The sequence below is a fragment of the Melopsittacus undulatus genome, chromosome 12 (assembly GCF_012275295.1).
Source record: "Melopsittacus undulatus isolate bMelUnd1 chromosome 12, bMelUnd1.mat.Z, whole genome shotgun sequence".
In the NCBI taxonomy this organism is placed as follows: domain Eukaryota; kingdom Metazoa; phylum Chordata; class Aves; order Psittaciformes; family Psittaculidae; genus Melopsittacus; species Melopsittacus undulatus.
Window position 1 is genome coordinate 113,420 of NC_047538.1, and position 139,290 is coordinate 252,709.

At 49.2% G+C, this 139,290-nt stretch overlaps 6 protein-coding genes across 13 annotated transcripts; 4 read left to right on the top strand and 2 right to left on the bottom strand.

Moving 5' to 3' along the window:
- Positions 1-21,051: 21,051 nt before the first annotated feature.
- Positions 21,052-23,184, top strand: PLA2G3 (phospholipase A2 group III; the record flags this gene model as incomplete). Its single annotated transcript, XM_034068125.1, is given in 7 exon segments — positions 21,052-21,188; positions 21,191-21,284; positions 21,367-21,511; positions 21,547-21,690; positions 22,057-22,161; positions 22,432-22,539; positions 23,091-23,184. Coding segments are annotated over 7 exon segments (827 nt in total), but the record flags the coding sequence as incomplete, so codon positions are not given.
- Positions 23,185-23,809: 625 nt separating this feature from the next.
- Positions 23,810-33,776, bottom strand: INPP5J (inositol polyphosphate-5-phosphatase J). 2 transcript variants are annotated; one of them, XM_034068379.1, is made up of 12 exons: positions 33,011-33,776; positions 31,975-32,085; positions 30,361-30,469; positions 29,464-29,580; positions 29,217-29,392; positions 28,559-28,670; positions 28,061-28,170; positions 27,534-27,723; positions 25,868-26,005; positions 25,346-25,438; positions 25,016-25,120; positions 23,810-24,881 (listed from the first exon to the last, which is right to left on the bottom strand). In XM_034068379.1, the coding sequence occupies exons 1-12, from the start codon at positions 33,766-33,768 to the stop codon at positions 24,264-24,266; spliced, it is 2,637 nt and encodes an 878-aa protein (XP_033924270.1). In that variant the 5' UTR covers positions 33,769-33,776; the 3' UTR covers positions 23,810-24,263. The 2 variants fall into 2 exon arrangements, with proteins under 2 accessions (XP_033924270.1, XP_030909944.2); XM_031054084.2 differs by having other exon boundaries at positions 24,666-24,867.
- Positions 33,777-37,088: 3,312 nt separating this feature from the next.
- On the top strand, positions 37,089-38,835 carry SELENOM (selenoprotein M). 2 transcript variants are annotated; one of them, XR_004550174.1, is made up of 6 exons: positions 37,089-37,283; positions 37,361-37,396; positions 37,475-37,509; positions 37,963-38,041; positions 38,133-38,420; positions 38,488-38,835. XR_004550174.1 is itself a non-coding variant. In XM_034068291.1 (5 exons), exons 1-5 carry the CDS (start codon positions 37,170-37,172, stop codon positions 38,343-38,345), a joined length of 477 nt encoding a protein of 158 aa, XP_033924182.1. In that variant the 5' UTR covers positions 37,089-37,169; the 3' UTR covers positions 38,346-38,835. The 2 variants fall into 2 exon arrangements, 1 of the variants encoding a protein (XP_033924182.1); XM_034068291.1 differs by having other exon boundaries at positions 38,133-38,835.
- A 480-nt stretch (positions 38,836-39,315) lies between these two features.
- On the bottom strand, positions 39,316-61,733 carry SMTN (smoothelin). 3 transcript variants are annotated; one of them, XM_034068287.1, is made up of 22 exons: positions 61,574-61,733; positions 56,593-56,753; positions 56,257-56,350; positions 56,081-56,159; positions 55,650-55,987; positions 53,910-54,012; positions 53,437-53,681; positions 53,264-53,327; positions 51,848-51,946; positions 51,005-51,358; positions 49,916-50,010; positions 47,747-47,863; positions 46,543-46,701; positions 46,377-46,452; positions 45,933-46,097; positions 45,321-45,383; positions 45,121-45,184; positions 44,630-44,800; positions 44,431-44,554; positions 44,207-44,358; positions 42,760-42,931; positions 39,316-40,202 (listed from the first exon to the last, which is right to left on the bottom strand). In XM_034068287.1, exons 1-21 carry the CDS (start codon positions 61,622-61,624, stop codon positions 42,787-42,789), a joined length of 2,919 nt encoding a protein of 972 aa, XP_033924178.1. In that variant the 5' UTR covers positions 61,625-61,733; the 3' UTR covers positions 39,316-40,202; positions 42,760-42,786. The 3 variants fall into 3 exon arrangements, with proteins under 3 accessions (XP_033924178.1, XP_033924181.1, XP_033924179.1); XM_034068290.1 differs by lacking the exon at positions 45,933-46,097; XM_034068288.1 differs by lacking the exon at positions 47,747-47,863 and having other exon boundaries at positions 61,574-61,732.
- A 16,526-nt stretch (positions 61,734-78,259) lies between these two features.
- MORC2 (MORC family CW-type zinc finger 2) lies at positions 78,260-119,848 on the top strand. Of its 3 annotated transcripts, XM_031054050.2 has the most exons (26): positions 78,260-78,389; positions 84,799-84,852; positions 86,835-86,869; positions 87,796-87,864; positions 95,760-95,850; positions 97,365-97,473; positions 98,679-98,838; positions 98,920-99,031; positions 100,745-100,870; positions 102,769-102,848; positions 104,565-104,647; positions 105,514-105,599; positions 108,208-108,348; positions 108,899-109,053; positions 109,195-109,323; positions 111,770-111,875; positions 112,140-112,272; positions 112,603-112,677; positions 112,816-113,202; positions 113,584-113,718; positions 113,810-113,864; positions 114,618-114,759; positions 115,099-115,290; positions 115,387-115,480; positions 116,706-116,894; positions 117,504-119,848. In XM_031054050.2, the coding sequence occupies exons 1-26, from the start codon at positions 78,322-78,324 to the stop codon at positions 117,570-117,572; spliced, it is 3,075 nt and encodes a 1,024-aa protein (XP_030909910.2). In that variant the 5' UTR covers positions 78,260-78,321; the 3' UTR covers positions 117,573-119,848. The 3 variants fall into 3 exon arrangements, with proteins under 3 accessions (XP_030909910.2, XP_030909914.1, XP_030909923.2); XM_031054054.2 differs by lacking the exons at positions 115,387-115,480; positions 117,504-119,848 and having other exon boundaries at positions 78,280-78,389; positions 115,099-115,310; positions 116,706-116,869; XM_031054063.2 differs by lacking the exons at positions 78,260-78,389; positions 84,799-84,852; positions 86,835-86,869; positions 87,796-87,864 and having other exon boundaries at positions 95,760-95,854.
- A 3,634-nt stretch (positions 119,849-123,482) lies between these two features.
- On the top strand, positions 123,483-138,327 carry MAJIN (membrane anchored junction protein). 2 transcript variants are annotated; one of them, XM_005140629.3, is made up of 10 exons: positions 123,483-123,583; positions 127,196-127,241; positions 128,430-128,505; positions 129,465-129,590; positions 130,857-130,888; positions 131,682-131,791; positions 133,306-133,360; positions 136,495-136,567; positions 136,970-137,114; positions 137,977-138,327. In XM_005140629.3, exons 1-10 carry the CDS (start codon positions 123,483-123,485, stop codon positions 138,020-138,022), a joined length of 810 nt encoding a protein of 269 aa, XP_005140686.3. In that variant the 3' UTR covers positions 138,023-138,327. The 2 variants fall into 2 exon arrangements, 1 of the variants encoding a protein (XP_005140686.3); XR_004081336.2 differs by lacking the exons at positions 123,483-123,583; positions 127,196-127,241; positions 128,430-128,505; ... (2 more) ...; positions 131,682-131,791; positions 133,306-133,360 and having other exon boundaries at positions 134,848-137,545.
- Positions 138,328-139,290: the final 963 nt, after the last annotated feature.

Here is a 139,290-nt window from a genome sequence, read left to right on the forward strand (position 1 = left end):
TCGGCGGCTCATGTAGGTGTGAAAGTTAGTAGTGACAGCAAAGGCAGTGCCGCCTTGGCAAATAGTGTGTGCGGATGAATCCGAGCTTCATGCTCCTAAATCGTGTATGCAGCACTGTTTAAATGTTTGTAGATGTGCAGAGCAGGTCAGGATTTGATTTCACAGCAGAGGCTGCTTTGCAATGAACTGTTGGTAGTAAAAGTTAGTTTTGACAACAAGGGCGGTGTCTTTATTTCAAAGCATACATGTGTAGTGATGGTTCCCATCAGCATCTCTGTGTGCAGGCAATTCGCTTGTGGAGGAGAGTTCTGACATTGATGCTTGTGTGCAGCATGGCAGCAGAACAGTTTACTCGCACAGCTTCGATTCGGAGGCTCATGTAGGTGTAAAAGTTAGTTTTGACAGCAGAGGCAGTGCCACCTTTGTAAATAGTGTGTGCTGATGATTCCTAGCACCATGTCTCCATGCTGCTAAGTCGGGTATGCAGCACTGTTTAAATGTTTGCAGATGTGCAGAGTAGGTCAGGATTTGAGTTCACAGGACAGGCTGCTTTGCAATGAATTTTTAGTAGGAAAATTTAGTTTTGACAACAACTGCGGTGTCTTTATATCAATGCTTACATGTGTACTCATGGTTCCCATCAGCTCTTCTGCCATTCTGCACACAAGCATCAATGTCAGAACTCTGCTCCACAAGCGAATTGCCTGCACACAGAGATGCTGATGGGAACCATCACTACACATGTATGCTTTGAAATAAAGACACCGCACTTTTTGCCAAAACTAACTTTTAATACGGAAAATTCATTGAAAAGCAGCCTGTGCTGTGAAATCAATCCCTGACCTTCTCTGCACATCTACAAACCATTAAAATGTGCTACACACACGCGACATAACTGCACGGAGAGATGGTGCTGGTATTCATCAGTGTACATGTAAGATTTGAAATTAAGATACTGCCCTTCATGCCATAACTAAATTTTACCTCTAAAAGTTCATTACAAAGCAGCCTGTGCTGTGAAATGGAATCCTGAGCTGCTCTGCACATCTACAAACATTTAAACAGTGCAGCATAACCGACTTAGCAGCATGGAGACATGGTGCTGGGAATCATCAGCACACACTATTTGAAAAGGTGGCACTGCCTTTGCCGTCACAACTAACTTTTACACCTACATGAGCGTCTGGATCGAACCTCTCCTGGTAAGAATCTCTGCTACCATTCTGCACCTAAGAATCAATGTCAGAATTCTGCTCCAAAAGGGAATTACCTGCACTCAGAGATGATGCTGGGTATCATCAGTACACATGTCAGCTTTGAAATAAAGACAGTGCCCTTGATTCCATAAATAAATTTTTCTACTAAAAGTTTATTGCAGAGCAGCCTCTACTGTGAAAGCAAGTCCTGACCAGCTCTGCACATCTACAAACATTGAAACAGTGCAGAACACCGCACTTATCAGCCCAGAGAGATGGTGCTGGGAATATCAGCACACACTCTTTGCAAAGGTGGCACTGCCTTTGCTGTCTCAACTAACTGTTACAACTACATGAGCCCCCGAATCGAAGCAGTGCTGTAAAACAGCTCTGCTGCCATGCTGCATACAAGCATCAGTGTCAAAACTCTGCTTCACAAGAGAATTGCCTGGACTCTGAGGTGATGTTGGGAACCATCAGTAAACATGTAAGCTATAAAATAAAGACACTGGCCTTAATGCCAAAACAGAAATTTGCTACTAAAGTTCATACCATGCAGCCTGTACTTTGAAATCAATCCCTGACCTGGTATGCACATGTACATGAATCACCAGTACAAATGTAAGCTTTGAAATAAAGATACTGCCGTTGATGCCAGAAATAAATTTTAATACTAAAAGTTCATTGCAAAGTAGCCTGCACTGTGAAAGCCAATCCTGAGCTTCTCTGCACATGTACAAACATTTAAACAGTGCAGAACACCGGACTTATCACCACGGAGAGATGGTGCTGGGAATCATCAGCACACACTATTTGAAAAGGTGGTACTGCCTTTGCTGTCACAACTTTTACACCTACATGAGCCTCCGAATCGAAGATGTGCTGGAAAAGTGGTCTGCTGCGAGGCTGCACCCAAGCATCAACGGCAAATCTCTGCTACACAAGCAAATTGCCTGCACTCAGAGATAGTGCTGGGAACCATAACTACACATGTAAGCTTTGAAATAAAGACACTGCCCTTCATGCCATAAATAAATTTTACTAGTAAAAGTTTACACCCTACTTATCAGCCCGGAGAGATGGTGCTGGGAATCATCAGCACACACTACTTGAAAAGGTTGCACTACCTTTGCTGTCACGACTAACTTTTACACCTACATGAGCCCCCCCCCCCAATCGAAGAAATCCTGGAAAACAGGTCTGCTGCCATGCTGCACACAAGCATGTAGGTGTAAATGTTGTGTCAGCAAAGGCAGTGCCACCTTTGCAAAAAGTGTGTGCTGATGTTTCCGAGCTTTATGCTGCTAAGTCGGGTATGCAGCACTGTTTAAATATTTGTAGATGTGCAGAGCAGGTCAGGATTTATTTCACAGCACAAGGTGCTTTGCAATGAATTTTTAGTAGTAAAAGTTAGCTTTGACAACAACGGCATTGTCTTTATTTCAAAGCTTACATGTGAGGTGATGGTTCCTATCAGCATCTCTGTGTGCAGGCAATTCGCTTGTGGAGCAGAATTCTGACATTGCTGCTTGTGTGCAGCATGGCACCAGATCTGTTTACCCGCACAGCTTCGATTCGGAGGCTCATGTAGGTGTGAAAGTTAGTAGTGACAGCAAAGGCTGTGCCACCTATGCAAATAGTGTGTGCTGATGATTCCGCGCTTCATGTTGCTAAGTAAGGTATGCAGCACTTTTTAAATATTCGCAGATGTGCAGAGCAGTTCAGGATTTGAGTTCACAACACATTCTTCTTTGCATTAAACTGTTAGTAGTAAAACCTAGTTTTGGCAACAAGGGCGGTGTCTTTATTTCAAAGCTTACATGTGTACCGATGATTCCCAGCACCATATCTCCGTGCAGCTATGTCGCGTGTGTAGCACATTTTAATGGCTTGTAGATGTGCAGAGCACTTCAGGATTTGATTTCACAGCACAGGCTGCTTTGCAATGAATTTTTCGTAGTAAAAGTTAGTTTTGGCATGATGGACAGTCTTTATTTCAAAGCTTACATGTGCACCGATGAATACCAGCACCATCTCTGAGTGCAGTCTATTTGTTTGTGGAGCAGAGTTCTGACATTGATGCTCGTGTGCAGCATGGCATTAGACCTGTTTTCCAGCACAGCTTCGATTCGGGGGCTCATGTAGGTTTAAAAGTTGTGACAGCAAAGGCAGTGGCGCCGTTGTAAATAGTGTGTGCTGATGAATGCGAGCTTCATGCTGCTAAGTCGGGTATTCAGCACTGTTTAAATGTTTGTAGATGTGCAGAGCACGTCAGGATTTGAGTTCACAGCAGAGGCTGCTTTTCAATGAACTGTTAGTAGTAAAAGTTAGTTTTGGCAAGAACGGCGGTGTCTATATTTCAAAGCTTACATGTGTACTCATGGTTCCCATCTGCATCTCTGTGTACAGGCAATTCGTTTGTGGAGCAGAGTTCTGACATTGATGCTTGTGCGTTAGACCTCTTTAGCAGCATAGGTTCTATCAGGAAACTCAAGTAGGTGTAAAAGTTAGTTGTGACAGCAAAGGCAGTGCCACCTTTGTAAATAGTGTGTGCTGATGATTCCGAGCTTCATGCTGCTATGTAAAAGTTAGTTTTGACATCAACGGCAGTGTCTTTATTTCAAAGCTTACATGTGAGGTGATGGTTCCCATCAGCATCTCTGAGTGCAGGCAATTCGCTTGTGGAGCAGAGTTCTGACATTGATGCTTGTGTGCAGCATGGCAGCAGAACAGTTTACTCGCACAGCTTCGATTCGGAGGCTCATGTAGGTGTACGAGTTAGTTGTGACAGCAAAGGCAGTGGCGCCGTTGTAAATAGTGTGTGCTGATGAATGCGAGCTTCATGCTGCTAAGTCGGGTATTCAGCACTGTTTAAATGTTTGCAGACGTGCAGAGCAGGTCAGGATTTGATTTCACAGCACAGGCTGCTTTGCAATGAATTTTTAGCAGTAAAAGTTAGTTTTGGCATGATGGGCCGTCTTTGTTTCAAAGCTTACATGTGCACCGATGAATACCAGCACCATCTCTGAGTGCAGTCTATTTGTTTGTGGAGCAGAGTTCTGACATTGATGCTCGTGTGCAGCATGGCATCAGACCTGTTTTCCAGCACAGCTTCGATTCGGGTGCTCATGTAGGTGTACGAGTTAGTTGTGACAGCAAAGGCAGTGGCGCCGTTGTAAATAGTGTGTGCTGATGAATGCGAGCTTCATGCTGCTAAGTCGGGTATTCAGCACTGTTTAAATCTTTGCAGACGTGCAGAGCACGTCAGGATTTGATTTCACAGCAGAGGCTGCTTTGCAATGAACTGTTAGTAGTAAAAGTTAGTTTTGGCAAGAACGGCGGTGTCTATATTTCAAAGCTTACATGTGTACTCATGGTTCCCATCAGCATCTCTGTGTACAGGCAATTCGTTTGTGGAGCAGAGTTCTGACATTGATGCTTGTGCGTTAGACCTCTTTAGCAGCATAGGTTCTATCAGGAAACTCAAGTAGGTGTAAAAGTTAGTTGTGACAGCAAAGGCAGTGCCACCTTTGCAAATAATGTGTGCTGATGATTCCGAGCTCCATGCTGCTATGTAAAAGTTAGTTTTGCCATCAACGGCAGTGTCTTTATTTCAAAGCTTGCATGTGAGGTGATGGTTCCCATCAGCATCTCTGAGTGCAGGCAATTCGCTTGTGGAGCAGAATTCTGAGATTGATGCTTGTGTGCAGCATGGCAGCAGACCTGTTTACCCGCACAGCTTCGATTCGGCGGCTCATGTAGGTGTGAAAGTTAGTAGTGACAGCAAAGGCAGTGCCGCCTTGGCAAATAGTGTGTGCGGATGAATCCGAGCTTCATGCTCCTAAATCGTGTATGCAGCACTGTTTAAATGTTTGTAGATGTGCAGAGCAGGTCAGGATTTGATTTCACAGCAGAGGCTGCTTTGCAATGAACTGTTGGTAGTAAAAGTTAGTTTTGACAACAAGGGCGGTGTCTTTATTTCAAAGCATACATGTGTAGTGATGGTTCCCATCAGCATCTCTGTGTGCAGGCAATTCGCTTGTGGAGGAGAGTTCTGACATTGATGCTTGTGTGCAGCATGGCAGCAGAACAGTTTACTCGCACAGCTTCGATTCGGAGGCTCATGTAGGTGTAAAAGTTAGTTTTGACAGCAGAGGCAGTGCCACCTTTGTAAATAGTGTGTGCTGATGATTCCTAGCACCATGTCTCCATGCTGCTAAGTCGGGTATGCAGCACTGTTTAAATGTTTGCAGATGTGCAGAGTAGGTCAGGATTTGAGTTCACAGGACAGGCTGCTTTGCAATGAATTTTTAGTAGGAAAATTTAGTTTTGACAACAACTGCGGTGTCTTTATATCAATGCTTACATGTGTACTCATGGTTCCCATCAGCTCTTCTGCCATTCTGCACACAAGCATCAATGTCAGAACTCTGCTCCACAAGCGAATTGCCTGCACACAGAGATGCTGATGGGAACCATCACTACACATGTATGCTTTGAAATAAAGACACCGCACTTTTTGCCAAAACTAACTTTTAATACGGAAAATTCATTGAAAAGCAGCCTGTGCTGTGAAATCAATCCCTGACCTTCTCTGCACATCTACAAACCATTAAAATGTGCTACACACACGCGACATAACTGCACGGAGAGATGGTGCTGGTATTCATCAGTGTACATGTAAGATTTGAAATTAAGATACTGCCCTTCATGCCATAACTAAATTTTACCTCTAAAAGTTCATTACAAAGCAGCCTGTGCTGTGAAATGGAATCCTGAGCTGCTCTGCACATCTACAAACATTTAAACAGTGCAGCATAACCGACTTAGCAGCATGGAGACATGGTGCTGGGAATCATCAGCACACACTATTTGAAAAGGTGGCACTGCCTTTGCCGTCACAACTAACTTTTACACCTACATGAGCGTCTGGATCGAACCTCTCCTGGTAAGAATCTCTGCTACCATTCTGCACCTAAGAATCAATGTCAGAATTCTGCTCCAAAAGGGAATTACCTGCACTCAGAGATGATGCTGGGTATCATCAGTACACATGTCAGCTTTGAAATAAAGACAGTGCCCTTGATTCCATAAATAAATTTTTCTACTAAAAGTTTATTGCAGAGCAGCCTCTACTGTGAAAGCAAGTCCTGACCAGCTCTGCACATCTACAAACATTGAAACAGTGCAGAACACCGCACTTATCAGCCCAGAGAGATGGTGCTGGGAATATCAGCACACACTCTTTGCAAAGGTGGCACTGCCTTTGCTGTCTCAACTAACTGTTACAACTACATGAGCCCCCGAATCGAAGCAGTGCTGTAAAACAGCTCTGCTGCCATGCTGCATACAAACATCAGTGTCAAAACTCTGCTTCACAAGAGAATTGCCTGGACTCTGAGGTGATGTTGGGAACCATCAGTAAACATGTAAGCTATAAAATAAAGACACTGGCCTTAATGCCAAAACAGAAATTTGCTACTAAAGTTCATACCATGCAGCCTGTACTTTGAAATCAATCCCTGACCTGGTATGCACATGTACATGAATCACCAGTACAAATGTAAGCTTTGAAATAAAGATACTGCCGTTGATGCCAGAAATAAATTTTAATACTAAAAGTTCATTGCAAAGTAGCCTGCACTGTGAAAGCCAATCCTGAGCTTCTCTGCACATGTACAAACATTTAAACAGTGCAGAACACCGGACTTATCACCACGGAGAGATGGTGCTGGGAATCATCAGCACACACTATTTGAAAAGGTGGTACTGCCTTTGCTGTCACAACTTTTACACCTACATGAGCCTCCGAATCGAAGATGTGCTGGAAAAGTGGTCTGCTGCGAGGCTGCACCCAAGCATCAACGGCAAATCTCTGCTACACAAGCAAATTGCCTGCACTCAGAGATAGTGCTGGGACCCATAACTACACATGTAAGCTTTGAAATAAAGACACTGCCCTTCATGCCATAAATAAATTTTACTAGTAAAAGTTTACACCCTACTTATCAGCCCGGAGAGATGGTGCTGGGAATCATCAGCACACACTATTTGAAAAGGTTGCACTACCTTTGCTGTCACGACTAACTTTTACACCTACATGAGCCCCCCCCCCCCCCCCCCCCAATCGAAGCAGTCCTGGAAAACAGGTCTGCTGCCATGCTGCACACAAGCATGTAGGTGTAAATGTTGTGTCAGCAAAGGCAGTGCCACCTTTGCAAAAAGTGTGTGCTGATGTTTCCGAGCTTTATGCTGCTAAGTCGGGTATGCAGCACTGTTTAAATATTTGTAGATGTGCAGAGCAGGTCAGGATTTATTTCACAGCACAAGGTGCTTTGCAATGAATTTTTAGTAGTAAAAGTTAGCTTTGACAACAACGGCATTGTCTTTATTTCAAAGCTTACATGTGAGGTGATGGTTCCTATCAGCATCTCTGTGTGCAGGCAATTCGCTTGTGGAGCAGAATTCTGACATTGCTGCTTGTGTGCAGCATGGCACCAGATCTGTTTACCCGCACAGCTTCGATTCGGAGGCTCATGTAGGTGTGAAAGTTAGTAGTGACAGCAAAGGCTGTGCCACCTATGCAAATAGTGTGTGCTGATGATTCCGCGCTTCATGTTGCTAAGTAAGGTATGCAGCACTTTTTAAATATTCGCAGATGTGCAGAGCAGTTCAGGATTTGAGTTCACAACACATTCTTCTTTGCATTAAACTGTTAGTAGTAAAACCTAGTTTTGGCAACAAGGGCGGTGTCTTTATTTCAAAGCTTACATGTGTACCGATGATTCCCAGCACCATATCTCCGTGCAGCTATGTCGCGTGTGTAGCACATTTTAATGGCTTGTAGATGTGCAGAGCACTTCAGGATTTGATTTCACAGCACAGGCTGCTTTGCAATGAATTTTTCGTAGTAAAAGTTAGTTTTGGCATGATGGACAGTCTTTATTTCAAAGCTTACATGTGCACCGATGAATACCAGCACCATCTCTGAGTGCAGTCTATTTGTTTGTGGAGCAGAGTTCTGACATTGATGCTCGTGTGCAGCATGGCATTAGACCTGTTTTCCAGCACAGCTTCGATTCGGGGGCTCATGTAGGTTTAAAAGTTGTGACAGCAAAGGCAGTGGCGCCGTTGTAAATAGTGTGTGCTGATGAATGCGAGCTTCATGCTGCTAAGTCGGGTATTCAGCACTGTTTAAATGTTTGTAGATGTGCAGAGCACGTCAGGATTTGAGTTCACAGCAGAGGCTGCTTTTCAATGAACTGTTAGTAGTAAAAGTTAGTTTTGGCAAGAACGGCGGTGTCTATATTTCAAAGCTTACATGTGTACTCATGGTTCCCATCTGCATCTCTGTGTACAGGCAATTCGTTTGTGGAGCAGAGTTCTGACATTGATGCTTGTGCGTTAGACCTCTTTAGCAGCATAGGTTCTATCAGGAAACTCAAGTAGGTGTAAAAGTTAGTTGTGACAGCAAAGGCAGTGCCACCTTTGCAAATAGTGTGTGCTGATGATTCCGAGCTCCATGCTGCTATGTAAAAGTTAGTTTTGACATCAACGGCAGTGTCTTTATTTCAAAGCTTACATGTGAGGTGATGGTTCCCATCAGCATCTCTGAGTGCAGGCAATTCGCTTGTGGAGCAGAGTTCTGACATTGATGCTTGTGTGCAGCATGGCAGCAGAACAGTTTACTCGCACAGCTTCGATTCGGAGGCTCATGTAGGTGTACGAGTTAGTTGTGACAGCAAAGGCAGTGGCGCCGTTGTAAATAGTGTGTGCTGATGAATGCGAGCTTCATGCTGCTAAGTCGGGTATTCAGCACTGTTTAAATGTTTGCAGACGTGCAGAGCAGGTCAGGATTTGATTTCACAGCACAGGCTGCTTTGCAATGAATTTTTAGCAGTAAAAGTTAGTTTTGGCATGATGGGCCGTCTTTGTTTCAAAGCTTACATGTGCACCGATGAATACCAGCACCATCTCTGAGTGCAGTCTATTTGTTTGTGGAGCAGAGTTCTGACATTGATGCTCGTGTGCAGCATGGCATCAGACCTGTTTTCCAGCACAGCTTCGATTCGGGTGCTCATGTAGGTGTACGAGTTAGTTGTGACAGCAAAGGCAGTGGCGCCGTTGTAAATAGTGTGTGCTGATGAATGCGAGCTTCATGCTGCTAAGTCGGGTATTCAGCACTGTTTAAATGTGTGTAGATGTGCAGAGCACGTCAGGATTTGATTTCACAGCAGAGGCTGCTTTGCAATGAACTGTTAGTAGTAAAAGTTAGTTTTGGCAAGAACGGCGGTGTCTATATTTCAAAGCTTACATGTGTACTCATGGTTCCCATCAGCATCTCTGTGTACAGGCAATTCGTTTGTGGAGCAGAGTTCTGACATTGATGCTTGTGCGTTAGACCTCTTTAGCAGCATAGGTTCTATCAGGAAACTCAAGTAGGTGTAAAAGTTAGTTGTGACAGCAAAGGCAGTGCCACCTTTGCAAATAATGTGTGCTGATGATTCCGAGCTCCATGCTGCTATGTAAAAGTTAGTTTTGCCATCAACGGCAGTGTCTTTATTTCAAAGCTTGCATGTGAGGTGATGGTTCCCATCAGCATCTCTGAGTGCAGGCAATTCGCTTGTGGAGCAGAATTCTGAGATTGATGCTTGTGTGCAGCATGGCAGCAGACCTGTTTACCCGCACAGCTTCGATTCGGCGGCTCATGTAGGTGTGAAAGTTAGTAGTGACAGCAATGGCAGTGCCGCCTTGGCAAATAGTGTGTGCGGATGAATCCGAGCTTCATGCTCCTAAATCGTGTATGCAGCACTGTTTAAATGTTTGTAGATGTGCAGAGCAGGTCAGGATTTGATTTCACAGCACAGGCTGCTTTGCAATGAACTGTTAGAGGTAAAAGTTAGTTTTGACAACAAGGGCGGTGTCTTTATTTCAAAGCATACATGTGTAGTGATGGTTCCCATCAGCATCTCTGTGTGCAGGCAATTCGCTTGTGGAGGAGAGTTCTGACATTGATGCTTGTGTGCAGCATGGCAGCAGAACAGTTTACTCGCACAGCTTCGATTCGGAGGCTCATGTAGGTGTAAAAGTTAGTTTTGACAGCAGAGGCAGTGCCACCTTTGTAAATAGTGTGTGCTGATGATTCCTAGCACCATGTCTCCATGCTGCTAAGTCGGGTATGCAGCACTGTTTAAATGTTTGCAGATGTGCAGAGTAGGTCAGGATTTGAGTTCACAGGACAGGCTGCTTTGCAATGAATTTTTAGTAGGAAAATTTAGTTTTGACAACAACTGCGGTGTCTTTATATCAATGCTTACATGTGTACTCATGGTTCCCATCAGCTCTTCTGCCATTCTGCACACAAGCATCAATGTCAGAACTCTGCTCCACAAGCGAATTGCCTGCACACAGAGATGCTGATGGGAACCATCACTACACATGTATGCTTTGAAATAAAGACACCGCACTTTTTGCCAAAACTAACTTTTAATACGGAAAATTCATTGAAAAGCAGCCTGTGCTGTGAAATCAATCCCTGACCTTCTCTGCACATCTACAAACCATTAAAATGTGCTACACACACGCGACATAACTGCACGGAGAGATGGTGCTGGTATTCATCAGTGTACATGTAAGATTTGAAATTAAGATACTGCCCTTCATGCCATAACTAAATTTTACCTCTAAAAGTTCATTACAAAGCAGCCTGTGCTGTGAAATGGAATCCTGAGCTGCTCTGCACATCTACAAACATTTAAACAGTGCAGCATACCCGACTTACAGCATGGAGACATGGTGCTGGGAATCATCAGCACACACTATTTGAAAAGGTGGCACTGCCTTTGCCGTCACAACTAACTTTTACACCTACATGAGCGTCTGGATCGAACCTCTCCTGGTAAGAATCTCTGCTACCATTCTGCACCTAAGAATCAATGTCAGAATTCTGCTCCAAAAGGGAATTACCTGCACTCAGAGATGATGCTGGGTATCATCAGTACACATGTCAGCTTTGAAATAAAGACAGTGCCCTTGATTCCATAAATAAATTTTTCTACTAAAAGTTTATTGCAGAGCAGCCTCTACTGTGAAAGCAAGTCCTGACCAGCTCTGCACATCTACAAACATTGAAACAGTGCAGAACACCGCACTTATCAGCCCAGAGAGATGGTGCTGGGAATATCAGCACACACTCTTTGCAAAGGTGGCACTGCCTTTGCTGTCTCAACTAACTGTTACAACTACATGAGCCCCCGAATCGAAGCAGTGCTGTAAAACAGCTCTGCTGCCATGCTGCATACAAGCATCAGTGTCAAAACTCTGCTTCACAAGAGAATTGCCTGGACTCTGAGGTGATGTTGGGAACCATCAGTAAACATGTAAGCTATAAAATAAAGACACTGGCCTTAATGCCAAAACAGAAATTTGCTACTAAAGTTCATACCATGCAGCCTGTACTTTGAAATCAATCCCTGACCTGGTATGCACATGTACATGAATCACCAGTACAAATGTAAGCTTTGAAATAAAGATACTGCCGTTGATGCCAGAAATAAATTTTAATACTAAAAGTTCATTGCAAAGTAGCCTGCACTGTGAAAGCCAATCCTGAGCTTCTCTGCACATGTACAAACATTTAAACAGTGCAGAACACCGGACTTATCACCACGGAGAGATGGTGCTGGGAATCATCAGCACACACTATTTGAAAAGGTGGTACTGCCTTTGCTGTCACAACTTTTACACCTACATGAGCCCCCGAATCGAAGATGTGCTGGAAAAGTGGTCTGCTGCGAGGCTGCACCCAAGCATCAACGGCAAATCTCTGCTACACAAGCAAATTGCCTGCACTCAGAGATAGTGCTGGGAACCATAACTACACATGTAAGCTTTGAAATAAAGACACTGCCCTTCATGCCATAAATAAATTTTACTAGTAAAAGTTTACACCCTACTTATCAGCCCGGAGAGATGGTGCTGGGAATCATCAGCACACACTACTTGAAAAGGTTGCACTACCTTTGCTGTCACGACTAACTTTTACACCTACATGAGCCCCCCCCCCCAATCGAAGAAATCCTGGAAAACAGGTCTGCTGCCATGCTGCACACAAGCATGTAGGTGTAAATGTTGTGTCAGCAAAGGCAGTGCCACCTTTGCAAAAAGTGTGTGCTGATGTTTCCGAGCTTTATGCTGCTAAGTCGGGTATGCAGCACTGTTTAAATATTTGTAGATGTGCAGAGCAGGTCAGGATTTATTTCACAGCACAAGGTGCTTTGCAATGAATTTTTAGTAGTAAAAGTTAGCTTTGACAACAACGGCATTGTCTTTATTTCAAAGCTTACATGTGAGGTGATGGTTCCTATCAGCATCTCTGTGTGCAGGCAATTCGCTTGTGGAGCAGAATTCTGACATTGCTGCTTGTGTGCAGCATGGCACCAGATCTGTTTACCCGCACAGCTTCGATTCGGAGGCTCATGTAGGTGTGAAAGTTAGTAGTGACAGCAAAGGCTGTGCCACCTATGCAAATAGTGTGTGCTGATGATTCCGCGCTTCATGTTGCTAAGTAAGGTATGCAGCACTTTTTAAATATTCGCAGATGTGCAGAGCAGTTCAGGATTTGAGTTCACAACACATTCTTCTTTGCATTAAACTGTTAGTAATAAAACCTAGTTTTGGCAACAAGGGCGGTGTCTTTATTTCAAAGCTTACATGTGTACCGATGATTCCCAGCACCATATCTCCGTGCAGCTATGTCGCGTGTGTAGCACATTTTAATGGCTTGTAGATGTGCAGAGCACTTCAGGATTTGATTTCACAGCACAGGCTGCTTTGCAATGAATTTTTCGTAGTAAAAGTTAGTTTTGGCATGATGGACAGTCTTTATTTCAAAGCTTACATGTGCACCGATGAATACCAGCACCATCTCTGAGTCCAGTCTATTTGTTTGTGGAGCAGAGTTCTGACATTGATGCTCGTGTGCAGCATGGCATTAGACCTGTTTTCCAGCACAGCTTCGATTCGGGGGCTCATGTAGGTTTAAAAGTTGTGACAGCAAAGGCATTGGCGCCGTTGTAAATAGTGTGTGCTGATGAATGCGAGCTTCATGCTGCTAAGTTGGGTATTCAGCACTGTTTAAATGCGTGTAGATGTGCAGAGCACGTCAGGATTTGAGTTCACAGCAGAGGCTGCTTTTCAATGAACTGTTAGTAGTAAAAGTTAGTTTTGGCAAGAACGGCGGTGTCTATATTTCAAAGCTTACATGTGTACTCATGGTTCCCATCAGCATCTCTGTGTACAGGCAATTCGTTTGTGGAGCAGAGTTCTGACATTGATGCTTGTGCGTTAGACCTCTTTAGCAGCATAGGTTCTATCAGGAAACTCAAGTAGGTGTAAAAGTTAGTTGTGACAGCAAAGGCAGTGCCACCTTTGTAAATAGTGTGTGCTGATGATTCCGAGCTTCATGCTGCTATGTAAAAGTTAGTTTTGACATCAACGGCAGTGTCTTTATTTCAAAGCTTACATGTGAGGTGATGGTTCCCATCAGCATCTCTGAGTGCAGGCAATTCGCTTGTGGAGCAGAGTTCTGACATTGATGCTTGTGTGCAGCATGGCAGCAGAACAGTTTACTCGCACAGCTTCGATTCGGAGGCTCATGTAGGTGTACGAGTTAGTTGTGACAGCAAAGGCAGTGGCGCCGTTGTAAATAGTGTGTGCTGATGAATGCGAGCTTCATGCTGCTAAGTCGGGTATTCAGCACTGTTTAAATGTTTGCAGACGTGCAGAGCAGGTCAGGATTTGATTTCACAGCACAGGCTGCTTTGCAATGAATTTTTCGTAGTAAAAGTTAGTTTTGGCATGATGGGCACTCTTTATTTCAAAGCTTACATGTGCACCGATGAATACCAGCACCATCTCTGAGTGCAGTCTATTTGTTTGTGGAGCAGAGTTCTGACATTGATGCTTGTGTGCAGCATGGCAGCAGACCTGTTTACCCGCACAGCTTCGATTCGGCGGATCATGTAGGTGTGAAAGTTAGTAGTGACAGCAAAGGCAGTGCCGCCTTGGCAAATAGTGTGTGCTGATGAATCCGACCTTCATGCTCCTAAATCGGGTATGCAGCACTGTTTAAATGTTTGTAGATGTGCAGAGAAGGTCAGGATTTGATTTCACAGCAGAGGCTGCTTTACAATGAACTGTTAGTAGTAAAAGTTAGTTTTGGCAAGAACGGCGGTGTCTTTATTTCAAAGCATACATGTGTAGTGATGGTTCCCATCAGCATCTCTGAGTGCAGGCAATTCGCTTGTGGAGCAGAGTTCTGACATTGATGTTTGTGTGCAGCATGGCAGCAGAACAGTTTACTCGCACAGCTTCGATTCGGAGGCTCATGTAGGTGTACAAGTTAGTTGTGACAGCAAAGGCAGTGCCACCTTTGTAAATAGTGTGTGCTGATGATTCCTAGCACCATGTCTCCATGCTGCTAAGTCGGGTATGCAGCACTGTTTAAATGTTTGCTGATGTGCAGAGTAGGTCAGGATTTGAGTTCACAGGACAGGCTGCTTTGCAATGAATTTTTAGTAGGAAAATTTAGTTTTGACAACAACTGCGGTGTCTTTATATCAATGCTTACATGTGTACTCATGGTTCCCATCAGCTCTGCTGCCATTCTGCACACAAGCATCAATGTCAGAACTCTGCTCCACAAGCGAATTGCCTGCACACAGAGATGCTGATGGGAACCATGAGTACACATGTAAGCTTTGAAATATAGATACCGCCGTTCTTGCCAAAACTAACTTTTACTACTAACAGTTCATTGAAAAGCAGCCTCTGCTGTGAACTCAAATCCTGACGTGCTCTGCACATCTACACACATTTAAACAGTGCTGAATACCCGACTTAGCAGCATGAAGCTCGGAATCATCAGCACACGCTATTTGCGAAGGTGGAACTGCCTTTGCTGTCACAACTAACTTTTACACCTGCATGAGTTTCTGGATCGAACCTGTGCTGGTAAACAGGTCTGACGCCATGCTGCACGCAAGCATCAATGTCAGAATTCTGCTCCACAAGCGAATTGCCTGCACACAGAGATGCTGATGGGAACCATCACTACACATGTATGCTTTGAAATAAAGACACCGCACTTGTTGCCAAAACTAACTTTTAATACGGAAAATTCATTGAAAAGAAGCCTGTGCTGTGAAATCAAACCCTGACCTGCTCTGCACATGTACAAACCATTAAAATGTGCTACACACGCGACATAGCTGCACGGAGAGATGGTGCTGGTATTCATCAGTGTACATGTAAGATTTGAAATTAAGACACTGCCCTTCATGCCATAACTAAATTTTATTACTAAAAGTTCATTGCAAAGCAGCCTGTGCTGTGAAATCAAATCCTGACCTCCTTTCCACATATACAAGCATTTAAAAAATGCTGCATACCCAACTTAGCAGCATGGAGATCGGAATCATCAGCATACACTATTTGCAAAGGTAGCACTGCCTTTGCTGTCACAACTAACTTTTACACCTACATGAGTTTCTGGATCGAACCTATGCTGGTAAACAGGTCTGATGCCATGCTGCACACGAGCATCAATGTCAGAACTCTGCTCCACAAACAAATAGACTGCACTCAGAGATGGTGCTGGTATTCCTCGGTGCTCATGTAAGCTTTGAAATAAAGAGTGCCCATCATGCCAAAACTAACTTTTACTACGAAAAATTCATTGAAAAGCAGCCTGTGCTGTGAAATCAAATCCTGACCTTCTCTGCACATCTACAAGCATTAAAATGTGCTACACACACGACATACCTGCACGGAGACATGGTGCTGGTATTCATCAGTGCTCATGTAAGCTTTGTTATAAAGTACTGCCCTTCATGCCATAACTAAATTTTACCTCTAAAAGTTCATTACAAAGCAGCCTGTGCTGTGAAATGGAATCCTGAGCTGCTCTGCACATCTACAAACATTTAAACAGTGCAGCATAACCGACTTAGCAGCATGGAGACATGGTGCTGGGAATCATCAGCACACACTATTTGAAAAGGTGGCACTGCCTTTGCCGTCACAACTAACTTTTACACCTACATGAGCGTCTGGATCGAACCTCTCCTGGTAAGAATCTCTGCTACCATTCTGCACCTAAGAATCAATGTCAGAATTCTGCTCCAAAAGGGAATTCCCTGCACTCAGAGATGATGCTGGGAATCATCAGTACACATGTCAGCTTTGAAATAAAGACACTGCCCTTGATTCCATAAATAAATTTTTCTACTAAAAGTTTATTGTAGAGCAGCCTCTACTGTGAAAGCAAGTCCTGACCAGCTCTGCACATCTACAAACATTGAAACAGTGCAGAACACCGCACTTATCAGCCCAGAGAGATGGTGCTGGGAATATCAGCACACACTCTTTGCAAAGGTGGCACTGCCTTTGCTGTCTCAACTAACTTTTACAACTACATGAGCCCCCGAATCGAAGCAGTGCTGTAAAACAGCTCTGCTGCCATGCTGCATACAAGCATCAGTGTCAAAACTCTGCTCCACAAGCGAATTGCCTGGACTCGGAGATGCTGTTGGGAACCATCAGTAAACATGTAAGCTATAAAATAAAGACACTGGCCTTAATGCCAAAACAGAAATTTGCTACTAAAATTTCATACCATGCAGCCTGTACTGTGAAATCAAACCCTGACCTGGTATGCACATGTACATGAATCATCAGTACAAATGTAAGCTTTGAAATAAAGATACTGCCGTTGATGCCAGAACTAAATTTTAATACTAAAAGTTCATTGCAAAGTAGCCTGCACTGTGAAAGCCAATCCTGAGCTTCTCTGCACATGTACAAACATTTAAACAGTGCAGAACACCGGACTTATCACCACGGAGAGATGGTGCTGGGAATCATCAGCACACACTATTTGAAAAGGTGGTACTGCCTTTGCTGTCACAACTTTTACACCTACATGAGCCCCCGAATCGAAGATGTGCTGGAAAAGTGGTCTGCTGCGAGGCTGCACACAAGCATCAACGGCAAATCTCTGCTACACAAGCAAATTGCCTGCACTCAGAGATAGTGCTGGGAACCATAACTACGCATGTAAGCTTTGAAATAAAGACACTGCCCTTCATGCCATAAATAAATTTTACTAGTAAAAGTTTACACCCTACTTATCAGCCCGGAGAGATGGTGCTGGGAATCATCAGCACACACTATTTGAAAAGGTTGCACTACCTTTGCTGTCACGACTAACTTTTACACCTACATGAGCCCCCCCCCCCCAATCGAAGCAGTCCTGGAAAACATGTCTGCTGCCATGCTGCACACAAGCATGTAGGTGTAAATGTTGTGTCAGCAAATGCAGTGCCACCTTTGCAAATAGTGTGTGCTTATGATTCCGAGCTTTATGCTGCTAAGTCGGGTATGCAGCACTGTTTAAATATTTGTAGATGTGCAGAGCAGGTCAGTATTTGATTTCACAGCACAGGCTGCTTTGCAATGAACTGTTAGCGTTAAAAGTTTGTTTCGGCCACAAGGGCGGTGTCATTATTTCAAAGCTTACATGCGTACCGATGATTCCCAGCACCATCTCTCCTTGCAGCTCTGTTGGATGTGTAGCACATTTTAATCGTTTGTACATGTGCAGAGAAGGTCAGGATTTGATTTCACAGCACAGGCTACTTTTCAATGAATTTTTCGTAGTAAAAGTTAGTTTTAGCACCAAGGGCAGTATCTTTATTTCAAAGCTTACATGTGTACTGATGGTTCCCTTCACCATCTCTCTGTGCAGGCAATTCGCTTGTGGAGCAGAATTCTGAGATTGATGCTTGTGTGCAGCATGGCAGCAGACCTGTTTACCCGCACAGCTTCGATTCGGCGGCTCATGTAGGTGTGAAAGTTAGTAGTGACAGCAAAGGCAGCGCCGCCTTGGCAAATAGTGTGTGCTGATGAATCCGAGCTTCATGCTCCTAAATCGGGTATGCAGCACTGTTTAAATGTTTGTAGATGTGCAGAGCAGGTCAGGATTTGATTTCACAGCACAGGCTGCTTTGCAATGAACTGTTAATAGTAAAAGTTAGTTTTGACAACAAGGGCGGTGTCTTTATATCAAAGCTTACAGATGTACTGATGATTCCCAGCACCATCTCTGAGTGCAGTCTATTTGTTTGTGGAGCAGAGTTCTGACATTGATGCCCGTGTGCAGCATGGCGTCAGACCTGTTTTCCAGCACAGCTTCGATTCGGGTGCTCATGTCGGTGTACAAGTTAGTTGTGACAGCAAAGGCAGTGGCGCCGTTGTAAATAGTTTGTGCTGATGAATGCGAGCTTCATGCTGCTAAGTTGGGTATTCAGCACTGTTTAAATGTGTGTAGATGTGCAGAGCACGTCAGGATTTGAGTTCACAGCAGAGGCTGCTTTGCAATGAACTGTTAGTAGTAAAACCTAGTTTTGGCAACAAGGGCGGTGTCTTTATTTCAAAGCTTACATGTGTACCGATGATTCCCAGCACCATATCTCCGTGCAGCTATGTCGCGTGTGTAGCACATTTTAATTGTTTGTAGATGTGCAGAGCACTTCAAGATTTGATTTCACAGCACAGGCTGCTTTGCAATGAATTTTTAGTAGTAAAAGTTAGTTTTGGCATGATGGGCAGTCTTTATTTCAAAGCTTACATGTGCACGGATGAATACCAGCACCATCTCTGAGTGCAGTCTATTTGTTTGTGGAGCAGAGTTCTGACATTGATGCTCGTGTGCAGCATGGCAGCAGACCTGTTTTCCAGCACAGCTTCGATTCGGGGGCTCATGTAGGTTTAAAAGTTGTGACAGCAAAGGCAGTGCCACCTTTGCAAATAGTGTGTGCTGATGATTCCGAGCTCCATGCTGCTAAGTCGGGTATACAGCACTGTTTAAATGTTTGTAGATGTGCAGAGCAGGTCAGGATTTGATTTCACAGCACAGGCCTCTTTGCAATGAACTTTTAGTAATAAAATTTAGTTATGGCATGAAGGGCAGTGTCTTTATTTCAAATCTTACATGTGCACTGATGAATACCAGCACCATCTCTCCGTGCAGCTATGTCGCGTGTGTAACACATTTTAATGTTTGTACATGTGCAGAGAAGGTCAAGATTTCATTTCACAGCACAGGCTGCTTTGAATGAATTTCTAGTAGTACAGGTTAGTCTTGGCAACAAGGACAGTGTCTTTCTTTCAATGCTTACATGTGTACTGATGATTCCCATCAGCATCTCTGTGTGCAGGTAATTCGCTTGTGGAGCAGAATTCTGTCATTGATGCTCGTGTGCAGCATGGCATCAGACCTGTTTGCCAGCACAGGTTCGATCCAGAAACTCATGCAGGTGTAAAAGTTAGTTGTGACAGCAAACGCAGCACCACCTTTGCAAATAGTGTATGCTGATGATTCCGAGCTTCATGCTGCTAAGTCGGGTATTCAGCACTGTTTAAATGTTTGCAGACGTGCAGAGCACGTCAGGATTTCATTTCACAGCACAGGCTGTTTTTCAATGAACTGTTAGTAGTAAAAGTTAGCTTTGACAACAACGGCAGTGTCTTTATTTCAAAGCTTACATGTGAGGTGATGGTTCCTATCAGCATCTCTGTGTGCAGGCAATTCGCTTATGGAGCAGAATTCTGACATTGATGCTTGTGTGCAGCATGGCAGCAGACCTGTTTACCCGCACAGCTTCGATTCGGAGGCTCATGTAGGTGTGAAAGTTAGTAGTGACAGCAAAGGCTGTGCCACCTATGCAAATAGTGTGTGCTGATGATTCCGCGCTTCTTGATGCTAAGTAAGGTATGCAGCACTGTTTAAATATTTGCAGATGTGCAGAGCAGGTCAGGAGTTCACAGCACAGGCTGCTTTGCAATGAACTGTTAGTAGTAAAACCTAGTTTTGTCAACAAGGGCGGTGTCTTTATTTCAAAGCTTACATGTGTACTGATGATTCCCAGCACCATATCTCCGTGCAGCTATGTCGCGTGTGTAGCACATTTTAATGGTTTGTAGATGTGCAGAGCACTTCAAGATTTGATTTCACAGCACAGGCTGCTTTGCAATGAATTTTCCGTAGTAAAAGTTAGTTTTGGCAACAAGGGTGGTGTCTTTATTTCAAAGCATACATGTGTAGTTATGGTTCCCATCAGCATCTCTGTGTTCAGGCAATTCGGTTGTAGAGCAGAGTTCAGACATTGATGCTTGTGTGTAGCATGGCAGCAGACCTGTTTACCCGGACAGCTTCGATTCGGAGGCTCATGTAGGTGTAAAAGTTAGTTGTGACAGCAAAGGCAGTGCCACCTTCGCAAATAGCGTGTGCTGATGATTCCGAGCTTTATGCTGCTAAGTTGGGTGTTCAGCACTGTTTAAATGTTTGTAGATGTGCAGAGCAGGTCAGTATTTGATTTCACAGCAGAGGCTGCTTTGCAATGAATTTTTAGTAGTAAAAGTTAGTTTTGGCAAAAAGGGCGGTGTCTTTATATCAATGCTTACATGTGTACTCATGTGGAGCAGAGTTCTGACATTGATGCTTGTGTGCAGCATGGCGTCAGACCTGTTTACCAGCACAGCTTCGATTCGGGGGCTCATGTAGGTGTAAAAGTTAGTTGTGACAGCAAAGGCAGTGCCACCTTTGCAAAGACTGTGCGCCTTGATTCCCAGCACCATCTCTCCGTGCTGATAAGTCCGGTGTTCTGCACTTTTTAAATGTTTGTACATGTACAGAGCAGCTCAGGATTTGCTTTCACAGCACAGGCTGCTTTGCAGTGAACTTTTAGTAGTAAAAGTTAGTTGTGGCATCAAGGGGAGTGCCTTTATTTCAAAGCTGTGTCCGCCGCGATCCGAGCCGCATGCGCCCGCCCGCCCGGTGTCCCCGGTGCCGCACTGATGAGGGACTTGACCGCATTCTGCCGGCGCCGCGCCTCCCGTACCCAACCCGCGCCTCCCGTTTCCAACCCCCGCCTCCCGTACCCAACGCGCTCCGCCGGCGGGACTGAACGTTTCCGGGCACGCTGTGGTGCGCAGCCGGGGACTCGGCGGCAAATGCCCGTGAGCTTGGTACCGGGAGGGAGGGGAGGGAGCAGCGGTCAGGCGCACCCCATCCCCCCACCGTGGCTGTCTTCACTGATGCTGCCCGTAGGTCTCTTTCGCGGCCCCGAGCGTTGCTGTTGTGAGCACAATCAGTGCTCGGCGCAGATCACGGCGCTGCTCTTCAGCTACGGCATCCGCAACTATCGCCTGCATATTATATCCCACTGTGAATGTGACGCCAGGTGCTCCGGGTGGTCACACACAGACACCCTCCTGGGCTGCCGAGCAGCTCCCCGCCTCAGTGTGCTCCGCAGGTTCCGGACCTCAACGACACCATCTCCAACATTATCGGAGTCACCTTTCTCAACCTCCTGGAGGTGGCGTGCTTTGTTCTGGAGTGCGAGGAGTGCGTCCACTGGCACTGGTGGAAATGGTGCTGTAGCCCCTTGGCTGAGCATCTGCTGCAGCAGCCCTGGGCATGCCCTGCCCTGCTGCCACTGGCTTGGCTGTGGCAGAGTGGGTGTACGGAGCATTACGGCATGTGATGTCCACAGGTGTGTTTGTGTTATGTACAACTGGCCAGGATGGTGCAGCAGTGTCAGAACAACTACAGCCTGCCCACAGAGGGGACGGGCAGCCCTGCTGTGTAGCCCCCAGGCAAGGGAGGGGAGTTCTCAAGAGTAGGGCCCAAGAGCCTCTGACAGCAGCAGAGTCAAAACCCTCAGCACTACCAAGCACAGAGACCTGCTACAGCCCAGGAGCCACAGCCACCAGGTACCTTGTCCCGCACATAAGCCAGGGACAAGGCTGAGCTCACAAGCAGGCATGCAGCAGCACAGTGGGGGCTGGAGCCTGTGCCCCCAACAGCAATGACCACCTTGGAACAGGACCTTGCTGGAGGAAGGCGAGTGCATGGAGGAGCACTGCAAGGGTCTGGGAGCTCAGCACACCCTGCTAGCCCTCAGGATGGCAGCATCCAATCCAGCCCAGCTGTGGAGTGGTGCAGAGCACCCCTGATGACTGTTGTGGCAGGGCACAGACAGCAGCAGGGTGAATCAGTGCTGGGGGTAGAGCATGAATGTGTAGAGCAGCTGGGGTGTCCCAAGGTCTCAGCCCATGGTGGTTGTGTGCTGCGGGTGCCTCTCACTGCCCTGCTGTCCTCAGGCCTCGGCAGGGTCTGCAAGAGCTACAAGTACGTGGATACGTGTGAGCACCAGATCGTACCCAGCAAGGTGAAGTACCAGTTGCACAACATGGAAACCCAACACTCTTCCACTCACAGGTGTGTGTCCAGGAGGAAAAGGCTCTTCCCACGATCACAGGGCACTATGCGCAGATACACTGGGGCAGGCAAGGTGGGCTATCCAACCTGGCCTGCAGCACCTGACTGCTGCCCTGCTGTGCCCACAGGTTGGCATAGTTCCTGCACAGGATGAGGGACCTCAGTGACGTGGAGCTGGCTTTCCTGGCAAACCACATTACTACAGACTGCTTTGTTCTAGTGCCACCCACTGACCGCAGCCTGAATGAAGGCTCACAACACCAGTGAGTGTGAAGGGTCACAGGAGCTTAGCCTGCAGGGGCAGCAGGGATGTCCTGGTAGGGCTGGGTGCTGTCCTGCCGCCTTGGTGTGAAGCTGGCATTGCAAGCGCTGTCCTCTACTGTGCCATGAGTAAGGCTGGAGTGGAAAGGAATGGATGTGTGTGGCAGTTACACTGATGCTCACTGATGCTTCTTCAGCAGCTGTATTGCAGCAGCCTGGTCTGGGCTAGTATCTGCATGTCATCTCAAAAAGACCCTGAGATGCTAGGATTCTTTGCATGTGAACTCCAGGGCCAAGCATCCAGACCAGAAGACACAGCACAGTGGTGTCACTCTCTATGAGCAATGCCTTTGGATGGCCTTGGCGCAGAAGCCTTGTGCTTAGCCTCACACCATGCCCTGATGATGCCTGAGAAATACTGCTTCCTGTGGGGAGGAAAATGTCCTGTGCTGCAGCCATGAGGTGAAGTTACTCTATTTCTGGTTCTTGAGACAAAGGATGTCACTAAGTGCAACTGCTGGGGTGACTGCATGGAGCTGGGGGGGTGCCACAGCTGGAGCAGGTGCAAGCAGATGGACTGAGATGCCTCTCAAGATGAGGGGGCCATGTATGCAGCAGTGGCTGCCATCCATGAGCATCAAAGCAGGTGGAAAGGAAGAGGAGGGCTTGGGAAAGTTGAACTCCACCCTCTTTAGTCCCCATTGTGCTCTGGGGCACGTGGTTTCCCCCAGGCATGGGGGACAGCACTGCCCCCAACCAAGGTTTGTGCCTCTTCAGCTGGGACAGCTGAACATCGTGGTGTGATCCAACCCCCTTTCCCAGCCAGGGTGGGATGGGCACTGCTGGGCTGGGCTGGCTCTAGGGAGGGGGTCGGTCCCTGTGTGCAGAAGACAAATACAGGCTGGTGAGTGTGGTGCCAGGGCAAGCCTGCTGCCCCCTTGCACATGCTGTGTTCTCCTCAGCAGGGGCCTATCCTGCCACCGCTGTAGTAAGCACAGTGCAGCAGGAGTGGGCAGGATGGTTTATTTTGTCACTTGCACTATGTCCAGGCTGAGGCACAGTGGTAGCAGCAGGGAAGGAGCAAGCTTTGATCTAAGGGGTACCCTGGGGCAGTCCTTGCTCTATGCCCATCACCATTGCTACCAGAGCCCTGTGCTCCTGTCCCTCCTCGTGTGTGGAGCCAGCACTCCTCCCATAGGACCAAAGGGTCTTGCACTTTGAATCTCAAGTGGACTCTCCCATCACACACTAGACTAGCCTTGCCTTCCCCTGTGCCACATATCCCAGCTCTGTCAGTCCCAGGGCAGCAGCTCAGCCTGGGAGGACCAGGGGGAGGCCTCTATCGCAGTAGTGAGAAATCACTGCAATAAATAAGGAGGAAGAGGGATGTCTCAGCAGGAGAGTGGCAGAGGAAAGCACACAGCAAGCACACTACAGGGAGGAAGGAGACAAGGGTCACTGGATCAGCGGCCCATGGCACAGCTATGGCTGTCCAGCTCCTGGGGGCTGCTCCCCTCCTTTGGGGAGGTGCTACAGCCAGGAGGGCTGGGACTCATCCTCTGGCTAGGGTAGCCCTGGTCTGTGCTCTCCCTCCGCCATCCCAGAGCTTGGTCGATCATCTCAAGGCGCAGCGCAGGCAGCAGGCCCAGGTTCCTGGGGTCAGCCCTGGCCAAGGGGTTGTCAGCAGAGACACGCCAAGGGCCACCTTGCTCCCGCCCAGTCTGGTAGAAGGAGCTGCCCTCCTGGCTGCTGGCTGTTCGCCCTGGCTCCTTGGCTTTCACTCCACGGCACCCCAGCTCCTCCTGGGGCAGGTGGATGGTGGGGATGTCCCCAGGGAGCCCAGGGCGGCTCTGGGGTGAGGGGCTGCGGCTTGTACCCCTGTCCCGGCTTGATGGCCGCAGGATGAGGCCCTGGAACTTGGCTAGGCTGGGGCTTCGGCTCCGGTGCCGTTTCATCTTGCCTGGGCTGGGGCTACGGGACTTGGGGGCCAGCAGGACAAGTGTGCTGTCATCCTCCTCTTCTGAGCTGCTGCCCGAGCTGTCTGTGGGGCTGCTGCCCTCCTCTGACCTAGGCAGGGAGATCTGCACCCCTGCATCAGCGCTGCTGGCTGATCTTGGGCACCAAAGCCACTGTTCTCCTCCAGCCAAGCCCCCTTCTACACATCACCCCTTACCTCCCTCCACCCCTCACCCTTGCACCTTTTGGCCATGCTGACCTGGAAGGGCTCAGTCACACCAGCAATGCTGCTAGAGGTGTTGCTGTAGTATCCAAGGATGTACTCGCCCTTCCCCTTGGGCAGTGCCTCCTCTGAGAACATCACCTGTAGCCCAGAGAGAGCTGATGGGCACCAAGGCTTGGCAGAGGAATGCCCATTAGCCCCAGTCCAGAGCCATTATCCCTTACTCCAGCACAGCAGACCTGCCTAAGGCTCAGCACAGAGTAGTAAGGAGGTGCCCCCTTGTACCATCAGGGGCATAAAGAAGTCCCTGTCCCCCCATGATGGGACTCATGTGCCCAGCAGGACAGCAAGTCTGGCCCAGCTCACCTGCGCACATGGTTGCTTCTCCAAGCAGCGCTCACCATCATCGCTCCTAGCCCAGACATAGGACACATAATCCTTAGGGTGTCGAAAGCCCACCTGTGTGCATGTACATGGGAGAACACTGGTGCACAGGAACATAAGCCTTACTCAGCACCATCACCTCCCACCCTGCCTTAGCTTGCCTCACATTCAGCCCCCCTCTCCTCACACAGCAAAATCAAGAGCCTCAGCAGTGCCCTGGCCCCCAGCCTCCAAGGAATGCCAGGCTTTGGACCCTGTGGAGCTCCACCGAGCAGGAGGAAGAGGGAACTACTGGATCTGAGCCTCCTGAAGCAGGGCCAAATGTTACTCCTAATGCTGCTGTCCAAATCCTGCATACTTGCCAGGGCTTCCTCGGGGAAAGCACAGAGCACAGGCTCATGCCATGCACCAGTGCCCACCATTTGGAGGTAGCTCAGAAGGAACCCCACAGTGCTGTGAAGTGCACCCCACTCCCTTCAGCCCCAACAGCACCCAAGCCCCTACCCGGTAGAGTCCTATCCAGTCCCACGAGCTCCGGTGGAAGCCAGCAGCCATCTTGTACCTGACAACTGCTTGCTCAGGCCTGCTCCATTCATCAGCCACATAAATCTCAACTGGGGGCTTGTCTGTCTTGGAAGCAAACTGCAAGAGAGATATACACCTCTGAGACTGGAAAAATCTGGGAGCAGATTCTCCTGGAAGCATGTTAAGGCACATGAAAAACAACAAGGTGCTTGGTGACAGCCAGCAGGGCTTCACTAGGGGGAAATCCTGCCTGACCAATTTGGTGGCCTTCTATGACGGGGCTATGGAACTGATGGACAGGGGTGGAGCAGTTGACATCATCTACCTGGACTTGTGCAAAGTGTTCGACACTGTCCCACACAACATCCTTGTCTCTAAACTGGAGAGACATCAATTTGATAGGTGGAGCACTCGGATAAAGAACTGGCTGGATGGGAGCATTCTAAGAGCTGTGGTCAATGGTTCAATGTCCGGCTGGAGACCAGTAACGAGTGGTGTCCCTCAGGGATCAGTGCTGGGACCGGTCTTGTTCAACATCTTTGTTGGTGACATGGACAGTGGGATTGAGCAAGTTTGCTGATGACACCAAGCTGTGTGGTTCAGTTGATATGCTGGAGGGCAGGAATGCCAGCCAGATGGACCCTGACATGCTTGAGAGGTGGCCAAGGCCAACCTCATGAAGTTTAACTATGCCAAGTGCAAGGTCCTACACCTGGGTCGGAGCAATCCCACGCACAGCTACAGGTTGGGCAGAGAAGAGATTCAGAGCAGCCTGAGGAGAAGGACTTGGGGGTGTTGGTCGATGAGAAAATGAACATGAGCTGGCTTCAGTGTGCGCTCACAGCCCAGAAACCAGCTGTGTCCTGGGCTGCATCAAAAGAAGCATGAGCAGCAGGTCAAAGGAGGTGATCCTGCTCCTCCACTCTGCTCTCGTGAGGCCCCACCATGTCCAACACTGTGTGCAGTTCTGGTGTTCTCAACACAAGAAGGACATGGAACTGTTGGAACAAGTCCAGAGAAGGGCCACGAGGATGATCAGGGGACAGGAGCACCTCCCGTATGAAGACGGGCTGAGAAAGTTGGGGCTGTTCAGCCTGGAGAAGAGAAGGCTGCGTGGAGACCTCAGAGCAACTTCCAGTGTCTGAAGGGGGCCTACAGGGATGCTGGAGAGGGGCTCTTCATCAGGGACTGCAGTGAGAGGACAAGGGGTAACGGGTTCAAACTTAGACAAGGGAAGTTCAGGTTGGATGTAAGAAACAAGTTCTTTACTGTGAGGGTGGTGAGGCACTAGCACAGGTTGCCCAAAGTGGTAAATGCTCCATCCCTGGCAGTGCTCAAGGCCAGGTTGAATGAAGCCTTGGGTGATATGGTTTAGTGTAAGGTGTCCCTGCCCATGGCAAGGGGGCTGGAACTGGATGATTTTAAGGTCATTTCCAACCCTAATTATTCTGTGTTTCTATGATACATGGTAAGGAAGGGCATGCCAAAGCTCTGCCCCTGCTGCCCAGGGCACCTGTCTAGCAGCCCCCAGCCATGGTGACAGCTTACTGAAGTAAGCCCCACACACCCCATCATAAGCTGCACATACCAGCTGCATGCCTCACCCCTGAAGGCCATGTGCCCACTGGCCCTGGATGGTGCTCACCTGCACTGCAAAGATGGCAGCTACTGGCTTGTGGTCGCTGACCGTGTACTCCATGTGGCTGCAGTAGCAGAGCTGGCTCACTGAGAGGACACCCCGGCTGGGCCGGTGCCCACCCATGCCAAGCCCAACACTGGGTGATTTGATCTTCCAGAGGATGCGGTCGGTCCAGGCAGGTTTCCGCTTCTTGGCACTGCAGGGCACAGAGGGGCATCTCTTGCCTGGCAGGGGCCAGTGGGCTCCACCCCAAACTGCCTCCCCCGGTACTACCACACGCACAGGCAGGGGACGCAGCTCATCTTGGCACACAGCTCAGTGCAGCTGCAGGGACAGACCTGCACTGGCACCAGCACAACAGTTGTGTCCCAGCTTGCCAGGCCCAGCCTACCCCCCTCCCCCCATCCATTTGCACCAGCATCAGCCCCTGCCCCACCAGCACATGCCCTGTCTGGCATCGGTGCCCCACCTGCATCCCTCAGCCATGCCACCTGCTCCCAGGCCCAGCACATACCTGAGCTCTGCAGTCCTACCTGCTGTCATATTTGTTGGTGCCTACATCAAACTTGAAAGTGGGTGGGAAGTTCAGGGGACCCTCCTGAAAACCACTGAGGACAGGCCAGCTGCTCTTGGCAATATTCAGCTGTGGGAAAGAGAACAGAAGCACACCAGCCCCTATGGCCAGACCTCTCTGCAAGCCCCACAATACCTCTGCACCCCTAGCATAGTCATCCCTGCCCCATTGCTGCCACCCCCACACACACAGTTCTCAGGATTTGTCCATGCCATGCAAGCAGCAAGTCTGTAGGCCCCCAGCTCTTCCTAGCATACTGCTAAAGGAAGCATGTGCCCAACTCCCATAAAGACCATGCTGGGACTGTGTTGCCCTTTCCACACAGAACCAGGGCCTTTTGTGTCCAATGAGCAGTAAGGGCAGATGTCCTGCCAAAACTGCCCATGCAAGTGTGGGACAAGAGCCAAGTGCCACCTGGAGCCTGGGCGAAGCTCTGTTATGTGCCCATCCCTCTCACCTGATCCTTCTCCCATAGCTGGCTCAGGATGTTGCTGTCAATGGCATACTTCACAAAGCGGATGTCAAGGCTCTCGATGCGGAAGTTGAGGTCCCCAAACCAGAACACAAGGCTGTGGGTAGGAGGAGGGCAACGGGCTGGAAGAGCCGAGACTATTGATGCTGGCAGGGGAGAAATATCCTGTGGGCAGCCTCAGCCTGTGGCACAGGTGCTCCCAAGAGCACCAGTACAGGTCAGCAGTTGGCTGACAGCTTGGCCAGCAGCCAGGGTTACCCAGGTAGGACCAAGAACCATTAACTAACAGGCCCACTTTCCCTGGGCATGGATGGTGGGAATTTCCACAGCAAATCACCTACTGAGTTGGAATGCATAGCCAAGACACTGGGTCAGAGCCAGGCCCTCCACTCACCACTTCCAAACTCCAACAGTGCCAGTATGGCAGGGAGCTGCTTCAGGCAGGGGTGTGCTCCAGGAGAGACCAAGGATCTCTCTTAACACCTACTGCAACATATTGAGCTGCTGCTGGGCCATGAGACTGTTTTGCAGCCCTGCAGGCAAAACCCTATCTCCAAGCTGTGCTGGGACTGAGGGAGTCAAGGGCAGGGGCTGGCATTAGAGCCCTGGCCCAGACTGGGGAGCAAAGTGGTAGGGTACGCACTCATGGTCCAGGATGCCGCTGGCCACACTCCCCTCGAACTGTTGCATGTGCAGTATGGTGGCAAAGTCCTCCTTGCGCTGCTCTGCCTTCTCCAGATGGGCTGGCAGGTGGCAGTTCAGGAAGCAGACCATGTGGCCGAAGATGGAGAGACGAACACTCACCCCACCCTTGTTGCCCTGCACAGAGAGAATCCGATGACTCCTTAGGAAGCCAGCCCCCTCACCACCTCCCCCAGGGCTACACTCACCCAGTAGCCTCCCAGCCCTGTCCTCGTGCAGTCTGTCTGGATGTCCTGCAGGAAGGGGAGGTGGTAGTACTTGGCAAATACCAGTAGGATCACACCTTGCATCCGAACAGTGCTGACCTGGAATGGGGGCAGAGGCTGAAGCAGAAGGGTAGCCACAGCAGAGCCTGTAGGGGCAGGGACAGCTTCCCCCACCTCCAGGCCATAGGAGAACCACCTCCATCCTTTGCATGTTCCCTGTCTTGCAGATGACTAATAGCACATTTTTTTCAGAGATTACTAACACCCTCCTGAATAGAATCATGTAATGGTTTGGGTGGAAGGGACCTTAAAGCTCCTAGAATTCCAACCCCCTGCCATGGGGAGGGACACCTTCCACTAGAGCAGGTTGCTCCAAGACCAATCTAACCTGGCCTTGAACACTGCCAGGGATGGGGCGGCCACAGCTTCTCTGGGCACCCTGTTCCATACTGACAGCTGAGATAAGCCCAGCAACGCCAAGGCCCACATATGCTCTGGGGCAAGCACCCTGGGGAGTTGAACCTGCCCTGGGACCTCCAGGCTGCTGCCAGAAGCAAAGGCTTGTTCCCACATACACTTCCTTGCCTTGGTGCAATGAAGCAGGCAGCATCTCCAAAGCCCCACAGGGGAAGCCTAAGGTGCAGGAAAGGGAGCAGGGTGGCAAAAGCTAGACAGCAAGCTGGTGAGACAAACCTCTAGCCCTCAGGTTAGGCCCCATACGCTGCTTGGATAGCTGCAGGCTGTCCTGCCACCAGTTTGTGCTTTCCCACTGCAACTCCTCCCTCCATCCCTGCAGTCCAACTCTCCCTATCTGTGGTCTACCTGCCCGACAGGCAGGAAGGGAACACCAGTTGCCCAGCCCCTTTGGGAACTCCTTACCAGGACAAAGTGGAAGGGGCTCAGCACATCCATGAAGAGCTCACTCCACTGATCTGTGAAGAGGGCATCCTTCAGGCGCTTGTTTATCTTAGAGTTCACCTCTTGCAGCCTGGGAGGAAAGGGACAGGTCCCACAGCCACACCAGGAAAGCTTTTATGTATAAGCTAGCAAGAGCTCCTTAGGAAAGGTGCCAAAGCATAGTGCTGTGGAGCAGGACCAGGGCAGGAAGGGCAGTTCAAGGAGGACCCTGGGTTTAGAGCACAAGCCAGCCATACCCTTGCTCCAGCAATGCTGGGCCATGTGTTAGCAGAAAGCATAAGTGGCCCTGAATCCATGAGAGGCCTTGGCCCTTTCTAAAGCAGGAGCAGTTCAGCTGCACAGAGCTGGGCAGCAGTCTAAAGCTTATCTCTATATTGCAAGAGGGACTTTTGGGACATTTCAGCTGTATTGGTCTTTACAGAGAAGCCAAGTCTCACCAGTACTTCAGCACAGGGTGTCCAGATGCATCCTAGCCACCAAGCTCAGAGCAGCAGCAAAAAGAAAGTTAATCAGTGTCTTCCTGGCTCAGCAGTTAGTGAAGAGGGGGAAGGAGAACGTTCCCAGTGAATGGCGGAATCAGGAAATGTCTTGCCCAGAAATATCAGGTGCTCAGGGCACAGAGACGTGGCTCAGAGGAAGGACACAGCCAGGGAGAAACAGCCTGGGGGTAGGGAGCAGCAGGACACCCTGCCCCAGCCAGGATACTGTCCCAGCATGTCTCTTGCTGTCAGCTACACCCCTACCCCATCCATTCATGCTTCAATCTACCTCCACAGCCCCAGATTGCTGGCCTGCAAGGCCAAAGGGACCAGGAGACCAGCTCCAACACAGCATCATAGCTCTGGCAGACTCAGCCTTACACTGCCCCTTTCCTGGAGCATCAGGAAGTCCCTGGAAGCGTCGAGGCAAATCCAGCTCTTCTACCTCACACACACAGGCGGAAGCAGCTTTCAACTCCCTGTGCAAAGGCAGCATATCTCTGGTCTTAGCAGGAATCCACATGCCACAGCAAACCTCAAGGGACCAGTGTGCCCTTAGACTCTGGCCTCGCTAGCCATGCCAATAAAACCTCACCACACTAACATGGCACTGCCTTGCCCAAAGTTCAGTATTGCAAGGGGCACAGAGCCAATCCATATATGAGAGAACAACAAATTTGTACCCTTGAGGCCTGCATACTATGGGCAAAAGATGAGGTGAAGAAAACACCCCCAGAGGATTCCAACAGGCAAGCTGAATGTCTCTGCAGACCTGACCTCAGGACTACCAGGGCTCATAGCAAGAACAGCACTGCCAAGGCCCCAGCTCTGTACAGCACATCCAGCTCCAGGCCCTTTGGGGGTTCAAGGCTAACTGGGATTCAAGGGTTTCAGTTCCCCTTAGCATTTCCATTTTTCTGGGACCCATCACCTTTTCTGATATTTTGCTGCCTGCAATGCACACCTCTCCCTGCTCACTGTGCCCCAGGGGGGCTGGGCTGCAGCTCTTCCATTCCCCACCCCACAGGACTACTGCAATCCCCCAGAAAGGGATGTGGTGCAGCAGGGGAGGGAGCCCTGCACCTCAACCTCTTACCCAATGGCAATCATATCCGCATCATTTGTCTCGCCTGTGTTGAGGTGCAGTAGGGATGTCACATCATTCGGGGGCATAGCTGTACCCACGTTCCAGGTAACCACTGTGATGCTTGGGAGGACAAAGGAAGAACAGACTAAGACTGGGGTTCAGAGGTGTTTCTGTTCCCCCCACCCCAGTTCAATCCCCAGCTCCACCAAGGAAGCTCTCTGCCCACAGCAGAAATGGCCACAGCTGAATCTCAGCCAGGAGATATACAGGAGATGGGTCCTTTCCTCTGAATTGCCCCATGATCTGCATCTTGGTGCAAGGCAAGCCCCACTATAACCCAGACCCCTATGAAATTCTAGAAACCAACACAAAAGATCTCTTGCTTTCATCCCCACCGACTGACCCAGGCAGGCTAGCACAGCAGGCAGCCTGCAAGACAGGGGCTCCCTGGAAAACCTCTTCCCCTCACTAGAAATCACACATCTCTGAGGCTCCTGGGGAAAAGAACCCAGCCTCAGCCCCTGACTCTGCCCAAGAGCTCAGCCAGTCCAACAAGCCAGGGCACCACACGTGACAACAGCACTGTGAGCCCTGCAGCAGTGTCCTTCATCTGTGGAAAGCCACCATCAGTCACAACACGAGTGCTGTTATGCAGCACGCACTAGCAGCCTGCAGGCTCTTCCAGCAGGACTAGGTCAAATCTCAGTCACAGTGAGGATGTTTCAACTGCAAGGGAGAGGAGTGCCACATCGTTTCCAGAGCTCCAAGACATTGCAGGCAGATGATACACAATCCACAGCCTGTGACATGCCACCCCATGCACACTGCTTGCACAGACAGTAAGCACTGAGCATCCTTCCCCTCCACTAAACCTGTGTGTTCACAGCTCCTCATTCCAGTCTCCTCCACGTGAACACTATTTACAGTGGGAAGAAAGGGGCGACTTCAGCCCCACAGGAGGCTGCACTTGCTGCTCCACAGCACTGGCAGCTTCGCCCCATCATTGCTCCCGCTGCTTGTCCCCCCCGCAGCAACACCTGCTCACCGGAACGAACTGTCCTCCGGGGTCCTTCCCGAGCAGACGAGTGCGTCAGAGGAATCACCAGTGCTTGGCTGGCCGAGGGACCTCCCGAAGAGGGAGGATAGCTCCTCTGGCTCCGGCTTGGGAAGAGCAGACGGCTTGGACAGGCCCACCCGCCCGCTGGCGAGGAACTCGCTGGAGACGGCTTTGGGCAGCCCGGAGGCCCGCGGCAAGGAGCCCGCCCAAGCGGAGATATGGTCGCTCGACTCGGCCTTGGGGAGCATCTCCCTTCGCTCGGCGGGCGGCAGCTTCCCGGGCACAGGATGTTCCAGGGCACCGAGCTCGGGGAAGGCAGGCGCTACGGGGGACTGCACGCCGGGCCGCGCCGGGGAGGCGCCAGGGCTGAGAGGCAGCAAGGCCGGCAGCGTGAAGGTGTGGGATCCACCGGGCCCCTCGGGCTGAGCCTTGCCGACCTCCAGCGGCAGGGGCTGAGCGGCCCTGCCCGGGGCCCGCTCCTCAGGACCGCAGCGCTGCACCCCGACGGGCCGCGGGCAGCCATACGGGAAGGGGTCGCAGGCGGCGTCCGACCGAGAGCTCCGGCGGGCACCCACGGCACCGCCACCGCCAAGGAAAGACGCCGCGGGGACCGAGCCGCCGGAGCCGAAAGACACCGGCCGCACTGGGGGGGCGGCGGCGGGCGAGGGACCCCACGAGAGGCCGGGCCGGGGCCCCAAGGCGGCTGCCGAGCCCTGGTCCGCGCTGCCGCGCCGTGCCGGCTCCATCGAGAGGAGCAGCCCGGGCGAGCGGCGCCGGAGCCCGGCCCCGCCGCACCACGCCCCGTGACGTCAGCTGCGCGCACCTGCGCGAGCCTTAAAGGCGCAGGCGCAGCAAAACGGACACCGAACCTGCCCAGCGCGCACCTGCCCACGTGACGGCCCGGGCCCCGCCCCCCTCCGGCGCGTGCACGACTGGCGTCTCGCGTGCACGCGTGCCCTCCCGCACGCGCGTTCCGTGTGGGTGCCGTGCTGCGACGCTGTGTCCCGGGTGTGCGCACGTGCATAGCTGTAGCGGTTGGAGGTGCTGTGCATGCACCTGAGCCCTAGTGGGATGGACCCATGAGCGCTGAGGGAACTGGTTCCTGTCATTGCAAGACCACTCTCAATAACCTGTGATCAACTGTGGCAACTGGGAGAGGACTGGAGAAAAGCAAATGTCACTTCTGTCTTCAGGAAGGGCACAAAAGAGGACAAGAGAACTAGAGCCCAGGCAGCCTCACCTCTGTTTCTGGAAAGGTGGTGGAACAGCAAGTTCTGGGAACCACTGCCAGACACCTGGAGGAGTCAGAACAGCTTCATTGAAGGGAAGTTCTGCTTGACCAACCTGACCACCTTCTGTGATGGAGTGGCCCTGCAGACGAAGAAAAAGCAGTGAACATTGTCTACCCAGACTTCAGGAAGGCATTTGACACTATCTTCCATCAGATCTTCCTAGAGAAGCTGTTGATGCACAGGCTGGATGAGCAGAGGTTGAGGTGGATTGAAAACTGGCTTGGTGGCTGGATGCAGAGGGTGGTGGTCAGCAGCACAAGGTCTAGTTGGAGGCCAGTTAAGTAGTAATGCACCCAAGGGATCAGTACTGGGTCCAGTCCTGTTAAACATCTTCATTATCAACCTGTATGAGGGAACAGAATGCACCCTCAGCAAGTCTGCAGATGACACCAGACAGGGAGGTTCATAAACTAGGGAATCTTGCATCCATCCAGAGAGAATTGGACAAGCTGGAGAAATGGGCTGGCAGAAACCTTAAGAAGTTCAATAAATGAGAGTGCAAAGTCCTGCCTCTGGGGAGGGACAACGCCAGGCACCAGGACATGCTGGGGGCACTTGCCTGGAAACCAGTTCTGCAGAAAAGGCTTTGGAAAAATTATATGGTGGAGACCACACTGACAATGAGTTCAGTGTGTTCTTGAGGCAAAGAAGGTGAATGATGGCTTCCTGGGCTGCATCAGGGGTGTTGTCATCAGGTCAAGGGAGGTTGAGGAGGCACTGGTGAAGCCACTCTTCAAGTGCTGAGTCCACTGCTGGGCTCCCAAGAGAAAGTTTAAGAGACATGAGCATACTGGAGGGAGTCTAATGAGGGCCTTCAAAGATAATGGACTGGAGAAGTTATCACATGAGAAGAGTCTGGGAGAGCTGAGACTGTCTGGCCTGGAGTAGAGAAAGCTCTAGGGAATCTCATCAATCTATGTAAATACCTGAAGGCAAGACACTGGAGCCTGGCTCTTCTTAGTGCTGCCCAGTGGCAGAACCAGAGGCATTGGCTTCAAACCAGACCACAGGAGGTTCCCTCTGCATGTCAGGAAACACTTTTTTCCTGTGACGTGACCAAGCCCTGGCACCAGCTGCCCAGACAAGTTGTACAGACTCCATCCCTGCAGAAACTCAACAGCCAACTGGACAGTGATCTTGGGCAACCAGCCTTGGGTGGGCTTGCTTGAGCAGAGGCTTGGACCCCAACAGCCTCCAACCTCATGCAGCCACAGTATGGGTATGTGCATGCAGCTGGACGTGTGTGTAGAGCTTTGGGTGCATGCATATGCTGCTACATTTGTGACTGCATGTGCTGGTGTGTTTCTGCCTGTTTGCAGCTGTGTGTGCAGCTGCATCTATGCATTAGTGGGTGGATTGTGTGTAGCTGTACATAGGGGTGCATGTGTGCTCCCAGCTGTGTGTGCAGAGGGGTGTGAGTGCACAGCTGTGTGCATGTGTGCATACACAGACAGCCATGCATGCATACCCCTTTGTGCTGTACATCGTGCATCTGCAATGTCTGCATGTGCATGCTGTTTTTGCACTCTGTGTTGGTGTGAAATACAAATTCACTCCTCTAAACAAGATAACAAGGTTTTATTGAGGGACAATCAATAAAGCCAAAGCAAACAGCGCTGGGCACATGACTGTAGCCAGAGGTGCAAATGATTAGTATTTGTTACAGTTTTATATACTTTCACTATTGCATTAGTCACATACATATTCATAATTCCTGCATATGGGCAGGGAACATTACAACTAAGTCCAGGAACTTATTATCATAAGACTCATCCTCTTGGTGTCTGTGCACTGCTCTCCAGTGATTGTGGGCAGGGGTCTTGAGGATGAAGTAAGCAGTCTTCCTCACAGTGTACTTTTCACCTTTGGCACAGTTGGACGCCCCAGTAATCACACAACGAGCTAAAACCAGCCATAGCTGTAATTATTCTGATAACTAGCAAAGATTTAAAACAGTGTGACTTTCCTGCAAAATTTATAGTAGGACGGGCAGACAAGGAGTATCCCAAGCTAGCAGATGGTTGGGAGGCTCTGTCTCTGAACTAACTGATAAGTAGAAGGATGGTGTGAAATAATTCATTCATGTTTAGTGGGGTCACTAAATCTTGTTATATCACCACAGACTTACACCACAAACATTGTTCTTTAAAACTAGAGACACTTCAGAGGAGTAGTGTGAAACAACTCACATTTAGTGGGGCCACTAAGTTCCACAGGCTAACAACATAAGCATTGTTCTCTTTCTACAACCTAAGTTAAGCTAAAAAGTACTCTATATTTTCCAGACACTGCTTTTCTTATATCAAGCACACAACCCCCCCCCACTTTTCTCTTTACCTTTACAGATTCTTCTGCGACTCCGTTTTGCTCATCTTGTGTCTTTATCGAGCTTTGGTTTTGTTACTATAAACTTGTACAGTTATATACACATAACTACACCTATGATTTGCGAAAGCCAATACATTGATGTGTTTATCACATTGGGGTGCAGTCTGTGTGTGCATCCAGAGTTTTTGATGCATGTTTGTGGTGTGTCATGTGCACATATGCATACGGGTTTGTGGCTGAGCGTGCACATCGTGGTGGGTGTGTGTGTGTAGGAGGGGTGGGTGTGCGCAGCGTGGGTGTTTAGGAGGTGTTCGGGCGTATTTGGGGGGTGACGAGGAGCCTTTCCACGTGTTTACGGTGTGCGTACGTGTACATACGCGGGTACCCGCGCTGCGCATGCATGGTAGGCAGCTGCTCTCCGCCTGTGCGGCGTGTGTCGTACTGCGGCTGCTCGACGTGCGCGTGCCCGAGTCCGTCGGGGTGGGACTCCCCCGGTGCGCGCGGAGGCCGTGACGTGGCGTTGCGGGATGCTGCAGGCGGTGGGGCTGCTGCTGGTGTCGGTGCTGGCGGAGGGGTTCGGGCCGGGACCCCCCCGGTACCGAGGGGCTGAGCTGCGGGACCTGGCCAGGGGCAAGGTGGAGGTAAGCGCAGGGCTGGGTGGAGGGTGCGGGGACCCCGTGGGACGGCGGCGGCGGTGACGGCGTGTCTCGTCCTCCAGACCTGCGGCGGGTGACAGCTGAACCGCCTGAGGGAGGTAGGTGCCGCCGGGTGGGGATGGGGTACAGAGCCGGCCCACCGCTGAGCCGGGCTGCGCCGCCTGCTGTGCCCGCAGGTGAAGGCGTTCGTTACCCAGGATATTCCCCTGTAGTACCCGCCGGCCGAAGCGAACAGAGATCGGTGCGGCTGCGGCCTGGAGCGGGCCTCTCGTGGGATGGGCGCTCCCATGAGATATTGGAGTGGAGTGGGACGGGATGGCATGGGGGGGGTGGGACGGGATGGGATGGGGGTAAAGAATAGAACAGGACTAGGCTGAGTGGGACGGGCAGGAGGACAGGACACGACGCAGTGGAGGACAGAATGGGGGGTGGGAAGGGTTGGGATGGAGGATGGGATTGTATAAGGGGTGGAGGACCTCATGGTTGGGTAGTGGGATGAGATACAATGAGACAGAATGGGGTGGGATGCAGTGGAGGATGTGATGGGATGGAATGGAGGATGGGATGGGAGGGAATGGGATGTGATGGAAAGCAGGATGGGATGTGGGGCAAAAGGGCTGCATGCACCAGGTGGGTACTGTTGGCTCCTTAACACACCATCCAGCCATAACCTGGAGATGAAGCATCTGCCTGGTGCTGACCCTGAGCTTGTGCTCCTCAGCCACCGATACGAAGAGCTGGAGGTTAGTGGGCAGTGTGACACTTGCTGCCACAGCAGAGTTTGGGTGGATGGTGCCCCACAGGCACTGGGCCGCAACCCCTGCGTGTGTGCAGAGAATCCCCCTAAGCGACATGACCCGGGAGGAGATCAACCAGCTGGTGCAGGAGCTCGGCTTCTACCGCAAGGAGACACCTGATGCCCCTGTGCCTGAGGAGTTTCGGTTTGCCCCTGCCAGGCCTCTGCCCACGCTGCCACCTCCCCAAGCTCCCACTGCTGATGGCAATACCCCACCCAAACACAATGAGGGGGAACACCCAGACCTCTAGCGAAGGGTGCTGCAGCTGGGAGAAGTTACTGCAGCCAGTGCCCAGTGTGCAGGGATAAGGACATCACAGCAGCTGGGGATGGTGCTGCAGGGTGGCAGAGGTGCTCCTGTTGTTACTTGGCGATGTGTAGCCTCTGCACCAAGGAATCCCTGAGATGCCCCAGCCTTAACTTGGGGTTTCATGGGCACTGTGGTCCTCTCAGAGGTCCTGTGTACCTGTCGCTGCTCTCCTTCCCCTGCAGCCCAGCATTCCCAGATAGGAACGCTGCTGTGCTCCCTCTCAGTGCCGTGAGGTTTAGCTGACTCCTGGTGTTGGGCAGCGATATCCTACCTGCGTGGGACAGAATGAAACCCTCAGCAGAAAGCCCCAGGTGTTGAGGGTCGATGTGCTGAGTCCTGGAGATGGAAAGCTGCCCTAGAGGGGTTGTGGCTTTATGCCCCGGCAGGGTTGTCTTGTATAGAGCCTCCAGTAAAGCCTTTGCATACAATCACCTGCACTGCGTCATGTTTCCAGGGAGGGCTCAGTGGGGTGCATTTTGCAGTGCTCTGTACTGGGTACCACGGAGGCAGGAGGGGGCAGCAGTGTCACAGCAGTTTGTCACTGGCAAGCTGACAAGTCCACATACCAACCCGTGGAATAGCCTTGCTGTTCCTGTGCTACTCCTTCCTCAGTGTGATGGATGGATGGGGCTTGGGATGAGCTGCTCTCATGGGGCACAGGGGAGCAGGTGTGAGCCCATGAGTGGATCCTGCAGTGCTGGAAACCAGCAGCTCTTGGTCAGGATGGGATGCTGATGGTGCAACTGGGTTCGGGGCATCACCCCTGAACAGGAGGGGCAGCATGTGCCCTGCATCCCCTAGGGCTGGGTGAGCAGGAGACCCATAGGCAAAGAGGTCTGTTGCAGCAGGCTGCCAGTGCTGGTGGCACAAAGCAGCGGTGTGACTGGGAACAAGGACCCGAGGAAGAGGTGTCATCCTATAGAATAAACCTTTATTGCCTGGCTGGTTTTAGAACGTGTCAATACAGGTGTAGAGACAGTGATGGAAGGGTGAGCAGTGCTGAGCACGTGGTGTCCTGAGCTGGGGAGGAAAGCAGGGGCTGCTGCTCTGGCTTGTTCCTAGGGCCCCTTGCTGCCCTGGGACCCCTCAGCCCTCCTGCCCACTCCCCAGCACATGGGTACTGCAACCCCGCAGCACAAAAGCATCCCAGGGTGCACGTGCCTGGTGGGAAGCAGAGTTTTAGCACACGGCCATGGAGCTGCCCACAGCAAAGTGGCACCGGGCAGGACCTATGGTGGACAGAGGAGCTTTCTCACAGGGGGCCAAGGAGAACCACTCTCAGCTGTGCTGCCTGCAGGATCCACAGAGGTCAGGCCATGCAGCCGCTGATCACTGCCAGCCCCAAGCCTGAGGGCGCAGGAGTGCCTGAGCCTCCCTGGGGACACAGGGGTGCTGCCCACAGGACAAACAACTCCTTGAGAACAAATAACTTAATGCACTGGTGTGTGGGAAGCAAGCCAAGCTGTGGGGCATCCTGGCAGTATCTGCCTTGCCCTGCCCATGTGGTCAGCCCACAGCTGGACAGGGCAGAGGGGGCTCCGGCAAAGCAGAGGCATAGGGGTGCCCTGTGGCAGAGCACCTCCCCTCCATGGGCCTTCCTAGGGCAGCCAGCTCCTTGAGAGCAAGGGGTGGCAGGCAGGGCAGGCTCTAGCACTCTTTCTGCCGCATGCGCAACTCGTGGCGACGCAGGTGGTTGTAGAGGGACTGCACATAGGTGAAGACACACTTGGCATCCGGCTTCTTCCCCATGATCATCATGTCTTCCACATCCACCAGGGGCACGCAGTCCACCAGCATCCTGTGGAAGTGCAGCACTCAGCATGGCACTGGGTGAGCTGCCCCACAGCAGGGGCTGGAACAGGTGACCCACACCCCAGGGGCTGCTGGTGCTGGGCACTGCTGCCCTCAGCCCCACTCAGCTCCTGTCCACCCCTCTGTACCCACACTTGTTTAGTGTGAGGTGTCCCTGCCCATGGCAGGGGGTTGGAACTGGATGATCTTAAGGTCCTTTCCAACCCAAACTATTCTATGATTCTATGGTTCTGCTGCTCCTGGCACTGCAAAAAGCAAGAGGGACTGCCTGCATGCTTGCCTGCAAACCTTGCACTCCTAGTGCCCTCTACCCTGGCTCTTGCTGCTGACAATCATCCCCTGCTCAGGCTGTGCCCACCCTCTTCCTCCTCCAGCTGATGCTGGTGCATTGTAAGAGACCTGCTTGTCTGTGCTGTGCCTCAACCAAAAATCCAACTGGCTGGTGGAGGGAAAGCAGGATGGAGTTTTGTCACATGCTGCCCATCATTCCTTCTCCAAGCCCTGGCCCAGCTCTCTTGCATCATTTCAGCTCTACCAGCCTGGTCCCCCATCCTGGACTGGAACCTGAGGGGCTGCCTATCCCAGGCACAGCACACCACCACCAGTGAGATGGGTACTGCCCACTTCAACCAGCTCAGCACTGGTCTGTGTCTGCTGCTTCCCAGGCCAGACTCCTGTGCAGTGCTGGGGTCTGTGCAGAGCATTTGTAGCTGCCTCCCACAGCCTCCAGGCTCTGCCACAGTCCATCAGTGGGATGATAACCCTGCCCTAACTCTTCCTGCCCCAGCTCCATGAGCTGCCAAGTATGGCTGGGGTAGTGATGGTGAACAAGCAGCCATGGAGAGAAACTGGCCACCTGTTTTCTCCTTTCTGCTGGGTGGGCAAAGCAGCAACCCTGTCACTGCTGCCACCACCCTGGCCCTGCACCTCTGACCATGCAGCTGGGCAGGTGCCAGCACCTACCTGGGGACAGACTACTGAAGCAACCCAGTGTGCTGCTACTGCCAATGGCTGACGTAGCCAGGAGTGCCCATAGCCGAGGCTATGCTGGTGGCTGCTTTGTGCAAAAAGGCAGCACACACTGCTAAGGCCAGCTCAGTTGGTCTGGCCCTGGGACCACCCTCCAGTGAGGGCACTGGGCTCAAAACACAAGGAGGGTCCAAATCCCATGTTACCACCCACTACCACGCCCCTACCCAGGCTACTGTACCTCCTGGTGAAATCCTTAGTCCCTCAGTACAACGTAATCCAGCATGCACAGCTGAGGAGGGAGCCCCAGATGGTGCCAGCACCCTGGGGAGCACCAGGGCTTCAGTAGGACCCTGCTGCTGTGCCCCACTGCCTCAGCTTTCCCACAGGACCTCTGCTGTGCTGGAGGTGATGGGCTCCAAGCCCACAGCTTGGCTAGCACTGGTCCCACCTCTGATGTGGTCTCGGGGGAGAACGTACGGGGTGGTGTATACAGGGCCTTGGAAAAGCTCCCACCTAAGCTCCAGTGGCCACCCCACTACCTCCAGCCCTGCCTCAGCAGAGATATCAAAGCAACAGCAGTGCAAGGAGCACAGCTCTGCCCTTATAAAGTCATTGTTTGGGACTTGGTGCTGCACACAGCCCAGGGGAGCAGCTGCTCCAGCGCAGCTGGGATGCCCCTGAAGACAGGCACAAACACTACAAGATGAGGCAGGACCCAAGCCTTGAGTCACACTTTCCAGGCTTCCCACTCTTGCCCATATATGAGCAGGTAGCACTGTGCAGGCCAGGCATCATGGCCCACACCTGGCCCTGCACCCCTGGGGCCCCCCCTGCACATCCCAGGTGGGAGGAAGTCAGCATGTGCTAGCAGCAATCCTGGGGCACCTCGGGGGGGGGGTTACCCACACCAGGCACCATTGCTGCAGAGCCCCCCACAAGGCATTCTCAGCAGCTAATGCCCTGCATCAGGCTTGGCCAATGGGGAGGGAAGAGCCATGGTTAGAGTCAGGGGCAGTTTAGACTGGATATTAGGAACAATTTCTTCCCCGAGAGCATGGTCAGGCATTGGGAGAAGCTGCCCAGGGCAGTGCTGGAGTCACCATCCCTGGAAGTGTTCATAAACCATGCAGATGAGGCCCTTAATGATGTTATTTAGTGGTGGCCTTGGCAGCACTGGGGTAAGGGTTGGACTTGATGATCTTAAAGGTCTCTTCCAGTCTGGTTGATTCTATGATTCTACAGCAGCTCTGTTCCCACCAGCACACTCCCCATGGCTGGGGACCCAAAAGGCCCCCATGGTGACACGTGTCATGTTCTGTCCCATGTGTGTTCCCATCACCCTTTCCCCTCCCCAGTTCCCATGGGTGCTATACTGTAGGGCTAGAGGACAGCCAGCAGCTTCCATTCCTTTCAGGAGAAAGAGTTAGAGTTTAGCTCTGCTGGCCAACACTGCCAGGACTTGCCCCTTGCCCATGGGCAGCTCCCAGCCTCTTCCCCAGCCATGGTGGCCACTCCCTGGGCTAAGCCATGGCGGAAGGCGCAGGCAGGTATGTGGAGAGGAAGGTTCTCACCATCGCTCCCGGGGGTTTGGAAATGGGCTACGACTTTTTGGTTTTTACCAGCCCCTTCTGGACCAGGCAGCGATAGAATTCCTGAATGTATGTGTACACACACTTCCAATCTGGCTCGCGCATCCGGACCATGTCCTCCACGTCCAGCAACTGTGGACAGTCCGCGTGCTTCCTGGGGGCAGGGAGAGAGAGGGGCAAGCCAGTGACCGCAGCCCAATCGGGGAGGGGAGGAAGAGAGAAAACAAGAGACACAGATCAATGCAGTTCCCATCCCTCCCCTGAGCAGATGCTGCTCTGCTCCCACATGCTCTGGGGGTGCACAATGCAGAGGCAGGAGGGCTCCAGGCATCGCTGCACCAAGGCCATTCAGTGAGATTTGGGGGGGGGGGGCACAAGCAAGGGATGGGGAAGGCAGGTGAGTGGCGTGGAGAGGCGTGAAGTCCAGAGATAAAGACAGATGGAGAAGAAGGAGGAGTGAGGTGTTCTGGTGCGCCAGGTGCTCGGGGAGCGGGTTCCAGAGCAGAGTGGCACTCTATATAGCCTCTATATAGCCATCCACTGGGAGGATGGGGGGGCAAGGCCAGCCCTCCTGGCCAGCTCTGCTTGGAACCGCGCAGCACAGCCCTGGTGCAGGAAGCTCGGGAGAAGATGCTCACAAGAGCTGGAGGAGGAGGAAGGATGAGAGGCCACCTGGCTTCCAGGCTGGTGCGATCGATGGCTCTCTCAAGTCTACGCACCGGTTCCCCGATTAAGACAAAAAGTCTATTACCAGGAGCACCAAGAGTCGGGCACCTGGCCCTCTTCTCGCTCCTCCGAACGGCATCATGGCACCCAGGGAGCTCACAGGAGGTCCCTCCCAGCTCACGCCACAACGCCAGGCACTGGCCAGGATGGGACCCCCACCTGCCTGGCCCTGCCCCTTGACAGGGTGCTGGAGTGGAGAAGTGGGTGGGAGAGAGACAGAAGGAAGGAGAGAGGGGCTGACTGCCAGCCCTTCAGCTGGACGAGCTCCCATCTCTCAGCACCCAGGAAAACCAGAAGCAAAAGGGGAAGAGACTAGAGAAGCTGCAACAGTGTTTTGAGCCCCCATTACCATGAAAAGAGGCACCTGGTATGGACAAACCCTACTTTCCACTCCCCAGGGACTGAGGTCCTACACCCAGAACCCTGGGATGGGATGTACTGCCTGTGGTTGGGTGGGCTGGGGGGCTGCTGCCCTGCTTTTGGGTGTTCTCCCCCACACCCACTCTCACCATGCCAGACTGGGCTGCACTGACATTACTTTTCCCCTGGTGTCCAAACCTTGTTGCAGAACAAAGGGAAGCAATGCTGATGGGCACCCACCTCAAGCACCATCGCACCTGCCCACGACCCCTCGCCCTGGGCAGCGAGCAGAAGAGCTGCCTGAGCCACCCCAAGCCCCCATGGTGGCACCCAAGCTACATACTCTGCAGAGGAGAAGGCCACCTCAAAGTTGTGGCGACGGTTCTGGGGTGTCAGCTGACTGTAGTCAAATGCCTCAGGAAAGAAGTTGTGCACCAAGGCACAGAAGGCCATGCCATCACTCCAGCTGGATGAGAAGTTCTGGATGTCCACGTGCTGTGAGGGCAGGAGGGTTACTGAGGGGCAGAGTGACTAGGCCTGGAGATGGGGAGAGCAGGGGGTACTCACCTCATAGCCCCGGGTCTTGGCTCTGCACCAGTCCAGCAACATCTGCTTGATGCTGTTGGCATTGGGTACGCCAAAGCTGGAGGAACGCTGCACTGCAGTGCGTGCCGCTATGGGGTTCGGTGAGCTGTGGCAGAAGATGTGGAGTGTTAACCACACAGTGACCACCATCCCGGATAGCCTGCTCCCTGCCCAGCCTCACCTCCCACCCTCCTTCTGCAGCTTCTCCATCATGGCCTTGCGAGCCTGTGAGGCTGATGTCTTGGGCAGACTCTGAGCTTTCATCAGCTCCTTCTTCTTCTCAGCCTGGCGCCGCTCCAGCGCAGCCAGGCTGCTCTGCCTGGAAGCACTCTCATCTTCACGGTCAAAGATGCTGGGGAAGAGATAGACACAAAGATAAAGGGGCCATGGGCATCCTGGGAAAGGGCACATGGTGGCCCCAGCCCATTGCCAGCCCTGGTGCTTTGAAGACCTCCACATCCCTGGGAAAGAGGGTTGGCTTAAGGTCCCCAGCTGGCAGACACGTCTCTATGTACATGGACGGACCCATGGGGACCACTGGAGGAAGCATGCATCAAGGACCAGGAAGCCCTGGGAGCATCCCAGCACAGGGACACTGCAAGCTTGGCAGATAAGGTTTGTACAAGCAGACTGTTTACAGGGTTCACTTGGGGCTGAGACACTACCACTCACCTGCCAGTCTTCTTGGAAGAGGAGCTGTACGATGACTTGGTTTGAACGAAGGTGCTGTTGCCCTCTGCAGAAAGAGAGAAGCCTTGGGTAAGAGCCAAGAGAAGCTCTGCATGTGCCACAGCCAGGGATGGCTTGACAGCAGCAACACCTATGGTTACATCCAGAGAATGCTGCAGGGAAAGGGCAGCAAAAGTTCTTACTGTCTGATCTCTTCACATAACTTGACTCCATGGTTGTGGTACGGGAGGTCTTGGTACCATCACCTACAAAACAGCAATGCAATGGTGAATCAACTGGGGCCAGGTACAGTGGCACCCACAGATACCCACTGTTGCCAAGCACCCTGGCAGCCATGTAGTGCAACAGGGAGAAGTCTCAGGGGACAAAGCCATGGCCAGGGCAGGCAGAAGGGGCACTGATGGCATATGCCCCCAGGCAAAGCCCTGCAGCAACTGTTGGCTTGAGCCACTCAGGGACTCTGAGAGTAGATGTAGAGTCCAGAAAACAGGTCTGAGATGCAGACAAGGCCCCTACCATGCTGATGGGCTGGAGGATTATCTGGGAAGTCACCAGAGCAGATTCCTTAAAGATCCCCAGGCAGCCAGAGCAAGCCAGAGGAGATGCAGTAAAACTCAGCCCTGACCCATAGTCCTGCTCCCAGTGCAGTCAAGGCAGACCCAGGACAAGCAGTGGGAGTGGCACACAGGAGCTGTGATGGTAGAGCACTAGACACTCTGCACAAGCCCCCGAGGGGCTGGCACACAGCACTGGCTGTGCTGGGTAAGTGACCTCCACACTCCCCCAGCCCATACTAGACTGAACGAGCCGCTCGGTCTTCGTGACGGTGCTGCGTGCCGAGCCATCGGCTGACTGGGTGCTCTGCATGGTGGTGGTCTCTGTGGTGTGCCCAGCCCTCCCTGCCATAGCCTGGCTCCTCGTCTCCTGCAGCCGCTGGTCCCGCTCCTTCTCTCGCTGGTCTGCAAATGCAGGTGGGAGATGGCATCAGCCACGAGAGGCAGGAGCACTGGGCACTGTCCCACCACACACCAGGGGTCCTGCTGGCCATTGCTGGTCTAGAACTGGCTTATGGGAAGGATAATGTCCTCAGCCTGGCTCAGCCAGGGGAGCAGCATAAGACCAAATATTCTCTCCTGCTTCACCACAGCCAGACAGCCCTGCACCAGTGTCCCGCCAGCTCCACTGGCAATGCCACCAACAGAGCCCCAACCCCTGTGGGAATCACCATCCCCATCTACCTCGCTTGCGCTGGCGCAGCTCCCGCATGGCATTTCGGATCAGTCGCCGCTCCTCAAAATCTGTTGTATGATCCAGCTGCAAAGGAGGTGGAGTTCAGCATCACCTCTCTGCCACCAGTTTAGGGTCTCCTCACCTTCCCCAGGAACCCAGCAGTGGCAGAGATACCATCTTATCCAGAACATCCTCATCCTCAATTCTGTTCAGTTCCTCGACGTTCAGTTTGCTTCTTCTCTCCAGCTCCCTCACTTGGACCTTCTCCATGCCGTTGGACAGCTCTGACTCCAGCCTTGGTGCCTGGGGCTGCTCTACCATCTCTGGTTCCATCTGCAAGGACAGCACTTGGCAACTGATCTTCCACAAGCTTGGCCACCCCACTCCCTGCTGCTCAGGGTCCAAGTCCCCCATCACCCTGACACTCGCCCAGTGCCGATGGCAGTGGGGACACTGGAGAAGACATGCCACATGCAGCATAGAGCTCACAGCTGGTGGGATGCCGCAGCTGCCTGCAGTGCAGGAGAGCACAGCATCCCTGACTGCAGCACTCCCTAGTCTGCAAGGGCCCAATCTTGCTGCCAAGGTGTCTCCAAATATTCACCATGCTCCATCACTACAGGCTGCCAGGGCCCTCCAGCAGACAGGGACTGCCTGGGTGCTCCAGGCTGGGCAGTGCCTGGTGCCCGGCGCAGGCAAGGTGCTGGCAAGGCCAGTGTAGGCCATTAGCAGCACAAGGGATTTCCAGGGAATTAAAGGACTTAGCAGACAGAAAAGCTTGTGCAGAAGATCAAGAACCTCCCCCACATTCCTGCCTAGAATCTAGGACAGCCTGGCCCCCACCAGAGCAAAGCCAGAACGCCAAGTCCCTTTCAGCACGACCCCCCAGCAATGTGTGGCAGGCAGCAGGCCAGGCCCGGAATAGGGCATGGAGGCTGCAGAGAGGAGATGCCAGCATGGGGGGCTGAAGCAGCCCCAACACTCACCTGGCCCCATCCTGCATCCTGCTGCTCCCGCCTGGCACCCAGCCCATGTCAAAGCCACTGGTGGCAAGTGACATTGGCCACACGCACCCATGCCACCACTTGTGCCCCAGCACTGCTGTGTGGGACGGAGCAGGACAGCTGCCTGCAGCCTGGCCGGAATGCTGACAATGCAGAGCAGGCAGATGCCATTTGTCCCCTACAGCAGCGAGCCCAAATGGTGGCAGATCCCGGTGACATTACATTGCCTGTGCACCACAGCCACAGTCCCACCTCATGCCAGGAGTGCCGCTTTGACTCCATGCATCCCCATGGCTGCTGGAAGCCCTGTGGGCTGGTGCCACTCACCACCCCACCACTAGGCACTGCCATAGGGCAGAGCTGCCCGCACTCACACCACTGTTGCTCCGGGAGAGATGCAGGGCTGATTGCTGGCGCGTGCTGGAGAAAGTAGGTGGATGGGCCACGGGGCCACTGCGCTCCTCGGTGCCCTCAAAGTGGGCGCAAGGGTCCTGTGCTTCCAGAAAGAGTGAGCTGAGGTCCTCCCCTGGGGAATCTTGGGGCCCCAGCCACAGCACCAGCAGGTCGAGGCGGTGAGCCAGGCGCGCCAGCTCTGCCTGCAGCTCCCAGTGCTCTTCTTCCAGTAACCGCAGTGCCAGCACCAGTGGCTGCACCCGCTGCAGCGCCTGCTCTAGCTGCCCCTCCACTACGCTCCGGAAAGTTCCCAGCTCCTTCCGCAGCTCAGCCAGCTCAGCCGCTCCGGCCTGCGCCAGCCCCTCCAGGCTGACCCCCAGCATGGCAGCAGTGCCGGTGCTCAGCTGTCCTCTGCCCTTTATAGGGGCGCCAGGTGCTCCCCCCCGCCTGGAGGCTGGCCCGGCACAGCTCCGCGCCCGCTGGGCTATTCTTATCGCGGCACCCAGGGGGTCCCGCACAGGGGTGCTGAGGCAGGTGCCAGCACTTGGACATGCTTCCAGCCCAGGGACCAGGTGGTTTGGCAAGAGGGAACTTGATGAGTGCCCTCGACCTGGGGCAGCTACCAGGGCCCTCAACACCAGTCAGGGGCTGGGGGCTGTGGGGCACAGCAAGTGGGGCAGAGCTCCCAGGCAGGGTCAACCTCAGACCATCATTCTGTTAGGTGCACCCCAGGGCCATGGACTACCCATGCACCCTTCTGTCTGGGTGCCCTCCTACTCCTGGCCAGCATCACCCACAGAACAGTATCTCCAGTCCCCGGCTGGCACTGGTTAGTGCCTTGGCTATCAGCTGTGATGTTTGGCGACTTCCAGTCCCTGTGCTGCCTGATGAACACCCCACGGGGACCCCACCAGTGAATGGACATGCTGCAGCAACACTGTCCCCAAATCCCCACTGCTCACCAGTCCCCTCCACCAAAGCCCTACCTGGCAGGGCTGCCAGCACCGCTGCGGCTGCTGCCTCCTGCTCCCTGCCCACTGGGAGCACACCTGTAGGCCGTGTCTCCTGCTGGGCAGTCAATGGGTCCCAAAGCCCCCACCCCACTGGGCAGCACAGCTAATACCTTAATGAGAAGTGACGGGCTGCTCAGGCCAAGCCCGTCCAAGCGCATTAGCACAGGACAGCCACCCCTCCTGCAGGCAGCAGGACCTGCTGGCTCGTACAGGCAGTGTTCGAGGGGAGCCCTGCCAGGCTGTGGGCACTGCCTGCTTCATAGGGTGAGCCAGTGGTGCCATGGCCACCAGCAGTGCTGTGCCTGAAGAGACAGCTAGCTGAGCCGGGTGCTCACAGGGCCAGGAGCAAGGTAGTGCTGCACTTGACATCCCAGCTCCTGCCAAGGCTGCGTGCATGAGTGCTTCGCATTACCCTAGATGGGCAGGAGCAGATAAAAGCACTTGAAGGGCTGTGTGTGCAGGGCTGCCTCCTGTGCGCACCCGGCTCCCCCCCGCCAGCACATGGGAAGGGGCCATATCCTGCTCTGCCCCAAATACAGCAGAGGGTTGGTTTGTTTTTTCCAGTCGCACCCAAAAATCCCTCCCAGGCCAGGGCTGCTGCTCCGCTGCTGGGATTGCCAAGTGGGAGAAGGCAGGACCCCAGCCTGCAGCTCCAGGGTCGATCAGATACCCTTGGGAAGGCTTCACAGCCAAAGTCCATTCTCAAGAGGGAAGACAAGGAAGGGTTGTGATGGGCTTTTCCCTGAGCTCCTGCACCTTAAAAGGTGTTTCAAATGGAAGACCCACAGAAGGTCCCCAGCCCACCTCCCCCACACCCTCAAGTGTTTGTACACACAGTGGCACAGTCCAGCATGCAGGGGGCTCCCATGCCTGGGGCTGGGCATCCACACAGAGATCCCCAGTATCTCTTTAAAACAAAGAAAGAAAAAGCAAATAACAAAACCTCAACCTACCCAAACACCCCACTCCCATCCCCTCCAAAAAAACCTACCTAAAGAAACAGCCAGAGGCTGCAGACTGTGTCACCAGCACCAACCCACCTGTCCTCGTCACTGCTCCCCACCCCAGGCCAGTAGCCCCCAGGTCATGCCAAAGTGGGACATGGCCCCATGGCACCCAGCCCTTCTGGGCACTCACCTTGGTGACATTGCTGCTGATGTTGCAGATACTGCTGACATTGCTGGGGATAGTGGTGATGCGGATGGGGGTGCTCCGCAGGCCCAGGGTCACCTCTGCAACAGGAGCAAGAGGCACATGGGGTTTGCCCCAGGTCGGCACGCTCAGCCCCGTACCCGAGAAGTGGCTCCAGCTGGACTGCCAGCCTGCCGCACGCATCCTGCCTCAACGATGGCACTGAGCTCTGCCAAAGGGGAAGGGCTCTGGGCACAGCCAAGGGATGGGGCAGCCAGAACCCCCACAGCACCCTAGCTCATCCTCCTCCCCAAGGGAGGGCACTTTCAGCAACATGCCATCTGGAGCCAAGACACCCCAGTGTGAGGGACTGCCCCAGTATAATTCTAAGCCAGTCACATCTGTGAGCTGGCAGGGCTGGACCAGGGGCAGGGCATGAAGAGTGCAGCACAGTGGGGATGGGGACAGGCTGCAACGCCAGATGGCTGCCTAGTACTGAGATACCATGAGCAGGCTGAGCATCCCTGCCAAGGGGTGCAGGCTGTCAGGCACACTTCTGCCATAGCCTCTGCTCTTCTGGCAGTGCTCATGCTCAGTCACCAGCACCCAAATGTCACTGTTGCTGCTGTTTTTCAGTGATCCCTGGCTAGTCCATCATTATCCACTCCTGCCCACCTGCATGCTGGTTTCCACCTGCTCACTGGTGCTCACCACACTGTCAGTGCCCATCTGCCCACTTGCATCCATTTATTAACTGCACTGCCCAGCTGTGCACATCATGATGTCAGGAGCACTCTCCCATGGTGCTTATGGCCCTGCCAGCACCCACTTGCCTGCTGGTGCTCATTGCCCCACGGTGCCCGATGGGTGTCCACCTCTCCCAGTCCCACCTCCCTGAGTGAGGCCTACTTAGGCCCCATCATCCTTACAGTACCAGTTTTCCCATTCCATCTTCACCACGGGTGCCCTCTGCCCCTGCCACCCGTCTTCCACAGTCTTCTGATAGATGCCACACGTCTGTGCCACACATCATCCTCACCCCCTCCCTGATGGCTGCCCCTGCCCTTGTCACCCAACTTCCTGCACGATGCCCACCTGCCCGCTGGCTGCCAGGAGTGGCCAGGACGCGGGGTGTGAGGGGCTGCACGCGCCCATCCTTGATCTCGATAGTGAAGCACGTCTTCATGCCGTCGAGGCCGGCGCTGGGACCGGCGGCGACTGAGGCCGGACACTGCTCTGCGCCTCCTCCACCGCAGCCCCGCGCGTTTTGAGAGGGCCCTGGCGTGGCCGTGCGGAGCCCCCGCTGCCATTGGCCGGGCCTGGCCCGTCCCCCCGCTCCCCCCGCCGCTGCCGCGGAGTTGGGGGCCGGCCCCGCGCCGGCGGGGATGAAGCGCTGAGCGCGCTCCCGGACGGAGGCAGCCCGCAGCGGCGGCGCGGCGGGGCTAGGCTCTGCGGGGACGAGAGCGGGGAGTCAGCGGGCCTGCAGCAACGCGCGGGTGTCCCCAGCACCCGTGATGCACTCGCCGACACCAGGAATGTAAGCTCCTCGGGGTACCCTCCAGGAATCATGCACACCCCTTGTCCTCGGGTGCCACACCATCACCCTCCAGTGCCCCACCATGCATGAAGCACACAGTGCATGCTGGCCTCCAGAGACCCCACCACACATGCAACACTTTTGGATGCTGCCCCCCTGGGGTGGTTGCAGCCCCCTGAAGCTTCTGTGCCATGCTGTCTCCATCCCCTCCCCCCACTTCTGCTGGGGCCTGGCTGCGTGCGCACATGGGTTGGGAGGAATAAATGCTGGGCAGGGAACAGCAAAGCAGGAGCACAGTCATCCAGCATCCTGGCACCATGAAGCTCTATGCCTGCCCAGGCTCCACGATGGACTTCCCACCACTGTGAAGCAGAGCAGATGTAGCTGCTGTAGGAGCTTACCTGTGCGGCCAGGCAGGCGCACGGAGGAGGATGTTTGCTCCCACCGGTGAGTGTTCAGGCAAGCCGGGGTCCCTGCCACATCCTGGGTTGGCACTGCCACTTTGGAAGGGACAAGCCAAATATGCAAGGTTCAGGACAAGGGGAGCAGAGGGTGAGCACAGCACAGGGTCCTCTGCCATCCCTGCCCACCCCTCTGCAAAACACAGCACCCTGTGGATTCCTCCCTGTTCACCCCACACTCTCTGGAGCATAGAGCTGAACTCTGGCAGCACTCACAGGCTGCTGTGCACCCCAGGCAGCTGGCTGTGCCCTGCAGCACCAAGCCACACTGTGGAGCAGGGCAAACCAGAAACTGGGGTACCCACACCCTGTCGAGGCAGGAGTGGTACCTGGAGCCTTTGCTAAAACACTGCAATCAGCCCTGCGCCCACCAGGCACTGGCAGCACAGCCGGCCCGGCAATCACTTCTGGAGAGTAGGAGTAGGTGGTGTCCCAGTTCCCACCCAGGGAACCCCCAGGGTGCAGGTAGGCACTGAACAGGCAGCACTCTGGCCTGGGACCAGAGTCACTGATGCCAAAGCCCTGCATAGGCAAGGACTCAGCCTTCCCCCAGCACCCAGGTTTGAGCCCCTAGTGAGGCAACGGATGTCTGTGTCAGGTCCTGCATGCTTCCCTCCACCCCAGGGCCATGCCACACTGCAGCCCACTACCTCCAGCATCACCCCATGGTTTTGCCTTCCCAGGAGCCAGCAGCTCCTTGGGGCTTCTTGGAGGGATAGGACCTCTGCCTGCAAGGGTGACTCTGAGGATACCTGACCCTGATCCCTGAGGGCAGAGAGCTGCTTTCTGGGTTTTTTTTCCTGTTTCCTCCTGGCACAGCTGTGGGGACAGTTTTCCCAGCAGTAGGGAGAGGGCAGCTGCTGGCCCCATGATCTGTCAAGACTGTGGTGAGGACCCAGATGATGCTGGGTGCTGGCTGGACCAGGGAGTGCAGCCTCGGGGGGGGGGGGGGGGGTCAGGGCCAGCTGGGACATGGCTTCTGGCCTTATTGGGTCAAAGAATGTAAAAGGCCGGAGTTTGCTGCCGGCACGGATTCCCTTTCATGGCCCTGCTGCTGCCGCCTGGCCTGGAGCTGGGGGATGGGTAAACAGCCTGTCCAGCACCATGCTGGGGCAGGCACTGCCACTACAAACTGGGGGACAAATGACCCCTGGCTGGAGATTGCCCTTTGTTAGGCCACATCCTGCCCTCACATTCCTGCCCCAGATTGCATGGACTTAAGTCACGTCCCCAGGGATGACGCTCTTCCTGGCATCACTGGGATACAAGTGCTGCAGGGCAGGGGGGCAAAGCACCGCCTAGCTGCGGGACATAGGGCAGAGCCACAGTTCTCCCTCCCCATGGGACTGCACTTACCTGATGACTGCTCCCTGCACCTCCCAGCTGGCCCTGGCACTTGGCCATGCACGGAGGTACCAAGCTGCAGGGAGAGAAACAGGCAGAGCAGTCAGCATACACCATCAAGCCTTCACCCACAGGACTGCTGGCCCCTGGCAGTGGTGGCCCCAGCCATGCTGCCATATCTGTACCTGGCTGCCAGCACTGGGCTGCCTGGGCTGCTCCACCCGGTGGCTTTGCCGCTCACTGGGCTCCTGGGTGGTGGCAGGGCTGCCTGGGCTCCCATCCTTCCAGGCTGCCTGGTGCCCATTGGGTTGGGCAGTGCCTGGGGAGCACAGCTGACCCCGCTTCGGGTCCTTGCCAGCATCTTTGAGCTGTGGAACAGGCTCTGGGGCCAGCTGCAGCTCCAGGAGCACGAGGGTCCCCGAAACTGCAGCTGTGGGAGACAGAAGAGGCTGTGCATGGCGGGAAGCCTGCCACTGCCTGCAGAGCATCCCTGCTCCTTCAGCCACACCAGGCACCTGGCTTCCCTGCCTGCACCTTTGGGAGATGCTGCGCCACCCTCTCCATCCTCCCACCCCTCCCCACGGCTCATCCTGGTGTTGCTCTGGCCCTGGACATGCACCCAGATGAGGTTTTGCCACCAGCATTCACGGGAACTCACCCTGGGTGCTGGGTTTCTGGGAGTCTCCTGCCTGCCAGCTGTGTAGCTCCTGCATCCCAGCTGGGATGCATTCCTGGTTCACCATGTCATCTTGCTCACAGGCCTGGGGAGAACAGAGGCTGAGAGTGAGGTCAGCCCCACACCACTCTCTGACCAGATCACCCTGTCCTATCCCTGCCACAGGCTGTGGCCTCTTCCCACGCTGTGCAGACAGGGACCTGGGTGCTGCCAGGGATGGACAAGCAAACTCCTGCACAGGGGTCACTGCTGAAGGTTGGCAGGAGGGCAAGTGTCCCCACACCCTTCTGCCTCCACCAGGTAGGGAAGAGCATGCTGTGTCTATCAAAGGGGGGGGGGGGGGCAAACCCTGTGCACCCTGGGGCTCCTGGCACTTCTCTGTGTGGGGCTAATGAGCAGCAGGGCATGGAGCAAGGAGCTGGCTCTTGCGTCCCTCTGTGGCCCGTGCCAGAACTACACCAGTCTTGTCCAGCATGAATGCCAGGAGATGGGAAAGAAAGGACAGCCCCTGCCCAGTACCCCCTGTCCCTTCCTGCCCCCAGCCCACACTCTGTGCGACAGGGAGCACCCAGTTTTACATCACCCTGTTTCTGCCTGTGGCACTGGCAAACGACAGGATGCTCTTAGTGCAGGACCACACACAGGTTACAAGGGTGTTCCTGACATATGCCTGAGCAGACCCAGGATGTCCTGATGTCACCAGCCAGGGCATAGGGTGCCAGTCCTGGCCATGCCAGAGTTTCTGGGATCCTTGTGGGCTCCAGGGAGGGGGAGGTGGAGAGGGACCCATATCCTGAGAGGGTAAAGGGAAACCATGACCCCAGCACAGGTGCCACTGCAGGGAAACGGCCTTGAGTTTGGAGTAACCAGACAGACAGTGGGACAACCATGCTGGCTGCTCAGGAGGTGTCCCAGCACAGCCAGACCTGGTGACAGCATGCCAGAACATCTGGATGAGGAAGGCAGACAGTGCTGAAAGGTGGCACAGGGCCACGTCCCCCATGCAGCCATGTCCCATTGCCGCAAGGAAGGAAGAGCAAGAAGCTGGGCTCAACAGAGGCAGGTGCAGGGACCCATGCCTTCCCACTTGCCTGTGGTTACAACCACTGTTTCTCCCTTCACCACCCTCTCCCCCACGAGGCAGCCCTGCATCACTCTCTCCCCCAAAGGGCAACACTGCATGACGTCTCTGCAGAGACTTCCTACTGCCATGAGACCCACAGTCCCCTGCAGGGTCACTGCCACCATGCAGAAAACCCAGGCTGTACCCATTCCTTCCAGTCCTGCCCACCAGCTCATCCCTCCCCCATGCAGAGAGCTCCACAATAGCTGCTGAGCACCAGCCTTGCTCCAGTGAGCCCCAGCCCAACAAGGGCCAGTAGGAAAAACCCACATAGAAGGGTGCTGGGGGAATGAGCAGTGCACCAGGCACAGCATGGGTCCCCACAGACCTCTTGCCTGCAGCACTTGTACCCAGATGCATCCTCAGGGAGGAGCCCAGGGGCACCCTATCACCAGCTCACCAGTGCTGGGGGCACACTGACATAGCACAGACCACGTGCGTCCCCATACCCCGAGACTCCACCTGCCCCAGTATTCCTGGGTGGGTGAACCCAGCATGCCCAGGAGCTTGTGTCCTAGATAGGCTGACATAGGTACTCAAGGGAAGGGCAGGCAGGTCTTCAGTGGTCCTGCTTCCCCAGCAGCACCATGCTCACTCACCACTGAGCTGCTGGGCTCCTGGGCAGTGGGCTGCTCTGCAGCCCCTCCATGGCCACTCTCCTCCGGCCTGGCCAGCGCTGGTGGCTCTGCATCATCCTGCTGGCTGCTCTCCCTGCTCCTGGCTGTGTTCAAGGGCTCGGCACTGGCCTCACCACAGCTCTCCCTGCACCCTGTCAGGGCGGGCAGCTCGATGTCACCCCTCTTGCTGCTCTTCTCCCTCCCAGCCAGGGCTGGTGTTTCAGCATCATCCCTCCGACTGCTTTTCACATCCCCAGGCACACTGCAGGACTCACTGCCGTCCCTCTGGGTGCTCTGTGCATTCCCAGCCAGGGTTGCAGCTGGGTAGCAGCAAAGGCAGTGTTTAGGAAGGAGCTGTCCATGTCATGGCCTCTCCAAGGTAGCGGCTCCAGGACACGGGGAAGATGCCTCACCTTCTATCTCCTCAGCCCGTAGCTTGCGGATGGCAGCTCGGATCAGCTTGCGCTCCTCGTACTCACCTGCTGCCCGCAGCTGCAGGAGGGAAAGACACAGGAGAGAAGCAGGGTCAGCCCCAGCACACACATGGACAGCCCTGACACACAGATGCCCCAGGCACATGGACACGCACCAGTTTTGTCAGCTCTTCCACATCAGTGATGGCTTCAAGCTGCCGGGACAAGGTGGCCAGGGCCGCCTGCTGCTCCTCCTCCAGGTGCCGGGACCTGTGTGGAGTAACAGTGGCTGGTGGGAGCTACTGTGGGTGTTTGAAGTTAAGTCCCCTTCACAGGCAGCCAGCCAATTGAGGCAATGCCCCCTCAACAAGCCAAGCCACTTGTCACTGGCTGCTCCCACCCTAATGCCCATCCAAGTCTGTCCAAGCCACACTGTGGCTTGACACTGAAGCCACCATCATCTGGGACAGAGGCAGGGGATGAGTGGGAGCCTGGTCCCGGTCCAGACTCACCGTGGCCAGTTCTCCTTGTTGTCCTGCTGGTGGCTGCCACGTTCTGGGCGGAAGCGCTTGGATGCCAGAGCCTCTTCGTCCCGCTCCAGCTCCTGCCGCTGCAGTTCCCTGATAGCCGAGCGGATGCGGCGCCGCTCAGCCAGGTCCAGGGTTGTCTCCAGCTGGGTGTGACAGGTCTGGGCTCAGCACCGGCTCTCACCTCCCTGGCTCAGCCATAGTGCCACCCACACTGCTGCATCCATACAACGGGGCCATATGGCTGGCTGGGCCCACACATATGCTGCTGGCACTATTTGGCTCCAGGGGAAGCGGGGCAGGATGCTGGGACCAACTGTGGCAAGGAGGGGTTTCCAGGTGGGCATGTCAGGGGCAAAGAGACAGGGCACGTGGTATAGATACCCACTGGTAGTCCACACAGCCTTCAAGGGTGGGTTCCCTGCAGCCCTACCCCATATGCCACCAGCACAGGGATGAGCACTCCTACCCATGCCAGCCCTTCCAGCAGTGGGGAGAACACACAGCAGAGTCTATTCCGCTCCCACCCCCGTAGCCCTCACAAGGTGCTGGCTGGGGATGTCTCAGCACCGTACAGAGGAGGGGTTGCCCTGATCCCCCTGCAGCCCCCTCCCCTACCCTCACTAGGGGATGGCAGGCAGCGCTCGGCACCAAACCTGTGAGCAGAATCTGTCCCAAATCAAAGTCCAGTCCTTTGTATGTGGGAAGCATAGCCTCAACCTCACATAGCCACACCCCCTCCAGGAAAATCTTATGGGTGCTCCTTAGGCCACTAAAGACCACTCACCAGGACTTGGCAAGGGGGACCCAGAACCCCAGTCCTGCCAACTGGCCCAAGTGCTTTGAGGGGGGCCATGCTGAAGTGGGGGTGGAAGGCTGGATCCACAAGGAAAGGCCAACCAGGGCAGGCACAGGCCCACTGTCCTCCCACTGTCCTGCTGTGAGACATCAGGACTGAGGCAATATCCCACAGAGCTCATTCAAAATAAACCCTGTGATCCACAGCAGCTGCTGCTGGTGTCAAGCCCTGGCATGCTGGGAGCAGCCACGGCTGCACCACAGGACAAGAGCATCAGTCCCCTTCCTTCCCCTCCCACAGCCAGGCTACCATCCAGGCTCTTCAGGTTGTGCTGCAGCAGGAATCAGCACTGGTCCTTCAGCCAGACCCAGTCAGAGCAGCCCTGAGGGCCCCAAAGTACTGCCCACACACAGAAAACCACCCTGCACAGAGGCCCCAGCAAAGCCATAGCCCTTCATGCTCCTTTCTTGGGGTCTGGGGACCCGGGGAGGATATTTCCATCCCAGTGAAACCAGCAGGTATGGAGCTGTCAAGTACCACCGCAGTGGTAGCCAAAATTGTGCTCTTCCAGCCCCTACCAGTCTTGAGGCCCAGTCAGGAGCATTATATTTCCCCAGCTGCAAAGACTCCAGCAGGATGCTTGACAGTTTGGACCATCACCTCCAGGGCATCTCCCCTCAGCCAGCCTGGTGCTGAAGATGCACCTAACCCTGAGGACAGTCACTTGAAGGTGCTCCCTCCCACACTGGCACCCCCTGCCATGCTGGCTCCCAGTGCCATCCCTCCCAGCACACTGCAGCCACTTGCTGAATCCCATAGCAGTCAGATTATCCACCTCTGGGCTGGAGCTGGGGCCTGCAGCCCTCCATGCTCTTATCTGGACCTCTGGTGGTGCAAGGGCAGGGAAGTGGCTGGGAAGAGCAGTAGCCACTGTGCTGCCAGGACAGAGGAATGTCAGGGAGGAAACCAGCCCCCCGGTCTACAGGGCCTCCCATTTCCCGTCTACGCCTGCCCTGCCTGGCCTTGGGGATGCTGCTGCAGGCAGACTGTCTGCAGGGACAAAGGCATCAAGATGCCTTTCCCCCTGCAGCTCCAGCTGACGCCAGGAAGCCCAACTCTGCTGCTCACAAGGTGGCAGCAATGGGCTGGGGGAGTGATGGAGTATAGCCCAACCCAGACCGAGGGGCTGGAGGTGTTGGCCCGGTGGCAAGCACAGCTCGCTGCAACCATGCAAAGGCCTTGAGGACAGAAAAACTCCTTCACCAAGAAGCCAAGCCCCTGGCCGTTCCCTAGCTATGGTGCTGGCTGTGTATGGCTCTGCCCCAGAAGCTGGGTCAGGGTGACAGGGGGAAACAGGAGCAGCTACAGGAGCTAGGAGTGCTGGAATGGGAAGATGTGATAGAACACAAGTCCCATGCATTCCAGAGCAGGAAGCATTTTGGCACCTGTGTGCTGTGTGACACCTGCCTACTAGCTCCAGGGTCAGCTCTGCCTGAGAGGCTCCAGCTGGGATCTGACCTGTACCTGGGCCCTGGAAGGATTATCACAGGAAAAACAGTGACAGGACAGGAGAAAGAGCCCTGTCTCCAGCCCACATCAGCACAGAGCTGGGATGAGGCAAATGAGTTGCTTTTAAGGTTCCATGGCCAGCAGCAAGGAGGAACGTGCCACAAACCACAGCTGGAGCCAGGGATGGGAAAGGGCTGAGGGGCCCTTCCCTGCCAGCATAGGCAGGCCCAGGGATTGGTACATGCCAGGGCCCCACCAGCCCTGCCCAGCCAGCAGCAAATTAATGGTTATGAGCAAACGCCCGCCTCAGCACACACACAAAGCAGCTTTGTAAAAAGGGTGCTGGCAATGCACTCTTGAGCTACCTTCCTGATGATACCCAAGCAGGGCAGTGTTGAGAGTCCCAGCACAGTAAGCAGCTCCTCAGGGAGTAGCCCTGCATCCACCTGGCTCCCCAGAGCAGCTCTGTACAGAGCACTTGGGAGGCTGGAGCCCAGGCACAAGGAAACTGCTCAGGGGATAGCACCTCAAGCACCTCCTGCAGCCCCAAGCTTTGCTGTCACCTTTGGAAGGAGCCATGGAGTGGAGCTGCCTCCCAGACAGAGGAGAGCAGGAAGGACAGCCAGGCAATGGGTATGCGACAGGGATACAACACCCCTCGGGGCCATTGAAACCTTTCCCAAAGGCCACTGGCTGCAAGAAGGGGACCTTATGGCCACAACTTTTCTCCAGCCTGCTCTGCCTCTGCCTGCAAGGGGATTTGCATCCTGCCTAATTAATCAGGCTGAGATCTGGAAGGACTGAGTGAAGGAAGCATTCTTCAGCACTGGGCCAGCAGACCACAGCCTGGAGCCCAGCACAGCCCCAAGCACCCAAATAACCCCCTCCTTCCAGACACCCAGCTAAAAGCCACCCTGCAGCAGCATCCACCACATCCCCTGCAGTTCTCTCTCTAGGTTCCTCAAGGCCTTGGTCACTTTTGTGCTGCATCATGGGTTCATCCCAACTTGCTTTCACCCTGGACTGGAGTACCAGCAGGCAGCTGGTGAGAGAAATGCATGGATGTCTATGGAAGGGAGATGGGGGTAGAGCTGGGCAACTTCCAGCACAGCAACAATCCCAGTATGAGAGCTACAGGGACTTGCTTGCATTCCCCAGCCTCCTTCTTCTAGGGACCCCAGGGATGTAACACACTGCTGCCAAAGTCTCACTTGGTGGGAAACAGGAGAAGAGGAAGCAGTCCGGAGCAGAGGGCTGGGAGAGCAGGGAAAAAGCGGTGGGAGAGGCAGTTTTCCCTTATATGGACTAATCCTCCTCCAGCTGATCAGAGCCAAAACCTAACCAGAAAGAAAAATAATTCCGTCCCCACCTCACGTCAGCTTGGAGCAGCCTTTCCCCAGCCCAAACACAGGGAAACCTGAGCAGGGTGCTCTGGGGATGCAAAGCCCCACCATATCAAAGACAAAATCCACCTCCTTAGGCTGGCTAGAAATCAGCCACCACAGACACAACACCCATCCCATCATCACTCGTGGGGCTTCATTTCGGCCCAGAGAGCTCAGCTGGAACACGGCAGGGCCGGAGCACTGGTAGTACGGGGAAAAAGCCCAGACCACCCATCCCTGCTCCTCCAGGACCCCACGCTAGCCCCAACGGAGGGCAGTGGGCTCCTGAGCTCGGGAACAAGGGATAGGGCTGCGGTTTGTCACCAGGATCCGGCAGCCCCTGCCCAGGGCCCACCGCAGCTCCCGCGGCACCCGGACCCTTTCCTGTTCCCGCAGACGCCTTCCCGGCTGACTCAGCTTCCTGCTGCCCCAGTGCCGGGCCGGGATCAGCCCCCGGGACACAGGGTAAGGCCCCGGCCCTGGGCCCGCGGGGCTGGAGGGGATTGGCGGAGCTGCCCGACGTGGGCAGCACGTTGGAAGAGATTCCCAGAACAACAGCCCTGGCTGAGCGGGTCAGAGCCCAGCGCCCAGAGTCCAACCTTCGGGTTCACCCCACTACGAGCCCACTTGGCTCCGGCAGCCGCGGGGCCAGGGCTCCGCTCCAGTCCTTGCTCCTGAAGTAAGGGAAGTGCCTCGGACGTTGCTGCAGCAGCGGCTGCACAAGAGGCGCTGCCCAGCCGTGAGGACACGGGGCATGGGGAGGCTCCTGCCGGCACCAAGCCAGGCCCGGGCACCAGAGGAGCAGATTCCCGGGACAGACGGCACCGGGAGGGTTGTGAGCAGGTAGCAAAGACGGCAGCAGGAAACGTCTCAGGAGGGAGTCGCCGGTTAAGGTGATGAAGCCAACAGACAGACGGTACCGCTGGAGCGCGGGTGTGAGCAAAGGGCCGAGCGTGGTCGGAGCTGCAGGGCCGGAGGTTCCGGGGCAGGGCGGCGGCTTGTGCTAGGAGTTCCCCGGTGCCCAGGGCTCCAGCGCAGCTCAGGCTCCCCTCAGGTGCTGCTGCCCGGGACCCCCAGTATTGCCCCCAGCTGAGGGAAAGCGGCAACTCCACCACCCGCGGAGGCGCGGACGGGGCCGACGCTGCCGCTAAGCCACGGGAGCCAGCGCGGCCGCCCCTCCCCCACGGCGGGTCACGGAGCCGGGGCAGGCAGAGCGACCAACGGCTGCGGGCAGCGCGCGCCGTGCCCTGGCCCGGCAGCCGCTGGGACTCACCAGCTTCCGCAGCGCCCCCTCATCCATGCCGAGCAAGCTCTCCTGAGACATTTCCCCGCCGCCGCGGACCGGCAAAGCCAACAAAGAGCGGCCGAGGCGCTGCAGTCCCACACCGAACTGCACTGCGCTCCGCTCCCGCCCAGCCCGCGCTCCGGGCAGCGTCGGCCCCAACCCCGCCCCATCACGCGCCCGCCACCGCCCCCATTGGCTCTTCCTGCCGGGAGGGAGTCTCCGGACCAGCCACGCCCCGTCTGGCCACGCCTCCCCACGTGAGGCCACGCCTCCGCTGCCCCCGCCCCAATCTGCCCGGCACCGCCCCTCCAGCCGTTGTGCGTGGCGGTACCACAGCGCCTGCTGGGTCCTGGGTGACTGACCTGATACCGCCAATGTGCCCCGGAGGCCGGCCTGCCCCTGCCCCTGCCCCTGCCCCTGCCCCTGCTCCTGTCTCAGTCATTTCTCCTGTTCCTGCTCCTACTCCTGCCCGTGCGTCTGCCTTAGCCCCTGCCCTTGCCCCTTCCCCTGCTTCAGCCCATAGGAGAAGCTGTTGGTTTCCTCTCCCATGGAACAAGGGATGGGACAAAAGGAAACGGCCTCAAGCTGCACCAGGGAAGGTTTAGGCTGAATATTAGGAAAAATTTCTTCCCCAAAAGAATCGTCAGGCATTGGAACAGGCTGCCCAGGGCAGGGCTGCAGTCACCGTCCCTGCAAGTGTTCACACACCGTGGAGATGAGGCCTCAGTGCTATGGGTTAGTGGTGGCCTTGGCAGTGCTGGGGTAACAGCTGGACTTGATGATCTTAAAGGTCTTTTCCAACCTGACTGTATGATTCTATGACAGCTCCTTCCCAAACAACTGCTAAAGCAAACTCCCCTAAGCACTGTGCCTCCCAACAGGCCTTTCCTATCCCTCTGCCAGTCTCAGAAGTGACACAATCTTCACTTGCTGGATGATTGCTGTGTGCCACATGTGCCACACAGAGGTCTCCACTGCCTGTAGCTCTGCTCATTACACAGTCCCTCGGCTGAGGTTGTGCCTGGGGAGCCGGCACTGCTGTCACGCAGCAGCTGGCAGCAGCATTCGTGCCTTTGGGGTGCAGGTGTCCCCACTGGCAACCTTAAGCTGGTGGTGGCACAACTAGTTTGTTGGTTGCATGGCTGGCTGCACTGATGCTGGGCTTCCTGCACAGAAGACCCAGCTGCAGAAACACACTGAACTGTGCTGATAAAGCAGCCTTGGATGCACAGCTCTCAGCATGTGCAGTGGTATTTATCCTGCTCCTGCTCCTGCAGGTCTGCACCTCTCCTGGTTTCATTCACCTCAAGTAATGACCCAGCCTCATCCTTGCACACACACCACAAAGGGCTGGTGCAGCCTGGAGCCCACAGCCCTCTTCGGTTCCATGCACACCCCCTGGGACTCCCCACAGCAGTGAGGGGTGCGTGCTTCCAGCCAAGTGCAGCCTCGGAGAAACAGACCTTATTCCCATGGAAGTGGAGCAAGGAGAGATTCAGACCCCTCTCAGTGAGCACAGGGTGTCTGGTACCAGGCCTGGCTCTGGGAAGAGCAGGGTGGGCTGCTGGGGCTGCTGCCCAGCGCATCCAGAGCGGGCAGGGAGGATGTGATCCCACCCGCTGCTGAAGTCACAGGGCTGCCATGAGAGGGCGCAGGCGGCAGATTCCCCTGCAGATGGAACAGCCACGAGTGCCTTGGGTTCCTTTTGTATGCACTGCACGGAACGCTAAATACCCGTGATGGAATTGTGCCAGCACGTGTCTGTGACTGGTCTGGCACAGCGGCCGGGATTACTCAAGGGTAGGACAATGCAGACCAAGGTAGGGACCTGGATGCAGCACCAGGCAAGGAGATTTCAGTATCTTTTGGGCCCATGGGCCTTCAGAACCACATGCAGTGCAGGGCTGCACAGGCTGCTCGACCCTGGCAGTGGGGAGAGGAGAGTCCTGGGAGCACGCAGGAGCTTTCCCAGCCTTGCCCCTCCTCCCCCTGGAATAGCTGACACCCACAAACCTGTGTGATCCCAACCCTTCCTTCACCCAAGGCTGTGTGACTGCTCTCCAGGTCACACATCAGCTGCACCTGGCTGGCCCCACCTGCCAGAGAAAGGCAGGGAGGGGGACTTGTCACTCAGCCCTGGCTGACAACAGTGGCCGAACATGCCCATGGAAAAGAAGGAGGAGGAGGAGGATGGTTCTTTGCTTCATCACACTGCTCTTTGCCAATGGCAAATAGCCTGATGCTGTCACTCGTTTTCTAAACACCAGGGAAGTTCCCATGGAGCACCCTACTCTGACAGTCAATAACACCACATCATGCTGGCCAAGTTTTGAGACTCTCAGACGTGCTTCCCTGAGCACCAGTGCCGAGCTCCCAGGCAGGCGAGAAACTCTGACTCCGTGACGTTGCAGCTCTCTATGCCTCCTCCTCTCCCTTCTGGAGATTGCACCCTTGGGTGTGATGTGCCAAGATCTTCCTGGACAACAGGTCCCTGGGCATCACGTAGCTGGGTTAGTGCTGAGACTGGAATGAAGACAGGCCAGAGCAGCAGGACCTGGGGGTGAATGTAGGGCTGTCCAATCCCAAAAAGGTGGCAGCACCTGGCAGTGGGTGCACCCCACAGAGATATGGCAGGACAAGGGATGAGTAAAGAGCTCTCCCCATGAGGTGTGGATGGAGGCTGGGCAGGACAGGGTGGGTGGCCAGAGAGGACACATAGGAGAATACCTATGAAGAGATGGGACAAGCAGTACAGCTAGAGGTGGATGAGGACAGCATTACAGCAGCTCTGTTGTGGCCAGACCAGCCACAAGGACCATCTACCTGCACAGAACTGGTGTACTAGTGCCATTTGGTTAGGACAGGGCACTAGTGGCAAAGCACATGTCCCCATTTCTCAGGTGTGACTCATGTCCTGCTGGGATCCAGGGAAAGATCAGGTGTGATGGATTCCTCACATCCTGCTGCTGAGCAGCCTCCTGCCCTGGGGGTGCTGCATCACCCAGGATGGCATGGAACCATATGACAAGGAAAGTCTCACTTTTGGGTCACCACAGTGCCTGTGGAGGAGCAATGATGTTGCAGGCACATGACAACAGTTGTACCTGTCTGGCATGCAGGAGAACCATCATGCAGAAAGCATACACTGAGCTAGAAGCAATTTGCCCCATATGTAGCTCTCCAGGACTGGATCTCTATTGTGCCTCTACCTGCACACAAGGAAGTGAATGGACAGATTTGTGCATCTGTCTCCTGGCTCTAGTCTGTGTGCTCCTGCTGCCTAGAGAGGTGTGGGCACCCTTGCCTAAGGTTGGTGGTGTGTGTCAGGCAGCTGTGACATGCTGAGCATTAGTGCACGTCTCGCATCTTGCTGTGCCAGGGATCTGACTGCATTGGTGCCACTCCTGTTTGAGGTGCTCAGCCCTCTTTGGGCAAAACCTGCACTCCCTGCAGGAGCCTCTTGCAGAGGAAGGATCCTGCACTGCATGTGTGGGTGCTAGATCAGCCAGCGCATCCTCCCTACTTGCACCATGCACACCCTGGTCTAGCTCATGTCCTGCTGCGGGGCTACAGCACAGGCACTGAACTCCTGCCCCAGCATGGCCTTCCCTGGTAAGAGTTAAACCTCAGATGAACGAATCCATTGCTTGGATTTTTTCCCTCTTCTCACCTTTGACCCTTGTCCTGGGCAGAGTCCCCTGGGATCCTGTGCAGCAAGCACAGGCTGTTCCACCCCTGCCCTGCAGAAGGAGCCAGCAAAGGACCCAGCAGCATGTATGGGCTCCTCTCCCAGCGCCTGTCCTGCGGCACCACTACCACCACAGCAGTCTGGATCTGTTCCTGTTGCAGTGCCTCTGACACTGCTTGGGGACCTCTTTGCCATGAATCCACCTTGCCTATGGCCCCAAGAGAGGGAAACATGATCAGTGCTCAGTGCTGCAGGAGCTCAGCAGTCCAGGGATGGACCATGGTGTTGCACAGCATCCTGGTATACAGGACATGGCTACAGGCAAGGCACTGTCTGCCAGGAGCAGAAAGTGCTTGGAGGCAGAGTCTGGAGTGAAGCTGTCATCTGCTCAGGACACTGCCCTTGAGTTTGTAGCCTACTCCTGGGCAGTGGGCCCAGGGGACTGGAGTGTCCTCCTTAAGGACAGTCGGGGTCTTGCTGTCAACATCTCCAGCACTGACAGGGCTGCCACCACTGTGAAGGAGAGTGGCCACCTCCATTCTCTGCTGTACTTTGGCACTTCCAGATGGATCTGCCCATGGCAACATGTGTGCCCAAGTTGAGCACATGGTCCCTGTCCTACTAGATGCCCACAGGAGCACTCTATGGCCTCATTCCCTGGACTGCTGGCAGGGAGCTTGCTGCAGAGCTGTGACCCTGTGCAGCCAGTGCTGCCGGGATAGAGAACTTCTCCCCCCAGCCTTCCCAGACCCCCAGATGTTACTTGTCTGCCTTTCCTTCTTCTGAAGGGTTATAACCCTCCCAAGGTATGGGGGCACTGACACACAGGGTCTCATCCTGCTGTGCTTTGCACCTAGAGCAGCTGTGGGAACCAGGACACATGGAAACTGTAGCTCCTGGCCATCTCAAAAGCCCCACTTGGAGCTGGAGAGAAAGATCTCTGTGCTTTCGGACCAGAGGGAGGCTCTAGCTTGGCCCCAGAGCTGGGAGTTTGCATAAGGCCCTGGCTGCATGTGCTGGAGAGGGAGACTGCTTCAGTATTTCCACAGGCAGGACATTCCTAAGAGGTGATCTGTTCTTCCCCAGCACTCTCCCCCCACCCCCCCTCCCACCCCCCCCTTCCCAATGTCTTTGTCACACTGAGCAAACAAAGTTACTTTTCCCCTTTTGGAACACCTCTAGAACCCATAGATCACAATATTGAGATATGCTGTGGCCAAGAAAGGAAGGGTTTGGAAAAAGGATGGAGGTTCAGGAAAAATGCCACTCCTGGTAACCTACTCCTAAGAATCCCAACCTCCAGACACCATCAAACATGCCAGCCCTTCTAGGGGTTTCCAGAAGACTTCACAGCAGCCACCTTGCCTTTCCAAGGACCTTGCCTGTCAGGGTTTTTGACCATCAGGATGCTGAAAGGGAGCCAAGGAATCCATTTTTCATACTGCCCTAAAATCTGGCTTCATTCACAAGCTGTGTGTTAAGAACAGGGTGACTGTTCTTGCAGGAATGTGTTTAGGGTAGGTCCTCAGAGTCTAGAGGAGAGACAAACAAGTGGCAGCACTGTGCCATGGGCAGAGGTGGCCAGACCCCCTGGACTCCCCAGGTCCTCTCTGCAGCCTCATGCCAAGGCAAACAGACCATTTATCCCAGAGCAGCAAATTGCCTTTGCAGAGGAAGATGCAGCACCAAGCCCAGGGTTACCCTGGGTTCTGCAGCCCCACTGAGAGGCACAGTGTCTCCTCCAGGACTGAGGACAAACCTGCTCCTGCGAACAGCCCCAGAGGGGCTGCAGGCAGGTGTGAAGCACAGGCCCCTTGTGCCTCACTGCTCAGTTGCTGCTCTCTTGTGGGCCCCCAGCATGGAAACAGCATCACAGTTGCCAGTGCCACATTGTTCCAAGCACTCTGGAAGCTGTCCTGGTACTCAGTTCTGGTATGGCTAATGAGCCAAATCAGGCTCTGACAAAGGGCTGCACCCAGAGGGTTATGTCCTGCCACCTGGTGTGAGGCTTGGCTGTGTGTCACATCTCCAGGCTTCTGCCCCATGCTCCAGGACTATCATGTCCTTACTGACCAAGAGGCTGAGCCTTGCTCTGCTGCTCTCTGGTGACAGCTCTGGTTGCTTCAGCACCAGTCCCAGCCACAGGCCCTTCTGTATCATTTGCCATGTGACCTATTTTAAGACCATTTTTTTTTTGTGATTACATTGTCTCCTCATATTCACTTGAATCTCCTCTGGAACAGACAAAAGGAATTAAGAAAATCTGGCAAAATATTGTTGAGTGTGTGTGTGCTCTTGGGGCTGCTCCTCACCAGGACCATCCTTCCTCTCTCCCGTGGCTCAATGCTGCATCCTCTTGCACTACCCGAGTCTCGCAGGCTCCCTGTGAGGACACGTCTTGGCAAAACTGGATCCTTCTGTGTGCAAAACATCAAATGTTTTCCTAGTTGTAATAAATCTCATCAGCTCCTGTTCTTTTCCATTATTTTTACAGTTGTTCATAGACTATTCTATGCATAGCTGTCTTGACTACTAATATCCTTCACCCCCTTGCTCTGCTTAAGCTCAAATCTGAAAGCTGTAGGTTGAAGACCCTCTGTGCAAGGCATGAGAGTCTTATGGCTTTGTTTCCTCTTGTCTGGTCTAGACAGCTTATATAAGAAAGAACTGAACAGCTGGCTGGTGAGGAGTCTTCTCTACCCAGCTGTAACTCTGCCAAGACTTGCACTGGACTCTTAATCCATGTTGGTATGCCTAGTCTGCTGCAGGCAGGCTGAGTTATGTTGCATTAAAATGCCCTGTCTATGTACAGAAAGATTGCTATCACACCATTGGCATTTCATATGTGGTCTCAAATTCACTTTGGAGATGGAAGCTTCATTTATCCACTGCAAAGCTGGTACAAGCTGGTCCTTACCAAGCAAATGATTCCACCAGCACCCCATTGCTCTGCTGAATCCATGAGGTGCTCTCCTATCCTTTCCTTTTCTGTGGGTCATTCTTGCAAGACCCAACTTCAGTCATTAAATTGGGGTCATCTGTAGCTCCAGCCTGTGCAGAGGTCACAAACCAGCACTGTACTCCTTGGGATTCAGTCATGGTTGACTGTTGCACTCCAATCCAATGGCAGATCCTGTGCTTCAGTGATTGCCAAGCTGCTGCTCCAGTTACCTGGGATGCAAACAACTTGGATGCAGACTAGGACCTGAGTTCTTCACTGTCACTACACCAAAGAGACTGTTACCTGCAAAGATGATTACAATAGACCTCCTTCAAAGAAGTTACTGGAGGTGATTTTGGAGTAATTTTTATCTTCCATCCAAAGCAAAGGAACAGAAAGGATTTATTTGGCACTGCAAAGGGGAACAATGAACCTTACTGCAGGAATGCCAGCCTTCCTGGCATCAGAGATCTCATGGCACCCTCTAAGGCCAATGGACTCTTCCTAGGCGTATTTCCAGATCTACCTATAAAAGGCACTGGAGATTTTATGTTAGTAGTTCTGAATGCTGCAGTTTGCTGTCTGTTGAGGAGTTTTGCTACTTTAACATGCTCACAGACACCTCTTGAACACCAGCCATGCTTCCATACACATACAGCAAAACACACTGTATATAACCCAGCTAGAAATATGTGACCAACAGCTATTTCCTGCTACTATATGATTTCTTCACTCTGCTCATTGTATGATGGCACATACAGAAATCTTACAATAACCTTTCACAAAACCTCTGACTTTTCTTGCAAGTTGAGCCCACCTTTGGAGGCCCTTCTTGCTGTATCTTTTCCCTTGAGGAAGCTGCTCTGCCAGCCACCCAAAATATGCCCCATTCTTGTTCCCACTCCTGCAGCTGTGATACAAGACAAAAACCAGCTGTCACAAAATAAAGCTTCTCCTGATCCCACCCACAGCATTTATCTTTCATTCTTAAACATGTGCATGCCTTTGCCATCCTACAAGTCAGCAAGTTGTTGCTACAAGTTTTTCTCTTCTCCCAGTACCAGTTGTTTTCTGGCCCCAGGTACACATGATAAAGTGAACCTAGCAGAATGATTAAGGATATCAGCAACATTCACTGACATCATAAAATGGATCAAAGTCTCAAGCTGATGTTACAAAAACCCCCTCACAATCCTTAAGATGCTCTATGGACCTCCCTAACCACCCTTGTAAATACAGTGGGTACTTACAGACTGGCCACTCAGAATGCACCATGGAACAATTGCTGCCCTATACTTCATCTGGGTGCTGCTGAAAGCAAAAAAGTAGACAGCTAGTCCCACCAACTACCACATGCAATAAGGGGACCATCACTCCAGCTCCCTGTGAAAGACATGACCTCTCAGTGGCAGCAGGGATCTCCAGCTGATCCAAAACTCACTAGCTATGAGTATGCAACAGCAGGCTGGGATGGTGGACTGTCAGCTGAGTGTGCTTCTCCATGCAGTGCTGCACACTGCTGCTCCTATCCCTCAGTTGTCTGGCCTCCAGCTCCTGCATCTTTCTCCTTGTTTCAGTGAAGATGTCCAGCTCCTATCAGTTACCAGCACTGCTAAAAAAAAGATGCCCTTTGCTTATCTGCATAACTAAGAGCTGGTGCCTGCTTGTTCTAAACCCCACAGCCTGGCAGCCCGACCTCAGCTATGTCATGGGCCAAGGAATGGGAAGAGCAGGGCCAGCCCCTTATGTGCTCTGATGGGAGCCCTGCCACATTGAAGCCCTCAACATCCTCAGCACAGGCTTGCACCCCGCTCTCCCTGGTGGACCTCTGAATCATGAAACCAGCACACAGCAGAGACCTGGGTGTAGAATAGGACACTTCTTCACAGCAGGAACCACCCAATGTGCCTGAAAGCCTTCGAGTACTACAAAACTAATGATACACTTGCCAAAACAGAGGGAAGATGAACCTCTTCACAGGTTGCTCAGCTTTGGAAAGCCTCAAGGAGTTCTCTGGGACAAGCCCCAGGTGTGGGAGAGAGTCACACTGCCTGTTTCACACCACTCTATGGGCTCCTCATGCTGCGTGGCTTCTGGTATCACATGGCCTCTACTGCAAGGGCATGTCGTTCCTGCCAAGTGCCCCTTCTCTCCACAACCAGTGCAGGTGGGACAGGGAGGCTCTGCTTTTGCCCTTCCATTGTCCCATCCTCTTCCAATGTGCACTTTTCCCATCTTCCTTGTTCTCAGTGGAAAAGTCTGTCAGATGAAATGCTATTTTTCAGGATTAACCAAGGCTAAACCCCTAAGCCTTTTCTATGACTGGATTGAGGCCTTAGTCACATGTAAACAGAGTGTGGGGGGAAGCCCTCATCATACCCAGAGCTCGAACCATGTAATCTGCAAAGAATCAAATCTCTGGGAGTGGATGAAGCACTCTCTTAGAGCAAAATATTTAGATTCTGTGGAATATTGGCCAATTACAATATTTTTCTTCAAATAAAACATTTACAAGAACACTGAAATAAATATTTGAGAACACAACCTACCAAAGCCCTGACTCATTCCTGACGCAAAAGTTTTCTCTTATTTTTCAGGCACCTTCCACATGTTGGGTTTGGAGTTGAGATGGCTTCTGATGGCACTGAGGTGCACTGACAGGTCAGGTTGCACATGTCCCTGCTGCCTGCAAGTGGCTGAGCTCCTCCTGGTGAGGATCACCTGGCTTGAGTCAGATACCTGTGAGTGCTGCAAAGTCTGTTGTGAGGTCTGTGAGATGTAATGCCTTGAACTAAAAAACACACTGCCAGCAGCAGACTGGGGAAAGGCCTGTGGCCTTTCTCCCTGGGAAGCGAGAGGACGGTTTATGATCTCCCTCCTTCCTCCAGTCTTTTTGCATGAAGGACACGGCAAAGGGATGTGGATACAGATGACATTCCTTAGGTGGTCTTTTCTGAGATTCAGATGAACAGTGATGCTAATTTGCGCTACACTGAGTGTAGACTTTGTCAGGGAACTTGTTCAGTGGTGCTGGGGGTCACATCCCATCCCCCTGGCTGCAGTAGCAAGGCAAACCCACTCACATGGCCACAGTGGGTTCATTGTCCTCATGCTGACTGCATCTGATTTGATGTGCACTGGGACCAGCCAACCACATGCTTTGCTTTGCCCTCTATTTTGCCCCCATCTCCCCCTGATATATATGCAACCTACCCCAGTTCTTTCCTCCTCCCACCCACTCCCCAGCCAGCTTAAATTCTTATAACTTTGCACCTTCACTCAGTAATTCCAGCCTGGGTGAGTCAGGCCACACTGCCATTAGGCACTCTCCATCCAGGACAGGTCTGACACAACCTCTCACCCCTTGGGTTGCTTCTTGCTCTGTTTGCACAGCCCCATGTGAGGGCTGGACCCCCCCTAGCTTCTTCACTTTTTGCAGTGGAGACAGTCACCCCTCCATTTAACCTCAGGCTAGACCAGCTATCTGCCAGCAACTCAGAGAAAGTTCTGGGGAGACCTTAGAGTACTTGAAAGGGGCCTATAAGAAAGATGGGGAGAGACATTTTAGTAGGACCTGTTGCGACAGAATGAGGGGTGATGGTTTTAAACTAAAAAAGGAGAGGCTCAGCTGAACACGAGGAAGACATTTGTTATCATGAGGGTGGTAGAACACTGGTATAGGTTGCCCAGAGAGGTGCTGGATGCAATATCTCTGGAGACATTTCAGGCCAGGCAACCTTCTCTAGATATCTCTGCTCAATGCAGAGGAGCTGGACTCAATGAGCTTTGAAGGTCCCTTCCAACCCAAACTATGCTATGATTCTATGAAGTCTGCACTAATGTCATTGACGTTGGTATTTTCCTGTTTCAACTGCTGCCACAGTTGCTGCAGTATCTTAGCTGACTTTCAGCACATGCCAGAGACCGTCTCTTTTCACTGGCTTTCACATACCTACTATCCCACATGCCTGTAGGAAATGTGCCACTACCACACTGTGTGAGCTCACAGATACTTTGCTCTTTCTTATCAGGTCAGGTTAGGTGGGGAGAGGGGAAAGAAACAGTGTGGAAGAGACACACAGGCAAACCCATCTTTACAGAGCGAAGGTGTCTTTTCTAAACACTTAGGCTCATGTAAGAATAGAACATATATTGTCCAGTTCATTAGTAAAGGACAAAGAGCCCACGAAGAAGGGGATCGCAGGATGTACTGAACAAGCATGGTGACACTAATCGGATTACATGATTGCTGAGCACTGGCTAAACCATCACAAGAAATGATCCAACTGTGCTGATGAAACCTTTCCAGTGTTTCTTTCTCTTAATGAAAATAACCATGCCTGGACAAAAGGTCTGAGTGACAAGAACAAATAACTTCAGGGTGATCTTGTTGGAAAAAAAGAGGCATTGCCCCCACAGTTTCTTTTATTTTGATTTTTGCTTTCCTCCTGAGGACCTCCAGGCTTCCTGAGAGATCCCGCTCAGGCTAGGGACAAGTCTACAGAGCTGTGTACTGACACAGTGCTGCCTGACAGCTTTTTGCTAGTCTGTTTCTATGGTACTTTTGCTCTTCATACCACTTCTTGACTTCGTGTTTGCAATCCTCAGACTGACCAGCTTTCAACTAATCATTACATGCCAGAGAAGATGCACCTGTAAAGTCTCCCTCATTCTCTCCCACCAAGGCAGCCAAGCCCATCTTCTTTGATGTCCATTTCACATAGTGCAGAAGGTGAATCTGGGGTTCTGGTGCACTTTGTACCTGTCTGCATCTAAAATCTGGGGAGATGAACACCCTCAGAGATGACATAAAACATTTAACACAAGGTAGTGTTCACAGCACACACTAGAAGCAGCAGCTACCTATTGTCAGTCACCACTGGGAGATGTCTTAATAGGAAGAACCTGTAGAGCCTTGCTCCCTACTGAGCACTCCCCAGCCATGTTCTGTACCAGATGTGGTCGTATGGGTGTTCATCTCTTCATTCTTATCACAGCTTAGTCTACTCTGATGTTACTTCTAAGAGGCACCCCATACATAAGTTTTTTCACTACAAGATTGGTTTTGGTTGTTGCAGCTTTGCCAAACTGAAATTATTTGAGCTGCCCATGTTAGGCACATTCATCAGGCTGGTTTAAAAAGATGCTCGGAACTGAATAAAGCCAACAGGTGACATAGTCCACATATTTCAAATAAAGGAAAAGTATTTGCTCATGAAAAAAATAATTCTGCAAGTTAGTCAACTTCTTAAGAAGCCTGCACCCCTTCTCATGTTGGTAGAAGCCTCTAGAAATGTCTTGCAATCACAGCTTAGAAAGAAAGAAGCCTACAGGCTTGGGTCCTTTTCAGTATCCCTGTGGAAAACCATCCAGCAGAGGCCAAACTGACAAATGATCGGTTCATGCCATTTGCAACTCTTACAAGGGTGCCAGCTGAATTCTTTCAAGATGTCATCATCACTCTTCTTCTACTAGCTTCTCGTGGGCTCCTCTGCAGGTCATTCTCACAAAGACACATGGTATTTTCTGTCTTGGGCCAGAGGTGATGCAGTAATCCTATACTGACATTTTATATCTTTTTTCATGTCTATTAATTCCATTCTTTGCTTAGTTCATTAATTAAAGCTGGACTCAGGACAGGATGAGCATGACTGGTAGTGGAGGATTCTCATCACCCACCATTCTGCTGACATTTTCCTGCTTCTCACTTCAAGAGCTCTCATCTGTTCTTATCCTTTCTGTTCTCCTGTAATTTCATTTACAAACTCACTTCTGAGAGCCACTGTCTCACTGAGACTGGTACCCAGACCAAAATAATGAATTTAAATACATGGTGTGGTGTGACTTTCCCTAGAAACAAAGAAGCAAGAGCCTGACACCTTGCACTACAGAAAAGGTCTCTGAACTTTTATGCCTCCCATACACATTTTGAACATCTTGGTCTGCATATCTTGCAAGGACTGACTCGGTGACTCCTCATTAAATGACTGTTCCAGAGAGAAGAATGTCAGGATTTAGATCTCCCAGCATAGGAGAAAACAATACTTTCATCAGGAAATTGCTCTGCTGCTTGACATGAATGACAGGGAGGCTGGACACACATAACTATGAACACAGAAACTGGACTACCCCAGGTCACATAAGGCAGAACTCCTTACTAGGAAAAGCCAGGAAAAACCACTTGTTTCTTCTACAGTCTTGACTTCATGTCCTGTGTGTTCTTGTATTGCATTGAGTTGATCCTGAAATTCAACTCATGTCTAAAACAAGGCAGAATGTTTTGATGAATAATGCAACCCTTCTCTGGGAGACAGGCACACTCCATTTAAAGAAGACCTTATGCTGTTTTGAGGGAGTAGTGTATTTCATGGCAGGAAGCTTCTGACAGAGAGACAGTCAGATGGAATCATGCAGCTGACCCAGCGTGTGGCACCACACAAAGGAATGAACCAAAAACCTGTGAGCCAACATGATGATTTCACAGCTCATTCATGGAAGGTACTTTGAAATTCCTTCTATAATTTCAGGATCCATGCCACTTTGGTTATCAGGGCCTGTAACTGCACCGTAACTTCTTAAAAGAAGTATCTCAAAAGTGAACACTCAGTAGAAAAAAGAACACTTGAGCAACTTCTGTCACAAAACGTATGGAGGAGCTTGTACTCAGAGTGTCAGATGCTATTTTTCCTTCCAGAGTAAAGGAAGGACCTGAGAAATACTGGTGTTCTCAGATTTAGTTTTTACTGCCTGCAGTACTTATGTCACTCTGCCAGTGAAAACCTCATTTCTACAATGCAAAGGTTTTCATCTTTTATGTGCATGAACATAGAATAAAGCCACTAAGAGTTAACTCGGGAAACCTCACAGGAGTGTGGAAAAGACATGTAGATACAGTCTTAAGTACACTTGTCTGGTGCAGAATATAGTACTCACCACTATGGCAAGTCACCCATAAAATACTGGCTTGGAAGTCTAGTTTTGTAAAAATTAGGGGAGACAAGGAATAACTGTTGATTCAAGACCCCCATAGGTGTTAGAAGCAGTTATCTCCAATTTTCAGAACAAGGGCTACCTAAATAAACTGTTCACCAACCTCAGGCTATGGCCTAGGTTCCAATGGAAAGAGGCTGAGCAAAACACCACACCAGACTAAGGACCCAGCAAACACTCTACGCAACTGCATGGGAACTCTCACTCCCCAGCCTTGAAACACAAAATTTGACCAGTGTGGTGGGATCAAAAGACTAGTTTTACAAGGGGATTATTTCAGAGTAAGAAACTCAGCCATGGGTTGACGAGCAGTCCAGTTTGCCTCAAGCTCCATAGGTACAGGGTGCACAAACCCCCAGTCCACAGGTCATTTATCTGGGAAGTTATGTGCTGCTTCCTATTGCAACAAGAACCCCTCAAGGGTGAGAAGTATTTAAGAAGCCAGTCCTGTTCTGCTCGTTCGTGGAAGCTGGCTGCAGAAACCCTGTTGCTTACAGCAACGCAGGGAAACGGTGCTGGCAGCAGATGGAAAACAAAGGCAAGTTGCCTGTCATAATCCTTCCAACAGAGAGATCTATACACAAGTATGGAGAGTTTTCAAGAGGAAACAGCTGCCCCAAAAGAGGGTAATGTGAATTTGTAGTGGGAAGACTTCCATCTCAAAAGCACTAAGGAACTCAACAATCTGCAGCAGCAGCACATTTTCACAGGCAAAAGGAGCATATCATCTCTCTATCCATTGACAGACAGGTTCCCACCACAGAATAGCTCTGCTTTGGCTCAGGTAGAGTTGTGGTGTTATCCAAATGTTGAATGCAGAAGGTAAATTAATTTTGGTATTCCTAGGCACAGTATCTGGCAACTCAAGAGGGCAAATGAACAATCATACAACTCTTTCAAGACTTGGGCAAGAAAGATCCAAAAGCAAGGTCAGAAACATGTCTGAAACCTACTTCAGAACAGCTATTGCAAGTGTAAGAATGAAATTTTCATTTCACTTTTGTAAAAAAAAAAAAGTGAAAAAAACCTGGAATTCAACACCATGAAATGGTGGGATGGAAAAGAGTAATTTTTTGTTTGGAACTGGCCAAATAAAATGGAACTACAATGTACTTGTCTACCCCCAAGGGCCAGATGGAAAGGACTGGCATTCTGGCAGCAAGTCAGATCCCACAGTGTCCAACTGCTCTGTTCCAGACAGCTGCACTACTATGCTGATGTTGTCAACCTCTTCAATCTCAGGAAGCATATACCTGTTCCTTCCTGAAGGCAAAGTATGATGATGAGACAAAGTTACTGTTAGGCAAAGAAGAGATACCAGAGTGCCAAAGAGGGCAAGGCTGACAAGATACACAAGTTCAGGTTCATGTTCCTTAGGAACATGTATGTGGGTAGTTACTTTGCCTGTACACTGATGGGATTTATATTGCTTTTGAACATGTGCTTCCTATATTGACTGCAAAATGATGAAATAAAAGCTGAGCACAAGAGATAATGGTACAATCTTTAAGAGACTCATACAGACACTTTGTCATAAACTAAATTACACTTAAACACAGTTGTTGGCAGTAGTTTTCATAATTCTTTCATGCAGTTTTGATGTTCTGCTGTGCACAGCTTTTCAGAGATAAGGCCTAGAGAGTCACTGCATGCATGTTTGCAGTGACTTTTTGAGGACTACAGACACACAGAATGCCCTGTCAGCAGGAATAACACAACTTGTGGCCTCTAAGAAATCTTTAGACCTAAACAGGTTGAACTGAGAATGAACAGAACTAAATGCAGTCCTGGGAAGTGAAGTTCTCACGTCAAAGCTGCAGACTCATCAGCTCTGGTTTGCTGGGGACCCATTTCACACAAACACACAGACCAGAAGGTATTGCAAACAAAATGGGAGGCAAGCAACTTAAAGACAAATTCAGATTTTAGCCATTCACGATTAATAGATCATTAACTTTTTGCTGCATAGCTTGGATATACGGCACCAGTTTCTGCATAGACTGAACTCCTTTCAGATTTTGGATCCTTAGTTTGGATTCCTATTATCTGAGACACAAGAGATGCAGCCATCTTGTTTTACAGTCCATTAAAGGAGAATCTGGTCTGCATTTTCACCGGGCAAATCAAGCGTTCAGTAAAGTATTCTTGGCCTTCAGGATTCCTGGGTTCAGCCTGTGGTTTGGAGGGGAACAAGCAAAGAAGCCCCACTTTGCTCAATCCCTTCGGATTTCAAGATTAATCAAAGGCATCAGATTGAAGCAAAAATAATTATGAGTTTATCTGCCCAATTAATATGTTTTCTTAAGCAAGGGCACATCCAGTAGCTTCTCCTTAAAGACTTCCCAGATCTTTCATAGGTTGTATTTGCTGCAGCCACCAGCCACCCTCTGAAGTCCATGCACGCTGCAAGCCAAAAGCCATTTCAGCGGCTGGGTCTCTCCATCCGGCTGCGTCCCTCTGACGGAGGCACGGACACTCCTCCCGTACCGCGCGTGCCGCCCGAGATCTGCGCTCCGCTGGACCTGGCGTGCGGCCCGCCGCAGCCACATCCCCCGCCGCAGAGGACGGCGTCAGGCAAGGCTCCGTTTCCCCCGCCCTGCTCCCCGCCGGCTCCATCGTTCCCGCGGGGCGTCCTCAGGACGGATCGGGCCACAGGAGCACTCCTCCATCCCATCCCCTCCCTCCCTCCCTCCCTCCACCCGCCAGCCCGCGCGCAGCCGTCACGCGGCGGAAGAGAAGCCGCGGCCGCCCGCGCCATGACTCTCTCTCGTCACGTGCCGCGGCCAGGCCAATGGGCAGTGAGCGCCGCGGCCCCGCCCCGCCGAGCGGGGGCGGTTGCGGGAGGAGGCGGCGGCGGCGCCGGGCGCAACCGTGATTGCCATCGCCATCGCCATCGCGGCGGAGACAAAGAGGCGCTGGTCGGGCGCGGAGCCGCGAGCAGCAGTAACAGCAGCAACAGCAGCAGCCGCAGCCGGCAGGCGCGGCACGGCGGGGGCCCCGCCTCGCCCCGCCCTGCAGTGCGGTGCTGGCCGTCCGGTGGGGGCAGTGACCGGCGACGGGGGGTGGCGGGCGGGGAGGCCTCGAGGCGCACGCGGCCCGGCCGCCGCCGCCGCCGCGATGGCCTTGGCTAATTACAGCAGCCTGAACCGGGCGCAGCTCACCTTCGAGTACCTGCACACCAACTCGTGAGTACCGGGGCGGGCCGAGGCCGCCGGGCAGGGCTGCCATGGTGCGGGGCTGAGGCTGCGCTGTCCGCCCCTCCCCCGGTGCCCGCGCCTGTGGGTGATTACGGGGGCGCCCGGCCGAGCCCCCGCAGCCCCGCGCTGCCTGCCCTTTTCCCCGCTCGTCCTGGGCGCCTCGCGGGCTGTTCACGGCTCCGCTGCTGCGCACGGCGGGGGGGCCTTCGGATCTGGGGAGTAACAGTGGCAGGAGAACACGGACCGCCGGGGGTTCAGGGGTGCCGCCTCGAGGGCAGCCGTAGTCCCAGGGACGTGCCCTTGCAGTGCAGGCGCTGCCATCCCTCCAGCAGTGCGTTTCACTCCTTCCTGAATATCTTGTGCCAGGTGTATTTCAAGCAGGATTATGACGTTCTTCTTGTGATCAGTTTTTTGAAGCTGTTGTGGCTTTTTCATGTCGCTGATGAATCCTCCAAACTAAAAAAATCTGAGAAGAGACAAAGTTCCTTTTCAAAGGGTGTTACATCAGGGTGCTTTTGAAAATGGCAAGCACTGCCAGGAAATGGTGTTTACCAGGGTTAAACACTCATCTGAAATCTTCCTGTTGCACATAGATTTTGTGGTGCCACATACAGAAGAGTTGAAAGAGAGCTTGTTCTGGCTGAGCTGCCTTGGAAGAACAATGTGGAACCACACTTGGCATTTCCTCGTATTGATCATCTGGTCACCAGCGTAAGGGTGTCTTCTGACGATTTGTGGAGGAGTTGATTCTTACTGTTACCATCAGTAGGAGAAGAAATAAAGTGCAGGCTTAACTTTTCATTTCCTTTTTGTGAAGATAGCTTAGAATGGACGACCGCAGTGGTCTGCAGCAATCTGAAGACTTCTGATTTACAGGCAACTTGATTGCCAAGTAGGTTTTGTTGGTAACTCAGGATACATCTGCAAGAGCAACTAAGATGAATCTCTTATGCCAAGAGCATTCTGATCTGTTCTTTTCAGAATCAGGAAGATAATGTTTTTTGCACAGGAGAAGAAACAGCCTGGTGTCACCCTTGGGTCCCTATCCTGTGGCTTTGCTCTCTGGCTTGACTGGTAGTGGTTACATGTGCAGTGAACAGTCTGGTCCCTGAAGACGATGGACAAAAATTACTCATGTTCCTGATGCTGTGAAATTCTCATGTCCAGCTGCAGGAAACAAACTTTTTTATAGATTAGAAGACCATATGGCAGAGCTCTGTCAGCAGCTTGTGTTTGCCTGCAGAACACCAGAAAGCTGTCTGTCTTCATAAGAAGTTAATGTTTGTGCTGCAGAAAAACTACTTCATGTTGCCACCATACTTCCTGTTCTGCTTATGCTGGTCTATTTCCGGTGTGCCACGTGTCTACATTGTATAACTACATTACATAATTGTTAGAAGGAGGTGGAAGCTAATGACTATGAGCAAGCCAGAGCCTTTTGTCCATCATGAGTGAAGAGACTCTTCAGATACGGGAATAAGCATAAGACAAATGCTTCGCTAAGAATGAGAGTGGAAAAACTCAAGTGATTTTAAAATGCAAAATAACCCAAAGCACTCAAACCAACCCATGACAAATAAACACCCCCCCCACTTCCTCAAGAAAAAAATGAGCAAAAGCCTGCAAACCACCCAAACCCAACCTATGAGCAGCATAGGGCTTTTGATAATGGAGACTCCTGTCTTTGGACTGCTCGCTCTTGCTAGGAAAGCCATACCATCTCAGAAGAAAATTCATTTCACTGTTAAAGGTGTTCTTATAGTCATAGAGGTAGAAGTTCCTTAAATTACAGTTAAAAATCAGCCATCTGGCTGTTGGGATGCAGAAGGAAGCTGTGATTTCTCTTTCTCCTTTAAGACTAGAAGTTTTAGTGTGTCTGACACAGAGTTCTCTGTCTGAAGTGCTTTACAGAGGCCTCTGAATTTGAGGACTTGCAGCAGATCTTTTCAGTAGCTGCTTAATGCTTTCATGTCTGATGGCAAATTTAATAGCATATATCTGAATTACTTCAGTTGCCGTACTTTTTTTTTTAAATACAACTACCACTGTAGTTTTCCAAGCACTTTTCTTGAGAAATAGTTGAATAGGGACAGACTTTTAGTAGTGCCTGTAGCGATAGGATGAGAGGTGATAGTTTTAAAGTGAAAGTAGGGGGATTTACACTAGGTGTAAGGAGATGTTTTAGGCTGAGGGTGGTGAAGCACTAGCACGGTTTGCCCAGAGAGGTGGCAGGTGCCCTGTCTCTGGAAACATTCAAGGTCAAGTTGAACTGGAGCAATCGGATCATATTGAAAGATGTCCCTGCTCAGTTCAAGAGGGGTTGGAATGGATGACCTTCCAACCCAAACTGTTCTGTGATTCTTCTATGTGAATGTTCTTTTAGATCCTAGAATGAAAACCACGTGTTTAAACGTGGAAATTGCCCATGAGGCAAGCCACCTGCTTGAGTTCACATTGCTATTCCTTAAAAGTAAATTCTTTAAGGTATTTTCAATGCCATTCATTAAGGTAATCACAGAAACACACCTGAGCCCAGGCAACTTTGGTTTGCATATTTTGAATATCTGCAGTGCAAAAACGATGGAGTTTGTTAAAAGTTGAACAGTTGAAATTGTCTTCTTAGATTGTGTAGGGTTTAGCTTGTAATTGAACTTCAGGGATGGGTGTTTTTTCCTGTAACTGAAATTGTCCAGTTGAATACAGCTTGAGTGGAAGAAAGTCACTCAGATAGAAAGACTTCAAAATGACCACATGGTGCTCTTGATGAATATTAGTAATAACAGACCAGCATTCTCCCATTCCCCAAGCTCTGTCACTTCCTATGCATTGTTTTCTGTTCTGGCCTGAAATGTTGTAGTGCAGTACTGAGAGGATAGTTCTTGGTCCTGATGCAGATGCCAAACTTAAGTGTACTCCTGGATGTGGTCTCTTTTCGGAACAAAAATGGAGTCTTAGATCTCTCATTAGTACTTATCTGACTGTGCAGGTTTAGGAGTCTGGCTGGCCTTAAACAGGTGACCCTCTTAAGCTTTTCTTCACTTAGGATGTTAGGATAAACAGTTGTTGTAGAGGTGTTTGAAATCTGTCATGTTATACAGAGTCATCTGACTTGGCCTTTTATAACCTACATTTCAATAAATTGACAGCATTGGACTTCCCCATTGCATTTCTTGTCAAGTCTGCACTCCTGCATGGAACTGTCTTGAATGAAAACTGGAAGTTGTAGGAAAGTCCAAGCCAGTTTGTTTCTGCCAAGATGAGTTGTTGCCGAGACTACATATGTTGATAACAGTCTCCCCCACTTCTGTGTGTCATTCAACAGCACAGTTGTATGACCTGTAATAGATTTATTTCTCTGACTCATGGATGTTACTATTGCTTCTCATGAAGCCCACCTAGCTCACACTTAAGTGTTTCCAGGTCACATGAAAGCTCTGATAGACTCAATTTTGCTAACAGCTTATCTCATGTTTTTTAAAACTTACGTTTCAAATAAAATATTGCCAAGGTTTTGGGAGATGGGAGGAAAAAATGTCACCAATTGATAATTTTGGACGTTAAGTATTTCAGGCACTTTTGACAATAAGACAAGTTAGTGGCTTTTGGCAAAGCTGAGTCACTTCTTGTGACTTTAATTAGGTCTTGACAAGGCGAACGTAAGTATTGAGATTAATATACTGAATAGAAGATATTTATAGTATATCTAAATTTTTTGTTAGCTGGAGATAATTTCACTTGTTTGTACCAAGGTTTCACTTTGCCTCTGTCAGCATACGAGGTTCCAGTTTTGATAGATGTTCAAATTGAGTATTGTGTGGAAATAATATTTTCTCTTGCCTCTCTTATCATTTACTGCTATGTTTTCATATTTTTCCAATATTTCCAAAAATACTGTTCCAAAATATTTTTCCAGTATTTTTCTTTGGAAATCCCGGTTTGTACTTTATCCACATCTTTTCCTTAGTTTGAAGCATTTTTTAAATTGTAGAGCAAAAACAGCTAAAGAGGCATGTTGACTAGGGCTAAAGCATCCATTTGCTGATGGGCTTTTCCTGGCAGGGGCTACTTCCTAAATAAACTTCTGGGGTGTTGATCTGTGGAACTGAATCTGTGTTTATAAACTCAAGGGAGCACTTAAAATCAATGCACAGGGATTGTTTGACCTCAGCTGGTAGCTAAGTCCTAGACAGGCACTTAGTCATTCCTTCCGTCCCCTGGTAGGATGGGAAGGAGAATTGGAAAAGGTAAAGCCTATGGGTTGAGATAAGAACAATTTAATAATTGAAATAAAGTAAAATATAATAATAATGATGGTGAAGAGAAGACTAAAACCTAAGTGCCACGGAATGGACTCAGTCAGAGATCAATATGATCAGACCAAAAGCCATTTATTGCCAAGCATTAACTCCTTATATACTATTGCTTACACACACCTACAGCAATTTGGCATATCATGATTGGATACTTGTCTTGAAGACTCTTAGTGACTAACATATAATTGGTTAAGCACAGGTGTGAGAACTTGACCTCGAAAGCTTGCCAACAGTGCACAGTTCTCATAACTCAGTGAATTCCAGCTTCTTCTTATCTTGCTTGCTTAAGCTTCCTCGGGCCTCTCATGGCCTTGCTGTATCTTTCAGAGTTATTCAGAGCTCATGTACCCTGTGAGAATACTGTCTCCACACCTAAGAATGACGAGTGATGCACACTACAATTGCTCACCACCCACTGACCAATACCCAGCCAGACTGAGTAGCAGTCGGCCCCGTCCAGCCCACTCCCCCCAGTTTCTATACTGGGCATGATGTGCTGTCGTATGGAATATCCCTTTGGCTAGTTTGGGTCAGGTGTCCTATCTCTGCTTCCTCCTGGCTTCTTGTGCCCCTCGTCACTTGCAGAACATGAGAGACTGAGAAGTCTTTGATCAGGGTAAGCATTACTTAGCAATAACTGAACCGTTGGTGTGTTATCAGCATTGTTCTCAGACTAAACCCAAAACACAGCCCTGTGCATCAGCTACAGGGAAGAAAAATCCATCCCAGCAGAATCCAGGACAACCAAAAATCCTGCTTGAAGGAAAGAATACCAGGGATGAACTTCTGTGGAAGCTTTCTGATTTGGAAGATAGTCTTCAAAACACTGTTCCCTTCTGTCTTCTGTTTCTGTGTAGGCAGGTGGGAGCTCGCAGAAGTGGAAAAGAGCCATTCTAATAGTTCTGGTGATAACTTTGAAAGCAGATGTGTTTTACCTCTGACTCGAGCTATGTTGATTGGTTAGGTGTCATGATATTGAAGATGGATATCCAAGTTCATTTTGTGATTTTTAGAGTTATGGACAGCTATGTTTTATATGTGGGAAGTATCTACATTTGTTCTCTGAAAGCTGAAAATATGAATAAGTATCCCTGTATTTTTTGGTCACCTGTTGTCCTTTTCGTGTGGTAGTCAAACAGGTTTCATGCAAACTGAAACATTGATAAAAGCAGTTTCTGAGGACTCTTGTCTTCTCATTAAACATCCTAGAGGAACAACAAATTCCATCAACTGTTCCTTCAGACTTGTAGCTGCTGTTAGTATTGGGGTTGATCTGGTTCATGTACATTTGAAATAATTGTTAGGTTTTGAAGATAAGTCACCAGGTTGGGTATTCAGCAAAGATACTGCATTAATGTTGGCAGACGATGTCTTATAATAATTTTATTAGCTCTTTAAGGTTTTCTCACCATGTCTCTTTCAAGGCTGAGGCACATAACTGATGGCTTTCAAATGGGTGCTGCTTATAAAAGGTAGCAGTTAAGAGGCTGGAAACTAAACATGGCTTTTGAGATTGTGCTGAAATGGTACCCAGCTAGATGATTTTAGTATTGAGTTTGGAAGGTGGTGTACAGAAGACTGTTGTTCTGTGGATTAGAAACAATTGAAGCTATTGAAAGTCTCCCAGGATCTGGAAGCATCTGCCTGTCAGAAATAACTTACACAAAGTGAATATGTGTGTTGGGGAGATGGATCTTATGCATAACCCTCATCTGTCTGTCTTTTACATATAGGCAGTGTTTAGTTGCCATGAAGGCAACTAAATCCATTACGGAATTATAGGAATTGTTGACTTGTTCATAGGCTGGTTCATTGGGTCAGCAATTTCTGTTTTGTCTGTTTACCATGCCATGTTCTTCAGACTATAGTAAGCAGCAGTTTGTTGGATCTGCCTCTCCATGGGGCAACCTGTCTGCTGTGTCTGTCTCTGGAAGGTGATAAAGTGGTCATTTCTAGTCTGCTGTCAGTCCTTGCTGTAGACATACAGTTGGATTTGTTTAAAATGTGGTTGAGATTCTCGTTTATTTAAAGGTCTCTCTTTCTAAGTGTCAGTGTTACTCTGCTGATTCTGTGTTTCGTTGCAGAACCACCCATGAGTTCTTGTTTGGTGCCCTTGCTGAACTTGTAGATAATGCCAGGTATGTACCTGAGGCTCTCTTATTTCCCAGGTAAAGACATAATCAACCTGTCTATTTGTTGATCTTGAGCAATTTCCACTTTTAGTAGATACTCCAAAAAATACCCAAAATTCAAGACTTTGCTGAGGCTTTATATAGGTATTTCCTTTGGTCCTCTTATACCAAGGACCTCTGGTCTCTTCTCCCAAGGAGCAAGGGATAGGACAAGAGGAAATGGTTTAGACTGGAGATTAGGAAAAAAGTCTTCTGCAAAAGGGTGATCAGGCATTTGCCTCCTAAAAAAGTTAAGTTTGAGTGGATTATAGAGCAACTGAGTTTGGAAAGGAGGTTACTAGAAGACACAAGATAGATTTAAGGAAAAAATGACCCTGCCTTTTTGTTTACAGAAATTGATAAAATGATAATTACTGGAGCTGGGATTCTTAAGTACTTAGATAATCCTGGACTCTTAATATTAAGCACAGTGATAGGATGAAAATGACATCAGTAGCAGGATACCGGAAAGTAGTGCAAGCACAATTAGAGCAGCTGTGACATCTGAGACTTGGTATTTGGAAATTGCAGGTTTTGGACCATGTTTGCGTTTGGGAATCCAGGCTATAGCTGTTTCCCAAGCCTTGCATGCTTATCTCTTCATAAAATAAAGGCTGAGACAGGCTAAGAGAGTTTTGGCTGTTCATCCTGGAGAAAAGAAGCTGTGTGGAGACCTCAGAGCAGCTTCCAGTGTCTGAAGGGGCCTACAAGGATGCTGGAGAGGAACTCTTCATCAGGGACTGTAGTGCTAGGACAAGTGGGAATGGGTTCAAACTCAAACAGGGGAGACTGAGATGAGCTCTTAGGCACAAGCTCTTCCCTGTGAGGGTGCTGAGGCGCTGGCACAGGGTGCCCAGAGAAGCTGTGGCTGCCCCATCCCTGGCAGTGTTCAAGGCCAGGTCAAACACAGGGGCTTGGAGCAAGCTGCTCCAGTGGAAGGGGTCCCTGGCCACAGCAGAGGGCTGGAGCTGGACGATCCTAAGGTTCTTTGCAACCCAAACCATTCTATGATTCTATTCTATAAATATTCTCATGGAATTATGGAAATATTTTGAGATTATTTTCTGTCAGTGTGTGAATTGTTGTTCTCTGTAGCTCTTATTTTAAGGAGCTCAAACAGGAAGATTTCGGTGTAGGGAATCAGCTTTGTGTGTGTTTGCACCATTACTGGTTTACACTGCTGGTACAACCTAGTTAAATGCAGTGTCTGAAATTAATGGGTTATTTTCTCTCCAGCCTGGTTCCTCCTCTGGGAAAAGAGAGGTTAGCCTTCTGGGAAGGAGGTAGCTATACTTGGCTGTAGATATAAAGACAAGACAAAGTAACTTTGGCATTTGGGAAGTGGGGGTTTATTATGGTGCTACAGCTTCACTTTTCTGATCAGCAAACTAAGGGTATGTGAGGGTCTGCATGAAAAAAAAAATGATTGGTTTTGGGAAGAGGGCAGTAATGCTGCATCTGCTGCTTTTTAAATAGAGGAGGATGCACAGTGTATGAAGGGCTTTACTTAAATGATCTTGTAATGACACAGTTTCCTGTGACAACCATGAATGTATTTAGATGGAGCTTTTTGTGGAGTTACTAAACTTTTCATAGGCAGCCTGACAGGAAAAATGAGGGTATTGTTTGTTTTGAGCAGGAAGGAACTCAGGCTTATGTGATCCCTCTCCCCCCACATGACTTCTGTTAAAATACTGTCACTGTACAAATACAGTGATGCTCTGTTGTAACTAGGCTTAGTTGTGTGGCAACAAATGTTTTATGCTGGAGTTTGGGTTCAAGAAGGCAAAAAGTGAAACTGTGTGTTTTTACTTTTGTGTTAGTGCTGACTGAGGGGCCTTTATGGACTTTGATCTGTGCAGCAAATACTCATTTTGGGAGTTATTGCATGTGCCTGGATTTTAGCTATTTGACATTTGAATACCAATTGTGATTTTATTGTTTTGTAGAGATGCAGATGCCACGAGAATAGACATTTATCCTGGTAAGTCATTCCTGCTGCTTCATTGCATGTCAACAGTGTGTTCTACCTGGTAGAATTACAGTGAGCATACTTACACCCAATACTGTGTTCAGTTTTGGGCCACTCACTGCGAGAGAGACCTTGAGGTGCTGGAGCGAGGCCAGAGAAGGGCAGTGGAGCTGGTGCAGGGCCTGTAGCACAAGTGATGGGGAATGGCTGAGGGACCTGGGGGGTTCAGATGGAGAACAGAAGGCTCAGGGGGGACCTGATGGCTCCCTAGAAGTGCCTGGCAGGAGAGTGGAGCCAGGAGGGGCTGGGTTCTGCTCCCGAGGAACAAGGAATGGGACAAGAGGGAATGGCCTCAAGATGCACCAGGGGAGGTTTAGATGGAGCTGAGGAACAATTCCTTCCCCAGAGGGTGCTCAGGCATTTTACAAGGCTGCCTAGGGCAGCCTGTGTCACCATCTACACATTTCTAAGAGACAGTTAGATGTCGTGCTTAGTGACCTGGTTTAGTACTGGATTTGGCAATGGCAAGTTTATGGTTGGACTCAGTGATATTAAAGAGTTTTTTTCAACCTAAATCTGATTTTACCATTTGTCCTGTGCCTCAGTACCTGTTGTCTTTCAAAAACTGGCCTTCACAAGTAACTCAGGCAAGCACTTAAATCAGCCTTCAGCTGAGGTCAGGTAAAGAGAGTAGCTGTTTATACTGGATGCTTCAGAAACCTGCTTTTACAATACACTCTTGTAGCATATGTGTGCATACAGTTCAAAGTGCAGGAGGAGTTCTTAGTTATCTTGTAACAAAAATCTACTGCTCTTTCTTACAGCCTAGCCATGGTGTATTTGTGCTTGTTGTGTTACTTCTGTTATTAACACTTATTCCATTTTATGGAACTTTTAACTTTTGCTCATGGGAGTACTGAATAATTCTTCTCTTGTAGAGCAACGGAATGACCTACGAGGTGGATTCATGCTGTGTTTTTTGGATGATGGAGCTGGAATGGATTCAAGTAAGTTGCAGGAAGTTAAAGTTGCATTTTCAAGCTGAGATTTCATGTTACAGCTTAGGCTGAATTAACAGCATGGTTCTGTTGAAAGGGGCATATTCCATGCCTGGGTACGTGTTCCTGCTGCTGCACTTGGTCTTTCATACCATATCATGTATCAAGCTGTTCACCTCTTCAGCTACAGAAAACCAATCTGGCTGAAAGCAGATTGTTTTGCTGCATTATAGAATTAGTCAGCCTGACCTGTGGTGTTCCAGCACACCAAAGTTGGCCTTGGGGCTGGAGAGAGAACATGGTAGTCAGAAAAGGCAACAAGCACAGACTTTGATGGGCATAAGCCTTTTCTCTATTAAAGGCTGCCAAGTGGTTAGTGTTTCTCAGCTCTTATAAGAAAGTCTACCATGAAAAAAATTTAAGGCTGTTGTAAGAATTGATGTAGATCTGAGTTGTATCTAGCAGGAGAAAAGCCTCTTGCTTTGCTTTAGCATCAGTGAACAGCACTGTCAACCCACTCCACCTGCTCTGTGTCTCGAAGACAGGTAAATCCTCCTGTGAGGAGCTCTCTGCTGGCAAAAACATTGCGCTGAATTGGAAGGTTTTTGAGAAGGTAGAGAAGATAAGTAAAGAAGTCTTGACTAACATTTTATTCTGATCCCTCAGTACTTTTAAGATGTGCTTATAATACTGTGGGTTAACTCCAGCCAGTAGCTGAGCACCACACAGCCCAGTGGGATGGGGGAGAGAGTTGGAAAGTTAAAATCAAGAAAATTCATGGGTTGAGATAAAGACAGTATAATAGGGAAAGCAAAAACTGTGTGTGCAAGCTAAGCAAAGTAAGGAATTCACTAATCACTTCCCATTGGCTGGCAGGTGTTCAGCCTTCTCCAGGAAAGCAGGGGTCTGTCACGTGTAACGGTTACTTGGGAAGAGAAATGCCATCACTCTGAATGTCCCTCTTCCTCCTTCTCCTCTCCCAGTTTTACTGCTGAGCATGACATCCTGTGGTGTGCAGTATCCCTTGGATCAGTTGGGGTCAGCTGTCCCAGCTTTGTCCCCTCCCAACTTCTGGTGCATCCCCAGCCTCCTTGCTCTTGCGGCAGTGTGAGTAGCAGAAAAAGCCTTGATGTTGTGTAGGCACTGCTCAGCAGTAGCTAAACCAACACTGTTTCCAGCAGGAAGCCAAAACAGCCCCATCAAAGCCACTATGGAGAAATTGAACTCTATCCCAGCCAAAACAAGTACAGATATGAAGTATTTAATTCTGTTTATTAATGCTTATAAAAATACATTAGCATCTTTGATACACAAATTTGTGACCTGCATGAAGGTGTACTCTCTGGAATATAATTCAGGATCCTTGACAGGTCTTCTGAGAGTATTCTTCTGCCATCAGTGGAATTGAAGGAAGCAATTAAGCCCCATTCATAAAACAAGTTCAGAGACTTAAGTGTGCCTTCTCATGAACCTTTGGATTGGGGAGAAGAAATACAACCTATTCTGCATATCTTGAAGACTACATGTTTGTGTCTGGCTTGAGAGTAGGTGGTGACAAATATCTGTTCTAATACTGCAGAGTCTTAATAGCAACTTTTATGCTGTCGTTGCTCCTGTATTGCTGATTTTGTGACAAAGTGGTATTTAAGTATTGGTTAAGTATCCAGGTGCTTCTTTTGGCTGATCTTTCTACTAAATCTTGAAGGATTTTATCCTAACTTTGGTAGTCTGAGATCTCTGTAAAGGAGAGTGGCAGATACTGTGAGTTGTGGTGGTATTTCACAGCACTAGACAGCATATACAGCAAATACCATATAATTTATGTCCTTTGACTGTTGATGCTTACATGAAGTGTAGTTCATTCTGTGCTTCAAAATATTTTATTTTAGATTTGAAGTAGGCTGTGAGGTTACCTTTGCCCCGTTCCAGGACATCACGTTTCAGATGTGAAATTGCAGCTTTTAGTACTTTTGAAAAAGCCCTTCTTAATTTTCAGTAGTCTAAAACTGTCGTGGTTTAAACTAAATCTGCACAGTTCCCCCTTTGTTTCCCCTCCCCCCTCACCTTCCCACTCCCGGAGGGATGGGAAGGAGAGCCAGAGGAATACAACTCCCACGGATTGAGGTAAAATGAGTCCAGCAATCAAGGTATAACAGAATCGCTAACAGTACCAATAACAAATCAATGTTAGAGGAGACAAACAGGGAGAGAGAATACGATACCACCCGCTGCCACGAGGCCAGCCCGGAAGAGAGAGAGAGCTCCCTCCTCCCCTCCTCACCAGCTTGCAGCTGTCTCCCCGAGCCCAGCCCGGAGTGTTAACCCCTTCCCTCCCGGCCAGCTTCCAGTCCCCTCCCCAAGCAGGACGTGCTGTGGTATGGAATACCTCCCCGACTAGCCCAGACCAGGCGCCCTATCTCTCCCTCCTCCCTGGCAGAGCATGAGCTACTGCTGAACCCATGACAGAGACATACTGTTTTGATGCAGAGTCTGGCTCTGGTGGTCACATAGAATCATAGAATAGTTAGGGTTGGAAAGGATGTTAAGATCATCCAGTTCCAACCCCCTGCAATGGGCAGGGACACCTCCCACTAGCCTATGCCACCCAAGGCTCTATCCAACCTGGGCTTGAACACCGCCAGGGATGGAGCATTCACAACTTCCTTGGTCAACCCATTCCAGTACCTCACCACACTCACAGTTAAGAATTTCTTCCTTATATCCAGTCTAAACTTCCCCTGTTTAAGTTTTAACCCGTTGCCCCTTGTCCTATCACTACAGTCCCTAATGAAGAGTCCATCCCCAGCATCCCTATAGCCCCCCTTCAGATACTGGAAGACATCTTCATGGCTTCAATGCTGGGTGGTCGTAGGAAGCTTGATACATGTTTAAAAGTCACTTCACCAAGGGCAGCCAGGTAGAAACTCCATTTACTGTACTGTTTGCTTGTCAGCATGGGCAGGAATGGCTGGAGAGAGACTGTTACTCTAGCTCCCTACATGGGCATGTCTCTACACCTGACTATATAGGTCTGAGTTTTAATTTCTAATAATGCAGGATCTACCAGTTTTAAAGACATCTTGAAGATTTCTTACCTGAAAGCTGATTTTAGGGTAGGTCAGCAGAAAACCTTTTACTGGACTTTTCTCTCTTATTGTGAAAATAGCATCAAAATCCACACAGACCTTCCTCTAGCAGAAATCATAGAGCTGGACAGGAGTTTATTTTTCCTCATGATAATTTAAGTAAGGATTGTTTTTATTGTACATAAAGCTGACATGTTAAGAGGAATAACTGTGTGACTTGTCTTAATCCTGTTGGAACCCACACTAGTATGTGATCTTCCTGAGTACACTGAAGGGGCAGTTTAGAAGGCTGGATGAGGAGGATGTGTCAATAAACCTGGATATCTCTGGATGCTTTCACACAGAGAGAAGAGCTGAATGGCCCGAGTAAACTGTTCTGTTAACAAGTTCTCTGTTACAGAATCATAGAATCATAGAATGGTTTTGGTTGGAAAGGACCTGAAGATGATCAAGTTCCAACCCCTCCTGCCATGGGCAGGGACACCTCCAGTCCCTTTGATCTTGTTCTGTGTTGGTCAGTCCTGAATTTGTCTGGCAAGCTATGGAAACATAGAATGGTGTAGTGAGGCAATAGCTCAAATTTGAGCACTCTGCCTGATAGCTCCATTGTCAAGGCAAATGGCAGCTCCTCAAGTAAAATTAGTGGAAGGTACAAGTGATCAGCATTTCTAAAAACTGTTTGTCAAGTGACTCCTACTATAGTTGCATTCAGAACTTGCTGCGTTGGCTCTCTGAATGGTCATGCTGGATTGGGTTGCTTGAAGGTCAAATTACGTTTGTCCTCAAGCTGCAAACATGCTCTAGAGTCATAAGTTATCAAAAGATCTGAGGATTCAGTGATGCCACAGTACAGATCGCTTCTAAAAAAATATTATATCTCACAGGGAGATACTGGGATAGTAGTGCTGGTTGAACAGTTTGGCTTTTTCATAAGAGACTAAATAGGATTTGATTAGAAAACATTGTCAGGATTTCCTGTATTGTCAGTGGCATCATTACCGAGGATGCTTGGCTTGAGAATTTTACCTCCTGCTTGGGCTCTGAAGGTGCTGCATGAATCAGAATGTAAGTTGAATGAAGGTTGAAGAAGTATAATGGCTAATTTAGGAAGTGATCTCTAATTGTATTCTTAAAAGATTGAAAAAAGTAAGTCTTTAAGTTGCATTTTAGAATCGGAACAGCCCAGTTCGGAGGGGACCTCAGAGATCATCTGTACATCATGGTACAGCCTTTCATGGGAAGGGGAGCCTAGCACCCTAAAGATTTCACACCCTGTCCCACTGCATCTTGAAAACCTCCAGCGACAGGGACTCCACCACATGGGGAGGTTGTTTCAGTGACTGATTATTCTCCCAGCACAACTTTTACCCATTGCCCTTTTCCATGTGGCTCCTTGTGAAGGGAGAGCCTTCATCCTCTTTGCAGCTGCCCTGTAATACTAGGATAGTGTGATGTGATTCCCTCTGTGAGACCTGTCTTCCAGAAAGAAGAGACCTACCTCCTTCAGTCTTTTCTGATAGAGCAGGTTCTCCAGCCCTTTGATCATCATTTCCTTTTTACCCTGTCTAGTCTGTCCACATCTTTCTTAACTGAGGAGATCAGAAGTGGAGAGTACTCCAGGCATGGCCTGACAAACACATCTCTGTCTCTGTAGTAATGCCCATACAGATGTAGCCCAGGATCCCATTTGCCTTCATAGCTGCAGAGATATGCTCGTGACTCATATTCAGCTTGCTGTCTGTCAGGACCCCCAGGTCCCTTTCACCAAGGCTTGCCCCTCAGTCACACAGATCCCAGCCTGTACTGGGTTCTTCGGTTATTTCATTCCAGGTTCAGGACCTTGCCCTTAGCTTGAACTTCATACAGTTCTTGCTTGCCAGCTCTTCCAGCCTGTCCAGGTCTTTATAAGATGGCTTTCCCTTCTAATGTGTCCAACTCACCCACCATCACCATCATCCAGATCCCTTATGAAGATGCTGAACAGCATTGATCCCTGGGTGACCCCACTTGTGACAGACTGCCAGCTGGAGTAAAAATCATTGATGGTCACCCTCTTGAGTGCAGCCTGTGAGCCAGTTCCCTGCCCATCTTGCTACCACCCATCCAGTCTGTGTCTTGCTGGCTTGTCCAGGAGAAGGCTGTGGGAGCCAGTACCTAATGCTTTGTTAAAGCCCAGCTAAATAGCATCCAGTGCCCTCCCCATGTGGACAGAAAGTGGTGTCGTCTTGTACCAGCCTCAGGTGGCTGACTGTCTTGTGTTTATTATGGTGATGAAAGACCTCAGGGCTTCTCTTCTCTTCCCCTTTCCTAGGGAAAGCTTGACTGGAAGTAATCTTGGTTTAAGTTGATTTCCTCCCTGTAGTAAATTAGATACTTTGCCTCTGGGATATATTTTGAGGATGCTGTTGAGTCTGCTGCAAGTACTCCAACCTAGTGCGAATATAGCAGATGTATTCATGGAGAAGGCAGGCAGGATCATTTTCTGTGCTTATATCAAGACCTTCTTTAGCATATTCCAGTCTGGTGAACTTGGGAATATAAGAGGACTCTCCTCAAAGGGCAAGCCAGGTCTGACTTCAGTGGGTGCCTTGTGACTGATAGTGGGGGAGTGGAGGGGTACAGCTTGTGACTCATGGTGGGGGATCAGACAGCTTCCTGCAGGGGTGTGTGTGGTGGGTTGTGTCAGCAAGCGGGTGCTGAACAGCCTGCCTGTTGTTCAGGAGGGTGCTCTGCATCTGTTCTTGGAGGACCAGCAGTCAGGAGCTAAACAACTCCATCCCCCAGTTCTTCATCCCAGGCATCTCATGTTTCTTAGGAGGAAACTGTTTATCTGTGCCCTTGATTCCTTTTCCTGGGCTCTGAAGATCAGTCCGCCATCTTGAGCAAATTCCTTCAGATTATTTTTTTCTCTAATGTTTGGCATAGGTCACCCCCCACTTTGCGTTGCCAGGGAGTTTGTTTTAGATCTGGTAACTCTGAGACACGAGAAAATGAAAACACTGTGACTAAAATAGCTGTGAGTGAAACTACCTCTAGAGCCTTAACTCAAAGCTAAAAAAAACCAAAAAATCATTTGTACCTTGGCTCTTGGGAGGAGGTAAAGCCTAAACCTCTGCCAAAGACAGCAAACCTGAAGCAGAGAGAGATGCTCCCTCGCAGTCCCTCTGCTTGGCATCATCTTTGTTCCTCTGCCCAGAAAGAGGAATCTTTACAGGGTGGTTTTCGACATCCAGCATTGAGTGATAAACCATATGATTGCCTTTTCTGAGAGAGGATATGCTTTGGACAATTATCCTTTACCCCTTTTAGGCTTCTCAGAGTTTTCTTAAAAATAGTCATTGATACAACTTTCAGCATAGCAAAAGGGTTCCAGTTTAACTTCTCTTAGGACATCCCCTATACCCTTTTATGCCTAGGTTTTCAAACTAACACAGTAATAGCAATAGTAATAATGTAATCATCATCAATATTCTTAACCAGATCTCAAATCTGAGGTAATCTAATGTTTTCCTTGTTTGGCTAGAAAATGCTATTGTAGGCTGAAGGAAAGGAAGAGGTCCTCTCATCCAGTCAAACGTTATTTTGAAATGCTTGTGGACCTCCATTATGAACATACTGCATTGAGGCAGTGGGGTGCTTGCACAGTTGTTAAGTATTTTTGCCTTGTTAAGTATTTTTGCCTTGTGATTTGTGATTTTAAATCTGAATGTCATTTCAATGGTAAATGGCATTCTGACACCCAGCTCGGTGATTTCATGTGAGAACAGTGGTGTATTAAATGTCTTACTGTAAAGGCTCACTGTCACTATTAGTGGACTTGGGCAAGCCTCTTGCATGCTTAAATCCAGCTCGCTCAGCCTCTGTGTAGCAGGCTGGTGGGGTGAGGTACACTGACAGCTTGTGTCCTGAGCTCCCTCACAGCTTGTGTACACATTTGAGAGTTGTAATTGTTGTTAGCCTTCCTGTTAAGGCACTTGATGTTCCTTGTTCCTTGTCTCTGGAATTGCGTTTCATTTCTCCTGGCAAACTCTGCACTGAAATGATTGTGATCTCTTGGAGGAAGGGAGAGGAATTGTTCTGTTAAATGTTAAAAGGCTTTATCCCTTGAATAATATAAAGGCTTGGACTAAAAATTACAGACCCTCTCAGATGCATCACATCCTTTCATTTAGGTCTCTGCTAATAAAATATGCTGCTAATTGCTGCAGTACTTGCTCATCCTGCCTTTTCCCCCACAGCTGCCCTTCCGCCAGCAGTCGGCTGCGAAAATCACCTTTTGTCTTATTAGTGCATTAATTAATGATAGTGTTCAGCTCAACACCATGAAGAGAAAGTGATGCTTATCCCAAATTCAAGACCTTTTTTTATAGCACTAACTTATGCTCTATTGGCAGTGGGTTTGAGTCTGTGGTAGCAGCAGTATATGCAGCACAGCAGAGCTGAAGTGTCCCAGGCTGTGTTTTGGTTTATGCGCATGTTGATGATTGTGGTTGACACAACAGATCATCTTGTGGATTTTTTTGGTAAAAAGAAATGTCTTTGTGCAGTTGGGACGGAGCATGGGGCTCATCTGGAACTTAAAACTCTTTTTGTCAGCATAATGGCATCTGCACAAAGCTTTAATGATGTAAATGCCATTGAGCAATGTGTATCTTACAGGGCTGTACAGCAGAGCTTCAGGATGACACTTTGGCTTCTGGCATTTTCCATGCTATGATCTTTCTGTGCTACTTACAGTGGTGAATACATTTATCTAAAAGATGTATGTGTGTTTGTATACCGAAATAAAACTTTTGTTGTTCCTGTCTCTTGTTCTAGATGAAGCTGCCAGTGTTATTCAGTTTGGGAAATCAGCCAAGCGGTCACCTGAGTCAACTCAAATTGGGCAGTATGGGAATGGCTTGAAATCGTAGGTATAACAAAAGCCAGCCTGCTGATATGGAGCTCAGGGCTGAAGTAGTAAATGGGTTGTTTGCTTGGGGGCATATATCCTTTTTTTTTTTTTTTCCCAGATTAGAAGAAGGCAGGTGAAATCTAAATCCTGGTACCATGGTCTGCGGGACAGGAGCTCTGACATCTGCTGTAATTTTTCAATGGCTGGGAAGGCTGTCCAGAGTTGATGACAGTGTTTTGCCATTATGTTTGCATGATGCAGAGGATACAGATCAGAGCTGGTGGAAAAAAAATGGTAGAGCAGGAAACAAAACCTTAATATGCCTGTGTGAGACAGTAAAATGGGATCAGAATAGTCCTCTCACTAGGAAAGTTGTGGGCTGCTAGTCGGATGGACTTCAACCTTTTTTTTTTCCCTAAATCAAACTAATGCCCAGAGAAGAAGGAGAGTAATGGAAGGAATGAGAAGAGGAGTGGGATTAGGTGACAGCCGAACAAAGGTGGGGAGGAAATCTTATTAGCTGGAGGGGATTTGCTAGGAAAGAGAAGTGTTTCTGTGGTAAGCAAGTCTTCAGGAAAGCTAGAGGGCTTTTATGGCTTACTCTGGCTGTTCTGCTTTATACTGTTCTGTGTGACTTGATTTTTTTATATGTATCCTCCTGGGGAAATCTGTGGGACTCTATAGCATGGCAGGAAAGAAGAAAAGGGGATGTAAGGGACCTTAATATCCCATTGATGTAGCTGCAGTGTGGGACAGATCTCTGTCCTGTTCTTAACCTTGGGCAAGAGTCATACTATATGACAGGTGGGAAATGCATATTGAAGCCTAAATATGCAAAAGGTGTGCTTTGTTATCACATCGGGCCAATCTAAAGAGAATTGAACTGACAGAACACTAATCCTTTTTTTGATGCAATGCTACTTTTCTTTGTTAAGGTTATTTGGACAAGTTAGAGTAAAATAGAGAAGATGGGGAAGGCCCTGTTGGGGATAGGAGAGTGGGGAGGAAGATGGGACTGTCCCTTTTGTGACAGCTAGCTGCTAAGTTGCAGTGGCTGAAGTGTCAGTGGATCTTTTAAGTTAGACACAGGAAAAAATTGTCTGTCTCCCAAAAACTTGTTTGCTGCTGTTCATTCTGTGTGAAGTGAAATGAAGTGGGTCTTTGCTTTCTCACACTTCTGCTTGTCTATTTGCAGGATATTGTCATGTCTCACTTTAGTAATCTCAGATGTAAAAAAGTTTTTTTTTTTTAAACTTCCTATCTAGGATGAGCCTGGGCACATTGCGTGTCTGCACTTCTGATTGTGACTCGTGTTAAGGGATTTGAAGCCTTATGAGAATGTTTAGATTAAGATGCCTTTTGAAAGGAGAGATATTTAGAGAGAAGTGGAATCTGCTGTTTAAGCCCTTCTTTTGCCTTACCTGGTTTTGGCATCTTGAGCATAATAGGAAGAAAGTTCAGTAATGTTGTCTGCTTTCTAGAAAATGTTATGCATCAGGTGTAATACTCAGCCTGAAATCTGTCTGCAGGGGTTCCATGCGGATTGGGAAGGATTTTATCCTGTTCACAAAGAAAGACAACACCATGACTTGCCTCCTCTTGTCACGAACGTTCCATGAGGAAGAAGGCATCGATGAGGTTTGCATGTACTTTGTTATAAAGAACTAATGTGGTGAATGCTGTCTCAGCAGAACCTCTCCAGCTCCCACAGGAGAAATGTCTGTGTCAGTGTTGGCTGCCACTTGTTGGACCAGTGGTATGGTTTTCTCTTGGTGATAAACTTGTAGGGGTTCTGTAAAGTCATCAAAGTTTTTTTCCTTTAGGTTTTAATTCCAAGAGTTCTCTAAACTACAGCAAGTTTGAAGGGCTTGTTTTAATCACTTAATGTTGCTTATGCTGAGTTCAGGACATGCCTGGACTTCTTCTATTCTTTTTCCACAAAATTTGGGTATGGGATGTATTTAAATTTATTGCTCTGATCTGATTTTCTGTAGAGAATTAAAGGTGTGCTTGAATGAGTCCTACCCACAGGACACAAACTCCAGACATGTCTTTTCTTTTGGATTTTTTAAAACAAAAAATCAGTGTGGTTCTACCTGTTGAAAACTTGTGTATCTTAATACATAATTCAGACATTATTCTGTATCTGGACTCTTTAACATGGAACTATTTTTGTGCTCAAACACAAGTGTTTTCTACACAAGACTGATAATGGAAGGTTGTAAATTTGTACTGGGGTAATATCTAAGAAAGTAGCTCTACAAAGAAGCTTTTGAGAGAACAGTGCTTGTTAGTGGCCAGCTGATGGCTGAAGCAAGGTGAGAACAGTGATGTGGTTCTCACTGTGGTGCTGGAACTAGAAATTTGTGCTTGACCTCAGTTCTGAAGTGAGATCAGGATTCACTATCCTTGATAGGCAGATCCAGGCTATCTGTGATTTTGTTCTGAACAACAGAAAACACCAATAGCCTTACCTATGAATATGTAATAAAGAGTGAGTTCTGGATGGATATGAGTGAAGGATATTTGAGTTCGAGAAGCTAAATACAGAAATTGAAATTTTTAAAAAAGCAAAATTCGGGGTGGGTTTGTTGGTTTTTTTTTTTTTGTAGTATTATGAAAGTCATTGCAAGAGGAGGGGAAAAAACCCATTGAGTGTGTGAGTAGCCAGTACCATAACAGGTTACTTGGAAATAGCTCAGTCTAAGACTAGATGTTGTAGGAAGGGAACTCAGAGGCTGGTAAAGAGATCCTTGGGCGTTTGTCAGAAGGGGCAAGTCACTCAGTCATGGTCTGCAGACTAGAGTGGGTGAGCTGTGCTCTTGATGCAGTGCAATTTGCAGGTCATTGTCCCCCTGCCCACCTGGAATGCACGAAGCCAGGAGCCTGTGACTGACAACATGGAGAAGTTTGCTATTGAGACAGAGCTAATTTACAAGTATTCCCCTTTCAAGTCAGAACAGGAAGTGATGGAGCAGTTTAATAAGATATGTGGTGAGAAAGGTATGTATGGACAATGCTGGTCACAGGCAGGGTATTTGGGGTTTGGCTGGAATTCATCTTATCAACTTGTTACTTGCTCAGGCACCCTAGTGATAATCTTTAACCTCAAACTAATGGATAATGGAGAGCCAGAGCTGGATGTGACTTCTGACCCCCGAGACATACAGATGGCAGAAACATCTCCAGAGGGAACGTAAGTGTGATGTTACAAGCCTTTGGGCTCTGATCATTTTATGTGTAGGGTTGAGCTATATACTGTGTGCATGTGCTTTTTAAAAGCTGCTCTTTCTGTGGTGAATTGGAGAGTTTAAAAGGTCTTTAGTTTGTTCTTAACAGTTTGGAGTTTATGTGTGTAAACAGCCTGGATGTGTTATGTTTGCGTGCTTGGGTGAATGCCTACTTTGTCTTGTCTTAGCTTAGTCAAAGCAGCAAACTCAGCGCTCTTCTTTAGACACCTTAAAATAAAGGAGCCCTAAGCTATAGGTTTAATCATCTATACCGATCAAAGATGTTTTCATCAGAATGACAGCTGGTTGTGAGTCTGTGCTGCTTTCAAACTCATGTTCAGTTTTGTGGTTAAATGAACCCTCGCAAGATGTGAACAGCACACAGGTCAGCCTGTATGAGCGGATGGTAAAAGGGTAGTACTGATAGGGTGTATCAGCCCATCATCCTGGGAGCAGGAGCAGCTCCTGAATTTCCTGCAGAGTAGAAAGGAGGATGTGCTCAGAGGACAGTTGGAAGAGCATTGAAGGGTGTTCAGGGAGAGCTGCCTGAAAAGGAAAACATGAGCTCAGCTGAGCCACATGCTAGGATTAAATCCCAGAGCTCCAAGGGCACACCTAGTGAGCTTTACCTGTTTAACGAGATTACACACTGCTTCCCTGAAGTGCTTGAATTTCCCACAGAAATACAGTTTCAAACACTGTAAACCTAGCTAATTCTGTATGCATTAGCTTGATGTTACTGAGTGCTCAGCTGCAACAAACTCCTTGGCAAGCTGATGTGATTCTCAGTCTCTTTAATGTGTGCTGGTGAGCTTTCATGATTAGCACTGATTGCTGGAAGGAGCTTCTTCTCTCTGACCTTGTGATAGCATTTATGTGTGTGATTAGTGCAGTTCCTGTTAGAGCATACTCCTGACTAACCAAAGGGTAAGAGAACATGGTAGCAAGTAGGGCACACGCTTAGTGTTCAGTGGGCCAGTTTATAGGTTTGACCTTTATTATCCAGCTGTATTCAAAACATCCTTTTCAAGCTACAGTGATATGCACATCAATGTTTTGTAACAGTATTTAAAATGTACAGCTGGATAGAAACTCTCTGTAGAAAACATGGGTAAAACAATATTAAAAGAAAAGCCTCACTTAGCGTTGCTGCCTGGTAATTAAAATAGAAGAGCCTTGTCTTGTGCCTGGCTTTCTTGCTGAAGATTGTCTCTTTGGCATGTTGTGAAGGAGAAGGCTATGAGCTGAGATGCATGAGGTGTGAATCCTGCTTCAGGTGCGTAAAATACATTGGGGTAATGCAGAGCAGCATGGGCATTTGGCTACTGGGTAGCATTTTGTTGTAAAATAAGAATCTTACAAGTTTTGTCACGGAGAAACTTGTTCATTTGGTTTGGATAGAGGACAGGGCTCTGTGACAGTAGTATGTGACATGGCTCTTCTTAAATGGTTGAGAATGAAGGGGAAAAACTGTGGAGGAAAGAGGAAGTGGATTGCAGACTGAAAGAGATTCCAGGATGAGCACTCTGACTAAAGAGACACTGATTACTCGGGGCTGGTCTGATGCAGGCATCTTTGGGCTACATGGGCCAGACTTGGGATAGTGTCTGCTGGTAGTTCTGCAAGGCAGTGCTGAACAAACTGCTCAGTCTCTGTAAGCATCCATCCCTCTCTTGCAGAAAGCCTGAGCGCCGCTCCTTTCGTGCCTATGCTGCTGTGCTTTATATTGATCCCAGAATGAGAATCTTCATAAATGGACACAAAGTACAAACAAAACGACTTTCATGCTGCCTGTACAAGCCCAGGTGAGTCTTGGACCCAGCATCTACAGATGTGTAGGACTTCTTGGAGATTCCTTATGGAAAGGGTTTAACATTTTGCTTTCCAGGTATATCCTGCATAATTCCATGTTAAAGCCACAAAAACAGATCTTATGGAAAAGGAGGTAGATAGTGGAAAATTTAATATCTTGAGTCATTTGTGCAATTTGGCTCCCTTTCAGAGCAAACCCAGAAATGAAGATGGTTGTTGTTAAAAATTACATATCCACATGAAACAGTTAGGTAGCTGTTTTTAAGGAAATAAATATGGTGTCTGTTAGAATTATTACTGAAAAGAAGTGAGACTAAGCACTTTGAAACAGTTGCTTTGAAAATTAACTGATATATGTAGCTGATAAAGGTTTGCATAGAGATTAGGAAATACTATTCCCTGTCTTCCTTTTAAGCTCCCTTATACAAAAAAGTTGAAAGCAAGAGAGGTGTGCTGCCAGTTGTCTTAACAGGGAATAGAAAAGGATATAAGTGTGGGAGGGGGAAGAAAAACATGTATTTAAGTCTCCTTGAGGCTTAAGTGTTCTTGTGTCCCTGAGAGCACACAGGCTGTATTCCAGATACTATAACAAGAGTTGTCTTAATAAATTAGTAATAATTTTTATAGAGTATTTGTGGATAGCTTTTCTGATAGGAGAAATATCAATTGTTTCAGTAGTACGGCACACTATCAACTTGTGTACTCATACTAACCCCAATCTGATGTCACGATGGCTGCCTGGAGGGCCTGCCCCATTTTCAACTTACAGCCATGGCCTGCTTGTCAGGCTTGTACTTCCTCAGCTTCTTAAGTGAAAATGTGTGAAATCATATTAGAAACTCGTGGATAAACAATGCCCTGCAGTTACACTGACTAGGATCAATTTTGGTGCAAGTGTATCTAACAAATCTGCTCATGCCACATCTGTGCAAACTCCTTGTAGATCTGCTTATGGTGGTAGGGCAATAAAAATTCCCAACACTGTAAAGGCATTTACATTTAAAATCCACACTCCTGCAGCAGAATAGCAAAGGCTGCAGAGAAGGTCTCCCTGTCGAGCACAGTGTATGTCTTTTTGGTCCTGCAGCAATTACCGTAGCCTTGTTTTTCCATAAAGGTTACTTGGGATGGGGTTTGCCTCTTGAAACATCCAGAACTTTGTGTCTTAAGGCAGTTTCAGTTTTGGCAGACTCTGATCATCCTTGTGGTGTCATCTTCTCTTCCCCAGTTATGTGTCTCTGCACAGAGCTTCTGCCTCTTAAACACACTTGCCTTTCACTGTACAGTAGTCAGTCGGTGATCTGCATTTGGCAAGTTATGATAAGGGAAGGTGGAACAAGCCACTGTGACTCAAGCATGGTTTACAAGGCTGTGAGTTGGATGTGTAGTACACACGAATGTCACGAAACCTTAGAACTGAAACTTGAAGCTCCATTCAAAGTTGCTTTGCCACTTAGGGTCTTTGAGCTACACTGTGTGATGGGCACTGTCAGACTACATCTGTGAATGGCTATTTGCAGGAGAAAGGGTTATTATATGCAAGTTTTTTTAGAAGCTTTCCATATGTATTTACTCTTCCCTTCCACTTCCAAACAAGCTATTCCTTGAAACATTGGGATTTCCTCTGAGAATATGGACATATTTCACTTCCAATGCTTAATGCAGAAAAGGGAACTGTATTTGCAGCTGCTGTTAAAGCATTTCTGATTTCAGAAGTTTTTTGCCTAACTGCATGGAAAACCACTCAGTTCTTGATGTAAATCTCCTTCTCTCTTGAATATATTGAGAAGAGCAGAATAGCATATGGAGACTTTATTCTTTCATACAGCAATGAAATCTTGGTTTGACCTTACTGCTGAGTTTACTGATTCATAAATTTCAATCATGACAGGATGTACAAATATACTTCAAACCGTTTCAAGACTCGTGCAGAGCAAGAGGTGAAGAAAGCAGAGCATGTGGCGAGGATAGGTGAGTTTTGGGGGTATGCATGCATCCTGACTGTGCTGTAGCAACAGCCAGGAAGATACTGCAGTGCTGGATATGACCTGCAATTGCTTGCTTCTGTGATCATTATGGTTGCTCAGGAGATCAGTTACTACAGTGACTACTGATGACCCAGACATATTCCATGCAATGAAATGAATGTACATTGATCCCTAAGATGCTTTCCTTTGGGAAACGCTTGTATAGAATAACCCTTGGAGTCACAGCTGTCTGCCCTTGCTCCATCTGAAGTCTGGCTAAGCTGCTGCCCTATTACCTTGCAGTTCTGCTCTCACCTTTTGCATATCATTAGCTTTTGGTTCCATTTACCTTCTGCTCTTTCCTTGTTGAGGCAGTTGTTCAAAAAGTAAGACTTTTATTCTGTCACCTCATATAAAGTGATTGGTCTGGGTGTACAAGGTTGAAAATGAACATGAGCCACTTCAGTGTGTGCTCACATCACAAGAGCCACCTGTGTACTGGGCTGCATCAAAAGCATGAGCAGTAGGTTGAAGGAGGTGATCCTGCCCCTCTACTCTGCTCTTGTGAGACTCCACATGCAGCACTGTGTGCAGTTCTGGTGTCCTCAACATAAGAAGATATGGAGCTGCTGAAGCAAGTGCAGAGGAGGCCACGAGGATGGTCAGGGGCTGGAGCACCTCCCAAATGAAGGCAGGCTGAGAAAGTTGAGGCTGTTCAGCCTGGAGAAGCTGCGTGGAGGCTGTCACCAATCACCCCATTACTGTCCATGAGCCTTAGCACAGGAGTTTCTGCTGCATGATCTTGCCATGCAGCAAGGTGAGACCAACCTGCCTGTAGTTCCTCACATCTTCCTTTTTTTCCTTTTTAAAAAAGGGTGCTACTTGCCAGTCCATGTTTACCCCCATGGACCTCATAGCCTGTAGGATGGAGGAAGATCACTCTCTCAACTAGTTGTACAGCTGTGAGCAAAACAAGCTTCTGACCTAAAAGGGCACAGTGTGCTTTTGGATGGAGAGCGTGTAGATGCAAGGTATATGGTGTTGATATACCAAAGCACCTGGTGGCTCAATTTTAGAAAGGGATCTCCTCGCTGAAAATTACATCTGTTGAATGAATTTTGCAATACCAGGGCAAAATGTACCTATTGCCAGAAGTCTGGGGGAGAAGTGGAAAGGGGAGTTTATTCTAAATGGTAAACTTCGTGCAAACATCAGGTGAGTGGTAGGTTTTCAGAGAACTCTGTGTCCTGTTTTCTCTGTAGCTCAGATTTGTCTTTTTCCAGGCAAAATTTAGCAATTATCAAAGCTAAAAGCATTTTTACTAATAGTGCTCTCCCTTTATGTCTGTACGAAGATTACGTCTTAGTAGCTCCTTTTCAAGCCTGAACTCAATCTTCATTCTGTGACAGCCTGTTTTCTGCCTACGTGCTTCCAAGCAGAGCAGACATGCATCCTTATTCTTTCTAAGTCCTCACTAACTCCCTCATGGATCCTTTCTTTAAACATGCTTTTGCAGAATTTAGCTTTGCAATTTTGCTGGTGTTGACTGTGACATCTGAGCAAGTTACGTCAGTGGTGCCCTCTCATAGGTTTTATTTTGTACCCTTGTACATGTCAGTCCAGCAAAGGCTCTCTGGAAGTCTGTCCACTCATGTGGATGCCTTAGTATATGCTGCATGTACCAAATGGTTGACATCATCCTTTTCCCTGTGTGTTTCAGCGGAGGAGAAGGCTCGTGAGGCGGAAAGTAAAGCCCGTGCCCTTGAGCTGCGCCTAGGTGGGGACCTCACGCGGGAGTCCAGGGTAAGCCCTGTGCTTTGGCAGCATGTGACGTTTCAGGCACAGGGAACTGGCTCAGAGAGCAGCACTGGCAGGTCAGCACCCAGTGGTAGCATCTGGTGTGTAGATGATACAGGCAGTAACTTCAGTTGGTGAGTTGCTTGCAGCATTTGGGCAGCTCTATGGGCCCATCACCAGTGGATGTGCTTCAACATCTGTACATGGTTCCCAGCCCAGCTGGCAAGTGTGCTGATGTTCTTCAATATATCCTGTGAGGGAAGGCAACCCACAGCCCCCAGGCACCTTGTTTGATGTCAGCCTCTGCAGAAGAGGCCAGGTGAATGTAAGTTGTTTGAACAGAAGTAAAACTGGGTACTTTTTGGCTGTGCCCCTTCCCTGCCTGTGTAATTGGCTCCAAAGATTTTGGAGAGGGGATATTTGCTTCCTCCTCATGTTCTGTGGCTTTTGACAGGGGCAAGGCTGAGACTCAGACCACTTCTGCGTGGGAGGAGAGCATGCAGGGATGCCTGGTGCTTCCCCAGGTGTCACCAGCTTGAAATCACTATACTTCCTATAGGCATCCAATGGAAATAGGAGTATCCAAGTACCCTGGCTGTGTCCCTGTGCCTCTATTACCCTCTGGTTTCAGGTAGCTTAGATGTTTAGTTGCATTTTGACATTGCTTCCAAGCAGCTCTGTAGATGCTTAAACAAGCTAGCACTGAGCACTGCCTTAAATATAAAGACATGCTGATTGTCACTCTCCGCTGTTAGTGAATTCTTTACATTTAAAACATTTCCAAGATCTTCTTGAAGAGAACAAAAAAATCATAAAATGAGCGAATGATGAATTTGACAGCAGCAGTTTTTCTGTACCATGCATGTTTGCAGGTGATGCTACGCCAAGTCCAAAACTCAGCAATAACCATGCGCCGGGAGGCTGATGTCAAGAAGAGGATCAAGGATGTGAAGCAGCGGTGAGTCCAGGGTGGTTCAGAGCTCTGGATTTCCCAGGCTGTTCACATGTCTTGTACTGTGCTTGCGTGGTAGAGGGAGCAGTTCAGCTCCAAGCTTAAATGTTTGTGGGCATCCTGTACACTCTGGCTGTTAAACCAAGGGGACTGAGTTTGCTCTTCTGGTTGCTTCTGCTATTCCCCTCTTGCTGAAAGACGTCTTTATATTTGGCTTGTTTCCTGTAGATGTGTATATGGTTTTCACATCAGCTGTTTTCACTCTTTTGCCTTTTCATCTGCAGGTAACATTCAGGGAGGCAATGAAATGTTACAGTGAAATGGCTTTTAGAATTGTAGGGATCTTTTCTAAAAACTTTCTGAGCTCTGTTACAGTCAGTGCTGTGAAATCTCAAGGCATTGTTCTCACTTAGCTCTGGTTGCTGTTGACTTTGCTATTGAATATTTCACTTTTTTTTTTCTTTTACAAAGTTGTCATATGCATTTCATAAATGAAGTTGTAACCAGATAAAAATGCTCTTCAAACAAATGCTGAGTGTGGGAAAGTTTGGGATTTGTACATGCCAGGTTTCTGTTCCCACCTGGTTGTTTTGCATGCTAGTTTACATGGCTGCTTAGGTCAGAGCTATCCTAGACTTATTGCCAGAGATAGGTCTATCACATCTAGCCCAACTTCCATGTTGTCAGTGTTCACAATAGCCCTTGGCAAAAGTTTACTGTTAAAATTACTGAAATCTGCTATTCCACGTGTTTTTCTAGTAACTTATTTTAAAGGAAGGTGTGTTACAGGGTACTTATACATCTATGTGGGCAAAAAGATGGGTTTAAACAGAAAATTAATACGAAATGAATCTATTTCAGGGATTTATTTTGAAATACTTGACCATTAGGTAGACTTACATCTTCTATCTGCAGAATGTTATTGTGCAGTGCTCATGCATGCACAGCTCAGGTTCTTTTAATACTTGATATTAATAGACAGTCAACAGATCAGCTTAAAGAATTACACTATTTCGACTGGTACCCTAAGCAAAAGTAAAATTCCTAACTGGGAAGAAGCACATAAGTGTTGAGAATTTGGTTAGATGGTGGGGAGTTGGAAGTTAGGCAGGTCAGAGATGAGAGGGATGGGTAGGATAGTGGTATAGCCTTGCAGTAGTTGAAAGTTTGGACCTCGCATTTGATGAGCTTGAAATGGAGGATCCTTATTATGAAAAATCCTAAGCATGGATTTCATGGAAGCTGTGGAACCTATTTAATTTAGTTTGTTAAAGAGCAATAGTTCTGCTTGTGAGACCTGGGGATTTTGTTTTATTTGTAACACAAAGAGGTCTTGAGGCTCTCTGCATCGCAGGAGACACAGTTGCCACAGGAAATCCAGGTTCAGAAATCCATATCTGCTCACAAACATATTTGAGGCCAACTTTTATTGATGTCATCTGCTGCAAAGACAGTAGAATCATGCAAATTCCTATCCTGTCATTTGTAGGAAAAAAAAAGCGGCTCTGCTTGGGCTGTCTCTTGTATCTTCCAACTTTCAAACTTAGAGTGATGGCATAGGAAAACTTGTGATTACGAGAACTTTCTGTCGTGGTTTAAACCAAGTCCACACAGCTCGTTCACTCACTCCCCCCCTTGCTCCCCCAACTCCCAGAGAGTTAGGAAGGAGAATCCAAAGAATGTAGCCCCCACGGGTTGAGATAAGGACAGTTTAATAGCTAAGGCACAACACAAATCACTACTGCTACTACTACTAATAGTAATAATGATAAAGGAAATAACAAGTGAAGAGAATACAACACCTCCCCAGCCACCGACCCATAACTCACCCCACCCTGCCCGACCAAGCACCGACCAATACCTCCTCCATCCCCCCAGAGCTCCAGCCCTTCCGGGTCTCTCCCGGTTACATCCTGGGTATGACGTGCTATGGTAGGGAATACCTCTTTGGCTAGCCTGGGTCAGGTGTCCTGTCTCTCCTTCCTCCCGGCCTCCCCTCCTCCCTGGCAGAGCATGAGCTCAGAAAAGGCCTTGGACAAACCAAACATTTGAGCAGTAACTCAAAACATGCTTGCTGTCAGCAACCGTTCTCAGCCCGAAAGTCAAAACACAGCACTGCACCAGCTACCAAGAAGAAGAAAAAATGACTGCTACTGCTCAAACCAGGACACTTTCCCAGAATCTGAGTATCAAAATCATAATTTCCATGCTTTATCTAGCATAGAGATGTACATCTGGAAAATATAAGCAAAATCGCACTGGGAGAGGACAGTCTGTACCTACCATTACTTCTCCAAAGCTACTGTGTAACTCTTCATTTTTTTGAACAAGCAGATCTGAAAAAGCAGAATCCATTTTAGAAGGAGAAATCATATCCAAATAAATAAATTATCTGAAAATATACTGTCCAGCCTAAGTTGGTGTCTGCATTGCAAAGGTTTTGTAATTTGTTCATTCCCATTCAACAAGTGCTTGGTGTTTTTTAGCAGTAGCAGACTACAGGACAGGTGCTGGTAAACCGCTGATGTTCAGAAGTACTAGATCACTTCTAATGACAGCAGAGAATTAGTTTTAGTTTCAACATTGCTGAGGCTTTTTTTTTATTCTCTCGCAGGGCACTGAAGGAACCCAAAGAGCTGAATTTTGTCTTTGGTGTGAATATCGAGCAGCGCGAGTTGGATGGCATGTTCATTTATAACTGCAGTCGCCTGATAAAGATGTATGAGAAGGTGGGCCCGCAGCTGGATGGTGGCATGTGAGTTCCTGGAGATTATTCAGCAATCCTTTCGCTTAAGCCTTGCGAGTTCCTACATACAATTTAGGCCACGCAATAACCTTGTTTTGCATTAATTGTTCTTCATGAGTGTGAGGCTTACTCAGCTGTGTCAGCATTTAGTTTGGATTTTGGCAAATAAATTACAGTTAATGTTGCCTAATATTTCCCTGGTTTCTTGATAGAGAGTTGTCTACACAGATTTTGGTCAGACCTAAAGTGTCAGGCATTTGTGCTCAGTGCCGGCCTTTGGGGCTGATAAATACTGGTAGCAGTATTGCCTCATTCTAGGGATAGGGAGAATAGGCCTTGAAAGCAAATACAGATATTTGAGCCCACCTTTTTATAGGGTGGCTCCAATCTGACTTAGGAAGCTGATAAATTAAAGCTAGTACTGCTGCAGGAATGGGTGGTTGTGTGTGTGTATAACCTGCTGTTTTCAACACTGATAATCTGTTAATTGATCTGATAATTGAATGATGTTAGTGACTGATAACTGAATGATGTTAGTGACTGTGTCTTCCTCTTCTAGGGCATGTGGTGGAGTGGTGGGTGTGGTGGATGTGCCCTATTTGGTTCTTGAGCCAACTCATAATAAACAAGACTTTGCTGATGCCAAAGAGTATCGATACTTGCTGAAGGCCATGGGGGATCATTTGGCTCAGTATTGGAAGGATGTTGCTATAGGTAATGAAGCTTCACAGTTACCAGGGGCTGGAAGGGGAAACTTTGGCTGGAGGGCAGCAAAGTGGGAGAGCAGCCAAGACTGCAGGTGGTGATTTCTATTGTAATGGCTCTGTACTGAGTGGGAACTTGTTTGTTTTCCAGCCCAGAGAGGTATCATCAAGTTCTGGGATGAATTTGGTTATTTGTCAGCAAACTGGAACCAGCCTCCATCTAATGAACTGCGCTACAAGCGCCGGAGAGCCATGGAGATCCCTACCACGATTCAGTGTGGTACGTCTGGCCAGGCTGTGGCTAGGAGGCTGCTCCTGCCTGGTGCATAGGGGAGGGACTGCTGGCTGCTGTTAGGGAGCAGCAACATGAGTAGGAGATTTGGTATGCAATGTGGGTAGGAGATTTGAGAACTGCTTTAGTATCGTTACCCTCTTCTAGGTCTTTTCTTCTGTAGAACAGCCTCTTGGTATGAGGTTGCTTTTCTGCAGTTTATTAACCATGATGTTCAGAATGGGGCAGGTATGGACAGTAGCAGTGTTGAGGATGGGCTTAGAATGTCATATGAACTGGAACTGGCCAAAGCTACCCACCCCAACATTAGAATAAGATCTGAAACTTCCTGCAATAGAAAGTGGCCAAGTAATTCGTATGCTGATGCAGAGGCTTGCTAACCACTACTAGGTGTGAGGACAGAAGGGAGCTGTTTACAGTTGACTTTCAAAATCAGTGCAAGTTCTCTTCTGTGCACCTCTGAACAGATTTGGCTAAGCCCTTACCCTGGTGTAAGGGAGGTTTCAATACAACGACTTTGTCTCTTAGTAGAGAGATACCAAACTCCCTTGACCTCATTTCCCCACAGGATTTTGAGGAATATGAGGCCAGTCTTGTGGAATTGCTTTGTTAGGTTCTCCTGCCTTAACAGTTTTCTCAGTCATTTCCAAGTTCCTCCCAAAGAGGAGGGGCTTTCCTGTCATTCTTCTGGTCTTCTGCTGTTGGCATCCTTCCAGAGACTCACTTAAGAATGTTTCCATTTTCCTGGCAAAATTTTTTTTCCTAAGCTGTTGATTTCCTGGTAAGCCAGCAAAGCTCCAAATCTGTCTTCCAAGTTCATCTAAAACTTACTACATCCTGTAAGTATTTGTTGTGGTTTAAGCCCAGCTCTGGTAACTCAGAACCACACAGCCGCTCGCTCACTCCCTACCTTCTTCCTCCCCCTGCTCCCAGAGGGATGGGGGAGGAGAATTAAAAGGATGTAACTCCCACGGGTTGAGATAAGAACAGTCCAGTAACCAAGGTATAACACAAATCACTGCTGCTACCACCAATAATAATAATGATAAAGGAAATAACAAAGGGAAAGAATACAATTGCTCAGCATTCGCCAACTGATACCCAGCCCAACCTGAGCAGAGACCTGGGCCTTCCAGGTAACTCCTCCCATTTTCTTATAGCATGATGTGCTGTGGGATGGAATACCCCTTTGGCTAGTTTGGGTCAGGTGTCCTGTCTCTGCTTCCTCCCTGCTTCCCATGCCCTTCCTCATTGGTAGAGCATGAGCAACTGAAAAGTCCTTGATTGGAGTAAGCATTACTAAGTAACAACTAAAACATCGGTGTTGTCCTGGGTTCAGCAGTAGCAGTCATTTTTTCTCCTTCTTGGTAGCTGGTGCAGTGCTGTGTTTTGACTTTCGGGCTGGGAACGGTGCTGATAGCACTGATGTTTGTAGTTACTGCTCCAGTGTTTGGTGTGACCAAGGGCTTTCTGAGCCTCATGGTCTGCCAGGGAGGAGGGGAGGCCGGGAGGAAGGAGAGACAGGACACCTGACCCAGGCTAGCCAAAGAGGTATTCCATAGCACAGCACATCATGCCCAGGATGTAACTGAGAGTTACCCGGAAGGGCTGGAGCTCTGGGGGGATGGAGGAGGTATTGGTCAGTGCTTGGTCGGGCAGGGTGGGGTGAGTTATGGGTCGGTGGCTGGGGAGGTGTTGTATTCTCTTCACTTGTTATTTCCTTTATCATTATTACTATTAGTAGTAGTAGCAGTAGTGATTTGTGTTGTGCCTTAGCTATTAAACTGTCCTTATCTCAACCCATGGGGGCTACATTATTTGGATTCTCCTTCCTAACTCTCTGGGAGTTGGGGGAGCAAGGGGGGGAGTGAGTGAACGAGCTGTGTGGCTGGATTTAAACCACGACAGGGGTGTTATCGGCATTGTTCTCAGTCTAAACTCAAAAACACAGCTCTGCACCAGCTACTAAGAAGGACTAAAATAACTGTTACAGCTGAACCCAGAACAGTATTTCTTTTAGTGGATAAATCTCTGACTTCTTCTGTGTTGTTATCAGCAAGAACCTGACTTCTGAGGTGAGCAGTGATTTCAGGACTGGCTGTTCAGTTTGGTTTGTACATTCTGTCATTGCAGCAGTGAGTTTGAGGTCCTCTAGTATCAGGTGATCCCAGGCTTCATCAGATCCTTGTTATGGATGCCTTGTACAAAATTTGAGGTCTTCCTGCAAGCATTTTGTGAGCATGAAGCAAGAACTGGCTCAGTAGATCCTGTGCTTTTCTCACTTTTTTTTTGTGGCCACTAGTCTGACAGTCACTGGATACACGGTCATTGGGGTGGTCCCTGGGCATCAAATAGGGTTGAGAAGCACTACAGAAAAATATTACTTTGTGGCTCAGGCTGTGTATTTCTAACTCGCAAAGTGTTTGTCTAACAGATGTGTGCCTGAAATGGCGAACACTCCCCTTCCAGCTGAGTTCGGTGGAGAAGAATTACCCGGATAGCTGGGTTTGCTCCATGAACCCTGATCCTGAACAAGACAGGTAAGAATCAGTTACTATAAGGACTTTCTTCCAGTGTGCTTTATCTGCATGTGTTTATTTTTTAACAGCTGTGCTTTTGATCCTTAAATTGTACATGTGTTTCCCAAGAAGAAAACTACTGGTTTTGAGATTGTGTGTCCTGCAAAAAGGAAGGCAGTTTTACTGCTGCCTTTGGATGGGTTGTGGGGACAATCAGTGCTGTATGAGTGAGACAGCACAGGTTACTGTCATTACTGAGATTGCCTTGCATTCCTGTCCTACTAGATGTGAAGCTGCAGAGCAGAAGCAAAAGGTACCATTGGGAACTCTGAAGAAAGACCTGAAATCACTGGAAGAGAAACAGAAACAACTGGCTGAGAAAATCCGCCAGGAGCAGGAAAAGCTGGAAGCTCTGCAGGTGAATCTGGAGGTCTCCAGCTAAGCACAGCATGCTTGAAGGACCTCCTAGTGCAAATCACTAGACAATCACCTCTGTCTCAGTCTCTAATGCCACCTGTGCTCCTTACTGTGGCAGGGGTGGTTTTAGTAACAGAAAGTAAGCATCTCAGCTTGCTAGGGAAATGGGAGGGACTGCTGGTGTTTGGATAAAGCAATGTCTCTTGAAGGACACAGTAACACACGTTCTCACAGTTGTTGATTTGAAGCTGAAGTGTTTGCAGGCTGGGCTGAGGCAGGCCCTGACACCTTTAAAGATGGACCTTTCTGAGTTGTTTTTTTTTTTTTATAGAAAACCACTCCAATTCGATCTCAATCTGACTTAAAGAAACTGCCTCTGGATGTGACCACACGGCCTGCAGGGGAGGTAAATGCGATACCACTGTAGGATTTGTACTATCCTTAGCTATCCTTATTTTGTTATATCCTTATTTGTGCTGTCCTTAACTGCTCTGAAAAGCACTGACTGACTCTTGGTGTCTTTCTGTACCCTCATTTGTTTCAGAACACCCAGTCACCAATCCGACCTCAGCGCCCGCGATCTCCTCCTTTACCTGATGTAATCAAGAATGCTCCCAGCAGACCACCATCTTCACCTCTGGCCAAGTCCACCATGCAGCTGAAAAGGAGCTCTTCAGCTTGGTCAAATATCAGCACTCCCAAACTGGCAAGCATGCTCTCCAGGGAGGAGGCCAGCACTTCCAGGACACACCAGCATACTCTGACAGCTGGGAAGCCTAACAGCAATTTAAAAACTCATGCCAAACCAGGTACAACAGCGAAGCCACCTTCTGCTGCCCTGCAGAATCCCAAAAGCTCACGTGAGGCACCCGGTCCCAAAGCTGCCAAGGTGCCAGCTCTAAAGAAATCTGCCACTGTCAAATGCCCACAGGTGAGACTCAATGGGATGAAAACTGTCAGGTCCTTACCTACTATTCTGCATAGCCTGTCTTGCTCTATTGCATGGGATTTGCACTGTAGTCCCTGTACAAGGTAACATTTACTTTACTCTTGGGTTAGGGTGCCATTCCATACCCCTTATGAAGACTCACCTCTTTTCTGTTAGACCAGACTGTTTCCCCAGAAATGAAGGAATGTTGAGTGGCAGGGTGAGTGCTTTCATGATCACATAGTACTTGCTAAAACCTGCTGGAAAAGCTAATGAACTACCAGATAAAATACTGGATTTTGAGGGCTTTTCTAACTTGGCTGAAAGGAGGGTTTGTTTGGAAGCATGCTGGAATTATATCTTGAGCCTGTTTGCTTCCTGCAGGCCTCCACCACTCGGAAGAGAATCTTGAATGCCTCAGAGTATGAGTCTGAGGAGGAGCACAAGAAGGAGAAGACAAAACGGGGCAAATTTGTGTCTGTGAAAGAAGAGAAGGATTCCAGTGAGGTGGTGGTAGAGGTGAGAGTGCACTGGTTTCCTCAACAGAAGGTATTTGTCAGGTGTTTATAATCTTGGTGAGAGGCAGCTAATCTGAGCTCTCTCCTCACAGCTTACAGACAGTGCTGGAGAAGAGGAGCTGGCAGAACTGAAGAAATCTCAGAAAGGTGAGAAATGAACCCTTGAAATGCCTCCATTATCTACCACAGTGGAAAAGAACTGTTGCAGAACTAGACTCGCTGGTTAAACATGTGATTTCATTAATGAGCTTTTTAAAATAAGAATTAGTGTAAATTTGGGTCCCAAACCCCAAGATGACTAACTGACATGAAGCATTTTGGCCAGGACCCCCTTGATTAGAAAAGAGGCATGGGAAGATCTGTAATCAGAAGCCTGCATCACATTAATGGGTGTGATGCTTGCTTGCATGCTGTAGACTGTTGTCATCCTTCCTCACTGAATGGATCGTGGAGCTGTGTTAGCTGGGAGATGCTGAGGACTGTATCTAGACCTGCTGCAATGCTGTGAGGGAAGAGGGGCCAAGAGATCCCCAGGAAAGATGATAGCCAGGACGTATTGCATCTTCTGCCAGAGCAGGGCATTTCTTCAGCTTCTTCCCAAGGAGCTGTGTGCAAACCTGTGGCAAATTGGCCAGCATGGGCCTGGAAAGCCTGTGTCAAATAGCCCAGAGTACAGGGGAAACCTTTTGTCTGAAAATGCCATATCTTGTATCTTAATGTTTCTAAGTAGGATTTGAACTGTGTGACAGTGGTGCTATGATTTGTGTACCCTTTGAAGGAGTTGTCACAGGTTTAGGTTGGCTCCCCACTGAGTGCGGCTGTCTTCTCTAGAGCTCATGCAAAATGTGCTCTCCAGCATCCAAATGCTTGCAATCATCTTTACTATTGTCCTCCTTGCAGATAAAGGGCTGCATGTGGAAGTGCGTGTGAACAAGGAGTGGTTCACAGGCCGTGTCACAGCTGTGGAGATGGGCAAGCATGCAGTACGCTGGAAGGTGAAGTTTGATTATGTTCCTACAGACACCACACCAAGGGATCGCTGGTAACTATCTCTAGCTACTGGATTTTGGAGGCTTGCTTTGCTTTCAGGAGGAAGACCCCATTTTACTTCCATAGATGTTGAAGACAGATATGTTACTGTCATGTCAGGGAGTGTATATGTGCTCAGGAATGTCCAGCTGCTTCATAAGGAATGATCAGGGTAGACTTCATCCAGTCTGCCCATCACTTTAGTGTAATGTTCCTGTGGAGGCAGCTGTTGTGTAATCTAGAGGTCTCAGAGTGAAGCTGGGTACAGGTTCTTATGAAGCTGTTAACAGTGGTTCAGGTATGGTCAATGTAGAAAAAGATATTTGACTTTCCCTCACTGTGTTTTTTCCAGGGTAGAGAAGGGCAGTGAGGATGTGAGGTTGATGAAGCCTCCCTCTCCCGAGTACCAAGCTCCAGATACACAGCAGGAAGAGGAGGTCATTGTGGCGGAACCTTCTACCTCAGACTGTGTCAGAATTGAGCCAGACACCACCGGTCCCAGCAGTAGCCATGAAACAGTAGACTTACTAGTCCAGATCCTTCGGTGGGTTCACTGCAGTTCTGGTGAGCTGTTGCAGTCTGATTACTTAAGTCTTTTAAACTCCCAATTCTGGCTTTGTGTTTTTCTTTTCCTGCCTAGAAATTGTTTGCGGTACTTCTTACCTCCCAGTTTTCCTATCTCCAAGAAGGAGCTGAGTTCCATGAGCTCAGAAGGGTTGTTGGCGTTTCCCTTGGTGAGTTCAGTATATCTAGAAAAGTAAGTCTGGGGGTTTTCCCCACACACATTCCATTCTTACAGCAAGCATCCATCCTGTTGATGCAAGATCACACTCTTCAGAAGATTGTTTTGGTCCTTCGCAGACTAATGCAGCTGAGAAAAGAATTAAACCCTCTGAAACATGCCTGAGGTCTTTTGACAGTTACTCTCTGATGACTTTTTAACTTACCATACATCTGTGTGGGAAAGCTGTTGGCTGCTCCTATCTTAACTTCTTGGCCATTGCGGCTAAGCTTTTAAAAAGTGAGGCCAAGTTAGATGTCTGTAGAAACAGGATGTAGTCAGACCTGTTTGTTTTGTCCCCAGCCTTATAAATCCAACTTAACTGGTGGTAAACTTAAAAATGGGAGAGAACACAGAAGCCAACCTACTCACACTCCTCAAGGGAAGCAGGCTGACTGCCTGTGAGGCTGCTGTGCACCTTGAGGCTTTCGGTGCAGCCTGCATTTATTTGGGCAAGGAACAGACAGGGGCTGAGCCTACACCAGGCTCCCTGTGCTGGTGTTGGAAGGTCCAGTGCAGGCAGAAATGCAGAGAAATGGTAGTGGCTTCTCTGACTTCTTTCTTCTCTGACATACTACAAAGGGAGATCTTTTCAGGAGGCATCTGTAGGTTACAAAATCCACCTACAGGTGACTAAATAACAAAAGCCACTGCTTATTTGGCAGTCTTCGCAGTGCCGTACTCCCTCATTCACAGTCTGTCTTCCTCTTTTCTGTTAATTCAGGCCTGTGCTTCAGTTACTGGTGCTTCTGCTTTCACAAGGCATGTTGGTGCTCTCAGGAGTTTTCTGCATATGTAAATGTTCCTACCTTGCAGTAATAAACTGTGTTGTCTGAGCAGTCTATAGGAAGGAACTTGCTATGGACAGAGGCTGTCAGATCTTTCTACAGCATACCTGTGGGTTTAGGCTTTTAAATACATGCTGCATCCTTAATCTGAATTCAGGCAGGTTTTGTTGCAGTTCTGGTCTTTGAAGAACATGAAAACCCTTGTGACTGTTGTGCTGCCTCCAGCAGGCAAATCAGAAATGGAAATATAAGTGTGGTAACAACCGTGTGGAGAGCTGGTGGTGTTTGGTCATGGGATGCAGATAGCTGGACTCTTTCACAAGCTGTGTATTTTCTTGCTGCTCAGTGCTTTTTCTTGACATACCATCTGATGTGTTTTGTCTTCTACAGAAAGAATATTTCAGACAGTATGAGATTGGTCTGCAGAACCTGTGCAATTCATATCAGACACGCGCTGATGCCCGGGCCAAAGCCTGTGAAGAAAACCTCCGCAACTCAGAGAGAAAGCTGAAGGAAACAGAGGAGAAACTGCAGAAGCTGAGGACTAACATCGTGGCCCTTCTGCAGAAAGTGCAGGAGGTAGGTCTGGAAGGGATGTAAAAACAAACAACCCCATGAGTAGCAACCTTCCCAAGACCCAGGCCCCTCCAGGCACTTGAGCTGTTTCAGTCCAGCATTAACTGGGCTTCACCTTTCTCAATTGGGTGCAACTTGGGCTTAGATCATGAGAAGCAGCTGAGAGCACAGCTCCTCTTGCTATCCACCTTTTGGGTTCCAGGCATCCTGATGAGTGTTCATTTTCACAGACGCATTTTTCGTGGCATGTGTAGTGCACAGTCTCTATTTGTTCTTTGCTTTTTGCTAGGAAATGTGGGGCTGCAGAATTTCCCTGGGCACAGGCTGTGTTCTGCAAGGAGTTTCTGCCCAGATCAATTTAGTAAATCTATTGCTTGAGTGCACTGTTTGAGCATCAAGTTCTGACTGATTTCCAGGTGTTGTCCATCAGGCTGTGACAAGGAAAGGTGGTGGTGCTTTCACAGCAGATGTCAGCAGCTGAAGAGGACTGGAAGTTGGGTGTAAAGGCTGACCAGGACAGATGTTGCAGAGGATGCTGTACTGGTGTCTTTGTTCTTATGCTGCTCTTCAAGATGCACTTCTCACTGGTATTTCTTGTGCCTTTGGTTTCAGGACATTGATATTAATACAGATGATGAACTGGATGCATATATCGAGGACTTGATTACAAAAGGAGATTGAGAAGCCCAGTACAAGTCCTGGAGAAGTGCAGAGGATCTGGTTGCTGCGATGGAATTCCTGCAGTGGAGGACTATAGTAGCTGATGAGGAGAGAGGGTTTTTAGACAGTACCTGTGTTGGTGTACAACTTGTGACTTGACACAAAAAAGACATTTGTGCTGTTGGCAGGCAGGATCTCTTCCTTTTGCCTATAAATATTTATTTTTAAAAGAAATAGGAACTGTGCCTGATCTGATGGGAGGGTTGCTGTGTGGTTTTTAGCAGGGTAAAGGCATGAGTACCCTTTTGCATCTAGGGTATATTAATATGCTGTACATGGAAGACCAGAGCATCCTGCCTAGCAAAGCAATTCAGAATCTGTCAGCAACTTAAAAATAACCCCTGGGTTATGGAAAAGGAGGCCAGGACTTGGACTTCTGAGGTGCTGAACTTGGACTAGAGGAAGTCAGATCAGTAACTTGAGCTACATGGAGGAGGTCTAAGTACAGTCCCTGTGTGAACATGAGTGGAAGGGATAAAATCCCAGTGGTTCTGAAGGGGTTAGGAGTAGGGGATTAGCACTTGCCAGTGCCATGAAATTCCCAAATATGAGTTTTCCATAAGCAGGTGGAATTGTCACCGTGCTAATAGTCAGAGGATGAGGAGCCTTTTATAAGAGGATGGCCTCGTAAGCTGCTCACAGTGGGTTGTGATCATCAAAAGGAGAAGGCTGGAGTTCACATTCTTTTCTAGCAGTCAGCTTATTGCACACTTACTGCTGCTGTTTCTCTGAGATGTAGTTGCAACGGTGGAAGGACTCCTCAACCAGGTGAAAATAGTGACCCTCTATTCTGTTGTCACTCCCTCAGGTCTGTGTTGCTTTGATCAACTTGCTCTTCCAGGTAATTTTATTGGGAGTGCTGGAATGTGGTGCTTGTGGAGGTCTGCACCACTAAGTCCCATGTGGCTCTGGGTCAGCAGCCAGGGCAATGCCTTTTCCTTGTTCTCCCAGCTGAAGGCTACACAACAGCTCCAAGCAGATTATGTGTGGTGACCATGGTGACTCAGTTTGAGTTCACTGCCTGGCCATCTGCTCAGCTTGGCCAGAGCAAGAAGTCCATGACCTTGGTGCTCAGAAAACTGAAATTCCTAGAACTTGGCAGTTTGAAGAAGGAGTGTGACCAAGTGGTGCCCACCTTCAGGAACATCAAATGAAATGGACCATCGTGGTTCTTTTGACAGCTGAATGTGTAATAGATGTTTTGCAATAAAAAAGTCCAAACTAAATGTGCTGTGCAGAAAATCTTAAGCACTCATGGCTTATAGTCCTGGAGAACTCTCAAGTTCTACATACTACAGGAGAGAGAAGACTTTTGCTTATTACTGGAATTACAGGTCCTTGCAACAGCCTGCAGTGAGACTGACCAATTCAGGATCTGGCCTGGATATCCTAGTATGGATTAACGTCAGGAGAATCCTCCCACCCCCCTACACCTTCTTGGACTAAGGGGCGGCATTCCTTCAATGCAGGAGCAAGCTCCACTGGTTGTCTTTATTTCCTTGCACATGCTGGAGGTTTTGTTCATTGTGGCATGCTGGTGCTTCAGGTGAATGATCCTTCTGTAGAAGCTGAGTTTATATTAAGGTGAAGGAAGAAAGCTCTTGTCCTCTGCAGGTGACCAGCAGAAATTCTGCTTTATAAGATTATAGGTTTATATTTTAAATTCTGATTTTAATTCTCATTTAAGAACCAGATTTTATTAAAATACAGTTCAGTTGGTGCAAGCTTCAACCTGGAACACCCAGAGTATACTGGTATGGGACAAAGAACTCTTGCACATTTCTTGAGCTTCCCAACACAGCTCCACCCCCAGCTTCTGCTCTCGGGTGTTAGTCGGGTTTTTTCCTCTGTTCTATGGAAACTTCTCATTCCTTTATTATTATAATTATTATTATTATGAATTTATTATTTGTTATTTTATGGCATTTCCATTCTTTGCTTCTGTCCTGGGTATTTATGCTGAGTTACTTTTCTTCCCTGGGATTCCTTCCACTGGTACACTTGATGTGTCCTCTCCAAAGGTCCATTTTGCAAGGAAAAACCAAGAGCTTCTTAATACCAACTAAAAAAAAGTTGTTCATTCTCAAAGTGTCTCTGGTGGCCCCCGCAGGAGCTTCTGGTGGATTTTCTTTTGACTTTATTAAATAGACTTGTGTGTAACATCAGATTTTAGCAATGCCTTAAAAGCACATAGGAATAAAATGACCTCGGAGCTCATTTAAATAACCTGCTCCAAATGAAGTGTACTCAAAGCTGTATCATGTTGTTCAGGGCCTTTTCCAGTTGAACCACAGAATCACAGACTGGTTTGGATTGGAAGATACCTTAAAGCTCACCCAGTCCCAGCCCCCTGCCACGGGCAGGGACCCCTTCCACTGGAGCAGCTGCTCCAAGCCCCTGTGTCCAACCTGGCCTTGAACACTGCCAGGGATGGGGCAGCCACAGCTTCTCTGGGCACCCTGTGCCAGCGCCTCAGCACCCTCACAGGGAAGAACTTGTGCCTAAGAGCTCATCTCAGTCTCCCCTGTTTGTGCCCATTGTTAGTCATCCATTCTGGAAATTCCTTCCACAGCTGTCACCCAGACACACTGTGGCACATGTATTTCTACTGCTGAGGTTGCTAATTTATGTATTTAATAATGAGGCAGTAAAATAACTTTCTTAACATGAACTTTTGCTTCTCATGATGGTTATTGCTCCAGGCCAACTTTGCCACAGCTTCATGCATAGCCCAAGGGGGCTCCTGTCAGCGGGACCATGGTAGTCCTTGCTTGCTTCCCTTGCTGATGTGCAAGTCTGACCTTGGAACGCAAGGTCTGTCCATGATCTTCCACCTTACACGGATTCACCCAGTTCCTCTTGCAGAGTGGGACAGGAACACCTGAGCTCACAGCCATTGATCCTTTCCCAGTGTGAAGGACATGGTCCTGCCTGTGTGTCTGAAGATCATGTGTTGTTGCTGCTCCTTGAAACCACATCATCAGCGTCAGATCTGGCATTTGGTATAATGGTAGCAGGATCAACAGTTCCTTTTGTTTCTTGTTCTGCAAGTCATTCCTGCAGCCTGAGGCAAGGCCTGGTGGGGCTTTGGGGTGCCAATTGCTCTCAGCCACCTTGCAGGGCTCATTTCCCTCATGCAGTGGGATACACTTGGTCTCCTTCCACCGTTACCTTGCCCAAAAGGAACAGCAAACTGCCAAGAAATTATTTCTGCTCTGCAGGCCCCAGGGTAAGGAGAGTACCTTAGGAGAGTACCAGCTATCTTGAAATGAGACCTGGACAGGCTGGAGAGTTGGGCGGGGAGAAACTTGATGAAATTCAACAAGGGCAAGTGTAGAGTCTTGCATCTGGAGAAGAACAATCCCATGTACCAGTACAGGTTGGGGGCTGACCTGCTGGAAAGGAGTGAAGGGGAAAGGGACCTGGGGGTCCTGGTAGATAGGAGGATGACCATGAGCCAGCAATGTGCCCTTGTGGCCAAGAAGGCAAATGGCACCCTAGGGTGCATTAGAAAGGGTGTGGTTAGTAGGGCAAGAGAGGTTCTCCTCCCCTTCTACTCTGCCTTGGTGAGGCCGCATCTGGAATATTGCATCCAGTTCTGGGCCCCTCAGTTCAAGGACAGGGAATTGCTTGAAAGAGTCCAGCGCAGAGCCACAAAGATGATGAAGGGAGTGGAACACCTCCCTTATGAGGAGAGGCTGAGGGAGCTGGGTCTCTTTAGCTTGGAGGAGACTAAGGGGTGACCTCATCAGTGTTTACAAATATGTAAAGGGTGGGTGTCAGGATGATGGAGCTAGGCTTTTTTCAGTGATATCCAGTGATAGGACAAGGGGCAGTGGGTGTAAACTGGAGCATAGGAGGTTCCATGTGAACATCAGGAAGAACTTCTTTACTGTAAGGGTGACAGAGCACTGGAACAGGTTGCCCAGGGAAGTTGTGGAGTCTGCTACATTGGAGATATTCAAGGCCTGCCTGGACAAGTTCCTGTGTGATGTACTCTAGGTTACCCTGCTCTTGCACAGAGCCCATCCCTCTCAGTGCTAAGGAGGAACCTGACTCCCAGTGTCATGGGCAGCTGGTCCTGGAAAAAAAACAGCCCAGAAGCTTTGGCTTGGAAGAAAAGAGGGTGGGCACCAGGCCAGGGTGTTTGCAGGGTGCACACAGCCCATGGCCCTTGTCTTCCCTGTCTCTTCCGAGAAGCCTGTGGTGATGCTGCTGAGCTGCTGTGTGCAGGGCTGCTGTGCCTGGGGCCGGGAGCCCCCGTCATGGGATGGGCTCTGCAAAAGCTGCCGAGAAGCTGCACTGAGAAGCCAGGCTGGGACCAGTGCCATCACCCTTGCTCCTGCTACCTCTGATGCACGGATAGGCTCCACAACTGGTTAAAGTTGTAAAGTAGGTATGCTTCTATTCAGCGCTGAGGTGCATGGGAACAGCTCCTCCAAAGCATGCACGCCTCAGGGTTGTTCTCCCTTTACTTTTATTCTCTTAAGGTATACATAGACATGAGGTTGCTCAATACATATTTATTATCTATCCCCGCTTCGTATAATAATGAGCTGGAAGGTCCTTTGCACCTGCGCAGTGCCCCTTCTGGTCATGGGCAGGGGTCTAAGGATGAAGTAAATGAGTCTTCCTCTTGTGGGTAGGGGTCTTCAAGATGAAGTAAATGAGTCTTCCTCTTCTTAAACTTTACACCTTTTTATCTTCAGACATGGCCTTAGGGTTTGGTCACCGCCCAGTTTGCTTCTCCCCCGCTTATCAGTAGAACCAAACATCTGCTTTTGTCCCTTACCAGTAGACCTAAGCATCCATCTAAGCATCTGCTTCTCCCCCTCCAGCAGTAATCAATGCCTTGGCATGCTAGGTACTTAGGACAGACAATACTTTTGTTTAAGCAAAGGAATTCCTTTAACCCCCTTGTACATTGGTTACCCCTGTATCACTTCCATCCCAGTCTCAGCGTATGTGACTCGGTTTTTGCTTGCCAACCAAGGCACGGGCAGCCGTGCTGTGCGTATCTGTGGCTTGGCGCCCTGCAGCGTGGATCTGGCACCAGAGTCCATTCCCATCCTGCCTCCCTTGCACCGTGCGCAGCCAGAGGCTCGACTGCCAGTGGGGGCCCTGTGGTGAAACCTATCGAGCGAGGGCACTGTCACCAGCCGCTCATGTCGCCTGCAGCCGCCCCCTGCTCCAGCACCGCCGACGGGCACCGGCCCTTCCTGTGCCCCTCTGCTGAGCTCGGTTCGGCTCCGTCTGGCTGAGCTCGGTTCGGCTCCGGCTGGGCTCCTGCCAGGCTGCGCTCGGCTGAACTCGGCTGGGCTCAGCTCCTGAGGCAAGGACAGTCGGCGGTCGCGGCGGGGCCTGTGGCCGTGGAGGGGCCCTTCCCCTTCAGAGGCGCCGCGCACTGACCGCGGTCCTCGTAGGCCGGCAACGGAGCTGAGGCGGTAGCGACATCTCCCCTCTCGCCTGTCGGGCGCAACGGGCGTCGGTCTTCTCCCAGCACCCGTGGGGTCCTTCCCCTCCCCCACAGCCTGGCGTCGGTCCCGGCCAGCGGCACGGTACGGCCTGAGGCAGCCCCGGCAGCGAGAGGCCCGTGCAGCTCCGGGGCCGGCGGGAGCACCGTTCAGAGCAGCGCGGCGTCAGCTGGGCCTGTCTGCTGCTCATGCTGCAGACACCCGGTTCCACCGAACCCCGCGGTCCGGTGATGTTCCGGCGGGCGGGGGGTGCTGCAGGACGGGTGTTCGCTGTGCACGTTTCCTCTAGGGTGACAGCTGCTTTCATCTTTTGTTGTGTGACAGGAGAGGGCTGGTGAAGATTCAGTAATTTCCCTTTGACTCTCCTCATTCCCTAGGCTGGTATTCAGGGAGGAAGATGCCATTGAAACCATTTACCTGTCCATTGCCTGAAACAAGGTTTCTTCACGCAGGCAGGCGTGTGTACAAGTTTAAAATCCGGTATGGCCACTTCAGCAGGTGAGCATGGTAAAGCTGCCAAAGCAACCTGCAGTCTGATGGCAGCATGTAGCAGCGAGTTAAGATCAAACCCTAAATTCAGATCTTGGGAGCTCTTCATTTCCTGCCTGCTTTCACAGACACTGAAAGTGATCACTTAAAAGCTGCTCCTCTACTTTCCCATGCTGGGTTTTGGCCTGAGAGAGTAAATTGAGCTGTAAAAATGCTCTCATTTCACTGCCTTATGTGGAGTTTGTGCTGCACTGGGAGAAGGGGCTGCTTTTCCTGACAGTATTTTGAGTTTTCTAAGTGTTTTAAGTAAGAAGCTCCCCAGCCTTTGCAGTTATTCAATCCCTACACCCCACACAGTCACTCAGTCACTGCTCCACAGTGGCATGAGGGAGAGGATCCTGGAAGGTGAAAATAAGAAAACCCATGGGTTGAGATAATGACAATTAAATAAGTAAAGCAAAAGACATGTGTGCAAGCAAAGCAAAATGGGGCATTCGTTCACTGCTTCCACTGGCAGGCAAGTGTTTAGAGCCATCTCCAGGCTCCATCATGCTTAACGGTTATTTGGGAAGACAAATGCTGTAATGCAGCTGAATGTCTCCCTTTTCTCCTTCTCCCTTCTCAGTCCGTCCTGTGGTCTGGAATATACCTCGGGTCAGCTGCTGCAGCTTTGTCCCCTCCCAACTCCCTGTGCAGCTCCAGTGAGCTCATGCAGATAGCCAGTGCGGGGAGCAGAACAGGCCTTGTTGCTGTATAGATGCTGTTCAGGAATAGCTAAACCATCCCTGTGTTATCAACACTGCTTCCGGCAGGAATCCCGTGCATAGCCACACCCAAGCTACTATGGAGAAAATTAGCAGTGAAAGTCAGAAGCAGCACCACCTTGGAGAGGATGGACTTATTTCTCAGGCTGTCTGCTGTTAGCAATGTGCCTTTCACTGGTTTTGTAATCTGGCGCTCAAGTGTGGATGCTCCTTTGAAAGCTCTCTGTGGCAGCTGGCAGATGTTTGTTGTGTTCTCAGTAATATTTCTCTCAAGGCTGCCTCCTTCATGTGTGTTTGTTGTCTTGTTTTGAAACAAGAGCGAGCCTCTCCTGCAGGCAGAGGGGCTGAGTAGGACTTTTAGGATAACTGCTTCTCTGTTTCTAGGGGCACTGTAGTGAGAAGTGAAGGGAGGGTATTTTAGTCTGTGGTACTGCTGGCATATGAGAAAAAGGAAGGAAAACTGCCTTTGGGTGTGCTGGGGACAATGAATAGGAGGGTTGTGGGAGGTAACATTTGTGTGGTAAGCCTCAAATAGGAAGTTGGGGTTAGTAGCCAGCGAAGTAACTAAAACATAAGATGGGAAAGATGTAAAACATGTAAGGAGGGTAATGTTTTACAGGTAAAGGCTATCCCTGAGGAATCTAATTGAGTGTGCTGGTCAGACACACAGAGATGATGGGCAAGTGCTTTGCAAGTAGACAAAACCTTGACCAGATCACTCAAGGAGTTCTGGAGTTTTAGGATGAGAGAGGACTCAGAATCCTGGACGTTGTGATCTATAATCACAGAAGTTTGAGCTGCTCTGACAGCATCATGCCAAATAGGTTCTCTCTAGACCTCAAGCTACATGAAATCTCTTTTTCCTTTGTGGAAGTAGGCTGGGTCTTTGAAATGCTGTTGTATGACTTTATTTTGGGATGAAGTAGAACACCATTGTTTCATTAGCTTTGCCTGTTAGCATTTTTCCTGGAACAGTATCACATACAAGAGGATTAACCTTCCTCCTTGTTTTGTTCTATTGTTCATTTTGGAAAGGAAGATGTGTTGTCTGTCTTGTGGTGTCTTGTGTGTCTGTCTTTCTGGTGTTCAGAAGATCCTTGAAATGTTGCTCTTGTCTGTAACTGAGCTCTTTCCCCCAGTGTAATCCCTTTGGAAGGTTCTGCTGGTAGTGTGCACATGTTTCTGAAGAGCCTGTGGGTGTTTGATCTGGTGGTCAAGAGAGCACTGCCTTTGTCTGAGTGAGTCTGTCTTTACCCCTGCATGTCTCATGTGCATTGCAATTCATTGGTAGACTTGAGGGAGCAGAAGGTGAGACTTTTGAAGGACCTTTTGTGTTTCACAGTAATTTCTGGAATTGGTAATGTGCTTGTCAAGTCTGTCTTCATGTCTTCATGTCAACATGGTCCAGTATAGCAAAAGCAGCTCCTTGTACTGCAAAACTTGTGAAATTTCTTCACTATGTCATGGTTGTGGTGAGTGGGGGTGCTTATTCAGAGCACCTGGATTCACTCCCAGTGAAAAAAGAGAGTGAAGGAGTAAGTCCTAACTGCATCCATAGCCTTGTGTCCAAAGCAATGCTATCAGTCTGCCTGCAGATTTGGGAAGTAAAACTCCTTTTGCCTGCAATAAGATGGTGACTAATATGAGGCCAAGTTCCCAAAAGAATATTGACAGATTTGCAAGAGCTTATCATAGAGCTCATCATCTACACATGCATACTGCTAGAGTGAGGTCAACTTCACTGAAGGTCTTCTGAATTCCCAGAAAAAAAAACAGGGAACGATAAAAGTTCTTCCCTTTTTAAAGATGGGACTGTTTCTGCGTCTCTACACTCCAGCTTAAAACACAAATACTCACCCCCTCCTCCCCAGCCCCACAACCCAAGCAATGAATGTCTTGCAGTCAGATGTCAGGCCTGACATCCTTGTTAGGGGACCCTGGATGGATGTTCTTCCCACCCTTTTCTTATCACCATTACAACGTGCCTTCTTGAACCATAGTTTTGTTTTCCTGCTGATCCATGAAGACTTCGTGACCACAGCGTAAGTCTTGGGTGGGTGATATCTGTCCTGCTGTAGTGTAATTCCTTTCATTAACTTATGCTGTACCAGGCAAGGAGAGAGACTTTCTGAAGAGGAGGGAAACCTCTCATTTCTGTCTGAATTCTGGCTGGGGACCCTGAATGTGGAGGATATGAGAATGGCTGCTTACTAAGCCATGTATCAAAGAATGCTTGCATGACATAATTGCTTGCACTCCACTTATTTGCTTATTTCCAAGTGACATTTGTGTGATTTCTTTACTTTCTAATGCGTTTGGATTTTCTGTAAGACCTTCTCTCTCCTTCTGCATTTTATTGTTGGCTGACACCTCACAGCAGGCAGTTTCTGAGAAGCTGTCCTACAAAGAATGTAGCTAATATTTGGGGACACAGTTAGTTTCAGGCAGTACACAACTCCCAGCATCCAATGCTGTGAAGGCCTGTTCCTCTGCAAGTTTGCACCATGGAGGTGATTAAGAGGCATGTCCTGCCAGTTCCTTCTTGTAGTCCCTTGAGCAGAAAGGCATCGTGATAGGCTGGAAGACAGAGGTGCTGGTTTGAGGGCACCTTGTCAGAAAACAACCCTAAAGGTTACTGAGAATTGATTGGAAAGATCTGGTCTCCCACAAAATACAAATGGGCACAAAACTCACAAGAAAAGTCCTTGTGGAATAATGGAGAAGGAATTCATCTGCCCACTGAGTATTTTCTCTGTGCAATGGGAATGATGTTTTGTTGTTACTTAAACTCTACAACAAAGATAGCTCTGTTGCTTTTTGGTTGGGGTGGGCCTAACTCTCTCTGCTTGTTTCACAGTACTCCTGATTTTGAAAACACGGAAAGTGCTGTCAAGGAGTTAGAGGTAGGAGATGAAGCAGGTTCACAGAAACTGAGCTGAGCAAATCTTTTGTTTGTTATGGGACTGAGGATATTTTGTAAGATGCAGTGCTTCGAGTGAGAGTGATGGGGAAACTCTGGAGAGTATAATGGTAAAAGGCAGTATTAGCATAGAAAACAATTTAAATATCTCAAAGAAGCTAGACTGTTAGCATTGGACAAAAGAAAATGCCTATTTGTTGAGTGAGCTGCCCCCATTCGTCTCTGATTCCTGTTCAGATTAACCCTGCAGTAGCACTTGCCCATGGCTTTGCTCTCAGCCCCAGACGTGACCACTGCTTTTAACTTCTCAGGCTTGACTAGCTGTCAACATCCCCTGGTTTTCCAGGAGCTGTATCAGCACTGGTGAGCTAGCTTGACAGAGACTGATCTAATGATCCCTTGCACATGCTTTCCTCCTGGTTGTGGAGCTACTGGAATCAGTGGTGGCTCTTTTGATGGTGCCATTACTTTGTGACCAAGTTTGGTGGCAACTGTTATTATCATCTTCCTGAGACAGAAGGAAGCCCCTGCTGTTCCTGAGGGAACAAGACAACTCTATTGCCTGCTTAAAAGCATTCCTGTTACTTCATTTAAAAATTTTCAGAGTACAGTAATAGCATTACAAATATTATTGAAGAAAATGTGCTGGGTTTAACTGATACAGGAAATCAATGGTTTGGGGTTTGGTGGTTTGTTGTTTTTTTCTTAATTTTTGAAAAGTACTGAAAGGTATTACCAGAAAAAGTTTCCCATTTTTGAAGTGGGGTTTTGTTGGGCAGAATTACAGTTCCTGTTCATTGAATTGGGTCAATATTCAGAAAAAGGGGAATATGTTTATATCTTAAAACAGGTCAATACTGCATGTGTTTTCCTGGTAAAAAGAGGCTTCTTAAATGTAAAACTTGTTAAATTTAAAAGCACACCTCCACCCTCTGTAGTAATGGTTAATGTTAATTCAAGATTAAGATTCACTCACTTGTGATGTTAGTGCAGTTCACTTTAAGGTGATGGGCGAAGAAGGGGATGAGGAAAAGCAAAATATTTAGAACCTGCTCTTCCGTGATTTGTACAAACTGTAATTTTAAATTTTTCCCAAGCCTCACAACTGTACTTGATGGTGGAATTGTGGCTCTACTCGTAATATTCTTCCTTTTTTTTTTGGCCTCTCCAGGAAGCGATTCGAGTAATCCTTGGAAATCTTGATGATTTGCATCCATTTTCTACAGACCACTTCACTATTTTTCCATGTATCCTTTTTTTCCTACTCATCAAAGAAATTACTTGTGCCTGTGGGACATCGCTGAATTTGATGTTCATGTCCAGAAGCGTGCAAGTCTTTAGCTGAGTACAACTGCTTTGAGCTTTGTAGCATTATGTTAGCTGAAGATCCTCCTCAGTTTTTGCCTTTACCAGAGGCACCAGAGATTTCAGAAGGTCAGTAAAATGTAAGATGCTCCTCACAGGCTCAGTAGGAGAGAAGACTGCAGTAGTTTTCTTGCAAGGAACTTTGGGATTAAATGACATCCATGAGCCTCTGAGGATCGATTGTACCTCAGTCTGTAAAGGAGGAAGACAGCTTGAACCTGAGAGACTAGGATAACATTCCCACAAAGTCTTACGTTGCCTAAAGGGATGTTGAATATAAGAGTTGTTTCTTGGGTGGGAGTGAATGTGAATGTATGCTTACATACCCACACAGGTGGCTGAGAGGAGCAAAAGTCACCTCACAGAGTGAGTTGTGCTAGAAGTAGTTAAGCTGAGAGCTGGAAGACTTAAAGCAGGATTGTCACTCAGTTATCTGGGTCACCTCTTCAATATAGTCTTTGAAGTCTAGACATAAAAGTGAAACAAATGTCCTCCACCCAGTATTCACCGTATTTTATTCTTCCTCCTTACTCCTTTAGGACCAGCCACCAGCTTTTTTCCTTCTCTAAACCTTGCAGTGGTGATAGCTGCTGTCAAAAGACAGGAGTGTAAAAGCTTTGTGCAATAGCACAGCATCAGCATCAGCATGTAGAAGCTAATTTTTTAATATTCTCATGTGAAGGTTTTGTTGTTACAAAATTCATTTTGACAAGTTGTATCTGCTCCCTCATACATGTGTTCAGTATGGTCTGACTTTAGAAGCTTTACAAGAGGACATTGTCAGAACTCCTGCTCCTTGAAATGTTAGTGCTATGTTCTAAAGTCTTATCATCATTCTCAGATTTGAGTAAATGGGAGAGAGTATCGAAGATGAGATTCAAACATAAGAATATCCATCTTGTGCCTTATCCCTACATTTGCACTATGTATCTAGAACTGAACTCATTTCAGCAAAATGTACCTTGTGGTAAGTCTGTATGGGTATGTTTGGATAATTTCTGGAAGCATCTGTGATCTTTGTCTTTTCTCTTTCCCTTCCTCTAATGTGCCTTTGAATTAGAGGGAGCAAAGCTGCATGCAGTATGGCTGTAGTATGGATTTGAAACAGAGCAGAACAGCGTGTATTGCTTTTCTAAAACTTCCTGAATCTCTTTGCCTTTTCTGTCACTGTTCACTCTTCAGCTAGTATTTCTATGAAGCAGTGCCCAGTGGTTCCCAACCTTCATTCTTTAATGCCAGTGGCTGGGTTGGGGCCAGCATGTGTACACGGAACACATTTTTCTTCTTTGGGGTACTACGTCTGTTGACATTGAACTTCATGCTCTTTGTTTCTGTTTTCCCAATGAAAGAATGTATTTTTCTAAATAATGATAGTAATAATGGGAATAATGTTTTCTGTAAAATTAGCAGAATTTTAAAACCTCCCTAGTGTCTTGTTTTCCAGTTTTCTGTGAATTCCCTGAACAGCCTCAGGCCCTAGCTGACACCTCTGTGGGACTACATTTAACCTTCTCTGTTGTGAAAACTAGGTGTTTATTCTTACTATTTCCTGTTCTGGTTATTGGTCCCTGGAAAAAGCTGCTGTTTTTCCTTATGACTGCTTAGTAGATATTCTTGTCCCCTTTATAAAATGGACAAGTCATTTCTTAGTCTCATCCATTTGCTTCTGTGTAGCATCCCTCACCAAAAAAGACCGTGTTTGGATTTAAAAACTTCTAAACATGGAGAATTCACTCCCTTCCCTGTACACCTTACCCCAGTATTTAACTGCCCTCTCCACATAGCTATGCAATGCTTCTGTTCTACAGTTATGCACAGCATAATATGCTTTTACTTTTGGGCACTGAAACACGTATGGATCCCGTGCATGGTGACCAATATTCTGTGGAGTCTGTGCTTCAGCTGTCCTTGCATCTTCCACCTGGTGCACAGAACACAGGTGCTGACAGTTTTTCAGTACCTTCTGCTCTTCTGAAGACTCCTTGGACTTCTTCAAGAAGAGCAGCTTTCCCCATCCCATCAACATGTGGTATTCATAGCCAGAAATTCTAGTTCTGAAAGAGATGTATTTGCAGTTTTTCAATGTCAGCACCTTGTATACAAAGTCTAGTATAATTTCTAAATAGTTTATCTTGTTCTCAGAAAGTGGGGTGCAATGCAAAATGTCCTTTTAAGATGGTTAAAGAATGTCCAGCCTAAATATTCAGCAAATTTTGTAATACTTCTGTTACAGGTAAAGAAGTAAAGAAGGGCAGTGATGAGCTTGTAAGTTATGTGTGTGGTTTTGTCCTGTGGTTTGTCTTTTAAGTTATATTCTGAATAGCTTGGAGAAACAGAATATAATATATAGGCAATGCTGTGGTTCTCCTGTTTCTAGATGTCAGGCAGGCAATGTTAGGTGGCACTGAATTCTCACCTAAAACCATCCAAGTTGAGAGCAATCTTCCTGTCAATTCCATCAGAGCCTGAATGAAGGACCTGAGAGTCCTGCTAGCTGCAGCTAAATGTGTATTCTGTAAGCCTGAGCTGAGCTGTCAAATGGTTGCTTCACTGTGAGAGTCTGTGAGAATCTATAGAAGAGTTAAATAGTTTCCTGGGTGCTGCATGCATCAGAAGCAACAATTTTAAGCTTATTTGGAAATTTTTTGTTTAATGAGGGCTCAGAGTAGGCTTGTTTTCAATATGGGAAGTGTCTGGAGACAGAATGAATTAGTGAAGACGTTCTGTCCAAAATGCCCAGAAAAAAATCCCCCTCACCCTTCTTGCATTGCATTCCTGCTAATTATATCCTAGGCCCTCTTCTGAAGATGGAGCAAAAGCAATGTCCTGGGGAGCAGTGTTTCCTGTTTAACACTATTGAGCATAATTCTCTGGATGGCCTCTCAGTGCTTATCTTCTGTTTGAATAAGGTTTTTTATTCTGAACTCATTTTTTGGTTTTCACCGTATGAACATGAACAATTTTGCAAAACATGAATGTGTATTAACTCTGAGTTCTGTTCTAAAATAGAAAAGTCAACATCAAATTTTATCCATGCCAATTTTGCATTGTTTTGAAGGTGAAGAGAAGAAATGAAGTGTCAGAAAGTACTGCAGGGCAAGCATCAGTGAAGGGGAGAAGAGTGGAAGTCCAAGCAGAGACCTTATGCCAACAGTCAGGTATCGACAGGTCAGTTAACTACAAAATAGTCTTCCAGGGCACATATCAGTATTTTTAATGTCTCATGTACCTTTCTTATATTTCACTCCTGTGTAATCCTTTGCCCCATTTTTCGTCTTCCTTTTCTTACATAGGTAACAGGCTCTAAGCAGCATTGCCCATACTTGCAGAAAAGTTGTCCTATGTTTTCAGGCTCCCATGTCATTAACTAGAGGTCTCCCTGTTTATCTCCTATGTATTAACATTATCTATAGAATCACAGTGGGATGAGAACTCAGCACCTGGCTTGCAAACCTAAGCCAGGGATGACAAGGAAAGAACTGCCAACAGTTTTCTAGCTGCACCCCAACCTGTTCCTCTGAGCGGGCTGATGGATGCTGCCTCTCAGCTTGAGGCTGAGATCTCTATCTGTTGATTTCACAGATTCATTGAGATTGGATGGGACCTTTGATATCATCAAGTCTAAGCCCTCCTGCTCAAGCAGGGTTATCCAGAGCAGATTGCCCAGGATGTGTCCCTTTGGGTTTTGGGTGGACTTAAGGGTGGTGACACCACAACTTCTGTGGGCACCTGGCTGCAGTGTTTGACCACAGCTGCAGTCAAAAAGGGAGCCCAGTCTGAGCAAAGCACACAGACTGGCCTTAGCAGCCCTGAGCAGAGGGGAAGGGTCACCTCCCTTGAGCTGTTGCAAAACTCTTCCTAGTGCAGCTCTAGATGCTGTTAGCCTCCTTCAGCATGAGGGTGCAATGTTGGCTTATGGTGGATAACTTAAAGCTTAGTCCTTGATTACCTCTCCGAGGCAGGCCCATTGTTAGTTATAGTCTATCAGGCTTCTTTCATTCATGGAGTGTAGCTTTTAAAAACAGGAAATTCCTCTCTGTTCACAAGTGTGTGGCAGAGAGTCCCATATCAAACACTGTGATCAGAAGTGTTTGTTCTCGCCTTTCCCCTTCCATGGCCATGAACAGACTAAGTCAAATCATCTCCCTTGTTGCCTTGGATTTTCTAGGAGTGCTGTTGAGTGCTGAGCTCTGAGAATCTCCCCACTGATACTGATCAGCTCAAAGAGCACCATTGGTGTGTGAAGCCAGGATTTATTTTCCTCACATGCATCACTTTGTACCTCTCTGTACAGAGTTTCCTCTGCCATTTTATTTCTCTGTGACTGCATCTTGTAGGGTCTTTCTGTGATTCTTTGCTACCTGCCCTTCTCTTTGTGAGGATTTGCAAGCTTTCTCAACTCACTGCTCATCCTCGTTTCCATGTCATATAACAGCTCTTCTCCTCTTCAAGTGTTCATTGGTTTTCCTGGAAAAGCAGAAAGCCTAATATGAAAACAAGTGCATGTTTTAATTTTTTAAGTGAGACTTTGAAACATGAGCACAAGTATAGATTAAGGGTACCTTGTTGGCTAGAGGTACTAAAATCCTGATTCCTAATGAAATACTTGGAGTAGCCATTTACAAGTTTGCTTCTTTTTTGTGACTTTTTGTAAACTCAGTTCTTATCTGACTTTTTTTTAGGACTGGAGCTGTGAGTGTTCACCATATAAGTAAAGAAAAGCATGGATTTGAAGAGGTAGGCTACAGAGTATTCAGGAAGAGCCAGCAGCTTCTGTTTAGTCCTGTATTCTTAAAGGGGCAAGGGTAAAGATGCCTTCAGGTAATTCTTCTTGCCTTTTCATGTGCATCAAGACATTTGAGATTCCTGCTTAGCTCAACAGACTTAGCCATGAGTTTTACAGGGCCACGGAACAAGCTTTTCTGACTGTCCAGCTACAAACTCTAGGAGTGAGCTTAGTTTCTCAGCTTCTCAGAGGTGGACCTGAAGATGCCCTGCCTTGTCTTCATGACTCCAGTCCTCTTTTACATCAGATGCCCCTTTGTGCAGAACTCCATGAAGGGCTAGCAGTGAGTGCTAACACCTTCACACTGCTTCAGTGTGAGTAGTTGTCACTCCCCACCAGTGTCCTTTCTCTAGGCTAGATGGCCTTATAGGCATCTCCCTCTTCTGGAAACAGTGTCATGACTTTTCTCACCATGTCATCAGAAGGCAGATTTACAATGGGATCATTCCAGAGGGATTGGCAGTTGCTTTATAAACCCAGCTCTCCCAAGTCTTTGTTAGGAGGGAAGAGTCTGTTTTAGCCCTCAGGCTGGAAGGCTACTCTGACAAAGCTGCTGTTAGGCAAACCTGTTAGGTAACAGGGTTTTCTTTAACACCCCTTTTTTCCTCCTCCTGGCTGTTGCCCATTGTCCCAAATGTCCCAGTGTATTTCATCCATTTTCTGGATACTGATAGTAATTCTAAATTTAGTTCAAATCCCTGCCACACTATCACCTTCCAGGCCTTTTTTCCTCTCCAGCTCTTAAGAGAAAGCCTTTTCCCGGAAGACAAACCCATTCCTTTTGGAATTGTCCACAAAGGAAGCTGCTGTGGTTTAAGCCCAGCCAGTAACTCAGAACCATGCAGCCACTCGCTCACTTCCCTCCCCCCATTCCTCCCCCTGCTCCCAGAGGGATGGGGAGAGAATCAAAAGGATGCAGCTCCCATGGGTTGAGATAAGAACAGTCCAGTAACTGAGGTATAACACAAACCCACTGCTGCTACCACCAATAATAATAATGATAAGAGAAATAACAAGGGAAGAATACAACTGCTCACCACCTGCCAATCAATACCCAGCCCAACCTGAGCAGCGATCTGGGCCTTTTGGGTAACTGCCCCCAGTTTATACAGTGGGCTTGACGTGCTGTGGTATGGAATACCTCTGTCGGTAGTTTGGGTCAGGTGTCCTGTCTCTGCTTCCTCCTGACTTCCCCTCCTCCCTGGCAGAGCATGAGACTCACAAAGTCCTTGGTCAGAGTCAACATTACTTAGCAACAACTAAAACCATTGGTGTTATCAGCGTTGTTCCCAGGCTGAAAGTCAAAACCACAGCACTGCACCAGCTACTAAGAAGGAGAAAAATGACTGCTACTGGTGAACCCAGGACAGAAGCCCAAAATTTTCTTTCAGAGGAGGATTTTTTATGGCTTTCTTACATTTTAAAGACAGGAAGGAGACTGCTTGGTACCCTCTCAGGAGCGTTCAGTAGAGAAGAACTTCTCTAAAATGAGCAGGCTCATTTATCTCTAAAACCTGTATCACCTCTCCTGCCTCCCACTCCTTCCCACCCCTCAGCTTATCTTTGCAGGATTAGTGACAGGTCTCTACACAATGCCCTTCCTGGCTTCTTTTCTCCATACACCCCTGTGAGGTGGGGTAAGGGTCATCCTCTGAAATGCTTTTTTATTCCCTGCTTTGTGCTAGCCACTGTCCCCAGAATGCACCTTGTATAGTGGTTGGATTTCACAAACTAATATTATAGTCCTTGAAAGCTGGAGCTCCAAGTTAGCATGTTGGATCCTGAGGAATAATGTGGTAGGTGGCAGACATCACCTTGTACTGTGTGAACTAATATGAAAGGACATGTCCTGAGCTTTTTCCAGGTAAACTGGAACTGTAATGAATGAATCACCAGTTCAGGTGAGACAAACCTCTTTGAGAACACATGCTTGTCCCTGAAATTTGCACAGGTACTCCTGTGACGTGCTTCCCAGTTGGTTGCTTTCTGTTTGGTTTCTTCTGGTTTTCAGAACAATAAAGAAGATTAGGCTTAGGAAAAACTACATCAGTCATTCCTGTAGTTTCTCAGGATTCTTGTGATCATTCCTACAGGCTCTTGTTCAGTTTAGCAGCAGTGTATGACTTTGGATCAAAATCCACCTGATGTTTTAGAGTGCAACTCTGAGAAGGGTCTTATAAAACAAGAAGGAAATCTGACTACTCAGTTCATATAGGACTGACTTTACAGCACTGGTTCAGGAAATGGAAGTGCTGCAGCCACATGAGTGTTCAATAGATTGCATTTTCAGCTCTCATCCATCTTCTCAGCCTTCTAGGGTTATGATTTTGACAGTAGGCTGTCTAGTTGGGATGGTTAGAGTTGAGCCTGCACATCTTTCCACTTACCAAGTGCACCAGTGGAAGCCAAAGAAAGAACAAAAAAAAAAAAAGAGAGCCAAGAGATGCGCAGCCAGTCACTGCAGATAATTTTCCTAACTTAGTTAATGCTCTGAGACTTAACTGTAAAGATTTTAGTAGTGCAAGAGGAACACCATAGAGGAGGGGATCTATTCTGTTATCTTCTCTCTATGACAGTTATTTTTCTCTGTCTTAAAGAAGTTTCCATGCTGATGTTGTTTTTTGTGGTCCTTCGTATTGCTGATAGCCTTCCTAATGGGTATTCCTTGCTCACCTCTTGCTTCTGGCATTTCACTTTTGTCCCTTCCCTGTTTCTCTGTTTCCTATGACTGTGTTAGTAGGGCTAATGTCTGGGAGCCTGTATTGTCCAGTGGCTGTTACTTCCCACAGAACCTCTGTTCATGTGTTTTCAGATCTTTGTCTATGCCGTAGCTGCTGTTATTCTTTCCCTGTCTGCTGTACTGAAGTCTACTCAATGAATTTAAGCTTATGTTAGACCTGTGAATGTCCTGAGGAGGGAGGGTAGAAATGTATTAGTGAAGAAAGTCCTCATAGTAGCAGGAAAAAATATCATGGAACAAGAGTATAAACCTTGCCTTTTAGTTCTTAAAGCAAGAAACAAATAAAAATCTCCTGTACAATGACATTTTACATTGTGTAACAGTTCCTGGGTTCCTTCCTTTCAGAATTCCTCAAGAGAAAATGAGTGTGAGTTTAGTCCAGCATCTCTTACCGTGGACTTCAACCAAGTGAATTTCTGTAAGGAATTCCCAGATTGTTTCATTCACATTGGTCACATCAAATCAAAAGCTTCAAGGATTACATCGTTACTAGTTTTCCTTTAAGAATCGTGTTTGGTGTTTTCCAGTAGATGAGAGTGGGAATTAGAATGACCGTAAAGCTGTAGGTCACCCATGATTTTGATTGAGGCTGTCTTTCCCCATCACGAATTCCCACCCATACAGCTGGGCTGCACAGCTTTCAGAGCTGGGCTGTGAGATGGGAGCTCACCTCCAAGTCAGCCTGTATTGGGATTGCTTTGAAACCTGCCAGGCATTAGGTTGGTCAGTCTGGAGGCATCTTTCAGCCTCAGCTGTTGGGTGTGCAGAGGGTGTGCATGGAGAGAGCTTGTGGTTTTGTTCTTGCTGCTGTTTCTTACAGCGGGACCTGTTGTGCCTAACCCTGAACAAAGAAGAGCAACCGGTCAGGCTGAGTGTGCAGGGCAGCTACTGCAGCAAATAGACCAAATGGTAGACAAAGGAGACATGGAGTTGGAAGGAAGAGGTCTCTCAGGGTTCTGGAGAAGGTACTAATACTGTGGCTATGAGCAGATGCAAGCTGGCTGTGTCTGAGACTGTGTCAGAGACTATGCCTGACTTTGGCAGTTCAGGTGATTCTGCCTTATCTTCAAGAATGGATCCCTCCTTCCTGTAGTTATACCGAAGTCTCCCAAGGCAAAGGAATGTGCAGGGGTGTCCTTTTGTCTTGTGTTAAGGTGCAACATCCCCAGTAAATATTCCTCTTCTGAGCTTTTGGGGGACTTTTTTGAGCTTTCTGACTCTTCTGAGTCTTTGGGGAAAAAGAAAGCCCTCCCATGAGTATTACTGACCACAGCCACAGCCCCAGTACAATGCGGCTTTTATCAGATGAGTGCCATCTCCAGCCCCATTTCTAAAGGACTTAACCACTCCGCCTTCTAACAGGGCCTTCCCAGGGTGGATCTTCAGCCCCGTTAAGGTAAGTACAACCTTTATTTGGCCACTTAGCAACTGTGGCCTATGTAACTGAGTCCCAAAGACACCATTTTAAACCAAAACTAAAGTAACCATGCAGATAGTTGCTGGGCATTGCTGACTGAAGATTGCTCTAAAGCTGTTGAAGTTGTATCCCCCAAAAGTGGTCTGTTCACTGCACAGCACAAGTTGAATAGTGTCAGGAACTGTTTCTTTGGGAGTTGAATTAGTTGTGGGAGAAATGAAAACTTGTGAATTGAAATGTGTGCCATTAACTGCTGAGACTCCACTGTTACAGCACAAGTTAGTATTTATGTTTCCTCTATTCTTTCAGTTTTTCTCTGTACTATTTTGTGCTAGGGTTGTGTCTTTTGTGTGGATGTTGTTATATTTAAAATACTTACTCTTAATGTGTTCTCTTTGTCGTTTCCCCAGCATAATCTTGACACCACTACAGCATCTTTTTGGTGGGAAGAACTGACCTGGAAGTACTAAGCTGTGGAAAAGTAAACTTGCAGCGTGACTGTTGGGTTGGATTGTTTCCTGTGTTGTTCAGCTTTTCAGATTACTTGTCTCAGCTTTGAAATGCTTTAAATGAAGTTCTACCTTTTTTAAGTTTCAAATTAACATACTGGAGATGTTGGGTTAAAGTGTCTTTTTCTTCGCAACCTGGAGTGTTTTGGGAAAAAAGCAACATGCTTTAAGATTCTGATCCTTGAGTGTCATAAATTGGGACTTTTGCAATTTAAAATTCTGTGAGATCCTAATAAAAATCAACTAGCATCACCCTGGAACTGTGTGGTATTTTAATCAGCCTCAGGCAGGCAGAAAATGCCCTTTCCCTCCCAGAAGAAGCAGAGGTTTCTGGTATCAGGTGGACTCTTGTACTGTGCTTCACACCATTAAAAAAAATGAAAATTGGTGAAAATAGTTTGGATTATGTTCTTACCACCACGCTACAAGTTGTGTAATTATTTACGCCTTCAATAAGTAGTGGGGTGAGGCTGGGAGTTGAGATTTCAATTGAGATGCTCAGGCAGCTTTTTGCCATCACACCAGTGCATTTACAACAAACACCATTCTCCAGCCATCTCTTGAGCTAAGGCACCATAAGCATGCTACATGCACGGTGCTGGGCATGAGCACCTAACACCAAGTAGTTGTTACTTTGCCAGTACTCTATGTAGTACCTGACAACACCCTCAGAAGGAGCATGTCCAGGCAGATAGACTTTCTCCATGCAGGACAAGGCCAGGCACTGCACAGGATAGGTGCTCTCAGCTTGCTCTTGCCTGCAAGAGGACTGGGAGAACTCCAGCCGGGAGCAGGCACCTCTTGCCACAGGCAGAGGCTGACCACAAGTGACCTGTTCAGATGCAGGACCGTGCAGTGGGTCTGCCTGAGAGGATGGTTAAACCTCTTCTGCACATCAACCTGAGGAGGGAACTATGATAAGGGATGGAAAGCCCTAAAAATGAGAACAGAAATGCCTGAGAAAAATGGAGAATGAGAAATACATTGTGGAGGGGAGAGGAGAAAAATTAAGGAAGTCCCTTTGCTTCCATGTTTCCCTTGTCAGCAACAGTGTCAGGGTGTCTGTGGGCTGTCTACCTACGCAGCTCTGTGGCTCCACCTTAGCTTAACTCGTGGCTCTTCTCCCTAGAGCCTTCTCCAGAGCAGAGCTGCTCCAGCCCTCGAAGCATCTCCGTGGCTCTGTAGGCTCGCTCCAACAGGTCCACATTTTCTTAC

What these genes read in the sequence shown, in the direction of transcription:
- INPP5J (XM_034068379.1), bottom strand. Translation starts at nt 33,768, where the DNA reads ATGGAGCCGGCACGGCGCGGCAGCGCGGACCAGGGCTCGGCAGCCGCC. An exon ending in CAGGGCTGGGAGGCTACTGG is followed by an intron (nt 29,393 to 29,463) that starts GTGAGTGTAGCC and finishes CTCTCTGTGCAG; the next exon opens with GGCAACAAGGGTGGGGTGAG. An exon ending in AGAAGCAACCATGTGCGCAG is followed by an intron (nt 25,121 to 25,345) that starts GTGAGCTGGGCC and finishes TCTGGGCTACAG; the next exon opens with GTGATGTTCTCAGAGGAGGC.
- SMTN (XM_034068287.1), bottom strand. Translation starts at nt 61,624, where the DNA reads ATGTCTCAGGAGAGCTTGCTCGGCATGGATGAGGGGGCGCTGCGGAAG. An exon ending in TGGAAGAGCTGACAAAACTG is followed by an intron (nt 56,160 to 56,256) that starts GTGCGTGTCCAT and finishes TCCCTCCTGCAG; the next exon opens with CTGCGGGCAGCAGGTGAGTA. An exon ending in CGAGCGGCTCGTTCAGTCTA is followed by an intron (nt 45,384 to 45,932) that starts GTATGGGCTGGG and finishes GCTGTTTTGTAG; the next exon opens with GTGATGGTACCAAGACCTCC.
- MORC2 (XM_031054050.2), top strand. Translation starts at nt 78,322, where the DNA reads ATGGCCTTGGCTAATTACAGCAGCCTGAACCGGGCGCAGCTCACCTTC. An exon ending in CCACACGGCCTGCAGGGGAG is followed by an intron (nt 112,678 to 112,815) that starts GTAAATGCGATA and finishes CATTTGTTTCAG; the next exon opens with AACACCCAGTCACCAATCCG. An exon ending in ACTGAAGAAATCTCAGAAAG is followed by an intron (nt 113,865 to 114,617) that starts GTGAGAAATGAA and finishes TCCTCCTTGCAG; the next exon opens with ATAAAGGGCTGCATGTGGAA.
- MAJIN (XM_005140629.3), top strand. Translation starts at nt 123,483, where the DNA reads ATGCCATTGAAACCATTTACCTGTCCATTGCCTGAAACAAGGTTTCTT. An exon ending in CAACAGTCAGGTATCGACAG is followed by an intron (nt 131,792 to 133,305) that starts GTCAGTTAACTA and finishes ACTTTTTTTTAG; the next exon opens with GACTGGAGCTGTGAGTGTTC. An exon ending in AAAAGCATGGATTTGAAGAG is followed by an intron (nt 133,361 to 136,494) that starts GTAGGCTACAGA and finishes CCTTCCTTTCAG; the next exon opens with AATTCCTCAAGAGAAAATGA.